The sequence below is a fragment of the Canis lupus genome, chromosome 10 (assembly GCF_011100685.1).
Source record: "Canis lupus familiaris isolate Mischka breed German Shepherd chromosome 10, alternate assembly UU_Cfam_GSD_1.0, whole genome shotgun sequence".
NCBI lineage: Eukaryota > Metazoa > Chordata > Mammalia > Carnivora > Canidae > Canis > Canis lupus.
The window spans coordinates 35,250,582-35,394,760 of record NC_049231.1 but is presented as its reverse complement, the minus strand read 5'-3'; the positions used below and the strand labels follow the sequence as shown (position 1 = coordinate 35,394,760).

The following is a 144,179-nucleotide window of genomic DNA, read 5'->3' as shown; positions in this document are numbered from 1 at the left end:
GGGGACTGGGTCGTGTTGGCTTCCTTTTTCGGGACACAGTGAAACCACGTGCTCAGGAGCAGGGAGGTGGGGAAGGCATCCCAGAGGTCTGGTGGGGGGGCGGGGAAGGACCCTGTCACCACACCCATCACACCCCTGGGGCTCTGCCTCCGAAGCACGAAGCACGAAGCACCGTTGGAAAGATGCCTTCCAGGGACCCACCAGGCCCCAGGCTGTGCTCCCCAGCCCCTCCAAATGAATGAAACTTCTTGCCCTTCGGGGCATGGATACTTCTCTTGAATCATCACCCATTCTTCCCCATTCTATTGTTTACGGAATAAATCTCATGGTTTACATCCTCCCTGCCCTCAGCTTTCTGGCAATAAAAACAACTCCTTTCTTAAAAAAACAAGCAAACAAACAAAAAAAAAAACTGTTCTTTCCCTGACTTCCAAGACTGATATTTCTGCTTTGCGTCTGAAGAATCTAATGAGTGGTTTCCAGAAAATAAATACAAATGACCTTTGCCATAGGAAAGGATGGCCTCACTCATCATCAGAGAAATGCAAATTGAAAAACCACAGTGAGATGTTACTCATCGCCCATGAGACCCACTGATGTCCTCAGATGCCTGGCAGGCTACACTGGTGATCAGCTGGGAGTGTGCATGCAGGAGCATAGCTCGGGGAGAGGACTGGAGCCACATGGACACACACTTGTGCACCGAGAGTGACGTTTGGACCAGAGCATTCACTGCAGCCTTGTAACATCACATGACACAAAGCAGCCAAGTGTGCGGCAGCCAAGGACTGAGTGAACACACGTGGCACGCATAGCACATCCTTACCACAGAGCCCACGGGGAGCCCAGCTTAGCAAATGTCTCCACGTGGTTTTTTTGTTTGTTTTTAAAGATTTATTTATTTATTTATTTATTTATTTATTTATTTATTATTTATGATAGACATAGAGAGAGAGAGAGAGAGAGAGAGAGAGAGGCAGAGACACAGGCAGAGGGAGAAGCAGGTTCCATGCCGGGAGCCCGATGGGGGACTCGATCCCGGGACTCTAGGATCGCGCCCTGGGCCAAAGGCAGGTGCCAAACCATTGAGCCACCCAGGGATCACCTCCACGTGGTTTGTTAAATGAAGGAAGTGAGATGTGGAACAATAAATAGTGCATACCTTTTGTAGAAATGTACATTTTTCAGTAATAAGTGTATTATAAAACTAGTAAGAATATATATTTATTCATATACACACACACATACATACATATATACACTTTGTATTTGCTTGGTTTTGCATAAGCAATACTAACAAACTGATGATAAACACAATTCTAATAAAAATGGTTAAGGAAATGGGACCTTGACAGCTCTGGGTATGCCCTTTTATACAGTGTTTACTTTTTACCCATATTAATATCTTACACCCTCAAAACATAATTTTCTTTTTTTTAAGATTTTATGTATTTATTCATAGAAATACAGAGAGAGAGAGAGGCAGAGATAAGGCAGAGGGAGAAGCAGGCTCCGCAGAGAGCCTGACGTGGGACTCGATCCAGGGTGTCCAGGATCACGCCCTGGGCTGCAGGTGGCGCTAAACCACTGCGCCACCAGGGCTGCCCAAAACATAATTTTCAATTTAAAAATCAAATGATCGGGATCCCTGGGTGGCGCAGCTGTTTGGCGCCTGCCTTTGGCCCAGGGCGCGATCCTGGAGACCCGGGATCGGATCCCACGTCGGGCTCCCGGTGCATGGAGCCTGCTTCTCCCTCTGCCTGTGTCTCTGCCTCTCTCTCTCTCTCTCTGTGTGTGACTATCATAAATAAATAAAAATTTAAAAAAAAAAAAAAAAAAAAAAAAAAAAAAAAAAAAAAAAAAAAAAAAAATCAAATGATCGGGCAGCCCTGGTGGCGCAGTGGTTTAGCGCCACCTGCAGCCCAGGGCGTGATCCTGGAGACCCTGAATAGAGTCCCCCGTCAGGCTCTCTGTATGATGCCTGCTTCTCCCTCTCCCTCTCTGTCTCTATGAATAAATAAATAAAATCTTTAAAAAAAAAAATCAAATGATCTTTGATTTGATTTGGATTCGGTTGGAGTCTGAGCTGAACACCAACTGTTGGTATCCTGGGCTAGTAGGGGGGATCCGTCTGTCCAGTATTCACCCTACCCAGAGACACCTGGGAGGAAGGGCTGGGCCAAAGCTGGTTCCTCCTCCCCAAGTGGCCCTGAGGGCGGTCTGCTGAGCCTGAGACAGTGGAAGGTAGGGCTGAGCCCTGCCCAAATGAAGAAAAATTCAGAACCCCACCCCAACCCATTCCGAGGCCCATGCTTGCATGTGCTTTCCCATCCCACACCGCAGGCCTAGTTCAACCCTGTCCTATCCAGCCAGGGAGGGTGTGAACAGAGGGAACAAACAGTGCAGATCCAGGCAGAGGACCCTTCAACCAAGATCTTTGAAAATGTGGCCCAATACCTCTGTCTTTGGTCTCAGAGCTTGTCCCTTGGCTATCAATGCTGTCAGAGGGTTTTTTTTCCTTCCCTCTTTTTTGATGTTCAAAGCTGCAATCCTGACACTTGGTTTCTGATGTGAAAACATCCTGCTCTCCAGACTGATTTCGTGTTTGATGTCAGCCCTTTCAAATGTTCAAGACGTGCTTTGCAGAAATGCGGACTCTGGAAGCCTCCCTCTTGGCTATTTCTCTCTACTCAGTTATCAGCTGCTGTGGTGTTGAGCACTTATAAAGGGAAGGAGGGGCACACCCTGAGTTATTAAAATCACGGCCAATCCAACACATTACCCTGAACTCAGCCCTTTCATGTGACTCTTAAATATGCATCATAGCCCTAATAAATGTAAATCAGTCTGGGAATGACTTCTCAGCTGTTCATTGGGAGCATCACTGATTTAGATTTTTTTTTCAATTAACTTATCAAAGGACCTAGATTTTAATCAAAGACTTCAGAATCTACTGTGGGGCCAAGTCAAATCACTGTCAGTGTGAAGGGGAGTCTCTAGTGGCATACCACAGGGCTCTCCCCAGTAAAGCATTCTATAATTTAGGTGAAGGCATCAAGGAATAAATATCACATCTATTAATTACCCTAAGCCCAGTGGGACAGATAGATATGGTAGATGACAGACTCAAGGTCAAAATTACCTTAAGGGAAGAGATTAATGTACCAACCTGAATAATTGTAAAACCTTGTATATAGAAACCAGCAATTCATTGCACTTGACCAAAGATCATTTGTAGAGTGACTGGAGTTCCTCCAAAAGTAGGATATAACATAAATAAATTTTTTAAAAAAGCTTATGTGGGTGAATGTAGAGTGTCGCACTGCAGTCGGCACTGGCTCCCTGTCCCACTGAAAGTCCAGCTGCCATGTTGTAGGACATGTGGTAAAACACTAAAGATGAGCATTTGTGGAACCTGGAGAAGGTCAGTGGTAAGACAGCATTGCTCCCAGAACTGGGGCTTGAATGGCTTTGGACTCTCAGGATAAACAGGCGGAATTTGCAAGGAAGGTTGGTTTCTCTTCGATTATACAGTAGGTCACTTTCTAGGCATTGGAATGATCTATTAATACAGACTTTTGAGTTGCACCAAGCAAGCAAATTATAAATGAACTGCTTTATACTTCATATTTTTAAAAGACTAGAAACTTTTGTTCAAATGAAATCTCATCTGGTGTAGTGAAACAAAGGGGCACCTGCACCCCCAACGTTCACAGCAGCAATGTCCACAGTAGCCAAACTGTTGGTGGAGCCATGATGTCCTTTGACAGATGAATGGATAAAGAAGATGTGGTCTATATATACAATAGAATATTAGCCATCAGAAAGGATGAATACCTACCATTTACATCGACATTGGTGAAACTGGAGGGTATGATGCTGAGTGAAGTAAGTCAATCAGAGAAGGACAATCATTATATGGCTTCACTCATATGGGGAATATAAGAAATAGTGAGAAGGATTATAAGGGAAGGAGGGGAAACTGAATGAGGAAGAAATCAGAGAGGAAGACAAACCATGAGAGACTCCTAACTCTGGGAAACAAACTGAGGGTTGCTGGAGGGGAGGTGGGTAGGGGGATGGGGTAACTGGGTCATGGGCATTAAGGAGGGCATGCGATATGATGAGTGCTGGGTATTATACTATATGTTGGCAAATTGAATTTAAATTTAAAAATTAAAAAAAATTAAAAATTTTAACTGGAAGTCTAACATATAAACTAGATAGGGTTATTCTTCTTGAAACAGAGGTGGGGGCCCAGAATACCATTTTTATGGATGCCCCCTACATTCTAGAACACTCATAAAGGTCTTATATAGAAAAGCCCCAAATCCCTGTGATAAAGAGGCCTTGAACCATGTGTGCTCTTGACTCCTTTTATTTCTCCCTGGCAAATATAACATTTCTGTAATCTAAAATTTCTGTAACAATTGACAAGCTGTCAGTTGTGTTGGGGTGTGATGTTCTAACATGCTCCTAGAGGAGCTTATAAGGATGTTTAGACTTAAAAATATGATCAAGAATTGATATCACAAAGGTAAGTTAAACAGCTCAGCTATCACATTTTATATCCAGCAGACACTATATCCCCAAAGTCCCCCACAATTTGATTTGGGGCCCGATCTCTCAGGCTTGCTTATTCCTCATCCCTCTTACTCAGTATCAGGCATGAGACCATTGTCAAGGGACATCCCTTTAAAGCCACTTCACAGCCACGATTCAGGTGGAAATGCACCATTCCAAACAAATCTTCACTGGTTATCTCCTGAAATGCCCAGCTATGTTGATGCTGCCTGGTGTACAGGATTTTGCAAGGATAAGTTCCCTCTTACATCCCATTTAAAAAGCTTCTTATCTCATCAAACACAAAAGTTTTACTGATGTGGCGTAGACTGCTATCACTCTCCCCTTCTTCCATAGATATATAAATTTTATCTGAGTATAAGATTGCCTCTCACGGTCTCACGAGGTGATCTGGCCTGGCCGTGAGCAGGGCAGGTGTGGAAAGCTATACAGTCCCCCACTTCTCTCCCTATTTCTGCAGCAATTGGAGCACAGTTGTGTAGAAAGCCAGCTCTGGCCATGAGGACCGGAGCAAGTCTACAGACAGCAGAAAAGCAAGAAGCGGGGAGGTCTGACTCCATCAAGCTGCCTGCCCAAGGTATTGTGTGAGAAAGAAATAAAGTCTTACCTGTTTAAGCCCCTTTGACTTTGAGTTTCTTATTATAGTAGGCTAGTTTTTTCTTCTTATGGCTGTGTTTTATAGTCTCCTTCAGACTTCTCTCTAATCTGACATTCTGTGAATTGTCATCTCTTGGATCACAACTAGAGCTGGAGCAGGTATTGCTGAGTGACTAAAGCTATAGTTCTGATTTCTGCTTATGGACATAATGGAAGGCAGGAATTGGATTTCCTTCCAGCTTATATAACTAGAAAATCAGACAGAAGACAGGACTTTAGAACACAGACATCATAGAACACTGATTCCTGAGACAAGGAATCCAAAGGAGGTACATTATTTTGCTGGGGCTGCCATAGCAAAGTACCAGAGGCTGGAGGGCTGAAACAACAGAAATGTATTTTCTCACAGTTTTGTAGTATGAAATTCTGAGATCAAGGTGTGGGAAGCATTAGTTTCTTCTGAGACCTCTCTCTTTGACTTGAGAAGGTTGCTCTCTGCCTGTGTCCTCACATGCCCTCCCTCTGTATATCCATGCTCCAATCATCTTTTTTTTTTTTTTAATTTATGATAGTTACAGAGAGAGAGAGAGAGAGAGAGAGAGGCAGAGACACAGGCAGAGGGAGAAGCAGGCTCCATGCACCAGGAGCCCGATGTGGGATTCGATCCCAGGTCTCCAGGATCACGCCCTGGGCCAGAGGCAGGCGCCAAACCGCTGCGCCACCCAGGGATCCCCTCATCTTTTCATATCAGGACATCAGTTACATTGTATTAGGGCCAACTCTCATGACCTTATTTAACCTCTTCAGAAGTCCAAACACAGTCACATTCTCAGGTACTAGGAGATGGGACTTCAACATATGAATGGGAACACAACTCAGCCCATAACACAGAGTGTACCCAGTGAATGCCTAGGCCCTGCCTGGAGAGTATCTAAGCTTTAGTACAAGGAAAGGAGACCCAAAGATAATCTGCTGAGTTCTGCAGACAGAAGCAAAAGTAAGCAGAATTTGTGGGAGAGAGTACCAAAAAGGAGGGGGCTGTACAGAGTGAGCAAGATGTGGAGATCTGCATAGGGACCCCTCAAACCTTTATTTGAGTACCAATCCATGTGAAGGAATGATGCAAGCTTGGGAAAGCACCACCATGAGGAAGTAGGCAAAATAATCCCCAGGACTGACTTGACCAGTAGCTTGTGCTCCCACTAGCAAGTAAGAAGAAACCTCCTAATACAAGAGGCCTCAGAATGGTGTGGTCTCAGTAATGCAACCAAATTCACTCCAGAATGAAGCTGCTTGGACAAAGCTCAAATACAAGTCTCATAAAGGTTAAACTGATTCCAAGGAATTTAATTGCATCTAGAACAAAGCCAAATTTTTTGAAGGAATACAATAAACTCCAGCACTCCATTTTTAATAATATAAATTTCACAATATCTGCCATTCAATAAAGAATCACTAATAAGTGATTGGATTATATTAAAATTAAAGTATTAAAATATGATTTTCAACGTTTAAAAAATCAATCAATAGAAATAAACATATACAAGACACAGCTTATAGATTTAATTTTTTTTTTTTTAATTTATGATAGTCAGAGAGAGAGAGAGAGAGAGGTAGAGACACAGGCAGAGGGAGAAGCAGGCTCCATGCACCGGGAGCCCGACGTGGGATTCGATCCCGCTTCTCCAGGATCACACCCTGGGCCAAAGGCAAGCGCTAAACCGCTGCGCCACCCAGGGATCCCCAGCTTATAGATTTAGTAGACAAAAACATTAAAACTATTATCGTGGGCAGCCCGGGTGCCTCAGCAGTTTAGCCCCGCCTTCAGCTTGGGGCGTGATCCTGGAGACCCGGGATCAAGTCCCACATCGGGCTCCTTGCATGGGGCCTCTGCCTGTGTCTCTGCCTCTCTCTCTCCCCTCTCTGTGTTTCTCATGAATGAATAAATAAAATCTTAAAAAAATAAAACTATTATTATAACTATAGTTCATAAGTTTAAAAAGGTAAAAGAAAGCATGGAAATGATGGAAAGTAAAATGATAGATTTTTAAAAGACACAAATGTAATGTATAGAGAGGAAAAATACAGTACCTGAAGTGAAAACTACACTTTACGCTCTTAATAGCAGATTAGGTGATTCATGAAAAAGATCAATAAAGTTGAAGACACAACAGTATAAATTATCCAAAATGAACATTCAGAAAAGAGATTAAGAGAATGTCAATGAGCTGTGGGAAAATATCAATTAGCCTAACACACATATAATATTGAGAAAATAAGGAAGGTGGACAAAAAGAGACTTTGAAGAAATTATGAAAAAAATTTTCCAAACTTGATGAAAACTATAAATGTCCAGATACAAGACACTACGTGAGTCCCAAGTAGAAAGAACATGAAAACACACATGAGGATTCACAGTATGCATACACAAATCATGATCAAATTCCAGAGGGCCAGTGACAAAAAGAAAAGCTAAAAGTAGCCAGAGGAAAAAAAGCATGTATGTAGAGAGGAACTAAGTTAAGAATAAGGGAGACATCTCATCAAGAACAATATAAGTCAGGGGTGCCTGAGTGGGCTCAGTCAATTAAGCATCTGACTCTTGGGTTTGGCTCAGGTCCTGATCTCATGGGTCATGAGATGGAGTACCGCATCAGGCTTTGAGCTCAGCAGGAGTTCACTTGGATATTCTCTCCCTCTACCCCTTCCCCCACTCATACTCTCTACTCACTCTCTCTAATAAATAAAATCTTTAAAAAAAATACAAACAATACAAACCATAAGACAATGACACCTTTTAAGTACTGAATGAAAAAAAATCAACCTGAACTCCATGTTGGGGGATTTATCTTTCTTTTTTTTGTTGTTTGATTGCTTTGTTCTCATTGAAGTTCAATTTGCCAGCATATAGTATTACACCCAGCACTCATCCCACCAAGTGCCTTCCTCAGTGCCTGTCACCCAGTCACCCAGTTACTCCATCCCCCTGCCCACCCCCACTTCCACAACCCTTTGTTCATTTCCCAGAGTTAGGAGTCTCTCATGGTTTGCCTCCCTCTCTAATTTTCCTACTCATTTACCTCCTTTCCCTTATAATCCCTTTCACTCTTTCTTATATTACTCGTGTGAGTGAAACCATATGATGATTGTCCTTCTCTGATTGACTTACTTCACTCAGAATCATACCCTCCAGTTCCATCCACATTGAAGCAAATGGTGGGTGTTCATCCTTTATGATGGCTGAGTAATATTCCATTGTATATATAGACCACATCTTCTTTATCCATTCATCTTTTGATGGACACCGAGGCTCCTTCCACAATTTGGCTATTGTGGACATTGCTGCTAGAAACATCGGGGTGCGGGTGTCCAAGAGTTTCACTACATCTGTATTTTTGGGGTAAATCCCCAGCAGTGCAATTGCTGGGTCATAGGGCAGGTCTATTTTTAACTCTTTGAGGAACCTCCACCTGTTCTCCAGAGTGGCTGCACCAGTTCACATTCCCACCAACAGTGCAAGAGGGCTCCCCTTTCTCCACATCCTCTTCAACATTTGTTGTGTCCTGTCTTGTTAATTTTCCCCATTCTCACTGGTGTGAGGCGGTATCTCATTGTGGTTTTGATTTGTATTTCCCTGATGGCAAGTGATGCGGAGCATTTTCTCATGTCCTTGTTGGCCATGTCTGTCTTCTGCAGAAATGTCTCTTGATGTCTTCTGCCCACTTCATGATTGGATTGTTTGTTTCTTGGTTGTTGAGTTTAATAAGTTCTTTATAGATCTTGCATACTAGCCCTTTTTCTCATATGTCATTTGCAAATATCTTCTCTCATTCTGTAAGTTGTATTTTAGTTTTGTTGACTGTTTCTTTTGTTGTGCAGAAGCTTTTTATCATGATTAACTCCCAGTAGTTCATTGTTGCTTTTGTTTCTTTGCCTTCATAGATGTAGCTTGCAAGAAGTTCCTGTGGCCAAGTTGAAAAAAGTGTTGCCTGTGTTCTCCTCTAGGATTTTGACGGGTTCTTGTCTCACATTTAGATCTTTCATCCATTTTGAGTGTACCTTTGTGTATGGTATAAGAGAATGGTCTAGTTTCATTCTTCTGCACGTGGCTGTCCAATTTTCCCAGCACCATTTATTGAAGAGACTGTCTTTTTTTCCAGTGGATAATCTTTCCTGTTTTGTTGAGTATTAGTTAACCATAGAGTTGAGGGCCCATTTCTGGATTCTCTATTCTGTTCCATTAATCTATGTGTCTGTTTTTGTGCCAGTACCACACTGTCTTGATGATCACAGCTTTATAGTACAACTTGAAGTCAGGCATTGTGATGCCCCTGGCATTGGTTTTCTTTTTCAATATTCCCCTGGCTATTCGGGGTCTTTTCTGATTCCATACAACTCAAGATTATTTGTTCCTACTCTCTGAAGAAAGTCGATGGTATTTTGATAGGGATTGCATTGAACCTGTAAATTGCCCTGGGGATCATAGACATTTTTGCAATTGTTAATTCTTCCAACCCATGAGCATGGAACATTTTTCCATCTCTTTGTGTCTTCCTCGTTTTCTTTCAGGAGTGTTCTGTAGTTTTGAGGGTATAGATCCTTTACCTCTTAGGTTTATTTCTAGGTATTTTATGGTTTTTGGTGCAATTATAAATGGGATTGATTCCTTAATTTCTCTTTATTCAGTCTCATTGTTAGTGTATACAAATGCCTCCGATTTCTGAGCACTGACTTTGTATCCTGCCACATTGCTGAACTGCTGTGTGAGTTCTAGCAATCTTGGGGCGGGGGAGTCATTTGGGTTCTCTATAGACAGTATCATGTCATCTGCGAAGAGGGAAAATTTGACTTCTTCTGTCCCAATTTGAATGCCTTTTATTTCTTTTTGTTGTCTGCCGAGGCTAGGACTTCTAGAACTGTGTTGAATAATTGTGGTGAGAGTGGACATCCCGGTTGTGTTCCTGATCTAAGGGAAAAGGCTCCCAGTGTTTCCCCATTGAGAATAATATCTGCTGTGGACATTTCATAAATGGCTCCTAAGATATGGTGGAATGTTCCCTCTATCCCTATACTCTGAAGAGTTTTGATCAGGAATGGATGCTGTATTTTGTCAAATGTTTTCTCTGCATCAATTGAGAGGATCATATGGTTGTTGCTTTTTCTCTTGTTGATATGATCTATCACCTTGATTGTTTTACAAGTGTTGAATGACCTTGCACTCCGGGGATAAATCCCACTTGGTAATGATGAAGAATCTTCTTAATGTACTGTTGGATCCTAGTATCTTGTTGCGAATTTTTGCATCTGTGTTCATCAGGGATATTGGTCTATAATTCTTTTTGATGGGGTCTTTGTCTGGTTTTGGAATTAAGGTGATGCTGGCCTCATAAAATGAGTTTGGAAGAATTCCATCCCTTTCTAGCCTTCGGAACAGCTTTAATAGAATAGGTATTATTTCTTTAAACGTTTGATAGAATTCCCCTGGGAAGCCATCTGGCCCTGGACTTTTGTGTCCTGGGAGGTTTTTGATGACTATTTCAATTTCTTCCCTGGTTATTGACCTGTTAAGGTTTCCTATTTCTTCCTGTTCCAGTTTGGTAATGTAGTTTTCCAGAAATGCATCCATTTCTTCTAGATTGCCTAATTTGTTGGCATAAAGCTGCTCATAATACGTTTTTAAAATCATTTGTGTTTCCTTGGTATTGGTTGTGATCTCTCCTCTTTCGTGATTTTATCAATTTTAGTCTTTTCTCTTTTCTTTTTAATAAGGCTGGGTACTGGTTTATGTATGTTATTAATTCTTTTAAAGAACCAGCTCCTGGTTTTGTTGATTGTTTTATACAGTTCTTCTGGTCTCTATTTCATCGAGTTCTGCTCAGATCTTTATTATCTCTCTTCTTCTGCCTGATGTAGGCTTTACTTGCTGTTCTTTCTCCAATTCCTTTAGGTGTGAGGGAGGTTTGTATTGCCATGTATTTCCCTCTTAGGACTGCTTTTGCTGTACCCAAAGATTTTGAATGATTGTATCTTCATTTTCATTAGTTTCCATGAAACTTTTTAATTCTTCTCTAATTACCTGGTTGACCAATTCATCTTTTAGCAGGATGCTCTTTAACCTCCATGTGTTTCTGTTTCTTCCAAATTTCTTCTTGTGATTGAGTTCTAGTTTCAAAGTGTTGTGGTCTGAAAATATGCAGGTGACAATCCCAATCTTTTGGTATCAGTTGAGACCTGATTTTTGATCCAGTATGTGGTCTATTCTGGAGAAAATTCCATGTGCACTTGAGAAGAATGTGTAGTTATTTGCATTCAAATGCAAAGTTCTGTATATATCTGTGAAATCTATTTGGTCCAGTGTATCATTCAAGGCCCTTGCTTCTTTGGTGATGTTGTGCTTAGAATATCTGTTATTTGTAGAAAGAGCTGTGTTGAAGTCTCCCAGTATTAGTATATTATTTGAGTATGTCTTTGCTTTGGTTATTAATTGATTGATATACTTGGCAGCTCCCACTTTAGGGGCATAAATATTCATGATTGTTAGGTCCTCTTGTTGGATAGACCCTTTAAGTATGATACAGTGTTCCTCTTCATCTCTTACTACAGTCTTTGGTATAAACTTTAATTTATCTGATATGAGGATTGCTACCCCAGCGTTTTTTTGAAGACCATTTGAGTGGTAAATAGTTCTCCACCCCTTCGTTTTCAGGCTGGAGGTGTCCTTAGGTCTAAAATGAGTAGATAGCATATAGATGGGTCTTGCTTTTTTTATCCAGGTCAGTACCCTGCTCTTTTGATGGGATCATTTAGCCCATTCACGTTCAGGGTAACTATTGAGAAATATGAATTTAGTGTCATGGTAATACGTATACAGTCCCTGTTTTTGTGGATTGTTTCTTTGGGCTTCCTCCTTCTTTTACATGGTCCCCCTTAATATTCCTTGCAGAGCCAGTTTGGATATTCCTTGCAGAGCCAGTTTGGTGGTCACATATTCTTTCAGTTTCTACCTATCCTGGAAACTCTTTCTCCTTCCATCTATTCTGAATGACAGCCTTGCTGGATTAAGTATTCTTGGCTGCATAATTTTCTCATTTAGTACCCTGAATATATCCTGCCAGCCCTTTCTGACCTGCCAGGTCTCTGTGGAGAGGTCTGCTGTTAATCTGATATTTCTCCCCGTATAATAGTGTCTTGTCTCATGCTGCTTTTAGAATTTTTCTTTATCTTTGAAATTTGCAAGTTTCACTATTCAATGTCAAGGCAGTGAATTTTTTTTTTTATTGATTTTGGGTGGGGGTTGTCCTCTCTGACCCTTGGATCTGAATGCCTGTTTCCTTCCCCAGATTAGGGAAGTTCTCATCTATGACTTGTTCAAATATACTTTGTGGTTCTCTCTCCCTCTCTCAACTGCTTCTGGAATCCGAAATATATGTAAAATCTTCTCAAGCTCTCATTTATTTTCCTAAGCCTTTCCTCATGGGCTTTTAATTGTTTTTTTTTTCTTTTTTCCTCAGCTTCCTTCCTTGCCATCAGCTTGTCTTCTAGGTCTCTCACTCTCTCTTTCACCTCATTAACCCTATCAGGACATTCAGTTTGAATTGCATCTCATTTTAATTTCAGCCTGATTAGATCTCAATTCTGCAATAATGAAGTCTCTAGAGTCCTTTATGCTTTTTTTCCAGAGCCACCAGTAGCTTTATAATTGTACTTCTGAATTGATTTTCTGACATTATATTGAAATCCAAATTCTGTAACTGTGGCAGAGAGTACTGTTTCTGGTTCTTTCTTTTGTGGTGAATTCTTTCTTCTAGTTATTTTTTCCAGTGAAGAGTGGCTGTATGAGTGGGCTGAGTCAAAGATAACAACAACGAAATCATGACCTAAGTAAAATACACCCTAGATGATTCTGAAGTGGTCAAAGACCACAAAATAAAAGAAAAAGAAGAACAGAACAAAATAAAAGGGTCACTAAAATGAAAACAAATTTTAAAATAAAGTGGTGAAAATAAAAAGTCAAAAACCACAAAGAAAAATAGAAAAGAAAAATAATGGAAGAAAAAAGGAAAAAGAGAAAAGAAAAAAGGGGGGTAGGGGGATGGTGGTGGTGAGGACATGATAGTGGAGAGAGAATGTAATCTACCTGAGGGGTCCTAGAGGGTGATCCTCTTGGTTCTGAGTGTATTTTGTTCTGTATGTTAGTTGATGCTCAATCCCAAATTTGCATAATCCAGCAATACTTATAGAAAGCCCAACCTTGACCACCAAAACATAAACAAGGTAAATGAGGGAGGCAGAATGGGAAGGAAGAGAGAAGATAATCTCAGAATGAACCAGCTCAGTATTCCACTTGGCTCTGGGTGTATGTTGGTTGTGTTTTAGAAGGTACTAACTTCCACCATTGTAAAATCAAACAAGGCAGAAAAAAACAAAAAAAACAAAATCCCATATCTCATATATCTCCCGAAATTTAATTGAATACATTGAATGGAATCCAAACGTGTAAAATATATCTAAGACATGTAGTTGTAAAAATATGAAAGTCAAGAAGGAAAAAACATAAAAATGAAGAGCTGGTAAAATATTGTAGTTAAGGTGGGAAAAGAGAAAAAATATTGGAAATTTTTATCTGATATAAAAACAAGTCTTAATGGAAAAAGGAAAAGAAAAAGAAAAGGAAAGGCCCCTCTAGGGGGGCCTATTTTCTCTCAGTCCTGGAGCTTTCCAGCACTGCTGGGTCAAGAACTTGCTCTTCCCTGGTTCTTCCAGCTGGTCTTCTGGGGGAGGGGCTGCTGTGCTGATTCTCAGGGGTGTGTGCCTGGGGAGCTGCCCTGCCCCCTGCCGGGTGCCAGGCTCAGTGGGAGCTGTTCACCTTGTGAGGCCTTTGTTCCCTGAAAACCCCACCTCTCCCAGGCACAAGGTGAAACATGGAGGAACAACACTGGTGGCTACCAGATTTCCAGGTCTGGAGAATGCTCCCTGTGAGTAACTACCTGCAGCTCCCATTCTGCACTGGCCTAGATGCTTCCGGGGAGGTGCATGTGCGCTGATCTGCACAGCTTGGGGGCACCCAGCAGCAGGAGAGTCCTTGCTGTCCTGGACCCTACGCACTTCTGCCTTTCCCAGGGGGAACAGAGGATCACTGGCTGTGTCTGCTCGGCTCCCTGGGATCTGTGTCCCTGTGCCCCTGGTCCCACCTGGGAGCCACCTCTCCAGAAGACAATGGGGCTCAGCCACCTCGGTCCAGAGCTGGCCTGCCTAACCAACTGGCTTCTCCCAGAGCCCCAGAGGGCTGTGACGCTCCGAGATCGAGATCTCAGCCCATGGTTTGTAGTGAGCTTTCCCCTGGGTGCCCCTCCTCTAATAGTGACTCTGGGAATCTTGAGGCTTCACTGCCCCTCCTGCGACTCTGCCTGATTTCCCTGCTAAGCACTTTTCCATCCAGGAAAAATCCGGTGTGGATTTTTAAAGTTTCCACTTCTCCAGGGCTTGGCTTTCCTGTCCCAGAGGCTCTTGCTGCTCCACTTCAGCCTGGCTTCTCACAGGGCCCTACCCCACTTTATTCTTTTTTTTTTTTTTCATCTTCCTTCCTTGTTAGCGTTCCAGCTGTTCTCTCTTTAAATCTCAGGTCAAATTCATAGGTGTTCAGGATGTTTTGAAAGTTATCTAGGTAAGTTTGTGGGACCAGGTGACTTGAGGACCCCTACTCTTCTGCCATCTTGCCCCTCCCTCCTCAGGGAATATCTTTCTAAAACAAAAACAAAAGAAAGACATTGAAACAAACAAACACTGAAAAAGTTTATTGTTGGTACTCTTAGATTATAAGAAATGGTAAAGAAAGTTCTTCAGGCAGAAGGAAAATGACACTTGAAGGAAATTCAACTCTAGACAAAGTGTAAAGAGTGCTGGAAATAGTAAATATGATAAAAGACGATTTTTCTCATATTAAAAAACACTTTAAAAGATAACCAATTGTTTTAAGGAAAATCAAAGGATATTATGGAATTTATAACATGTAGAAATAAAATATATGAAAACAGTATAACACAATGTCTGAAAAAGTAAAATGGAAGCATACTATAATAAAATGCTTAAAAAATATGTAAAGTGGTACATTTATGTTTAATATCATGATAATTTAATTATAAGTAATTAAAGATGTGTAGTGTAAACTCATTAGCCATAACAAAATCTTAAAACCAAGAAATATGCCTCTTAAGCAAACAAAAAGGAAATAAAATGGAAACATAAAAAATATTAAATTAATCCAAAGAAATCAGGAAGAAAATGAGAAAGAAGAAACAATGAGTGGATGAAGCAAAACAAAACAGCAAGATTGTACATTTAAATTCAATTTTATTACTGGAATGGCCAAAAACACTCCAATATTAGCAGGCAGAGGTCATCAGATTGGATTGAAAAAGTAAGATTCAGTTATATGCCACCTAGTAAAACACTATTTTAAATATAGACATAGCTAGATTAAAAGGAAAAGAATGGAAAAAAAAAAGAATGGAAAAAAGATATATTCTGAAAATGTGATTGAAAAGAAAGCTGAAGTGTCTATATTAATGTAAGACAAAGTAGGTTTCAGAGCAAATAATTTTATCAGAGATAAATTTTATCATTCTTACTGATAAAGGGACAATTCATGAAGAGAACTTATCAATCTTAAGAGTATATGCACCTAATAACTGAATTCCAAAGTACATGGACCAAAAAACTGATGAAATGAAAAATATCTCCAAATCCCATAGCCAGTAAAAAGGTCAAAACTACTATTGTAATTGGAAATTTCAAAAATGTTCTCAGCAACCAATAGAACAAGTAGACAGGAGCTCTATAAAGATACAGAATACTCAGCACTATCAGGTTGCCCAAATTTACATGTGTAGAACACTGCACCCAATAGAAGCAGAATAATCATTCTTTTCAAGTGCACACAGAACATTTGCCTACATATACCATATTTTTCACCTCAATAAATGTAAGGGGGTTGAAATCATATAAAATATTTTATTTGAACCACAATGGAATTAAACTAGCAATTAATAATGGAAAGAAAAAAAAATAATAATGGAAAGATATCTGGAAAATCCCCTCAAATACTCAGAAATTAAACAACACACTTCTTATGAACTGAAACTCATGGTTCAAAAAATTTTAACAAATTTATAAAATATTTTGAACTTAACAAACCTAAAAACACACGTAAAAAATTGTGAGATAGGGACCCCTGGGTGGCGCAGCAGTTTAGTGCCACCTTTGGCCCAGGGCACGATCCTGGAGACCTCGGATCGAATACCATGTCGGGCTCCCGGTGCATGGAGCCTGCTTCACCCTCTGCCTATGTCTCTACCTCTCTCTCTCTCTCTGTGACTATCATAAATTTAAAAAAAAATTGTGAGATACAGCTGAAATAATGGTTAGAGGGAAATTTATAGCATTAAACAGTTACAATAGAAAAAAAAGTTATAAAATAATTATTCAAGTTTCCATCTTAAGAAACTAGAGAAACAAGAGCCAATAAAGCCAAAGTTAGTAGGAAGAAGGAAGTAAAGATAAAAGCATAAATCAATGAAATAAAATGTGAAAAAATAAGAAAGAATTTCAATAAAATCAAAAGCTGTTTCTTTGAAAAACTAGGAGATTGAGGAGGGCAAAAAGAGAGAATATACAAATTATCAATATCAGATATGAAAGTGAGGACAATAAACAGACCCTATAGTCGCTAAATGAATAAGAAAGAGATATTATGAATAAAAATTGATGCCCATCAATTTGATAATTTAGACAAAATTAAAACAAATTTCTTTTTTTATAACAAATTTCTTGAAAGACAAACTACTAGAGCTCATTCAAGAAGAAATCAATAAACTGCATAGTCTTATATCTATTTACAAAATTGAAATTAAAATTCAAAACCTTCTCACAAAATATCAGCTCAGATGGCTTCACTGGTGAACTCTTTCAAATACTAAAGAAAGAATACCAATTTTAAACAGACTCTTCCTGATCATTTAAAAGCAAGATTATTTCCTCCCAACATATGAGGTTAGCACAACATGGATACCAAAACCAGACAAAGACTTTAGGAGAAAAGAGAACTACAGACTGACGTCCTTAATGAACACAGGTGCAATATTTTTTAATTTAGTGAAACAAATCTAACCATAAATGAAAAGAGTAGTATATTGTGATCAAATGGTATTTATCCCAGGAATGCACAATTTGGTCAACACTAAAAAAAGAAATCTATGATATTCACCATATTAATAAACTAGATTAAATTCCATTTGTAATAATTGTCCACAATAGGCAAATCTATAACAGAGAGTAGATTATTGATTGTCTGGGGCTGTGAGACAGAGATGCATTGAGGCTAGGTGATATAGTGTGGAGTTTCTTGTTAGGATAATAAAAATATCATAAAATGTATTTTGATGATGAACGCATGACCATACAAATATATCAAAAGTCATTGAATTGTACACTTTGGGTCGATTGTGTGGTTTGCAAAGGATATCTCAATAAAGCTGTACAAAATGAGTAAGCTTATTTTAAAAAAAGAATAATATAAGTTCCAGAAAGAGCAGACAGGGAGAAGGGGACAGAAAGTTTATTTAAATAAATAATACCTAAGAACTTCCCAAACTGGCAGGAGACTTGAATATCAAAGTTCAGAGCTAACCGATAGTCCTGTTATCTTAATGCAAAAAGACATTCTTCAGGACACATTATAATGAAATCTTCAAAAATTGAAGATAAAGACAGAATCTGAAAAGTAGACAGAAGGGGAAAAATAGATTGTTAATCTACAAAGTAACCCTCATTATGCTATCAGCAAATTTCTCAGCAGAAACCCTGCAGACCAGAGAGAGTAGAAGGACATTCAAAAGTGTTGGGAAAAAATTGCCAGCCAAGAATACTCTATCCAGCAAGGATCCTTCAGATCTGAAGAAAAAATAAAGACTTTCCTAAACAAACAAAAGCTGAGGGAGTTTATCATCACTAGACTTGCCTTGCAGGAAATGCTTAAAAGAAAACAGTAATCAGTGACATGAAAGTATACAACACGTGGGTCATGATAAATATATAGTCAGACTTAGAAAACTCTAATTCTGTATTAGGAAGGTGTGTTACCCATTTAATTATAATATAAAGGTTAAAAGACAAAGGTACTAAAAAATAATAATTTGCTAACAGATATACAATATACAAAGGTAAATAATAACATCAAAAATATAAAAGAGAGAATGCCTAGGTGGCTCAGTGATTGAGCATCTGTCTTTGGCTCAGGGCATGATCCCAGGGTTCCAGGATCAAGTCCCACACCAGGCTCCCTGTGAGGAGTCTGCTTCACCCTCTGCTTATGTCTCTGCCTCTCTCTCTGTCTCTCATGAATAAATAAAATCCTAAAACATATATATATATAATATATATGTTATATATAATATATATACATATATACATGTATCATATATATAAGGGGGGTATAAGTGACTTTTATAGATGATTGAAGTTAAGTTTCTATCAACTTAAAATAGATAATATCATCTGAGATGTTATACATAAGCCCTATGGTTACCACCACAAAGCAAAAACCTAGAGTAGCTGTACAAAAGATAAAGGAAGGGGAAGCAGAGCATACCACCACAGAAAATTATCAACTTACAACTGTAGGCAGAAACAGAGAGAAATAGTAGAGGTACAAAACAGTAAGAAGACAATTAAGAAGATGGCATTAGTAAGTCTTTATACATCAAGAGTAACTCTAAACGTAAATGGATTGATTCACCAATCAAAAGGTACACAGTAGTTAATGGATAAGAAATAAAAACAAGACTCAATTATCCACTGCCTACAAGAGCCTCATTTAAATTTTAAATGGGGGATCCCTGGGTGGCGCAGTGGTTTGGCGCCTGCCTTTGGCCCAGGGCGCAATCCTGGAGACCCGTGATCGAATCCCACGTCGGGCTCCCTGCATGGAGCCTGCTTCTCCCTCTGCCTGTGGCTCTGCCTCTCTCTCTCTCTCTGTGTGACTATCATAAATAAATAAATAAATAAATAAATAAATAAATAAATAAATAAATAAAATTTTAAATGAAACAAACAGGCTCAAAGTGAAGAGATAGAAAAAGATATTCCATGCAAGTTGAGACAAAAAGAGAACAGAGGTGGCTATATTTATATTAGATAAAATAGACTTTACAAAAATGGTAACAAGAAACAAAGAAGGTCATTATGTAAAAATAAAGGAGTCAATTCATCAAAAATGAGAATTACAGACCAATATCCCTGATGAACACAGATGCAAAAATTCTCACCAAAATACCAGCCAGTAGAATCCCAGATGTTGGTGAGGATGTGGAGAAAAGGGAACCCTCTTACACTGTTGGTGGGAATGTAAACCACTGGTACAGCCACTCTGGGAAATAATGTGGAGTTTCCTCAGAAAGTTAAAAATAGAGCTTCCCTATGACCCAGCAATTGCACTACTAGGCATTTATCCAAAGGATACAAACATAGTGATTCTTAGGGCACATGAACCCCAATGTTTATAGCAGCAATGTCCCCAATAGCCAAACTATGGAAAGAGCCCAGATACCCATCAACAAATGAATTAATAAAGAAGATGTGGTATATACATATCATATATATATACATTATATATATACATTATATATATATATATATATATATATATACTGGAATATTACTCAGCCATCAACAAAGAATGAAATATTGCCATCTGCATCAACATGGATGGAACTAGAAGGTATTATACTAAGTGAAATAAGTCAGTCAGAGAAAGACAAACACTATATGATCTCACTCATATGTGGAATTTGAGAAACAAAACAGATGAACATAGGGGAAAGGAATGAAAAATAAAATAAGATGAAAATTGAGAGGGAAGCAACCCAGAAGAGATGCTGAACTGTAGGAAACAAAAAACTAACTGAGAGTTGCTGGAGGGGAGGTGGTGGGGAGGAAGGTATAATTGGGTGATGGTTATTAAGGAGGACACATGATGTAATGAGCACTGGGTATTGTATGCAACTGATGAATCACTAAATTCTACCTCTGAAACTAATAAAAATAAGTTAAAAATTAAAAAACATTTAAATATGTTAAGCAAATTATTAACAGATCTGATGGGAAAAATAGACAACAAATACAATAATAGTAGTGGACTCTAACACCTCACTTTCAGCATTGGATTCAGACAGAAAGACAACAAGGAAATTTTGGGCTTGAACCATACATTAAACCAAATGGGTATAACAGACATTTATAGAAAATTCCATCCAACAGCGGCAAATACACACTCTTCTCAAGTGCACACAGAAAATTCTCCAGGATAAGTCACACGATAGGGCCCAGAACAACAGAAATCAACAGTATGAAATCTGGAAAATCTACAAATATGTGGAAAGTAAACAACACACTCCTGAATAATCAATGGATTGAAGAAGAAATCAAAAGGGAAAATTTAAAAATCACAAAACAAATGAAAATGGAAACACAACACAGTAAAACCTATAGGATCCCATAAAAGCATCTGGGGGGATATTTACAGGAATAAATGCATATAGTAAGAAAATAGAATCTAGATCTCAAACAACTTAACTTTACCTCAAGGAACTAGAAAAATAACAAAGCCCAAAGTTAGCATAAGAAAGAAAATAACAAAGGTCAGAGTAGAAATGAATGAAATAGAGACTAGAAAACATCAATGGAGCTAAGAATAGGTTTTTTGAAATGACAAACAAAATGGACAAACATTTGGTAGACTACAAAAGAAAGAGACAAGACTTAATAAGTAAAATTAGAAATAGAAGAGACATTACATCTGATACTACAGAAATACATAGGATCATAAGACACTACCATAAACAACAAATTAGAGATTGAATTGGTAATCCAAAACCTTCCAACCCAGACAATCGAAGACCAGTTGGTTTCACTGGTGAACTCTATCAAACATTTAAAAAAGAATGAACACCAACCTTTCTCAAACTCTTCCCAAAAATTGCAGAAGAGGGAAAACTTCCAAATTTGTTTTATAAGGCCAGCATTATCCTGATACCAAAATCAGATAAAGACACTACAAGAGAAGAAAACTATAGGCCCAATGAATGTAGATGTAAAAATTCTCAACAAAATGTTAGCAAACTGAATCCAATACATTAAAAGGGTTATACACCATGGCCATATGAAATTTATCCCTGGGATACAAGAATGGTTCAACATCTGCAAATCAATAAATGTGAAACACCACATTAATAGAATGAAAGGTAAGCATTTTATGATCATCTACATGGGATGCAGAAAAAGGATTTAACAAAATACAACATACTTTCATGATTAAAAACCCTCAAGAAGTTGGATACAGAAAACAAATTAAATCAGTTGCATTTCTATACACTAAAAATAAAACAACTGAAAAAGAAATGAAAACTGTCCCAATCATATGAGCTTCAAAAATAAAAAAAAAACAACTTAGGAATAAATTTAACCAAGAAAGTGAAAGAGGGAGAATTGGATGAAGGGAGTCAAAGGTACAAAGTTCTAGTTACAAGAAAAACAAGTCCTGGGGATGTAATGTACAGGAAGATGACTGAAGTTAACACTGATGTACTGTGTATTTGAAAGTCATTAAGAGAGTAAACCCTAAGGTTCCCACTACAAGGGGAGAGAAGCACTTTGTGTGTGTCTCTATGAGATAATAGATGTTAACTAAACTTATCGTGGTCATCATTTCACAATATATGAAGGTCAAGTCATTATGCTCTTTGCTTTAAACTTACACAGGGCTGTATGCCAATTATAACTCAGTAAGACTGGAAAAAAGTAAAATATCTGAACAATGAAAACTATAAGACTTTGATAAAAGAAACTGAAGACAGATGAAATTTATTCCATGTTCATGGATCTCAAGATTGAATATTGTTAAAATGTCTATACTATCCAAAGCCATTTATAGATTCAACGAAAGCCCTACTAAAATTCCAATGGTATTTTACATGGAAATCGACAAAACAATTCTAAAATTTGTATGGAACCACAGAAGATCCCAAATAGCCAAAGCAGTCATGAGAAAGAGCACAGCTGAGGCATCGCACTTCCTGATTTTAAACTACTACAAAACTATAGCAATTGAAACAGTATAGTACCAGTATAAAAGAATACACACAGACCAAAAAAAAAAAAAAAAAAGAATACACACAGACCAATGAAACAGAATACAGAGCTCAGAAACAAACCCCTGCTTTTGATAACATTTGACAGGGAGTCAAGAACACTCAGTGTAGAAAAGATAACTTCTTTGACAATGGGGTTGGAAAAAACTGGATAACTGCATGCAGAAAAATGAAATTGGACACCTATCTTATTTACCCCACTCACAAAAATTAACTCAAAACTGATTAAACACTTAAACATAAGACCTGAAACAATAAAACTCCTAGAATAAAACATAGGTAAGATGCTCCTTATGACTTTGATTGTGGCAATGATTTTTTTAAGATATGGCACCAAAAGCAAAGGCAACAACAGAAAAAGCCACCCAGTGGGACTACATCAAACTTTAAAACTTCTGCATAGCAAAATAAATGATCAACAAAATGAAAGGGCAGCCTCTGGAATAGGAAAAAATGTTTGCAAACTACATATGGGATAAGGTATTCATATTCAAAATATATAAAGAACTCCTAGAACTCAATAACCAAAAAAACCAAAATTACAATTAAAAACAGGAAGAACTAAAAAAAATTAAAAATAAAAAAGATAAAAACAGGCAGAACTAAGTAGATATTTCTCCAAAGAAGACAATTGAATGGCCAAAAAGTACATGAAACATCACTAATCATCAGGGAAATGAAAATCAAAACCACGATGAGATTTCAAGAAGACAAGACACAACAAATGTCGGTGAGGATGTGGAAATAAGAGAATCCTTGTACAGTGTTGGCGGGAATGTAAACTGGTTCACCCATTCCAGAAAACAGTATAAAGTTTCATCAAATAATTAAAAATAGGTCTACCATATGATCTAGCAAAAAATAAAACTACCATATGATCCAACAATCCTACTTTTGGGTGTCTATCCCAAGGAAATTAAAAGAGAATATTGAAGAGGTATCTGCAATCCCATGTTCACTACAGCATTGTTCACAATAGTCAGATATGGAAACAACTTATGTGTCTGCCAGTGGGAAAAGGGATAAGGAAGATGTGATCTATGCCTATATACAATGGAATATTATTCAGATAAGTCAGGGAAAAACAAATACTGTATGACATCACTTACATGTGGAATCAAAAAGAGCTGACCTCCTAAACACAGAGAGTAGAATGATGGTTACCAGGGCCTGGGGAAACGGGGAGATACTGTTTTAAGATGAAACTTGAAACTAATAGTAGTCCGGGAGATCTCATGCACAGCATAGATTATACAGAATAATACCATATTATAAACTTCAAAGTTATAAGAAGACTAATTTATACTATGTCAATTATATCTCAATAAAATACATTTAAAAATAAATTTAAAAAATAAATTAAAAAGGAAAAAACATAATCATTTCAATAGAGAAAGCATTGAACAAAATCCCCAGCCTCCAGTCCTGATTAAAACAAAAGAAGGCTAATTCACCATCCTTTAGACTTCTGCATGGGTGTTAATTCCTCTGGAAAGATTGCTTGAGGCTCCACCAAGTTCAGATTGGGCATATGCCATTTTACGAGTTTTGGTAGCATCCTGAGCTTCCCCATCAGAGCCCTCAAACAGCGGAGCTCTGAGCTGTGCCTGCTGGCTGTGTTATCATGCCTCGAACTTTAGCCCACATAGATATCTGGAAACTGAATAAATGGATAAATAAAGTTATGGGCTAAGCTTTACAAAATATTCCTCAAAGTAGAAGAAAAAATAATTAGAAGACCCGTATAGGAACTATGTATGCTTGTTTAAAATGTATGGTCTGCCAAATTCGAAAACAAAAAAGAGATTTTGATAAGCTTTATAGTAAAAACTATACACAAGTAAACATGGCAGTTAGGTTTTTTTTTTTTAAGCTATTAGAAACCTTACAGAGGAAGCAGGGAGGCAAATTTATCAGGAATTAAGAACAAACTTATTAATCTTATTGGGTGCTGAATTGAACTTTGAGCTCCCTAGTAGCCAAAGCAAAAAGAGGAAGATATCAGAAGGGACTGTAGAATTATCACTGGCTCAAAAGGAAGGCAGAGCCTAATTAGTAGCATAAATAAGCTGCTTATACAGATAAAAAGATGGGGACAAGTTAGTCAAGGAAGGCCATGACAAGGATTGCCATGTCAACAATTGGGGACTTTTCAGACAGTAACACTACCTACAGATCATTTATCTCTCCTGGGCCTCCAGGCCCCCATGTTAAAATCAAGATTCCACACAAGCTATCTATCCATCCCCTAGAATAAAAGATAAGCATTTTCTCTATTTAAATATCTTTTTTTTTCTGAAGAAATACAGAATGTATCTTGTGGAAGTGTAGAGCCACTTAGTTGGACGTGGATGACTTTTGGTTGTTTTCTGTGAATCATCCATGTTGACTTGCTTCTGATCATGGCACATTAGCTCAGCACCCCCGTGAAGCTGGCATCAGTCTGCCCGTCCCTGGCTGTGTAGTGCTAAACCATGTCATGCTCATTAAGGAACCAGAGATAAATGATGTGTGAGTCTGCTGACCACACCTGCTTTTGTGTCTTGGATCTCTGCTAAAGGAGGATCAAGTTCCTTGCCGGGGCAAGGTGGAATTTGAGCAACTGCCACCTTCCTCTGAGAGGAGCAGGTGGGGTGACTCCATACTTCATGCAGGTACTTCATGGGGTGTAGCCCAGCTAGCTCAGGGAAACACTGGCAGAGGAAGACCCAAGTGCAAGGATCCTGTCTCACGGAGGAAAGAGGTCAACAACAAGGTCAGTTCTTCTGAAGGTAAATAAGTAAATAACAACAACAGCAAAGGCTACCTAACTGATAGATCTTGTGTACTTCTTGCTTAAATAATAGATACTGTGTCAACCATCAATAAACTGTCTCTCAACTTCAATTTCACCCTTCATCGCCTGTTCGTGAAAATTAAGATGATTCCTTTAAGTATTTTTTCTTTGCCGGCTGGTGCCACATTCATTTGTCAGTTGAGGGCATTGGGGAATGGTGCTGGTGCCGTGCAGTGCCTTTGCTGCAACACCTCCCTGAGAACAGCCTTCCTGGCACACTATCGGGTGGGTTTCCAGCAGGTTTCCCAGGGAAGCACCACAGAAGCCACTCCCTAAGCCTGGCAAGGACCCTGGGGTGGGAAGCTGGGTCAAATCTTGTCCTTGGCAAACAAGGAGATATCATGAATCTCATCTAAATTGTATGGGAAGGGGGATCTTGGCAGAAAGTCATTTCCGGGAACACAAAAAGCGGGGTTTTCCCAGTCTTCAGTCTTCACTTTTTCCAGGATCACAGGCTTGGATAAAGTTTGACTACCACTTTTATTTTTGATGTTCTCTTGGATTTTACCACACAAGGAGAGAGAGAGAGAGAGAGAGAGAGAGAGAGAGAGAAGGGTCAGTAGACTGGTGCTGACCTTACCCTGTCCTGATTTCTCAGGCCCTGCTGTGGCTGCTGACCACCACCAGCTTCACATTCAAACTCGTTGGGACAGTCTCACTGGTTTATAAGCCCAAGGCTCACACCATCCCTCCCTTCTCCTCCTTTGCAACTCCATAGCCCATATTTTAATTTTACAGCACCTTCTGATTAGGCTTTGCAGAGGGGAGCCAACGGAGCACTGCAGGGCGAGAGGGGGCAAAGGCAAAGCACCAGTCACTTGCCATACTCATCAGCATGGCCCTTGGGCACGCTGGAGCTACCATTTCAATGTTACTCAGAGTCCTCCTGTGTTCTGCAACACCTATATAACCAGTTCCCTCTATGACATTCCTTCTGAGCTCCCGGGTTCCCCTCTTCCTGTCCTAACTGATCTGGACAGTTAAGTTGCTGTTAAATGCAATGTAAGGCCCTTATTTCATTCTCTCATCCCAGAGAGGTTAATCCCACAGGATACTAGTCAGCCTTGGCTGGTCAGGAGCCCTCCTGGGTTGAACCAGCTATGGTTACAAGACCATGTGGACCAGGAGGGGAATTCTCTGGGCACAGTGCTACCAGAGGCTGGTGGGTAGGTGCCCAGGGCCTCACAGCCTCCTTGGCACAAAACTGAGGTTCCCCAAGGACCAAGGGGATCCCATGTGGGAGCCTCTGGAGACAGGTTTGAACAACTGGACAGATGGTGTTCCATTAACCAGACTAGGGTACCCAGAAGGAAGAGCAGGGAGCGGATATGAGGAGGCCCACTTGGGACTGCTGAACCGTTGGTACTGGGTAGATATTTCCAGTACATGGTTAGAAATATCGATCCAGTGCTTAGACGAGAGATGAAGGCCACAGTACAAATATGGCACCATGGGCATGTGGCTGAAGTGAAAAGTGGAGGTGAGCACACACAGGAGGACCAAGGAGGGGAAGGAGAAGGAACGCTGAGGATGGAACACTGCTGACACCACTTCAACAGATGAAGGAAGCTGGTCCAACACAGAAGGGGGAGTAGAAGGGGAAGTAGGTGGAGAGGGAAGAGAAAAACAACTATCTTTTGGAGTATGCTGAGGATAAGTAAAATAATAATATAACAACATAATGCATCCACATGGTGCCTCACACATAGCATGTTAACCTCATTACATGAAGAAACACACAGGTCCAAGGCCCAGGAAAAGCAGGGGCTCCACTCATTCATATTGACAGTAGAGCCTCAGGAAGACCTCAGTGGACATGAGAAAGGATTAAGCCACTTAGCAGATGGGTCATAGTCCTGTCATCCAAAAGGAGAGATGGTAATCTGTCCATAGGAAGACATCAGAAAAACTATAAGGTCAACAACTTGTCTAACGCTAGAGATTATTTTTATGGTTGGTCTGTCATTACGTTTGCTTATGAACACCAGGCACTACTTAAGGTCATTTGTCGCACTTAAGTATAAAGAATCTCATATATTTACCCAAATGATAGATTTCTAAAGGAGATGGGAAGCTACTCAAATCAACCATCTCTGTGAATATCCCACTATACTTCGGCACACTCTTAAAAACCTCTCAGGTATTTCCTGGACAGCCTCAAGTGACTTACTAAATTCTTACCTCTCTCACAACCCACTTTGACACTGGGTAAACCTTACATTTGTTCAGAAATTTGCACAGAATTAATGCTAGTCATCAAGAAGACAGCCATCCTAAACCACATGATTAAGACACGCAGCCACATACAACTCACAGTGATCACTTAGCAGCATCTGCTGGTGGAATCATAAACACTTGGATTTGAAAAGGAAATTATCTTACTTATGACAAACTGCCTATATATTTACTAGGAAAAGTCTAGCACCTCAGAAAGATTTTATTATTTTTTGTTGTTGAATGAGGAGGAAAAAAATAGAGAAAATGTTTCATGTTTAAATGGATGGTTCTTAAGATGTTAGCATTTGAAAAATCAATATACCAAGGTGCACTGTGAGTTGTGTGCAAACACGTGTGAACTGGAGCCCACAGGAGGACTAGCAAGACAGGGACTTCCTTTCTGTTACTGTGCTATACTCTGTATTTTCAAAAGATATATTAGACACTGATTTTTCCCTTGGAAGACACAGTATTTTATCTGCATCTGCTACTCAAGAACAACAAAACATCCATCTTCTATGGCAGAAAATTTTTTAAGAATAAAGATTTTATTTATTTATTCATGAGAGACATAGAGACAGGCAGAGACACAGGCAGAGGAAGAAGCAGGCTCCCTCTGGGGAGCTGATGTAGAACACCATCTGGGGACCCCGGGGTCATGCCCTGAGCCAAAGGCAGGTGCTCAACCACTGAGCTACCCAGGTGTTCCATATGGTGGAAGTTTTGATGTGGAGTTCCATGGGAAATCTTGATCAAACTCAGGCTGTGCAATGGGATAACATGGGTGTGAGGTAATGTCTGCATTCCAATAATATTCTCCACTCATGTCACATTCGTGTATCATTTTTTCTTACAGAATAACCTTTAAAACATTTTTAAAAAGGAAATAGGCTCTTAGCAAATAGAGAAACAGCTAAGTATTAGAGTGATACAGTGCCATATGAACTATGAATCCACTAAATTCCTGTAAACACAGTTTCTAACCAGTAAAAAAACAGCCTTTACTATGATTATATTAGAGAATAGGAGATCTTGGGAGGTGCTTTAAACAATTTCCCATCTAGGGGCATCTGGGTGGCTCAGTAGGTAGAGCGCCTGCCTTTGCTCAGGTCCTGATCTCAGGGTCCTGGGATTGAGCCCAGTGTCAGCTCTGTGCTCAGCAGGAGCCTGATTCTCCTTCTCCCTCCACCCCTCCCCCTGCTCCTGTGTGCTCTCTCAAATAAATAAAATCTTCTTAAAAAAAATTTATCATCTACTGGTATTCCTGGAATCCCATCACTCAAACTTGTTCAAGTCTTGAAGATTCTTTCGTTCTTAAAGCATCTTTTTAAAGCTAGCATTTCTCTCTATCTGGGGTAAGACCTTGAAACACTGAAATTAACAACTCTGCCATAAGAAACTGGGACAAATAACTGAGGGATCCAGGGTCAAGCCCTGGAGAATGCTAGCAGGTGCTGGCAGGGGGAGGCAAGCTGCCCTCCCTCCTTTGGTGTCTAGCTTGAGGGACACTATAACTGCTTTCCAGATGCCCAAAAAGAAATCCTCTTCAGATCTCTGCTTCCTGGAGACATTCTTTCTTTGGACAAGACTGTTGGTATGACTGTCAGGGACAAGTTTTGTGGACAAACAGCTACACTATTAACTGAAAAGACTTGGAAATGCCTGGTTTCCTCAACCTGGAGTACAGGGCAATACAGCAGGAGACAAGGGCGGTCAGTAACAGGCACCCACCTGCTGCCTGAGTCACATAGGAGCACAGACATTAGAGCAGAGTCTGAAAACTACTAAGTGCTTTAAAAGCAGCTGAGAGGGCACCAGACTCTGCAACTGCTTAAGCCAATGCTACTGAAATGTCTGGGACCGAAAGTTTCTCATTTTTCTATTTTACCTGATTCAAGTCAGGCAGTTTAGGGGAGGTGATAGTGGATGTAACTCTGAGAAGGCCGGCATCATCCAGCACTGCCTGGGTGGGTGCAGGGAGGGGGATTCTCCCTGGTTGTGGGCTCCGTTTAACAAGCGCATCTGGCTCTCATAGTAGTAAGCTTAACCTTTGTCGGCAATAAAGGTGACATTCTGGCTTCCAGCTGCCTATTTTACTTTTCAATTTCTTTCAGAACTCTGGTGAGGAAACTGGGAGCTATTTATTAGCCCCTGGAAAACTTTAACTGGTCAGGAACGCTGAGAAATAACAGAGAATGGACTACGTGGACCAAAGGAACTCGTGAGGTTCTGTGGGACCAGGTGCATGGACTCCAGAATGCAGCACTTCCCCTCCTTCTCTTCTTCCTTACCACTTGCTAGAGTATTGCGGAAAGTGCACAAGTACAGCCTAACAAATTTTCATGAAACCCATGTAACCAACACCAAGATCAAGAAATGTTCCAGGACCCCAGTGTCCCTTCAAGCCCCCTCCAGTTACCACTCCTTGCCTGGAATGACTGTGACTCAGACTTCTAGCTGCACCCATATGATATGGGTGGGTGTTGTGGCGTGGTGTCCTGTGGGGTATTTCTGGCTGTGCACTTGACTTTACACTTCTAGACTTGGAAGAATCTAAGGTTTACAGCACCTGCTGCTTTGACCTTGTGGGCAACAGCTACTTGGAGCTAAGAGAAGCAGGAATTTAAGTAAAGGTCAGAAGTCTCACTTGTATCTCCTTGGGCTAAAATCAAAGAATCAAAAAACAAGCAAACAAACAAAAAACAAAGAGCACAGCTGAGTTCCTTCTGGAGGCTCCAGCGGAGAATCATTCCTCACCTTCTCCAGCTTCTGGAGGCCTGGGCGTTCCCTGGCTGTGGCCCCTTCCTCCATCATCAGAGCCAGCAGGGCTGTGTCCCTCGGATCCACTCTCTGCCTACAGTCAGGAAAGGCTCTCAGCTCTAAGGAACTGAGTGATCAGATGGGGCCACTGGCACAATGCAGGCCCTCGGTCTCTTACAGCAGAAGAGGGGACAGCTTCCCAGATTCAGGACATCAGGGCACAGACATCTTCAGTGGTGGGGAGAGGGGAGCGCCATCCTACCTACCACAGGGGGAGTACTGAAAGAATGCCCGCCTCTTTAAATGTCTGGTACGAGTCTTAGGTGAAGCTATCTTGGCCTAAACTTTATGAGGATTTTAATTATGGATTATCTGTTACTATGAGACTTCCTATTAATTTTTGTTAAGTTATTTTTAAAATGAATTTATCATTTCTTCTGTATTTGCACATTTATTTATGACATTTTAATGTCTAACAGGATCTGTATAGTGACACTTACTTTTTTTTCATTCCCATTGTTCCTGCCTCTTTAGAGTTTTAAGAAGAAAAATCAGGCTTAGTTGAGGTCTGTGGAGTTTTTCCGCCACTCCGAGAGGTTTCCCTGTGTGCCTTTGAAGTCAGTCTGCTCCCTCCCCTTCACCAAGCCCAGGAACCACAGCTCAGTTCTGTCCTGATAGTTTTGCTCTGACAAAAATGTCACATAAATGGAGTCACACAGACATCTGAGTCTGGCTTAGCATAATACTTTTAGGTTTATTCACGTGTCTACATGTATCAGTGTGCTCCTTTTCATCGTACGATGAACCACAACTTGTTTATGCATTTACCAGTTGATGGACATTTGGGTTGTTATATGAGTTTGGCAGATTATGGGAAAAGCTGCTATGAACATTTCAGGATAGGTCTTTGTATGGATAAATGTTTTCATGTATCTTGAATACATTTTTTAGGACTGGAATTGCTGGCTTGTACGATATGGCAGGCAGACCTCAATCTGGGAGGGAGACATGCCCTCCCCCTACCGCCCCAGACCTCAATCCCTGTGAATGTTAGGTTACATGGCAAAGGGAAAAACTCAGGTTGCTAGCCAGCAGACCCATGCTGTCACCAGGGTCTCTGAAAGCTGAAGAGAGAGGAAGAAGAAGAGGTCACACTGAGGCCCTGTGAGGATTCAACTCACCACTGCTGACTCTGAAGACGGAGGAAGCTTCATGAACCAAGGAATATGGGCAGCTTCCAGAAGCAGGAAAAGGAAGAGGGTTCTCCACTAGGGCTTCCAGGAATACAGCCCTGGCCACACCTTGATTTTAGCCCTGTGAGATCCATATCAGCTTTCTGTCCTCCTAAACTGTGGTTTTTAAGCCACTAAGTTTGTGGCAATTTGTTACAGTAGCTGTAGAAAACACACACATATGGTGAGGGAACGGGAAACCGCAGACATCCCACAATGGCTGAACATTTTGCATTCCCACCAGCAATGCTCTTCACAACCTTTCTCCCTCTCTCTCTCTTTTTTGTAATGTCAGATTTGTTGTTTTTAATTTTAGCCATTCTATGCCTCTTTCTTTTCTTCTTGGTCATTCTTCCCATGGTATATCAATTTTAATCATCTTTAAAAAATATAAGAACTTTTGATTTTTTTCCTACTTTATTAATTCCTGTTTTCATCTTTATTGTTTTGTTTTGGGTTGAATTTACAATTTTTTCCCCAACTTCTTGAGATGAATTTAAACAGCACTGGTTTTCAGTCTTCTTCCTCTGCTAATACTAGCATTCAAGATTATGAATTGTGACTCTAAGAGTGGCATTAGCTGCTTCTCACAAGTTACGACGTATGGTATTTTCATTATCATTCAGCTCAAAATATTTTTCTAATTTCCTTTTTTACTTCCTCTCTGAAGTAAGTAAGTCCCATGAGGGACTTAGAAGTATATTTTTAGTTTCCAAACAGGAGAATTTCTGTTATTCTCTGTTATAATAATTTATATATATTATATTTATAATTTAATTTTAATTTAATTAAAATTATATTTATAATTTTCTGTTATTCTCTGTTATTCTGTTATAATATTCTGTTATTTAGTATACTTAGAAGTATATTTTTTAGTTTCCAAACAGGAGAATTTCTGTTATTACTGATTTCTATCTTAATTATATTATGATCAGGGAACACAGTCTACATGATATAATTCCTTTAGAAGGTACTCAGACTCACTTTGTAGTCAAAATGTCCTAGTAAGTTTTCATAAATGTTCCCTGTGAGCCTGAAAGCAGTGTGTGTTCTGTGATTTCGGGTACACTGCTCTGTAATTGTTCACCAGGCCAATGTGCTTGAATGTTTTCTTCAAGGCTCCCATAGCTGTACCAATATTGGCCCACTTAGTCTATCATATACAAGAGGTATCTGAAAATCTCTCAGAGTATGGATTTGCATACTTTTCCATGTATTCTCATAATTTCTGCTAAAATATGCTAAAGTTGTTACGTATGTACAAATTTGGAGTTGTTACATATCCTTGTATTTGAAGTATCTATCTCCATTTCTAACAATGCCTTTGCCTTAGAGTTTTTTTTAATATATAGAAAATACAGCTATACATTAGCTTTTGGTTAGAGTCTACATGATGTATCTTTTTCTATCTTTTGTCTATGAAGACAGAGAAAGTGCCAGACCAGTAAGATGGTTATAGCTGATTTTTTAAAGACTTTTATCTTTAAAAAAATTACAGCATGTAATCTATGTAATTACTTATTTATTTGGATCTAAATCTACCCATATTACTAAATGCTTCCTGGTTGTCATATCTGCTTTATCTCCTTTGTTTTCTTTTGGATGAGCATATTTTGGACTAGTAGTGTTCCTTCTACTGGCTTCAGAGTCAGACACTTTACCATGTCTGTGTGCACTCCAAGCCTCATGTTACCAGGCTAACTGGGACTCTCAGTTAACACAAGAACCTGAGATTACATGATTTACCCCTCCCCAATTTATATGCCACTCTAGTTTTGTATTTTAGTTCTCTCTATATTTCCATCTCCACAAGACATTGTTTTGCAGTCACTATCCATTTAGATTTAACCATATGGTTACCACTTCCATTACCATATATACCTTTCTGCATCCGTATTTTTTTAAACACTACTTATCTATTCTACTACACACTTATTAAGAACTGCTTGTCTGGACTGCAGTCTTTCCCTGAGTCAGCCAGCCTGGGTCAGCTCTAGCTCCACCAGTACATCTTTCCTGCAAACCCTGGAGGAGTATTATGTGAGGCCAACTCTTTTCATGGCTCCTACTGCCTGTGACACTGGGTTTATAAAGCTCTTTCACATAGACTATGATTTCAGCTTCAGAACAACACAAAGGGAAAAAAGTGCATTATGGGGGTGAATTCTTTTTTTAAATGATTTTATTTATTTGAGAGAGAGAGAGAGAGAGCAAGTGCAAGAGAAAGAGAGAGCAAGCATGGGAGGAGGCAGAGGGATGGTTCTCTCTCCCACTGAGCAGAGAACCTGATATGGGGCTTGGTCCCAGGACCCCATGATCACGGCCTGGGCTTAAGAGAGATGCCTAACTGACTGAGCCACCCAGGTGCCCCTATCCCATACCTAATTCTAAAATCTCATCCTTATTTATGCCCCACAGTGCCCCTATACTCTCTACTCATAGTTAGAGATTCTCTGGATTACCCGGATTTTATTAAAAAACTGCTATCTTGTAACCTGGATTGCTCCATTCATGTGTCTGAAATACTGCTTCCAATCTTTTAAGACCCAGTCACTTCCCAGGATGCTTTCTTGTGCTGTGTGGGTGGAGGCTGAAGCCCTTCTGAGAGCTCTATACATAAATCTACTCTCTTATCTTGTTACCACTCTGGTTGCTCCATGAGGGCATGGCTAGCCTTAACAATGTGTATCTCTATTTCTTAGCCCAGTAGGAAAATGGAGCCAATATTGAGTTCATCCTCAAAAAAGGGATAATAGTCCCTGTAACGCATTTTGCCCCTTTGTGTTCTGAAGCTGAAATCATAGTCTATGTGAAAGAGCTCTTAAAATCAGATAAGTATGTAGAGATTAATGGTTGGTAGTGCGACAAAGTTGTTTCACATGCTTTATGCTTTATGAAAAAAAATCTAAATTAAATATGTCTAGATTTTGTTCCCAAGAAATTTATTAATTCCTGGATCATAATTACTTTGTAAACTTGTGCCTGAATAGTGAAGAATAAATCAGCTTTGTAAGGAGAATGTGAATGTTATACTTGTTCTGGAAATTTTTTTCCTTGCAGGATAACTCTTTTAAAATAAAATCTTACATGGAATCCCAAAAATATTAAGTAAATTAAAGATTCATGTTGTGACTGTGACTGAAGCACATGTGGTGAGTGTCTCTCACAGCAGAGTCACTAGTAGTACAAAATGATTACCCTTCTGGTAAGTTCAGAGTCATCTCTTCAACTAGAGAACTGAATAACTTTGTTTTAACATGCCAACAACCAATCTGGCATTTAAAAGTAACTTTATTAAAGTTGAGGATAGTTGTTGATACACAGTTTGATATAATAAATCTACAGATAACCACCATTCACATCACATAATTGAGCTTCTGAGATGACACTCTCCTCGGCTAACGCTCAGCGCTGTGGCAGTGGCTGGGCTCTGTACGACAGGCTACCTGCTCTCATGGACTCACGGGCTCTCCTGCTGCCAATTTCCAGAACTTGGACATTACTGATCCTGAGAAGAAAGTTCAGAGCTTTTTCTGTGATACTTATAACTTACTTTACTAAAGTTTTAAAAGGCTAGGAGACATTCATGAATTTCAAGTGTAAAGCTGGAATTTAAAGTGTTTGTCCAGATAAATTGTACTATGAAATGAAAGGTTTTATTTGCAACTTATACAACTTCATGAAAAACTACACTGCTCAGAATCTGACATAGGCTAAGTGAAACATTTTATTTCTGAAAAATACTGGAAATATATACCTGTCTTAAAATAGTTCAAACACATGATTAAATGAACTAATTTTGATAAAATGTTTAAGATGACAGTTTGTAAAAAGAAAAATAATTTAACCACATATTAGTAAATATATTTTATTTGTCAAAAGTAAATGCCAAGTTTATTTAGGATATTCAAGTACAAAAAATGAAAAATTATATACCTATGACTGTTAAGAAAAAGTTAGAAGGCATTAAATTGTTATAAGAATACTACAAAGGCACTGAATTCAACTATAACTTAATATATGAATTATCTAAATTTTAATATCTTTAATGTTCAGTTGCTCACAGTTATTTTCTTAAGAAATATTTTTAATAAGATGATTCAACCTTATGATTTTTCCCCTGGAAGACAGAGTTTTAAACAACAAGTGTGTAAAACATCCTAATGAAATAGAGTGGGAATATCCCAGGCTCAAAGGTACTCATCACTAAAAAAAGGATTTATTATCCAGAAGCTTTTACTTTTAAACACATCTTTTTTTCATCACAATACATCTACCACAATAAGGCACTTCATTGTGCCTTATTGAATGCCTTATTGAATGCCTCAATGAAGTGCCTTATTGTGCCAATTTTACACAATTTGATAAAAAAAGTTTAGGATTGTGTTACCAACTGGATAATGATATCAAAAATTTTTTAAGTTTCATGAAACTATTAAGAGGTTAGAGCTTCAGATACACAGTACATTTTAAAACATATCCCCCAAATTTTACCTTTAGTATGTACAAAAAAGGAGTTCATCTTGGAATATAAATGCAATCAGATAGCCATAAAATGAATGACTTCTGTATTTTCAATGGCACTGACACTTTGCTCTGTGGTACAATGCATATAAGTAATAATAACTGGGCAGCAGGAAAACAATCTAGATTCATCACAAACCAGCAACTTGGAAACTTCTAACAACAGTGAATATAAAAGTGGTATCATCCACTGTGGCTTATGTATTAACCTTATACTTAAAAATATTTTTCCATAAATGGCAGTAACTACAGCCATTTGCCAGATATAGAATAAGTGATACAGCAAATAAAAACAGCAAGAAAATCAAAGCATACTTCTAACATTTTAATAACTTTTGCTTGTGATGACCTTCTGTGATCTGGAACCTTTGTTTTACATAAAATTGGAGCTGGAAAGAGAAGAAAAAAACCTTTTGATTGATACAATAAAGAAACTATATAGGAAATAAAAATTACTAGAATCATTAGTTTTATAAAGCTTTTACAGAAAGAGTAAGTATATTTCTAATATATAAAAGAATCTTTGGAAAATAAAAAACCATCAAACCCTATTTTCTTGTGTATGAATTTCTGAGCTCTCAATAAAACTATGGGCTTGGGCCTGACTTTATAAACGAGCATATGCTAATAATGGTCATGTTAAATGGAGTCAGGTGACCATTTTTACAAAGCAAATGTAAACTGTCTTTCATATATGGAATAAACTTGAGGAATCCAATTTTAGTTAACACTGGATTAGGAGGAAAAGATAAGAATAGGTAAAAGGTCCCTCAGCTTTATAATTCAAAGCTTATCTTAAAGCAGTAATAAATTTTATTTATAGTTTATCTTTTAAAATTCAATGACTGAGTAAAACATAGTTATTAATAGTCATTTTCATTCTTTTGACTAGTGGCTTGCCCACTACATAGCAAGCACTTTTGTAGGCTCTGGGGATAGATGCATCAATGAACAAAACAAAGATTGTAGAACTTATATTGAAAGATCATACATGAGAATTTATTCCTTCTTTCTTCCCCCAAACTATGAAATCCACAGGTCAGCTAAGTCCACCAGAACCTTGTGGATTTACTTCTCCACAGTTCAAAAATGGAAAGCCGTCATGAACCAACATTATGTTTTCCTAATTATTTTGAAGTTAAATTATAGTATTCTGAAAATGTTGGGTTTGAAGGAAGATGTAATGATAAAACTGAACCAGAAATATTGCAGTGTGAAGAACAAAAGGAGAAGTGGATGCTGCCAAAGCAGAGATAGTTGGAGTAAACTAAGGCAGAGCCACCAAGAAGCACTGTCAACTGAACAAGTCAGTGATAAAGTTCAAGGACGGTCAAATAGGCAAAATGACAAGGACACTCTGAGTGGGAGAGATAAAGGACAGAAAGTATAGAAAAGGAAAAATAAAACTTATTTTCTAAAAATTTGGTAACTTTGATTTTTAACACATACCCCAAACCCTCAAGCCTCGAGATTATCATCCATATGCTACTCATGGCCGCCCCATTGTACCGAGGCCCTCTCTACCTTCCTCTGCATCTTTACGTCCACCATTGGTTTCACAAGCTCTGACATCAAAGCACAGGAGTTCGAATCGATAGCCTGGTTCCCTTATTAAAATAAAAATTCTCACAAAATTATCATCAGTAGAATTTATTTAAATAAAAGTAAACCTAAAAATTTGTTTTTTTATCAGATATTATTTTACTTCTAAGATTCCCCAACAAAGTATATAGCTTCTATTTAGACAAGAAATTCAGCATAGCTAATGGCAGGTCTGCAGTTACTAGTTATGCACTAGAAACAGGCTGGACAATGAAATAAGAGCAGTCATTTTTCCTCTCAGGTAACTGACCCTTTTTAAATTATGATGTATTTAGTTCATTCATTTATTTGCTCATTTGGCAAATATTCACTGAGCACCTAGTGTGTGCCCAGTGTTGTTCTAGATGCTGGGGAAACAGCAGTGAACAAGAGGGACAGGTCTCTGCTCTCAAGGAGCTGACATTTTAGTTGCAAGCAGCTGATAACAAACAAGGAAATAGACTGTTATAAGCACAAGATCAAACAGGGCAACAAGACAGACAGTAATGGGGAGGGGGCCACCAAAGTGGGGGCTTTGGGGGTAGCTTACTTCTTACGGTCCTTGTCTTTCCTCAGGTTGCTGCCTGATGCCATGTAGGACTGGCTTTGGTATATCTCTGAAGTAGCTTTCTTCTTTGAGAAAGCAATTATTTCTTCTTCCAAGAGTCTTCTCTTCTCTTCAAGCTTCATTCTCTCTTCTTGGTGAACTCTTTTAAGGTGCTCAAACTTGGCCTGTAGCTGTGAAACAAAGGTGCAATTCCCATCAACGACACAGTGTGGCAGCACATGCACAAGAATGTTCTCCAGTTTAGCAACCATTGCTGAGGCTAACCTACACAGTAATCTACAAATTATCTGGATGTTGCAAAAGTTCATGCTTAAAGTAAAAATGTACATATGAAATTGCCTTGGTAACGAGTTCCCATGCAAAAAGATGCATGAATAACAACAACAAAACAAACTATAGCCTCTAAAAATCTCCTTTTAAAACATTTGACCTTTTCTTAGTTTTTATTTTCTTGCTCTATATTTTCCTCACAAAGCCTCTTCAAATAAACTTTCTAAAATCCATGCTCAATAAAAGTGAGGGACACAAATACAAAATCAAGTTATCAAAAAAACACCTTATTTTTCAAATAAAGTTGCCAAGTATAGTGAAACAGTTAAAAGCTACATTGTAAACCTGGTTGGAAAGTGCCAGTTATCAATTTAAATCAAGAACCTGAAAAATCTATTAGATTTTTCCACATTCACCTTCTTGAAATCTAAACTAAATCAAGAAATCCTAAGTTAAATTTTATTCATAAAAATACTCACTGTAGTAGAATTTCACCATAGCCTGTGTCTAATGAAGTCAAAAAATAAATTTATGCGAAGTACACTCAATGCAGCCATTAAAATGAGTTTGTAAAAGGTGTTTTTTTTTTGTAAAAGGTTATAACACTATAAGATGAAATTTCCCTTTGTTGTTTGTTGTTTATTGGGGAAATAAATCTAGAGACTTGAGCAGATTCTACATGAATCAGCTGCAAGCCTTGCCTGCCAAGAACACAAACACAGCATCCAGAATCTAGATCAAAAAAGGCAACTTCTAAAATTCTCTAGTCTAGTCAGATTAACTTCAGTATTTTCAGTTCTGTGCAGCATTCATATAAAAAAACAGGACTTGGTTTCTAGAAAAGATGGCATAAAATAATTGAAGAAATACTTTGCTAAAAATTAGAGGTTGAGGGTGGAAAGTGAAGAGCTAAACTCTATCCTAATAAAAGTTAATGGTTTCAAATATGGAAGAGGTTGTCTTGTGTGCCAGTAAAGCTTGACAGATGTATTGAAATGGAGACAGAAAAGAATTGAAACAGATTAAGTAAGACCCTTCTACCCTAAGATTCTTTTATTCCTGAGGATGGAATTTCAGAGAAGTATCAGTTCCTTAGTATTTATTTCAATAATTCCTGCTTTTAAAAAAAGCTATGTGAGTGTGTATGTATGTAAAGGGTGGGGTTCATCTAGCTGTCATTCAAATCAGTGGTATAAATAAAGGGAGTCACAACTCCCTGAGTCTGTGTGCATCTCCTACAAATGTGGGAGAGGAACTGAGTAAAGCCAGGAAAGACAGGATCTAGGAGTGAATTTATATGATGTGAATGAAGACATCTCTGATTACTTAAATGGAGGCTGCATACTCTATGTGCATAGTTAAATACCTTGAAAGGTTATAGGGTACTTTATATGTCATTCATGAGGTTGGCTAAAAATTGCAGAAATACTATAAAGAGAAAAATATTTTAAAAGGGGAGGCAAGGGGCGCCTGGGTGGCTCAGTGGGTTAAGCATCTGCCTTTGGCTCAGTTCATGATCCTGGGGTCTTGATCTGATGCAGCCCAGTGTTGGGCTCCCTGCTCAACGGTGAGTCTGCTTCTGCCTCTGTCCCTCTACTCTGCTTGCGCTCTCTCTCACGTTCTTTCTTTCTCTCAAATAGATAAAATCTTTAAGAGGGGAAACAGGGGTAGGTGTGACTATTATTCACATTATGTGGAGTTCACATATACATACTTGTGGTTCCATGATTCAGTATAATAGGCATTTAATTCAAACATATTTTCAAATACTCTGAAGTAATTTTTACAAAAGATACAGCAGTGTGCCATATTGTGATACTGTCTTAAGGGTGTGGTGAGAAGTTATCAACAGCACAGAGGTCTCCTGTTTTTCCGACTTTGACTCTTAAGTATTTAATGATACTGACTTTACAGTATAAAACCTGGTCATGAGGTTCCTGGTAATATTAATAAAAGAGGTCCGGAATCTACTGCCTCGAATGCTATATAACTAATATGTTTAGAACTCTTGTGAGAACTTTGGTTGTTGATGCCTCAGGCTTACATTAACTACATTTTTTGTGCTTCACAAAAAAGCACTTAACCATAAAAAAATAAAAGTCTACAAACGATCTGCTGACAAATAGTCTTTTTCTTTTTCTTTCAACCGTGTGGTCACTCTGAATTTTCTATATCCTTTTGAATACTACACATTTAAGAAAAATATTCTTATGTGGGATTTTAAAAATTAAAAACTCAACTATAAACCACTTCTACATCTTTTCTCCTCAGTGAAGAAACTAAAAATCATGATACGTGAGAGATAAACTCTTAAATAGTTTTACTCTACCATCTTAAAGATGAAATCTACTAATGAAAAAAATATCAGCAACCTTATTCCTTCTCATCACAACTCCTTCCTCAATATTCATAGAGACAAACAGACAGAATACCCAAATGTGACATGAGAATTGCGACTGAATTCCAGTTCAAAAACGAAAACAAAATCACCAAATTAAAAACAAACAATAAAAGGCCATATTTGGACAAGTGGGAAATGTGAATGTGATCAGGCATTCCCATTAATTTTCTTAGATGTAATACTGATACAATGGTTATGGAGGAGAAGGTGCCTAAGCTTCAGAGATGCACACTGCAGGGCCTAGGGATAAAGTGTCATCATGTCTACAACCAGTTTTCAGATGACCAGGGAAAAATATATATCCTCCCCTTGGATATGTACATACACATATATATAATACAGAGGGCAAATTCCTTTTTGAGCTCATCCTTTTTGACCATCATCCTGAATGTGACCATTGACTTAAAAGTAGCCATTGTGGTTAGGTCTATAGAAAATAGCTTAACTCAATAAAAGTAAAATTATGACTTGAAGAACTAGAAGCAATCCAAAGGTCATGTGACCACCAGACTCCTCTGGAAAGCCTGACTTCAAACTCAAAGTTACTTAATTGCTTTCATAGTTAGCCACTAGGTAGCAAGCATCAATCCCAACAATCTCCAGAACTCTCAAGAAAGGCTTTATGAAGCCACAGCTAAAACATTTCTGGTTTAAACTTAAGGCATTTACCCAAAAAAAAAAAAAAATAAACTTAAGGCATTTATTTTTAATTTTTTTAAAGATTTTATTTATTTATTCATGAGAGACACAGAGAGAGGCAAAGACATATGCAGAGGGAGAAGCAGGTTCCCTGTGGGGAGCCCAATGTGGGACTTGATTGCAGGACCCTGGGATCAAGCCCTGAGCTGAAGGCAGATGCTCAACTGCTGAGCCACCCAGGAATCCCCTAAAATTAAGGCATTTAAAACCTAGTTCACCTAACTCTGGGAAACGAACAAGGGGTGGTAGAAAGGGAGGTGGGTGGGGGATGGGGTTGACTGGGTGACGGGCACTGAGGGGGGCACTTGATGGGATGAGCACTGGGTGTTATTCTATATGTTGGCAAATTGAACACCAATAAAAAATAAATTAAAAAAAAAAAAAAACCTAGTCCAACAAAACCTAGGTTAACTTAGTTAACCTAGTCCAATGTAAGTTGTTGGTGAACCACTTCAAATGGAAGACTAACATTTGCCAAAACGTTGACAAAAAGGCCAACGTTTTTATTTGAATTCAGATTTTTTAAAGTCTGTATGCAAAGACTGTATGTTAAAATAGCTACTTTTTAATGAACAAGTAGTCCCCAAAAGCATCTCAGCTAAATTCTTGAGATAAATCTCCCAAACAGGACACCTAAAAAACAAATGCAGATCACATTAAACCAGTGTACTTGCCTCTCTCTCAGCTTCTTTCAGTATGGCTTCTTTTTCCTTTACTCGCTGCACAAACATCTGCTTCATTTCTTCTTCCTTCCTCTGACGTTCACCATAAAATTCATGTCTTTTGGCTTCATAGGTCTCTTGAAGACTAAAAAGTTATTTGTGGTACTATCATGTTAAAAATGATGTAGGACACTTGCAAACACAAACTTCTCAGGTTAAGCCTCAGTGTTAACTATAACACCCTCTTACACAGAGCAAACATGACATTTCCATAACACAACATTTCCTACAGCACAAGACATAAAAAGCCACCAGTGCTGTAGTGCTATAATAAATAAAGAGTACTAGATTTCTGAAATCTCTGCTTTATCAAGTCCTTCACAAGAAGTATTCTCACTTTACTCCAGATTAATTCTTTCAGCCTTGGTTAATTAGCATCACTGTGTCTGGAAACCTTTGAGGTCTTGAAGTCATCCTTGACTCTTCCCTTACCTTCTCTCTGTATTTGATCACCAAGGTCTGGGAGTTCAGTTTGTGACCCTGACATCATTTTATTTTATTTTTTTAAAAGATTTTATTTATTTATGCTTGAGAGACAGAGAGAGAGAGAGAGAGGCAGAGACACAGGCAGAGGGAGAAGCAGGCTCCGCTCCATGCAGGGAGCCTGACATGGGACTCAATCCCGGGTCTCCAGGATCCCACCTTGGGCTGAAGGCGGCACTAAACCACTGAGCCACCAGGGCTGCCCTTCCCTTCCCTTCCCTTCCCTTCTTTTTCTTTTCTTTTCTTTTCTTTCTTTTTTCTTTTCTTCCCTTCCTTTCCCTTCCCTTCCCTTCCCTTCCTCCCTCCTTCCCTTCCCTTCCCTTCTTTCTCTTTCTTTCTTTCTTTCTTTCTTTCTTTCTTTCTTCTTTCTTTCTTTCTTTCTTTCTTTCTTCTTTCTTTCTTTCTTCTTTTTTTTTTTTTTTTTAGATTTTACCCTGACATCATTTTAATCCAGTCTTCTGATTTCTACAGATATCCTGATACAGCCCAATCCAGTCTTTGTGATTTTCTGCCCTCACTACTACAATAATAACCTAACTCATCTCTGGGCTTTTAGTTCCTCTCTCTCTCACTCTTACTTCTTGCCACTCCAAAGATTTTCTAAAATCCCCCACAGGTCTCATTATCTTTTTTCTACTGCATTAGTTATGTTCTACAAAATAAGGTCCCACCTCCTGTAAGAAGCAATTATGAAACTTCACAATCTGGCCTAATTCTACCTTTCCAGATTCATCTCTTACCAAGCATATCCAATCCTCCTAAGGTTTCAGCCATATCAACCTATTCAGTGTTCCTAAAACTACACATTTCATGTGTTAGCTTGTGTATCTCCTGCGCTTCCAAAGCCACTGCCCACATGCCAACCCTCATTCTAACCAGCTGATCCTCTAATTCAAATGCAACTTCCTTTATAAAGCCTTCTCTGGTCTCCCCAGTTGGAACTAACTATGCCTTCTAAGTACTTTCGTGGCACTTTGTACCTCTTCTTTGGCATTTATATCCTACTTGTCTTACTCTTCTAATAGATCATTATCTTTGTAACCCAACTATCCAACAAAGCTCGCTAGCTTTTCAGGCTCTTCATAAATGTTTATTTAATGACAGAAATTCCCAGGAAATAGAGCCAGATTTAACCAAGCAGAGCAAGTACTGTCCTCAAGCACTGTGTCTAGCTGCCCTTTCTTATTTATTGCATTTCAGAGGTATAACAGACCTTATTCGGCAGAATTACCAAGCCCTTCCATTTCATCTTACTATGAGAGTATCCCAAAGATTTAACAAGGAACACAAATATACTTTCCAGCTATGTTGCAGTTAGGAATTTCTACTGCTTACAAAAGTACTTTATATTAAAATAGATACAAATGTGATGAATTAAGGAATTTTACAGTCTTAAATATTACAACTGGAGAAATAAACCTGGTAAGTATAGAATTCTAGAAGTTCACGGAGAATTAGAGTAAGAAATGTTGTGCAACAGCTATTACGGCTGATTGTGTAGGGTAGGTGTAGCAGGTTTTCTGAGGAGGAACAGATCCTAAACATTGTCTTAAGAGAAAAATGTACAAACTGCCATAGATAACCACATAAATGCCCTAAATCTCAAGGAAAAATTTCACTTTCTATCAGGCTTTGTTTTTCTGTGTTTGTTTTGGTCTTAAAGAAGCCTCTATATCTATCAGGCTTTTTTCATCATTTTCAGAAACCTCACTGCATTTTGCTGGTCCTATAGTGGATTGAAAGTCTTTATAAACAAACTTGATTTAATTAAAGTTTTGAATTCATATCAAATGTAAGTTTAAAGAAGTTCTCATTATCTGTTTATGTAAGCACTTGAGTTGCTTAAGAGGAAAATAAATCTAACTGGCAAAGAAAAGACCTAACATTTGTTTAATAGCTGCTACCAGCAAGGTACTTTTCTGGAATTCGTTCTCTACCCAATTCCCATAGCATCCGTGAAGAACAAGCACTAACACTCTGTTTTACAGATAAGAAAACTAAACTCAGAGAGGTAAAGTAATCAAAGTAACGTAGTTGGTAAGTAAAAAGCTGGAATTTGAATCAGGTCAGAATTTTGTTTTATCAAAATAACCTTTTGATAAAAAGATTATTTTCCATCACGTCACATTGTTTTTCAACCTTGACAACCAAAAGTCAATTGTAAGTAATGTTTAGAAGATGTGTAAGGGAATAATTTATATAGTTAGTGTCATAAGACTAACACAACGATTGTTTATAATCATGGATTTATTCATTAAATGAAAATGAAAAATAGTTTTCTTGCTATTTTAATATAAAATTCTTGCTTTTTCTAGTATAAAAGCATCTTGTTGTCATGAATATTCAATGAAACACATTACTATACTTGCAAATATCAGTGATTTAAAGCAAAGTTGAAAATTAAAGAGGAAGAAAAAAGTTCTCAGATGCTCACGTTCATCAAGAAAATCACTACAGTCCATTCACTCAGGACTTCTTTGTTTCATATACAGTTCTAAAAAGCCTGTTGAACTGTTTCCATTTCTGCTGTAGACTAAATGTAGGAAGTTATTTATTTCTTGAGAGTTCCAAAGACACAAATTTTATTTTATTTTTATTTTTTAAAGATTTTATTTATTTATTCATGAGAGACAAGAGAGAGAGGCAGAGATATAGGCAGAGGGAGAAGCAGACTCCCTGCAGGGGGACTGATGTGGGACTGGATCCTAGGATTCCAAGATCATACCCTGAGCCCAAGGCAGATGCCCGACCGCTGAGCCACCCAGGCATCCCTAATGACACAAATTTTATGACAGAATAAAATTATGTAAAAAATGTAAGCAACTCTAAAATACTACAAAAATCTTCCTTTCAAAACTATATAGGTCCCTCAACACTTCAAATGGCAGTGATTTTGTACTCAAATGTTAAAGATGCCTAACTTGTGGGAATGAGAATGGTTATGTTAATCTAAAATAACTTGAGGATTTAAGAACATTTATAGGGGGAAGGGCAAGATGGCAGAAGAGTAGGGTCTCCAAATCACCAGTCCCAACCAAATTACCTAGAAAACCTTCAAATTATCCTGAAAATCTATGAATTCGGCCTGAGAATTAAAGAGATAACACCTGGAATGCTACAGTGAGAAGAGTTTGCGCTTCTATCAAGGTGGGAAGAGAAGGAAAAAGAAATAAAGACACAAAAGGCATCCAAGGGGGAGGGGCCCTGCGAGGAGCCGGGCTGAGGCCGGGGCGAGTGTCCCCAGGTCAGGAGAGCCCCGTCCCGGAGAAGCAGGAGCTGCACCGACCTTCCCGGGCGGAAAGGGGCTCGCAGGGAGTTGGAGCAGGACCCAGGAGGGCGGGGATGCCCTCGGGCTCCCGGGGACACTAACAGACACCTGCGCCCCGGGAGAGCGCGCCGAGCTCCCTAAGGGCTGCAGCGCGCACGGCGGGACCCGGAGCAGCTCGGAGGGGCTCGGGCGGCGGCTCCGCGGAGGGGGCTGCGGGGCGGGAGCAGCTCGGGGGTGCTCGGGGGCAGCTCCGCGGAGGGGGCTGCGGGCCGGGAGCGCGAATCCAACAGCGCAGGCCCCGAGCACAGGGCGCTGGGACACAACCCAGGATCCGGCCTCCCCCGGGACAGGCAGAGGCCGGGAGGGCCCAGGACAGCAAGGACGCTCCTGCCCCGAGCTGAGCAGATCAGCGGCCCCGCCCCGGAGCCTCCAGGCCCTGCAGACGGAGAGCTCCGGAGTTACTGCGGGGGCTGAATCCAGGGCTCCAGGGCTGGCCCCGCCACTGCGGTTGTTCCTCCTGGGGCCTCACGGGGTAAACAACCCCCACTGAGCCCTGCACCAGGCAGGGGGCAGAGCAGCTCCCCCAAGTGCTAACACCTGAAAATCAGCACAGCAGGCCCCTCCCCCAGAAGACCAGCTAGACGGACAACTTCCAGAGGAAGTCAAGGGACTTAAAGTACACAGAATCAGAAGATGCTCCCCTGTGAGTTTTTTGTTTTTTGTTTTGTTTTGTTTTGCTTTTTGATTTGTTTGCTTTCCCCACCCTTTCTTCCCCCTTGCTTTTTCTTTCTCTTTTTCTTCTTTTTTTTTTCTTCCTTTTTTTTTCTCTTTCTCTTTTCTTTCCTTCTTTCTCTCTTCTCTTTTTCTCCTTTTCCCAATACAACTTGTTTTTTGGCCACTCTGCACTGAGCAAAATGACTAGTAGGAAAACCTCACCTCAAAAGAAAGAATCAGAAACAGTCCTCTCTCCCACAGAGTTACAAAATCTGGATTACAATTCAATGTCAGAAAGCCAATTCAGAAGCACTATTATACAGCTACTGGTGGCTCTAGAAAAAAGCATAAAGGACTCAAGAGACTTCATGACTGCAGAATTTAGAGCTAATCAGGCAGAAATTAAAAATCAATTGAATGAGATGCAATCCAAACTAGAAGTCCTAACGACGAGGGTTAACGAGGTGGAAGAACGAGTGAGTGACATAGAAGACAAGTTGATGGCAAAGAGGGAAACTGAGGAAAAAAGAGACAAACAATTAAAAGACCATGAAGATAGATTAAGGGAAATAAACGACAACCTGAGGAAGAAAAACCTACGTTTAATTGGGGTTCCCGAGGGTGCCGAAAGGGACAGAGGGCCTGAATATGTATTTGAACAAATTCTAGCTGAAAACTTTCCTAACCTGGGAAGGGAAACAGGCATTCAGATCCAGGAAATAGAGAGATTCCCCCCCTAAAATCAATAAAAACCATTCAACACCTCGACATTTAATAGTGAAGCTTGCAAATTCCAAAGATAAAGAGAAGATCCTTAAAGCAGCAAGAGACAAGAAATCCCTGACTTTTATGGGGAGGAGTATTAGGGTAACAGCAGACCTCTCCACAGAGACCTGGCAGGCCAGAAAGGGCTGGCAGGATATATTCAAGGTCCTAAATGAGAAGAACATGCAACCAAGAATACTTTATCCAGCAAGGCTCTCATTCAAAATGGAAGGAGAGATAAAGAGCTTCCAAGACAGGCAGGAACCGAAAGAATATGTGACCTCCAAACCAGCTCTGCAAGAAATTTTAAGGGGGACTATTAAAATTCCCCTTTAAGAAGAAGTTGAGTGGAACAATCCACAAAAACAAGGACTGAATAAATATCATGACACTAAACTCATATCTCTCAATAGTAACTCTGAATGTGAACGGGCTTAAGGACCCCATCAAAAGGCGCAGGGTTTCAGACTGGATAAAAAAGCAGGACCCATCTATTTGCTGTCTACAAGAGACTCATTTTAGACAGAAGGACACCTACAGCCTGAAAATAAAAGGTTGGAGAACCATTTATCATTCGAATGGTCCTCAAAAGAAAGCAGGGGTAGCCATCCTTATATCAGATAAACTAAAATTTACCCTGAAGACTGTAGTGAGAGATGAAGAGGGACACTATTTCATACTTAAGGATCTATCCAACAAGAGGACTTAACAATCCTCAATATATATGCCCCGAATCTAGCAGCTGCCAAATATATAAATCAATTAATAACCAAAGTGAAGAAATACTTAGATAATAATACACTTATACTTGGTGACTTCAATCTAGCTCTTTCTATACTCGAAGGTCTTCTAAGCACACATCTCCAAAGAAACAAGAGCTTTAAATGATACACTGGACCAGATGGATTTCACAGATATCTACAGAACTTTACATCCAAACTCAACTGAATACACATTCTTCTCAAGTGCACATGGAACTTTCTCCAGAATAGACCCCATACTGGATCACAAATCAGGTCTGAACCGATACCAAAAGATTGGGATCGTCCCCTGCATATTCTCAGACCATAATGCCTTGAAATTAGAACTAAATCACAACAAGAAGTTTGGAAGGACCAGAACACATGGAGGTTAAGGACCATCCTGCTAAAAGATGAAAGGGTCAACCAGGAAATTAAGGAAGAATTAAAAAGATTCATGGAAACTAATGAGAATGAAGATACAACCGTTCAAAATCTTTGGGATGCAGCAAAAGTCCTGAGGGGGAAATACATCGCAATACAAGCATCCATTCAAAAACTGGAAAGAACTCAAATACAGAAACTAACCTTACACATAAAGGAGCTAGAGAAAAACCAGCAGATAGATCCTACACCCAGGAGAAGACGAGAGTTAATAAAGATTCGAGCAGAACTCAATGAAATCGAGACCAGAACTGTGGAACAGATCAACAGAACCAGGAGTTGGTTCTTTGAAAGAATTAATAAGATAGATAAACCATTAGCCAGCCTTATTAAAAAGAAGAGAGAGAAGACTCAAATTAATAAAATCATGAATGAGAAAGGAGAGATCACTACCAACACCAAGGAAATACAAACAATTTTAAAAACATATTATGAACAGCTATACGCCAATAAATTAGGCAATCTAGAAGAAATGGACGCATTCCTGGAAAGCCACAAACTACCAAAACTGGAACAGGAAGAAATAAAAAAACTGAACAGGCCAATAACCAGGGAGGAAATTGAAGCAGTCATCAAAAACCTCCCAAGACACAAGAGTCCAGGGCCAGATGGCTTCCCAGGGGAATTCTATCAAACGTTTAAAGAAGAAATCATACCTATTCTCCTAAAACTGTTTGGAAAGATAGAAAGAGATGGAGTACTTCCAAATTCCTTCTATGAGGCCAGCATCACCTTAATTCCAAAACCAAAGACCCCACCAAAAAGGAGAATTATAGACCAATATCCCTAATGAACATGGATGCAAAAATTCTCAACAAGATACTAGCCAATAGGATCCAACAGCACATTAAGAAAATTATTCACCATGACCAAGTAGGATTTATCCCCGGGACGCAAGGCTGGTTCAACACCCGTAAAACAATCAATGTGATTCATCGTATCAGCAAGCGAAAAACCAAGAACCATATGATCCTCTCATTAGATACAGAGAAAGCATTTGACAAAATACAGCATCCATTCCTGATCAAAACTCTTCAGAGTGTAGGGATAGAGGGAACATTCCTCAACATCTTAAAAGCCATCTACGAAAAGCCCACAGCAAATATCATTCTCAATGGGGAAGCACTGGGAGCCTTTCCCCTAAGATCAGGAACACGACAGGGATGTCCACTCTCACCACTGCTATTCAACATAGTACTGGAAGTCCTAGCCTCAGCAATCAGACAACAAAAAGACATTAAAGGCATTCAAATTGGCAAAGAAGAAGTCAAACTCTCTCTCTTCGCCGATGACATGATACTGTACATAGAAAACCCAAAAGTCTCCACCCCAAGATTGCTAGAACTCATACAGCAATTTGGTAGCGTGGCAGGATACAAAATCAATGCCCAGAAATCAGTGGCATTTCTATACACTAACAATGAGACTGAAGAAAGAGAAATTAAGGAGTCAATCCCACTTACAATGGCACCCAAAAGCATAAGATACCTAGGAATAAACCTAACCAAAGATGTAAAGGATCTATACCCTAAAAACTATAGAACACTTCTGAGAGAAATTGAGGAAGACACAAAGAGATGGAAAAATATTCCATGCTCATGGATTGGCAGAATTAATATTGTGAAAATGTCAATGTTACCCAGGGCAATATACACGTTTAATGCAATCCCTATCAAAATACCATGGACTTTCTCCAGAGAGTTAGAACAAATTATTTTAAGATTTGTGTGGAATCAGAAAAGACCCCGAATAGCCAGGGGAATTTTAAAAAAGAAAACCATAGCTGGGGGCATCACATGCCAGATTTCAGGTTGTTCTACAAAGCTGTGGTCATCAAGACAGTGTGGTACTGGCACAAAAACAGACACATAGATCAATGCAACAGAATAGAGAACCCAGAAGTGGACCCTGAACTTTATGGTCAACTAATATTCGATAAAGGAGGAAAGACTATCCATTGGAAGAAAGACAGTCTCTTCAATAAATGGTGCTGGGAAAATTGGACATCCACATGTAGAAGAATGAAACTAGACCACTCTCTTTCACCATACACAAAGATAAACTCAAAATGGATGAAAGATCTAAATGTGAGACAAGATTCCATCAAAATCCTAGAGGAGAACACAGGCAACACCCTTTCTGAACTCAGCCACAGCAACTTCTTGCAAGATACATCCACGAAGGCAAAAGAAACAAAAGCAAAAATGAACTATTGGGACTTCATCAAGATAAGAAGCTTTTGCACAGCAAAGGATACAGTCAACAAAACTAAAAGACAACCTACAGAATAGGAGAAGATATTTGCAAATGACATATCAGATAAAGGGCTAGTTTCCAAGATCTATAAAGAACTTATTAAACTCAACACCAAAGAAACAAACAATCCAATCATGAAATGGGCAAAAGACATGAACAGAAATCTCACAGAGGAAAACATAGACATGGCCAACATGCACATGAGAAAATGCTCTGCATCCCTTGCCATCAGGGAAATACAAATCAAAACCACGATGAGATACCACCTCACACCAGTGAGAATGGGGAAATTAATAAGGCAGGAAACCGCAAATGTTGGAGAGGATGCGGAGAAAAGGGAACCCTCTTACACTGTTGGTGGGAATGTGAACTGGTGCAGCCAACTCTGGAAAACTGTGTGGAGTTCCTCAAAAAGTTAAAAATAGATCTGCCCTATGACCCAGCAATTGCACTGTTGGGGATTTACCCCAAAGATACAGATGCAATGAAACGCCGGTACACCTGCACCCCGATGTTTATAGCAGCAATGTCCACAATAGCCAAGCTGTGGAAGGAGCCTCGGTGTCCATTGAAAGATGAATGGATAAAGAAGATGTGGTTTATGTATACAATGGAATATTACTCAGCTATTAGAAATGACAAATACCCACCATTTGCTTCAACGTGGATGGAACTGGAGGGTATTATGCTGAGTGAAGTAAGTCAATCAGAGAAGGACAAACATTATATGGTCTCATTCATTTGGGGAATATAAATAATAGTGAAAGGGAATATAAGGGAAGGGAGAAGAAATGTGTGGGAAATATCAGAAAGGGAGACAGAACGTAAAGACTGCTAACTCTGGGAAACGAACTAGGGGTGGTAGAAGGGGGGGGGTGGGAGTGAATGGGTGACGGGCACTGGGGGTTATTCTGTATGTTGGTAAATTGAACACCAATAAAAAATAAATTAATAAAAAAGAACATTTATAAGCACTTCTGATCTAGCTTAAATAATTAAAGATCCATTAATTAAGACTAGAGGAGGGTATAATGCCATTTACTGGGACCTCATGACAAGCAAGTGAAAAATGTTGAGAGATTAGGACACTATGACTCAGCTTAACTGTTCACAATAAAATATAAGTGGCAAACAAGCTAAAGGTCTGACAATGAAAAGGACTGGGTAGTAAAAAGAAATAAAGGTCATCTTCACAGGTTCATATAACTTTTTTAAATTGATATAATATTGAGGGATAGATTTTACATGCCAACCAAATCGTAGTGACTGTTGTTAGGTATACCCCAAATTAAATGGAAAATATTGCCCAGAAAATAGAATGTAACTTCTTGAAACCGTAAAACCGTCCTAAGACATCAAGCTACAACGAACTATAGAAGCTTTATCAAATAATTTATTCACAAGTGAGAAAACACCAAGAGAAGAAACATTCTGCTATTCCTGACTCAAGAAGAAGTAAGAAATGTCTTTTCTCTGAAGGAGAGCAGCCTACGAAGGGCAGAGGACTCAGGCAGCTTACACTGAGATCTAGTTCCCCATCCTTTCCTGCTTGTTAACCTGGTGTAAACTGAAAAACCTCATTTTTCCAATTTTCCACTCTTCATTCGATCAGTGAACCAATGTTTCCTGAACTGAAGAAATGCTTAAAAAAAAAAAAAAAAAAAAAAAGGATGTAAGGATGTTCTAAACAATCTTTGATTCTGATTGCTCACCATCTATCTATACCTCCTTTTTGTACTGTTAACCTAATTACTTTTTGGAGAGCTACCTCTTCCCCCTAGGGATATAGTCTGGTGGGACAATTAATTAGATTCATGCCCACTCTGGCCAGGACAAGGGTACATGTCCTAAGCCAGGCCTGCTGGACTAGGTTATAAACTGTCAACCAGAGAATAAAAAGGCTGGAAATGGTTTTTGAGTTCATTTGCTCCACTCCCAGCATAGAATGAAACTGGTTTCTACCTGTTCTAAGTCTTCCCTTTGAACCTGTAATTCTTGGCTGATGTAGTCTTCCAACTATTGCCCTTTTTGTTTTAGATGGAGTGGTCTTCATTATTTTCAAAGAGCTGTAAAGGAAACAACTGGATTGTATTATTACACTGCTGTACTTCTATATCGAGAACCTGATCCTCAGCTTCAACACAGCTGACCTCTTCTTTCCTGAAACTTTTTTCACTTGGTTTCCAAGACATGACACTGCTGGCTTTTCTCCTTCCTCTACCCAAGGCTTCTCAATCTCTTCTATTTGCTTCTCTGGCTGACAAACAATAGAGTGACTCAAGTCTGATTCTAAGGCACCTTTCTTTCCAGATGTACTTCTGTCTCCCGGCAATCTCATCCATATTCATACATTTAGTTAGCCAACTAAATGCTGATGACTCTTAGGTTTATTCCTTTAGCCCAGCCCTTTCTTCTGAGCTCCAGAAAAATACCAAAATGCCTATTCGACATTGTCACTTGTATGTTTCAGAGGAAACTCAAGTCAGCAGGTCCCAAACCAAGCTTATGCTCTCTATTATGCCCATCACTGCTGCTCCACAAAAATGGCCAATCCATCCAGAGATACTTATCTCATTGAAAGGTACAACCATCTACCTAGCCAATAAAACTATAATACTAGGAAACTAGAAATCTTCTTTTTAGCAGCGTCTTCTGCTTCTTTAGAACTCGTTATACCCAGTTACTAAGTTCTTTCATTTCATCTTTTAGATATGTCTCAAACATGTCCAGTTCTATTTTCACCACTTTTACTTTAGTCCAAGCAATATTCTCCCATTGGTCTCTCCTAAGCATCTTTGCACACCCCTTTAATGCCTTCTTTGCCTTACAGCTAAAAGTGATTTTTCAAATGCAAATATATGATAACTCCTTGAATGGTTTTGCCTTTCCCCTGGGACAAAGCCCAAATCCCAACCAGGTCCTCTGCAGTTGGACTCCTGCCTACCTGTTCTCTCAATCTTATGCCCCCCAACTTGTCTACTCTCCAGCTGCACTGACCTCCTGACAGAGCCTTAGAGATGTTATTTTCTCTCTGCTTGCAGTCTTTTCATGTCTTGCTCTGATTTCCCCAAATTATTAGCTCAAAACAGTAACTGCCTCAAGAAAGTCTTCTCTAATTTTCCAGAGTAAGTGAGGAAACCCTTCCCCATTATATACTATCTCTTCTCTAGTGTACATTTCACAGCAATGATTAATTGTGCAATTTGATTTTGGCCTCCCCTATAAGAATGTAAACTCCATGAGAGCCAGGTCTATAAGATCTTACACAGTATGATATCCCCAGCACTTAGCCTAGAGCCTTGCAAATATTAGACACATTTAAAATGTTTATGATTTTTCATATTATTCACTGTTGACTCCCAAATTATTAACCCAGCCTTAACTTCTCCCTAAGTGCCAGGTTCATTTATTTAATAACCTACTGAAGCTCTTCACTGGAATATTTATTTATTTAAAAGATAGATAAATTAATTGATTTTAGAGAGAGAGAAAGAGAACACATGTGCATGCATGAGTGGGCAGAGGGGCAGAGGGAGAGAATCATCAAGCAGACTCCCCACTGAGTATGGAGCCTGATGCAGGGCTTGATACCATGACCCATGAAATCATGACCTGACTTGAAACCACACATTGGATGTTTAACCTATGAGTCACCCAGACACCCCTTCACTGCAATATTTAATAAGCAACTTAAATTTAACATGTCTAAAACCTCTCAATTATGAACCATAACCCTTAAAATCTATCCCTTCCCCAGTCTTGCTCATATCAGTAAACATCACTACCATTCAGCCATTCTTCAGGTCAAACATAGTGACTGAAGTTATCATCCTTGATTCCTCTGTCCTTTACATCCCATATCCAAACCATCAATGAGTCCTATTAACTTTACCTTTGAAGTAGATGTCCTAAATGTGCTCCTGACCACTTCTATGCTACCACCCTAATCCAAGCCTTTATGGTCTCATCAGAACTACTGTAGCAGCACCTCTGACACTATTTTCCACGAAGGGCCAGAGTGTCCTCCTCCCACCTCTACCTCAGAAATTCTGTAAGGCAGGGTTTCTGTTTAATCCACAGTGCTTACATACCACTGACTAGCACTAGGTGAGTCAGATGAGATAAAGAGTAAATATCTGCTAAATGAATGGAAATTTTAACTCAAATGCAGATTCTTAGGCTCCATCCCTGGAAATTCTGAACCTGCATTTCTTAATCTTCAACAGATGTCTGATGACTGAACTATCAAGCAACCTGAATCCCTCTTCTTGGAGTACTTCAAGGTTGTCCAACTTGCTCTTACTCAGGATCCGTGTCTTAGTAACATACACTGAGGCCTCTGAATTGACCCTCAGACTTGAAAGAATGAGAAGTGAAGCCAAATCTTCAATAGAGAAAATAATTTCATTAGAACTGGCCCATAATCAAAAGCACAGCTTGCCTAAAATGGTGAGGAGGGGTTAAGTACATATAATTCTTTATTTCCCATACTTCTAGAGTGAAAACATTAATTAAATCCATAGACTGAAAAAAATTTAAAAATTTAACCTCAGCTACCATTAAACCTTCCCGAAGTTCATAGGCAATGGCAGCACTGTTAATGTTCTCCTCCTTCTTTTTGTGTTTACTCTAGTACAAATATTAACAGTCAGGGAAACACCAAACTGCAAATAATGAAATGGAAAATAAATCCTTAGTTGCACAGCAGAGTTTTAAAAAGTGTTTTTCCTAAAGATCTCATGCTTTCTGCCACACAAAAACTGTTCTGGAATGCTACACCAAATCTAATTTGATGTAGTAGGTTAAGGATTAGTCACATATTTACATATCTTAATAAGAAAATAAGTCAGGAATGTGGCTGCATATAAAATTACCCAGCAAGTTGATAACACTGAATGCTCTAATTACTGAGCAAGGAGGTCATCAGGCTCTAAAACTCTTATAACTATCCTGTAATATTTTAAGAAACAGTCTAATCCCTGACTCCCTACAAGCACTTTCATTCTTCCTTTGTAAGACATTTTCCTAAGTTTAAGTCATTCCAAACTTTCATCAGAATTAAAACCAAGGTTTTCTCGGTTTAATATGATTCACATTCCAACTTTTTTTTTTTTTTTTTTTTTTACATTCCAACTTTCTTTTAGAAGAACAGATAAATATACTTTCATCATTTTCAGGAAAATACAAACATAAAACCAAATAATTATAGTTCTTTCCTTTAGCTTTCATTTCAGCATGTACTGAGATCATGGGCTTCTGCCATACGTTTTTTCTTAAACTTTTGAGTCAGATGAGGTGTTAGAGGCCTTTCAAAAGCAAGAAGGCCTCAAGTGATTTGAGAAGTATAATAGTTAATCATAAGCAAATGATTCTACTTCATGATTTGCCCAATTTCTAAAAAACCACATTCTCCAACAGCCTAGCTACATAACAAGGTACTATCTTCTCTAACCTCCTCTTGGTTGGCTCCTCCCAGAAATCCCCATTACCTGAGTGGCTGGTTCTCTGGGCCCAGGTCTGTAAAGCCCATTTCCTCCAGTTTACACCGTCTATAAAGTTCATAATGCCTCATGTGGGTCTGTTCACGCAGATCTTCCATGTTGGTACAAATGAGCATTTCCCGGAGCTTTACAAAGTCACAGTGGTTTTCATTTTCCACTAGCCAGAAAAATAAGAAAACAGCAACACCAATTTTTAATTCCTGGCACATAGTATTTGTTGAATGAAAGAATCTATAAAAACACATCTGAAATAACAGTGAAATGATCAGTCTAAAATCTATGATTGTTTTATACAAGTAACCAACAAAGAAACTCTTGAATTATACATGCTGAATTATAGGCAATGTAAATGAACAGATTAGGAGACTGCTTTAAATCTAGTAGGCAAGGTATAAATAGGTAAGAAATACACTATGTTACCATATGCTCCAGTTATTTCACTAATATTTTGTTTGCAGTTTACAAACCATCCTCAGGACATTTTACAAAGTGCTTAAAGAGTCTGTAACATTATTTTACTAAAACTTCAAAGTAGTAATTCTGCATACTCCAGATACCATCTGTACATGCTATAATTATCAAAATTTTTTAAACCATGCCACAGTTACGGTACTGTGTTTGACACCATTCAAATCAGTGTATAAATATATTTAGTTCTCCTTACACAGTCCTTCTTCTAGACTTATGATGACCAAAAGACTAGAAATAAATGTGTTACTATACCAATAGTTTTAAGCACGATTACTATTTTTATATTTTTTATACATTAAAAATGTTGTCAGTACTTCTTATTAACTACAAACTTGTCAATTTAAAAAAGCAGCAGCACTGGTAAACCAGTACCTAGTAGGGGTAACTCATTCCCCGTTATTTAGTACCACAAGTAAATGAACCAGACAATACTAATCACTTATTCATACAATGCTAGATAAATCTTAAAATTTTTTAATTGGTTGACTAGTTTGTTTTGGAAATAGTTGGCAATACTCTGATGACTAAAGATACTTTAATGTACAAGATGGTTTATTATGTCTAGAAGTACCTAGTATTTAGTTTATGCATCCTGTTTAAACACTAGTATTTATACTCAAATTCTGTTCAAAGTACTTGACTAGTGTTTCCTACTTTCTGATTGTCTTGTCACACCAGGCACAAAATGTGTGTAGTATAATGCAGAAAATGGGGAAGCTCTGCCCAGCCTCTATAGACTTGGCCAAAACAGAACACATTTCACTTTTCTGATGACTAAATCATAACCCAAAATAAGTATCACCTCAGAGAATGCACAGAAAGTAAACTTTCAGACTGTTAGGTGACATACATATTCCTAGGCATTATTCATGTCATTTACCTTGTACCACACCCCAAGGGTACTGGCGAGCTTTGACCATCTTATTTCCAACTTTTACCTCATCCATACTTCCTACAACAGCAAATGGCAAATGTCCCTGGAAAGGAACCATGATACCAAATCATATCTCACACCATTGTGATAAATGACTAAAAAAGTTTTATGAAAATAACAGAGAAAATTTACTAAATAACAAAGTTATTAACTGAAATGATCCGCTGTGCCTCTGATTTGTAAATTTGGCAGTGAATATGTGCCAACTGTTCTATAAGAGTACATTTTAGGCCCCATAAAGAAAATTATTTTTTGAGCATTCCCCACATGCAAGGTATTATGCTATAGGAATAAGGAAAAAAATCAGTATTATCTCCGCCCTAAAAGACAATGTTAAGGAAATTACACACATACATATACTCACAAACACAAAATAAATAACAAAACTATCTATCTATATTTAGTGTATGCATAGATATACGATATTAATACAATGTCCCAAGCCAGTGCTAAGTACAGTAAATGTTACATAAACTTGGATCACTGTGAGCAGGAAGACAACCCAAACTGGAGATGGATCAAGGACAGTAAGAACTTAGGTGAGGAAAAGATTTTGAACAAACACATAATAGTTAGCTTTAGGGCACAGTGAGTAGACCAGTCTGTCTGAAGCTGAGGATTAATACAGGACAAAAGTCTAATGTAAAACTACTAAGTATTATGTTTAGTAATTGACACTTAGTGTCTTAATTGTGCCTTTCTGAAAAATTATTCGAAGTGAGCACAAAAAATAAAATTAGATCTAAAGACAATATAACATATAGGTATTGAGATCACTTCTTTTCTATTAGTCAGCTTTATATATATTTAAATAAAGTATCTTAATGAAAAGTGAGAAAAGGAAAAGGAGAAGTGGCATGAACAGTTACTGAATGTTACTGTGTTAGGCAGTGAACAAACTATATCCTCACAATGACCCATTCGCAGGTATTAACCCAATTTTGTAGGTAAGTGAACAGTCTCAGGAAGGTTAATAACTCCCACAAGAACTATGGCTAAGTCAAAACCAATAACCCTTTAAAATATAACCAGATACTTAAGAAATTTAGTAGCCCGAAGAAAGTAACACAAAGAACTTAGCCAACTTCAATTATATTAAATGAAAGTTTATGTCAATGTTTAATACGTAAGTCTGACACTGTAAGGAAGGATGAGCTTAACTACCAGATTAGAAAGGTGTCCTTAAAGATTTTAAGATTCCAAAGCATTCCAAGGGAGAGTATAGACTTCCCATGTTTTTAAAGACAGGATAAAAAGCATCTTTCTAAGGCAATTAGTAAGTACAGTACCACAAAAGGAGTATCCCAGCCTTGCCAATGTATCATGTTATTTAGCTGAAAGTAGAGGAAAGAAAATATGCTCAAAAATATATTCTCATATATTTTTTCCAACTCTAGAAGTCTTTTTGGAAGATATAAATGAAAATGTGTTAGTAGGAAAGTCACTTATAAATTACTCTTTCCACATGTAAACAGAATTAACATTCAACTAGGAGCTTACATTCATTGAAGCATTGATTTTAGCAATAGTTTCATCATCTGTTGGGAACTGATATATCTGGACACCGTTGCTAACCAATTCACTCATGAGCTTAATCTTAAACTTCTGTAATTCAGCTTTAGAAATTGCATCTGCTTTGGCAATCACTGGTATAATGTTTACCTATCAATAATAAAGAAAAACAAAATATTGTAATTGAGGATTTACTTTTTAATTCTGTAGTTTTCGCATTCAAAACCACTCAATATCTGACAAACTTCCTTAACCTAGATCAGGGGATGAACACACTATGTATGGTCTAGCTCACTGCCTGTTGATATAAAGAAAGACTTACTAGAACACAGCTAGGCCCATGCATTTACATATCACCCATCGCCACTTTCATTCTCCAATAGCAGAGATAAGTAGTTAACCTCAGAGACCATATGGCCTGTAAAGCTTAAAGTATTCACTGCTTGGTTCTTCACAGAAAAAGCTTATCAATTCCTAACCTAGATAATCACTGGCTGTCAATGTCACCACATTCTCCTACACAATCATTCCTACAGATGCGGGCCGTAATAGTAACTGCTTTTAAAAACAGAGTTCTTATAATTAATCTTACATTTGAATTTAGGGTTAGAAATCTTACATTTTCTTCTCTTTCTCAAAGTCTCTTATAATTCTATCACATACCAAATATAAGCAGGAAGCTGAGATCATCTGCTTAATTCACTAAGTATTTTTTTTAATGTCTAGTTGTTTTTTTTTAAAGGATTTTATTTATTTACTCCTGAGAGGCACAGAGAGAGAGAGAGAGTGGCAGAGACACAGGCAGAGGGAGAAGCAGGCTCTACGCAGGGAGCCTGATGTGGGACTCGATCCCAGGTCTCCAGGATGAGGCCCTGGGCTGAAGGCGGCACTAAACTGCTGAGCCACCTGGGCTGCCCTCACTAAGTATTTTTTATGTCTTAATAATCTAAGCACTAAATAATCAGGGTAATTGATCCCTCGGCAAAACTATGAAGCAAGTGAGTTTCTTCTTTGCCTCTCATTTTGGCAGATCCCCTCCCCAATGGATCCATGTAATCTGCAGTCTGTTGTGAGAGACTCCTACCTAGATGTTGAAGGAAGAAAATTTTATAAATACCAACTGAAAATGCTGATGACATTCCCAGCCTTAAAGTCCTATTACTGGCCAGAGAGGAAAAAATCCGGTGTCATGAAGACTAACTTTACAACATTAGTCCCATAGAAGATTAATGTCTCCACAAATGTAGGGGTTTAAAGGCTTTTTGTTTTCTTTTTTTTTTTTTTAAGATTTCATTTATTTATTTGAGAGAGAGGAGGAGAATGAGCAGTGGGGAGGAGCAGAGAGAGAGGGAGAAGCAAACTCCCTGCTGAGCTGGGAGTCCGACATGGGGCTCAATCCCAGGACCCTGGAGATCATGACCCGAACCAAAGGCAGATATCTAACTGACTGAGTCACCCAAGAGCCCCTATTTAGTTGGTTTTAGTGAAAAACTTCAAGCTAACTAGTCATTGTATCATGAAAGTGAGATACCAATTTAATTTTCAGAATGAAAAGGAAAAGAAAAAAAATCAATCTTATTCTTAAATTTCTTGCTCTTCTCCAATTTCACACTGACTTACTGTGTATATTTGGATTTATTATCCTTATAAATATGCTTCACAGGAAATAAAGATTTTTTCTTTACCCATGAAGACTTACCAGCAATTGTGGGTAAACAGCTTTCATGCTAAATTAGTTAAAGTACATAAAAATTTGATGCTAAGTTCTTGGTTTCAGTATTATATACTTAGATTGTCAATAAATTATGCCAAGTTAATAACTTATAATTGATTCCACAGTGAATAGCAAAAGCACACTGTAGTTTAAGTGCCTGACATTAAGCTTTTCATTGCCAAGGTACTCACTTCAAAGACATGCATGTCGAACAAACATACTGCCAACCCTATGGCACAGCTATTATCAAAACTGAATAAGACACAAAGCCACCACCCCCCTTTTAGGAAACCAAGGTGACCTGGATAACTGAGCACTTGAGTGACCCTATTTCTTCCTCCCCATGCCCTAATCCCACTCTTACGCTTTAAATTTGCCAATAGAGTGTATCTGTGAAACCCTAGATATTTGACCCTCAACCCTAATAAAGGCAGAGCCCAGATTCACACTTGACCTCATCGTGTGGCCCTCCAGCATGTTATGTGCCCTCCAGGACCTGTGAGTAATAGATCTTGTTCTTCAGAGTTCTCTCATTGTATCTGGCTGAGTGCATCCTTGTGTAAGAGTGTAAGAGCCACAAGGGCTGGCCCAGCCATGACACTGGCCCTGGGGAGGATGTCTGTGGGGCTTGCCATGAGTAATATGGTTGGGGGCGTACCTCTGGCATTCCTAGCCAAGAATATCACTGTAATTAGGCTGGGAGGGTACACCACAGGCTGAAAGCTACACACATGTTTATTTGTACATTGGGGGTAGGTAAAGAGATGTTTCACACTGAGGGTAACTTGTCACTGTTTGCATAAGGTAACTTTTATGTGAAGCAGTGGAACATTCTGCTTTTAGGGACAAAAGATAAGCTATCAGTTTAATTAATCCTCACATCGGCCCCTTCATTTTTTATTTTAGAGTTGAGGAAATGGAGGCTCAAGAGGCTATAAAAACTTGCTGAAGAACACAAAGCTATTAAGTGACAGAGCTGATACATAAAACCAGTCTCCACTGACACCAAATTCTATGCTGTTTATAGAGATTATATTATGTTGCTTCTGTCTAGCTAAGACAAACTCACACATGCTTGATTTTATGTTATTTTATGAATTTCCATATAATCAGACTCAACTATGAAAATACTGGATAAATGGTTATAACATCTGATCAGATGAGTAGACTATCACATAATCTTCATCAAGTTTTGGCTAAAGCCAGGGGACTAAGCAACTAGTCAAAAGTCAATCAACCTACATACCACAAATTCACTAGCAGCTTTATGCTTTCCATATCGATTTCTACATAGAAAGTAGTACTTGCCAGAATGCCCTTCTTCCTGAATCCTATCTCATAAAATCATTAGCCAGGATAATGAAAGCTGCATTTCTTATACCATCAGAGGTTACGGGAAAACTGTGTGGAGTCTTTTTAGTACAAGATCATAGTCTTCAACCACCTTTTACACAGATTTTTAAATCAAGTAAGTTAATTTGTAGATATTATTTTTCATAGCTCCCTGCATTTATATATAACTCCTTGGTTCAGAAATTTAAAAATAGGCTTTCTTGGTATAGTTCAAATCAAAGCGTAATATACTATAACACATGATGAAACATTAGACCTTCCTCTTTTTCAATGAACTTCTTTTTACTTAACAGCATCATAAAGTAAGATTAGTATCAAATAAATTCTGGCATGCAATTTAATTACTAAAAAACAGGACTAAAATTTTATGTTATTGTATTCTCTTTGCAGCTCATCTTTCAAACTGAGTTTCTCTGGAATAATCGAAGATTGAAACTTATCAAATGTTTTTAAAATGCACAGAATAAAAGTTAAAATCTATTTACATGCTATAAAAATATTGTAAATAAATATTAAAGCATGATAAATTCATTCCTTTTCCAAGCCCACCTTGCTGTCAAGGCTCTTCATTGTTAAGAGATCCAGTGTCTTCAGAGAGTGACCTGTAGGTGAGATGAAATAGAGGCACACGTGGATTCGAGAATCATGGTAGTTAAAGAGAGAGCGCTTGATCTTCAGCTCCTCTTGGAGATAGGCCTCAAACTGAGCATCTATGTAGTCAACTATCGGTTGGTAGCTGAAAAAATAAACATTAAAATATTTAATCGAGCTTACTCATGCTACCTTAATAAGATATTTATGTAATTCTAAAGTGTGAGATCTATATTTTTAAGAATAAATAGCTACTATCTTTGCTAAACAGAGAACTTTAGTAATAAAACAAATTGCACAGAACATGCATGTACAAAGGTAGTATTTCAAAACCATCAGTACAACCTGTGCTTTAAATTGCTTTATAGAAACTGAATGTACATGTACTCATTCTTACATATACTGCACCCCTTACATATACTGCACCCCTTTCTGATAAAAGTTCCCATACTTGCCAGAGTGCTGAATGAGGCCAGGCACTGAACTATAACCAAAGTGGACATGACATGTTATTTAACCAACAAAAGTCATGAGTATTAATAACTGAAAAGATATTTAAGTCAAATTCTATGATTTCTTGTTTCTTAAATCAGATTCATAAGACATAAAGAACAGCAACAAAATAAAGATGAAAGAGGAATTTCATACATCAAATGAAAGTAACTAGTAATGCAGGCATGATTTTATCTTTAATTACAAAGAGAAAACACACACACTCTATGTTCTGAGTCCTTGCTTAGATCACTTCTCTCCCTGGCATGCCTTTTCCCACTAGCTACTTTATTCTGTTCATCCTCCAAGATGCGAATCACGTCACACTCCATGTGTATGGGCATTCACCTTAATTTGTGAATGTCCCACTTCATTCTGATATACTAAATCACTACCTACATAATTCAGTGTTCTACTCTTAATTATTCTCATTAAGTAAATCTGGTTTTCCAAGTGAAAATAATAGCAAACTGTTCCTCTGTCAAATTCCCTGGACACTTTTATAATTATTTTTGTAGCCCAAATGGAGCTGTGCTTTGTGCAGCTAAGGTACTCAGTACATGTGCACAGAACTGAATTCTTCCATAAATCTGCTTGATCCTTCTAGTCCTTAAGGATCCCATCACCTCTTTTACTCTCATTGACTACCATGTCCTTCCCATGCAGATGGTAAACAATGTGAGGACAGAGACAGTATCTTATACTTCTACGTTCTCCACAACACCTAGCATATGCTTTGAACATGATCAGAGAGAGTGTTAGGAACACGTGTATTCACTACCAGGAACACCATCCTTGGGAAATTTGTCTAAATATGATCCAACACAATTCCCTCCCCAAAATAATAAAACAGTTAAAATTAATCTATAAGTACATGTTTTTTTTTTTATTTTTATTTATTTATGATAGTCACAGAGAGAGAGAGAGAGGCAGAGACACAGGCAGAGGGAGAAGCAGGCTCCATGCACCGGGAGCCCAACGTGGGATTCGATCCCAGGTCTCTGGGATCGCGCGCCCTGGGCCAAAGGCAGGCGCTAAACCACTGCGCCACCCAGGGATCCCTGTAAGTACACGTTTAACATAAAAAGTTCAAAGAGGTATTTATTAATGACTTGAAAGAGATTAGTAACATGACCCATTTTATGACCTAATGGCCATAGACAGTCCTCTACCTGACCATGCTGCATTATGCTTGTCATAAATGAAAATTGAAACATTTTCTGCTAAATAAATAGCGTACCGTTAGGAATTCTTCGACAGTAATTTGCCCTAGATTTCCATTTCCAATACACTGCAACTCAGTCTTCCAATGAAACAAAGGATAATGGCTTAAAATATAAAAATCATTGATCTTAATAGCCTATACCTTCAGGCTAAGAATGAACTAGAAATTAACCTACAATTCCTCCCCACTCCCCAGGTTCTGTAGGAAAGGTTGCCCTGGCACTAAATGAAGCAGGGAAAATAAAAGGAAAGGGAAACAAAATAGTCCTTGAGAACTTAAAGCCACAGGGTCTCCCTCACACATGTACCGCAGCCCAGGCTCACAGTGCTCTTCTTTTTTTTTTTTTTCCACAATGCCTCTTTGATGCTGAGAACCCCAAGACATGAAATGAGTTTAAGGATCCTCAGGGTTTTAATGCCAACAGGGACCTAATATAAACAAATCCAAATCTGTTCAAAGGAAGACAACTTCATCTTGGACCTCAAAGTATCTCTGCAAATAGTATTTCAAAGACCATGAGAACTACAATAAATATATAACCAAGCGTATAAGGGGAAAAAGGCACAATGAATGAGAACCAAAGGGAAAAACAAACATGGGTAAATAATTTATAATCTTATGTGCATAAGGCTGAGAATCAATGAGAAATTAGAGCAAATTAGATCAAAACCCAAAGAAATGTAAATTATAGGTGTAAGAGCAGAAATAAGTAGGAAAACAAACAATATAAAATTGAGAGGACCAATAATAAAGCCAAAATTTGTAAAAGCCAAATAGACCAATAAAGCTTTGTTGAGACCAATCAAAGGGAAAATAAGATAAGCATGAATAACTCAAATCAGAAAAGGAAATGCGGATATCATCATAGAAGATGTAAGCAATCAAAAGATATTAGGAATATATTATCAAATATTTTAAGTAAATATCTTTGAAAATTTGGATGAAATGGACAGATTCTTAGAAGAATGTAATATTACAACTGTCTCTAAATAAAACAACTCTAAATTGGCCTATAATCATTAAAGAAAATTAAATTAGTAATTAAAAATCTCAGAAAACTCCAGACTGAAATGGTTTTATTAGTGAGTCCCACCAATCACTTCAGGGAAAAACAATTGATTTTATACATAATATAAAAAGAATATAAAACTGTACAAGACTAATTTACCAATGAAAACTCAGTTACTATAATTCATCTTGTTAAAGATTAAAGAAGAAAATGTACAATCTTCTCTACAGAATGCAAAAACAAAAATATCTGATAATATTTATTCAAGATTAAAAAAAAACCTCTCACTAGTAATACAATGGAACTTCCTTAGGCCAACTTTAAGAAAAATGCAAATAAGCATTATAAATGGTAAAAATAAAACTCTCCCTTGCATTGAAACATGTCAAAGATAACCCATTAATACCACTGATTATCTAACATACTATAAGTCCTACCCACACATTCAGGTTTTAAAAATGGGAGACAGAAAAGTAAAAACTATCTTCAGCCATGATGAAGTAAACCAAGACTGGATTTACTCTCTCACTCTGAACAACTAGAAACTTGGATAAAATTAAAAAAAAAAAATGCTTTCAGACACTAGACAACAGGCAATATATAAAAGTGTTTGTTGAGAAGGGAAATAAATGAGAAAAGCTTCATGACTCCTCCAGCTTACTGCCGGAGTTTCCAGGAACAGCACATAAGAGCACAGAGCCTAGCAAACTCACTGAGTTGAAACAGAAACAGGAGTTCAGGGAGGCCAAGGCAACTAGAATTTTAGGCAAGAACACTGAATAGAAGGCAGCTGCACCAACAGAAGATCTAGATAGACGGTGGTTCCCTCCAGTCTGTGGTGAAGCACTAATTTTCACATACATGTGAGGAAAGAACCCAAGACTATGGATATTTCCTATATTATAGTCATGATGGTAGTTACAAAACTATGTATTTGTCAAAATTAACTGAATTGTACACTAAACTCTGCATTTCATTTATTCTATGTAAATGATACATCGATAAAACTTATTTTAAAACAAACTGAGAACAGAAATATAAATTCATTACTTGTAGATTATACTATTATACATACATAGAAAATCTACACAAATTTGGAGATGAAATGTTGGAATTAATCAGAGAATTTACAAAAGTCACTATCTACAAAATCAACTATTTTTCTATACACCAAAACAGAAAATGAGGTATTTCTAAAAGATATCATCTACAGGAGCATCAAATATACCAAATACCTAAGAATAAATTTAAGTAAAGCTGTCTAAGACCTCTACATATAAAATTATAAAGAAATTATAGAGATTTATTTATTTATTTATAAAGATTTTATTTTATTTATTTATTCATGAGAGGCACAGAGAGAGGCAGAGACATAGGCAGAGGAAGAAGCATGCTCCCTGCAGGGAACCTGATGTGGAATTCGATTCTGGAACTCCAGGATCAGGCCTGAGCCAAAGGCAGATGCTCAACCACTGAGCCACCCAGGCATCCTGAAATTGTGAAGATTTAAAGTAACATGTCACAGGCTTTTGACTCTACAACTAACCTGCTTTTTCTAGAAAGTCCACATAAATGTGCTGAAAAGGCAAATATAAGTCACATTAAAGGGAGTCAATTATGCAACTCTTTCCTCTCTAAAGCAAACTTTAGGAAATTAGAAAATTAGCTCTAATAATAAAAATATTTCAAAAAGGAAAAATAAGAAGTTATTGCTTTACCCCAATCTATTTCCCTGTTTCATACTTTAAATTTCATACAGAATCTATAATCATTCTTTATAATACCACAGGAGAAATAATAACATAACATAAAATATAAACAATTTCACTATCAAACCTTTCCTGTAGTGCTTAATAATAATGGACCTGGCTGATTTGCTTAGAATTCCACACACACAGAAAAATTCACGCACCATGGATTTGGCCATTATATATTTGCCGTTGTAGGTCTTGTTTGTTTTTTTCCCTCAACAAAGTTAAGTCCTGCCTCAAAATTAGTACATATCACTTATTTTTTTTTTAAAGATTTTATTTATTTATTCATGAGAGACAGAGAGAGAGAGAGAGAGAGAGAGGCAGGTTCCATGCAGGGAGCCTGACATGGGACTCAATCCCAGGTCTCCAGAATCACACCCTGGGCTGAAGGTGGCGCTAAACCGCTGAGCCACCTGGACTGCCCCAAATCACTTATTATACACCAAATTGGCATATGAGAAAATAATTAAGACAATTTTTGCCAAAATATACATTTCTATAATGTGAAGTTAAATTATGCTAAAAAATTAAGACAACTAGATAGAAAAATGTCGATTTGTTAAGAACAAGACATTGCTGAATTATTAAAAAAGAAAAAGTAAAGTCTGGAAGGAAAGGAAGACAAATGTGTTGAAATAAGAAAAACCTGTTTTATTACAATAAGAAAATGTGTACCTCTCTTCTTTGTTTATTTGGTCACCAAATCCTACTGTATTCACGATGGTCAATTTCAATCGAACATTACTTTCATGGAGTTCATATGTCTGGGCTTTAAGTCTAACATGTGGGCAAAAATGTGAGGACTCCTGGTCTTCAAAATTAGTATTAAACAATGTGTCAATCAGAGTTGATTTTCCAATTCCAGTCTCTCCTGAAAGAAACAAAGGTACATCTTCACAGGTGCAGAGGACAAATGAGAAAAAATATAACTCCTAGACTGGTTTCAAGGATCCCAAATATTTCAAACATTCCAAAGGCTGAGTTGTCTTTTAAAGACATACAAGTTAAGGCTCATCCACCAAGTCATTAGCAGAACATAAAGTGAGTATAGATACTAAGTTACTCAGAACTCTGAGGAAAGCACTAAAATATTCAAAGAACAAAAACGTTTAAAGCAGTACAACTAAAAAAACCAAAACTGATAGAATTTAAGTAACAAAAAAATCTGCAATCATGATCTCAAATTAATAGCATGAGCATCATACTGTTTCCAGGAGTGAAGAGAACACAAGGAATGTAAAGGAATAATTTCAAGGAAGAGTCTGGCACTTACCCACACAGAGAATATTAAAACAGAAGCCTTGCTGAATGGATCTGTTGACCAGCTGATCAGGCAAACTCTCAAAGCCAACATGGCCAGACATAGTTAAAGAACGAATATTTCCCTTTTTTTGCTGAAGGAAAACAAAGACAACATCAATAATTTTTAAAAAATAAAGAAAAACAAAACAAAAAAAAACTTTTACTGAAATAGGATATAGCACATCTGAAAGGATAAATACAATTTACCAAAGAAACTAAGGATTTTATGATCATTAGACCTTCACCAAGATACAACTATATTAAGTAAATTTGTGAGGAACCTGTTTCCAGACCCTGAAAACACATACACATTTCTTATTCTCTTCCTACAATGGGAGTCCAGCATTATTTGTAACATTCAAATGTTTTATTTCCAAAAAATAAGAAAATACTCAGGTAAGCTATGGCATATTTACTCACAAAATGGAATGTTTATAAAGTTATTATAGATGTTTATGATAAATATTTAGTAACTTAAGTTTTGCATCAAAATATCACATGAAAAAAGTACAATACAAAATTAAACAGTTTCAGCTCCCGGTAGTGGCAGAGTAACTTATGTCACATTAATGTCCCTACTAATAACAATCTATTCTTCCAAGTCAATGCAGTGCAACCAAAGGCCAACAGACATTAGAAGGAATGATACTCTTAGGAGGAAACCATGTAAGGTGAGATGCACATTTTCTCGGTCTTTCTGAGGGCACACCCCAATCACTGCTGTGCAAAAAAAGACCTCCAGATAGAAGTGGTAGTCTTACTGAGTTGAGAAGTTGGAAGTAAGGGAAGGCAGAAGAGCTGAAAATTGAAGAAGAAAATTCCAGAAACGAGGGAGTCCAAAATCTGCAAATTTTGAGGCACTTGCCTCAAATCTCTGGCTAATCACTGAACTGCACAAATACAGTGGGAACACAAAAGAGCCTAGCAAGGTGGAAATGGAAATTGGAAGGAGCTATGTAGAGTTTTCAAGAATGCCATCCTGGGGGGCTTGAATTTTAGCTCTGTAAATTAAAGGGGCTCAATAAACACTTCAGGCTTTCCACTAAAAACCTATATGGACCACATTTTAGGAGTAAGGGTCACATCCCAGGAAATCAGAAGTGTTCCCTAGTATACAACTGAAATAGACTTGCCCAAATAAAGCATATAACCACGGCTCAACATGAACAACGTAACAAGCTAGTATTTTACTACCTGCTAGAACCAAGGTCAACACTCTTCAGAAGAAGAAATCAGAATCCAGCACTCTGTAATGTACTATCCACAACAACTACTATACAATAAAAAATTACTACAGAAGAAGCAGAAAGATGTGATTCATAGGGAAAAAAGTCAATAGAAAGAGATCCATAAATGAACCAGATATTGAATCAGCTGATAAGAACTTTAAAATAACTATGATAAATATGCTGAAGAAGAAAAATATGCTTTTTTTCTACAGAAAAAGAGATGGGTATAATGGGTGACAAATTACAAGGGAGATATAAAAGCTTTCAACAACAAAAGTCAACAAACGGAATTCCTAGAAGGAAAAATGCAACATCTGAAATAAAAAACATATTAAACAGTATTAACAAGAGATCAAACAATGGAGAAAAGATTTGTTCAATAGTGATTATCTAAGCTAAATATCCTTATCTATCCAAACTAAAAACCTTTTGTAGAAAAAATAAAACTTTAATAAAGTCCCCTCCAAACCCCCCCAAAAAAACTATGGGACAATATCAAATGATCTTACATACTTATAACTGGAATACCATTTAGAAAAGATGGGGAGAGACTGAGGGAGGGAAGAAGGAAACATCTAATATAGTAACCAAAATTTTTCCAATTTTCTAAACATGCACTCAGAGATCCAAAAATTTTAGCAATTACATGGGGATCCCTGGGTGGCTCAGCGGTTTAGCGCCTGACTTTGGCCCAGGGCATGATCCTGGAGACCTGGGATCGAGTCCCGCATCGGGCTCCCTGCATGGAGCCTGCTTCTCCCTCTGCCTGTGTCTCTGCCTCTTTCTCCCTCTATGTCTATCATGAATAAATAAATAAAATCTTAAAAAAAAAATTTAAATAAAAAAAAAAATTTTTAGCAATTACAGACAGGTAAAATCCAGGGCAACCCACAACTAGGCACAGTAGAGCAAAATGTTTCAAAACAAAGTTAAAGAAAAACTTTACCAGCAACCAGATGTGGAAAGACATATTACACAAAAGTAAAACTTATAAAATGACTACAGGTTTCTCATAAACTACAATGCAAAGCATAAGACAAGAGAACAACATCAATAAAATGCCAAAAGAAAAAAATGACAACCTAGAACTCTATATCCAATGAAAATATCATTCACAAATGAAAGTCAAAGGAAGATATTGTCAGACAAAAGATAAATTGGAGAAAATTCACTAAGAGTAGACTTACACTATGGGAAATGCTAAAAGTTCTTAAGAGACAGGAAAATGACAATATATAGAAAGGAAAATGACACCAGATCTACAAAAAGGAATGAAAACTAGGTAGATATGTAGGTAAATATAAGAGAATTTTTTTGTTGGTTTTATTTTCTTGAACATATAATTGCTTAAAGCAACAAAAACAACAATGTATTGCAGAATTTGTGATCATGGAGAAGTAGAATGTATGACAGTGACAGCACAACAAATGGGAGAGGGAATAGAGAGCAAGCAACTGTTGTCAGGTTTCTCTATTATACATAAAGTATTATAATATTGTTTGAAGATATGTGTGGTAAATTAAAGCCTATGCCAATTACTATTTTTAAAAAACAAAAGAGCAAAGAGGTATAGATGAAGTCAATAAAGATGAAATGCAATAATAAAAATATTGACCATAAAGCACAGAAAAAGAAAAATGAAAGAATAAGTGGGACAAAGAGAAAATAGCAGCATATTGGCAAACTTAAACCTAGCCAAATCTATAATTACATTAAATGTAAGTAGTCTAAACCAGTGATGGTGGAAGTATTTGGTATCTGAGCAGTACAACAGGAAAGAGCTGATTTTTAAAATTTTATTTTACTGATTTAAATTTAAACAGCCACATGCAGCTAGTGGCTACCATACTAGAGAGTGAAAGTCTAAATGTTTCAGTTAAAAAAAGGAAATTGTCAGACTGGATAAAAAAGCAAACTCAATTCTATGCTGTTAATATAGTAACTGATAAGCTGGTTCTAAAATCTATACGGAAATGCAGATGATTAAGAATAGCTACAACAATTATGCAAAAGAATTGTGGTCTTGTAACAATCTAGTTACTTATTTGTCTACTTCATCAAAATTTAAAAAGTGATCATCAAGGAATATGTAAGTTAGAGATTGAAAGAAAATATATATTTGACACATACATGACAAAGCACTTATATTCAGAATACATACAGAATTCAAATGGTTTAATGACAATCCATTTTTTTAAGTGGGTAAAGATTCAAACAGAACTTCAGAAAGAAGATAACAAAATACCCAATAAGCAAATGAGAGAGTGCTCAACATTACTGGTTATCAGGGAAATGTGAATTAAAACTAGAGTAAAATATCACTGAACACCCACTAAAATAGCTAAAATTTTAAGAAGCTGATAATGTCAAGTATTACAGATTATGAAGTGGAACTCTGATAAATTTGCTGGTGTGAAAGCAAAATGGCACAGTCACTTTGGGTAACAGGTGGGTAGTTTCTCATAAAGTAAAATACACATTACTATACAACCAAAAAACTATACCTGAAGGTACTCAAGATAAATAAAAACACATATGAATGTTCATGGTAGCTTTTTTTTTTTTTTTAAGATTTGTTTATTTATTTATTTATGATAGACATAGAGAGAGAGAGAGAGGCAGAGACACAGGAGGAGGGAGAAGCAGGCTCCATGCCGGAAGCCTGACGTGGGACTCAATCCCGGGACTCCAGGATCACGCCCTGGACCAAAGGCAGGCGGCAAACCGCTGAGCCACCCAGGGATCCCCTGTTCATGGTAGCTTTAATCCAAACAGCCAAAAACTAGAAACAACCCAAATATCCAACAGTTGGTGAATGGAGAAATAAAATGTAGTATATCCATACAATGGAATACTAAACTACTGATATATGCCACGATATGGTTAAGTCTCAAAAAGTCTCAAAAATTAAGTGATTTACTTACCTTGATTTGACAAAGAAAATAAAAGTATATTTTTCATATGTTCTCATATACATGAATATGGATAAAAATCTTTCAAGGATAGTGACAGACTATGCACAGTGGTTATTACTAGGGAATGGTCTTGGAGGTGGAGGTGAGAAAGATTCACTTTTTTTTTTTTTTTTTTTTATTTATTTATGATAGTCACACAGAGAGAGAGAGAGAGAGAGAGAGGCAGAGACAGAGGCAGAGGGAGAAGCAGGCTCCATGCACCAGGAGCCTGACGTGGGATTCGATCCCGGGTCTCCAGGATCGCGCCCTGGGCCAAAGGCAGGCGCCAAACCGCTGCGCCACCCAGGGTTCCCAAGATTCACTTTTTATTTATATGATGGGTAGAATTCTAATACAGTCCCTGGTGTACCCACACCTTCTGTTTTTTTTCAAACATTAAGTACTGCTATGAAGGGATTTTGCAGATGTAATTAAGGTTCCAGATCAGTTAACCTAAGAAAGGGAGATTATCCTCGGTGGGCATGAGCCCTTAAAAAGGACTGGGAACTTCCAGGTGAAAGAGATGTGAAGCCTGAAGGGGATCTGACATGGGCTTCTCCCCTGTTGTACGGACAACAGAGAGTTATATGGCAAGGATATAAGAATGCTCTTTAGGAGCTGATAGCAACCAGACAGCAAGAAACTGAATCCTGCCAACAGCCTGAAAGAGTTTGGAAGGGGAGCTTCAAATAAGAACCCAGCTAGCCAACATCCTGAGTGAGCCCTGAGCAGAGAAGCCAGCTATGCTGGCGTGGCTTTCTAACCTACAGCACTATGAGCTAATAAAGAGGTGTTATTTTAAGAAGCTAAATTCATGGCAATTTGTTATGGGGCAACAGAAAACGAGTACATTATATTCTCTTTTCTACTCTGTGAATCCCTTTTAGTCTTCTGTTTATTATTAAGAAAGTGAAGAAAAACTATGCTTCCCAGTCATGAAGGTATTCAAGAAGATTAGAGTAATACATGTCAGAGTTTTTACCTGATAAGCACATGCTTATCAGCTAAAAGCTGAACTAAACAGCATACAGAATCCCTTCTAGTTCTAAAGCTGTAAGATTTCAATATCATGGAAATAAAAAAGGCTTTTTTAAAAATGTGGTGGTGGTCACCATAATTTAATGAAGAAGAGGGGCTAGAGAAAATGAGGACTAAACGATGACCGTTCAGTGGATTACTAGTGACTGTGACAGCAGTTTCAGCAAAGCAATGTGTTAGAAGGCAGATAAAGAGTCATACCAAAGGTCTGCAAGGTGATAAAATAAAGATAGGGTAGGCTATTATTACCAATGAGAGAAAAAAGATAAAAAGGATGGTAGTTTGGTGGTCAAACTACAATTTATCAAAACACTGGGGCCCTTAGCATGTGTGAAGGAAGAGGGAAAAACAAGAGGCCTAATGGGCATAGAACTAAAGAAAATTATTTCATCTTACCAAATTACCCATGCTTATATTTGCAATTTTCTATTTAAAGAATCATCAACTCATCTTTTTCATCAAGTTAAATTCACTCCCCTTTAAAATGTAAGTTTTAACATGAGTTACCAAAACCTCCCTCCTATGCAGCCACACTTAGAAGAACCTTTAAGGGCTGATCTCTCACTTTTAGGAAAGCATCTGACAGCGCCATTCAGGGACTTCCTACACTGTCATTAAAGGAATTCTCTCCATCCACCAAGTTCTGCAAGCATGCCCAGCAAAAGCAGTGCTAGTCTTCCTACTCAATGCTGTGGGAGCAGTTAAAGTATTAATTTGCTTTATGTCCCATAGGAAAGAGACACCGTAAACACTTAATGATTATTCAATCCATTATTGATTTGTAATTTCAATCAACATCAAAGTTAATTTACATTCAAGATACAAACAGAAGTCTGTCGGGTCTCTGAATAGTTATTTTAAAATCCTAGAGGGGGGATCCCTGGGTGGCGCAGCGGTTTGGCGCCTGCCTTTGGCCCAGGGCGCGATCCTGGAGACCCAGGATCGAATTCCCACGTCGGGCTCCTGGTGCATGGAGCCTGCTTCTCCCTCTGCTTGTGTCTCTGCCTCTCTCTCTCTCTCTCTCTCTCTGTGACTATCATAAATAAATAAAAATTAAAAAAAAAAAATCCTAGAGGGGTGTAGAGTACATTACAGATCTATTTAAAAGATATACTCACTTTCTGTTCATCATCAGATACTTGTGAGGACAGACAAGTTGTTTTTGTTGGCATGTGAGACTGAAAGAGCTGAAAAATAAAATTAAAAGATATTACTCCAAAAAACCCTATATCTAAATAATATGTCTATATTAAAAGGAATTCCAGTATTATCATTAACACCAAGTTTTGACTTGCAATCTATACAACTTACTCATGCTTAACACCATGGTTTTCTTGATGGATAAATATATGCAAAAGTAAATATAATATTCAACATATAACATATATCAATATACTTACCCACATATGCAAAAATACTGTAAAAGAGTAAACTCTCTTTTACATCCAAGGAGACAAAGAACATTACTTTTATTTGAAAGACTAAATTTACAGTGGAACCAGAAAAGACCCTGAATAGCCAAGGGAATGTTCGCAATAGTGAGGAATGAAGGAAGACAAGAACAAGAGAAGTGGTAATTTCAAAGCAATCCTGCCTCAAAAACTGATACTTTTGAGTGTAACACAAATACTAAGGAAATGTGGCATTTTTTAAAAAGTAGTATTAGTATGGATGTAGTAAGAAAAATGTAAACAGTGCCAGTAAGAAAATAATGCAAAATAAGTTCCTTTCCTACCCTTGATTTACTAGTACCTCAGCAGACCTACATATCCTTCCAGAGTCAGATCATGCATGTATGAGTACCTGTGAGTGTGCAGGTGTCTGAATTTATACAAGTGGTAGTCGCCTCTTTCTCTGCATTGTGGTTTCTCCCCTTAATCTCTCATGGAGACTGCTTCACTATTACACAGATCTACTTCATTCCTTTGGTAGTACAGTATTCTGTTTTATATACAACAATATATGTGGATCTCTATTTTTATTTAAGCAGTCCCTAGTCTTTAATTATAATAAACTATGCTGCAATGAACAGCTTTGATCACATGTACGATGAAAGGGAGAACTTTACTACTGCATCAAAAGAAGAGTGTTTTGGCACCCTAAAGTGCCCCCAACCATACACACACATGGATTGCGATGCAATGTCACAGATACACAGGTATGTATCATGCCTGAATTTACAGAATGCTGACAACAACCTCTCTCTGTACGTTCTGGGTAATATAATCTTTTGAAGCTGGCCTTGTGACTTAATTGCTATATATATATATATATATATATAGAGAGAGAGAGAGAGAGAGAGAGAGCGCTAACTGAACACATTGTTCCTTTTTTTTTAAAAAAAGATTTATGTATTTATTCATGAGAAACAGAGAGAGAGAGAGGAGGCACAGACACGGGCAGAGGGAGAAGCAGGCTCCATGCAAGGAGCCCTGATGTGGGACTTGATCTCGGGTCTCCAAGATCACACCCTGGGCTGCAGGCGGCGCTAAACCGCTGCACCATCGGGGCTACCCTGAACACCTTGTTCCAACATGAAATGACTCGTCAGTTGGAAGATGTCCTTAGGATTAACACTTAGGTACAGGCTGTATTTTCACAATTTAAAAAAGTGAAAAATACATAATGACACAATGTACATCAAATAGACTTAAGGTTTTGTTTTTTAACTATATGTGCTTCATCCTTCCTCCCCTCAGGCAGCTCCCTTGCCCCTAGTCATTGTGCAGCATGCATGCAGTAGCTCAGGTCCCTCTCCTATGCCAGAACATCAATTGGAGGAGGACAATCATCCTCTGGTTTCACTCATATGGGTAATATAAGAAATAATGAAAGGGATTATAAGGGAAAGGAGAGAAAATGAGTGGGAAAAAATCAGAGAGGGTGACAAAACATGAGAGACTCCTAACTCTGGGAAAAGAACAAGGGGTAGTGGAAGGGGAGGTGGGTGGGAGGATGGGGTGACTGACTGGGTGATGGGCACTGAGGAGGACACTTGATGGGATGAGGACTGGGTGTTATACTATATGTTGGCAAATCGAACTTCAATAAAAAAATAAATAAATAAACCCACAAACAATAAGTCTCACCAACTAGCAGAAGTAGCTGGAAAAAAAATAAAAAAAGAAAAACAACAAAAACCAAAAAAAAAGAAAAGTGATAGCAGAGGGAAAAGAGCAGTGGTACTTACGGAGATGAAGAAAAAGAGATCATTAAAAGCCAGAACAGTTTTCAGAGAAGACAATGATATTGCAATGAGTCAGGAAAGTGGCATATATAGCAAGAGAGAAGGTGGCATTTAGGGTAGAAAAAGAAAAATCCCTGAGCCACAAGAGGGAGGTAGAATTTAGTATTTGGAAAAAGTAAATAGTGAATATGAGTTTGGTGGGGGGAGGGGGAGTTCATTGCTCTCCTGCTGCAGTAATGAATGAGGTTATGAATGAGGTAGAGAAACACATTAGGGAAAACAGATGAGTAGCTCACTGAGGAATTCTGAAGTGTCCATCTCAAGAATCTGACCTGTTGGTAAAGGCAAGTAAGTGCCACAGAAAATAACTGGGGGCCCTGTTCACAGCCTTGCCTTAGATAAACTAAGTAAGAGAGTAGAACATCTCATGCTCAGTGCTACTTTCTGATGTCAAAAAATTATGGTGAGAAAGTAGCTCCATGGTTTTTATATATAATGACTAGCATATTTTTGTTAAATACTTGCTCAGTAAGCAGTGTGGTTGATAAGTAAAATTTGCTTAAAAAACAGGATAGGTTTTATACTAGTTCATCATTAAATTTTGACTAATAAAACCTAGGTTGTATTTCTGTCATTTATGTAAGTTCATTTCAAAGATCTGCTTGCAATTGTTCATTTCATATGTTTTTGAATACCTGCCAAAAAAAAAGCTACTTAATATCTCTGTGGATAAATGTTTTGATCAGGAAGTATGAATGAGTCACATAAAAGTATTAAAAATAGGTTTTTTTGTTTTTGTTTTTTTTAATTTATGATAGTTACACAGAGAGAGAGAAAGAGAGAGAGAGGCAGAGACATAGGCAGAGGGAGAAGCAGGCCCCACGCACCGGGAGCCCGACATGGGATTCGATCCTGGGTCTCCAGGATCGCGCCCTGGGCCAAAGGCAGGCGCTAAACCGCTGCGCCACCCAGGGATCCCTAAAAATAGTTTTTAATTTTTGCACTGCTACTACCTGACTAGTTGAATTTCCAAACAAGTTTTAGAATAAAGTTTTTAACAAATTAACAAGACATTTTTGAAGGCAAAATAACAAGGGGACAATAGCTGAGCAAGTCCCTCTAGTGGCAAGCCCTAAATTAAAAAAAGACAAATTGGGGATCCCTGGGTGGCGCAGCAGTTTGGCCCCTGCCTTTGGCCCAGGGCGCGATCCTGGAGACCCAGGATCGAGTCCCATGTCGGGCTCCCGGTGCATGGAGCCTGCTTGTCCCTCTGCCTGTGTCTCTGCCTCTCTCTCTCTGTGTGACTATCATAGATAGATAGATAGATAGATAGATAGATAGATAGATAGATAGATAGATAGATAGATAGATAGATAGATAGATAAATAAGACAAATTGGAAGTGGAATTCCAGTCTGCAGTATCAGTGATCGCTTACTATGTGCAAATCACTGTGCTGGGTAATGAGGTCTCAGGGGGCGTAAGACAGAGCCCTTTATCTTAAGAACTTATATCAGGGATCCCTGGGTGGCGCAGCGGTTTGGCGCCTGCCTTTGGCCCAGGGCGCGATCCTGGAGACCCCGGATCGAATCCCACGTCGGGCTCCCGGTGCATGGAGCCTGCTTCTCCCTCTGCCTGTGTCTCTGCCTCTCTCTCTCTCTCTCTCTCTCTATGTGACTATCATAAATAAATAAAATAAAAAAAAAATTTTTTAAAAAAGATTTAAAAAAAAAAAAAGAAGAACTTATATCAGAGAAATACAAACTCATTGACCACTCTCATTCCAAGGAAAACTAACAAAATCGCCACCTACACTAGATTATGTAGTTTGCTTTTTCTACGGTTTTCATTTTAAATACATATACACATCACACACAATCACATATATATTTAAATCTATACACAAACTATCTAGAAGGAAAAGTAAACAGTACCTTTAACTCCTGACAAACTCTAACACATATTATTTAACTTGTAATTTATAATGAATCATAGAATAAAAAAGTGTCAGAACATTTTGGAGTAGCTGGAGGAAGACTGGGCACTCTTACCTTCTTCAAAATTTCAGTTTGGGAGTATGTGCAATACAACAGGGGGAGCACACAGTTTGTTCTGGGATCCTATGGTAGACATATAGTAGATGACCTTTTCCCTATCAGCCAATTATGGGGAAACATTTGGTGATTCTTTCACAATAGGACCTCAGATAACAAGTTTCCTTACTTGTAAACATTCTTGAAACTGCCCCTCTCTGTAGCTATAACAATGAGCCTTAGAGAAACAGAAAAGTGACTTAGCTTTAGCATAGCTTCATTTTAACTTTTCTGTCCCACAATTTTTTTCTTTATAAAATTAACCCAAGAAATAGAACCAAAATTTTCTAATTGTTCCCTGGTGTTTCCTGGGGTTCTTTAGGGGGGAAAAAAAAAAAAAAAGAATGAAAAGCAGAGGGTAGTCAAAATAATTACCTGGGCCTATTTCATGGGTTTCAAGAAGACAGAGTTCTTTGGTTTAAAATAGTACTTTGAAAGATTCCACAAATTCGTTATTTAAAATCATTTTATTTAAAAAAATAATAATAAAATAAAATCATTTTATTAAATCTTCAGGTTAAGGAAACTTTAAAATAAACTTAAGAGTGCTGATCTAGGGATCCCTGGGTGGCGCAGCGGTTTAGCGCCTGCCTTTGGCCCAGGGCGCAATCCTGGAGATCCTGGATCGAATCCCACGTCGGGTTCCCGGTGCATGGAGCTTGCTTCTCCCTCTGCCTGTGTCTCTGCCTCTCTCTCTCTGTGACTATCATAAATAAATAAAAATTTAAAAATTAAAAAAAAAAAAGAGTGCTGATCTAGGGACGCCTGGGTGGCTCAGCAGTTGAGCGTCTGCCTTTGGCTCAAGGTGTGATCCTGGGGTCCTGGGATGGAGTCCCACATCGGGCTTCCTGTGGGGAGCCTGCTTCTCCCTCTGCCTGTGTCTCTGCCTCTTTGTGTGTCTCTCATGAATAAATAAATAAAATCTTAAAAAAAAAAAACAAAACTGCTGATCTATAATTTTCCTACAAACAGGTAATAACATTACCTAATTCTAGAAGTGGATGCTTAATTAGAACCCAGGGAAAAAAGAAAGAATTCAACTGAAACCAGTAAGACTGTGCGTGTCTTGCCTGGATCTCCCCCAGTGAAGTCTCTGTTTAGTTCAGCCTGGGGTAGTCCAAGTCTCATCAAAATATCCCCTCAATGTCACCATCATCTCTAATAAATAAAAAAGAGGATAACTACAAAGTCTAATATTCAGCCTCAAAAGATCAAGACATGGAAATTCTTGATAGTGGTTCATGTAATAAAGAGTTTGGGGTATCAAGCTTAACAAAAGCTTACTGTAACGGAAGCAGGCTTCTGTTAAATGCAATCTTATTTTGAAATTATTTTCCTCCCTTTAATTAGAAATGGGAGGATTTTATGTTTATTATAGGATAAAATACCATTTCTAATTGTGTCATTTTTTTAATAACACTGCAAACAAACATCCCTTTTGTGGTATGCTACTTGGATCTCCCTTCTAGCAAGAACTTGCCCTTTGGTTACAAAGAATGCAGTTGACAGCCTTCAGCTGCAGAGCCTTCACCATCTGTACAGTATTCCACCCAAGACCACTCCTCCCTGGCAGCCCCTAGTGCAGGACTGAGCAGTGAGGGCGTCAGGGCCTCGCCCCTTCTGTGCTATGTAGGCAGCCCTAACAGGCAGTCAGAGAGCTCTCTATTGGGTTGGCCCAGGCTCTACCAGACCCGCATGGCCTCTGAGGCTCTTTCCACCAGGTTCTAGCTTCCCAGCTACTTTCCTTTCATAATTGTCTCCAACTGCATCAGAGCCTGAAGGCTTTTCCTTTCCAGTCCTGCTTCCCCCCCCTCTCTTTCACAGGCATTACCTCCACTCCCTACCTATACTACCCCTAATCTACCTCTAACACTCTTAACTTCACCATCTGCTTCCTGGAGGATCCAAAGGGACATACCTGTATAAGCATTAGTCATCTCATACATTTAATAATTTCCTCATGATAAATTCCTAAAATATAGAGTCACTGGTCAAAGGTATGAACATATTGCCAAACTGCCCCTTTAAAAGGCTATATCTATATGTTGGCAAATTGAACACCAATAAAAAATAAATTTACAAAGAAAATAAATAAAATAAAAGGCTATACCTGCTTACATTTCCAAAATCAGTCTGTTCAAAAAACAAAACAAAACAAAACAAAACAAAACAAAACAAAAAAAACCAAAATGTGTATGTTCATTTCATTATATAGTCATCAATACAGGGTATTAACACTTTTTAAGTGTCAATTTGATACGCAAACACTGGCATCTTAATTTGATGTCCAGTATTTTAAACATTTTTTTCAGCATATTTTCATAAACCCATCAGTTCATGTTTTCCCCCCAACTGCCCATCAGGGTATCCTGTTTTGGCTTCTCTTAACAAAAGCTGTTGGATATAACTCTGTGCTTGTCATGGGTATTACAAATATCTTTTCCTGATTTGTCATTGGCCTTTTCAATTTTCAAATAGTCCAATCTATCAATCCTTTCCTTTCGGGTTTCTTTCATAAATGTAAAGCTTAAATTTTTTTTTCACACCCTGAAGTTTAAAAAAATGGATCTAAATTTTTTCCAAGTTCTTTTAGGATTTTATGTCTTACATATAAGTTTCTAAGCCTTCTAAAAATTACTTTCTAACACTGTGTGAGTCAAAGCAATTGGGCTTTTCCCCAACATCCTTTTAGCCTACTGCTCCATCAAGGGACAGCAAAGTATATTCAAACATCTATAGTCTGTTTTAGAGAAATGCATCCCCAAGGGAAAAATTAGAATGCATGAATGGGCTAGAGAGACCAATCTGACACAGCGAGGAGAAATTCCTGAAGGACTAAGAGTGAGTGGCTTGCTCCCCCTGGGGGTGGGGTGGGGTGCGGGATGTCAAACAGTTACACAGTCATCAACTGGGCAGCCAATTCATGCGCTGAGTGGGAAGCAAAAATAATGATCTTCTAAGGTCTCTTTCAATTTAATTTTATGACTGTGTACCTATGAGCAGGCAATGAGGAAAAAGTATGTGATGTGTTGGAGAATGAAGAATGAGTCATGGAAACTGAACGCTCAGACAAAGGGAAGTAAGGAAAGGCACAACAAAACTGCTAGTTGATGTGAAAAGGCTTCTTGGAACAAAATTTCAAGGCTTAATTTAATGAAAAGTAGACAGCTCAAATTTCTGGGAGAGGGGGTATGTTCCATGCAGACTAGGTGATAAAAAAGCCAATCATATTTCAAAAATCATTTATTTAACCCAAGAAAAGCAAATAGAAAAGGAGCTGAAGGAGGAAGGCAGAAGAAACTCATTAAAACAACTTAAAATTGGGATCCCTGGGTGGCGCAGTGGTTTAGCGCCTGCCTTTGGCCCAGGGCGCTGATCCTGGAGACCCGGGATCAAATCCCACGTCAGGCTCCCGGTGCATGGAGCCTGCTTCTCCCTCTGCCTATGTCTCTGCCTCTCTCTCTCTCTCTGTGACTATCATAAATAAATAAAAATTAAAAAAAAAATTGACAAGGAATATCTGAGGAAAAAAAGAATACTGAGGAATCAGTGTGAGGACTATCAATACAGTTTTTCATTTGTTCCACAAATACACGGAATACTTACTAAAAGGCCTTCCATTTTCAGGACAGAATAACAAACCTCAGGCACTGAGGATGATAGGTGAGTAAGTCAAGTATCTTTGCAATTTAAATTTTAGTACAGTGAAGAACAGATAGTCCTTCAACTTATAGACAGGACACAACAGTAGCTCAGGGTATAATGAACCCTGCATGGTCAGAGAAGACACTGCCAAGAGAAGGCTTGAGCAAAGACTTGAAGGAGAAATCTAAATATTCCTAGCAAATGGGAAAAGAAAGTAGAGGAACTGATGTGTGCAAAAGCATGCAAGTATACTTGGAATGACTGGAAAACTGCAGTAAGCTCATCATTTAAGCCATTAGGAGGCCTAAGGTTAAGTGTAAGGACAGAAGAGGTGAGCATAGACAGGGCAGCAGGGGGCTGGACATCCATTCTGCCTTAGAGTGAAGCCTTGCCCACTTTCAGATGTCTTGACCTAAGGTGATTTGGTGGATATTACTGTGAGGCAGGAAAGAAAATGAGATAAATCAGCACAGGTTTGATGCAATTTTGCAAATAGAGTTTAAGGTTCCCATGGGCACTCTGGATCTCTCAGGGAGAGAGAGACCTAATCACCCAAATCTTTAGTTTAAGTATATAACTAATCTTGGGTAACTTTTACATGATTATCAAAAATAAATACAGTGGTAAGTCCCATTTCTCTTGAAGTTTCCATTGATTCTCTATGACTGGAATTCATCCATTCTGGTAATTCTTCCACATTTTAGAGCACTAAAAATTTAGCCCTACTCAGCCATTTAGGCTTACTTTTTAGTCTGAATGTATTACCCATAACAGGCTCCAGTGTAGAAGGTAGTATCCTATTTTTTGTAAGTCAGAAAAGGCTGCAGTGTAGAAGGTAGTATCCTATTTTTTGTAAGTCAGAAAAAGAAATCTTTAAATAAAAAAGGAAAAAGTTGTGTATACATCTACATTGAAATACTATGGGGAATATTATTATAAAAATTGGAAGAAATTATGAAAATTAAGAGAAATAATATGTGATATTAAATGGCAAAATGAGACATTAAGACTGTACTGACACCATACTTGCAAGTTATTTATGCATATGAGCAAGCATACACAGAGTCTGATTCTTGGAAGGAAGAGAATATTACCTTTTTTTCTTGATATCAATATTATTACCTATGTGAATTTAACAAAGGCTAAAAGAAGAATATAAGTATTTTTCAAATATCTGTAAAAATGCATCTGTTCAACAGATATGTATTGAGTGACTACTATGTTCCAGGAAATGTCCTAGGTACGGGGGAAGGATAACTTAACAAAACAGAAAAAAGTCCTGGTTACCAGGAAGCTTCCATTCTAGTTAGGGGAAGACAGGCATAAAGCATATGCTGTGATAATAGAGAATAACACATGTAATAAAGAAAAACAAGGCAAGAGAAGGCAACAGGAAATGTGAAGGTGGTACAGGAGAGGAGGTGCCATTTTGGTTTTGTTTTTAAAGATTTTATTTTCTTATGTAATCTCTACACCCAACATGGGACTTGAACTCATAACCCTAAGATCAAGAGTTTCATGCTCTACTGACTGAGCCAGCCAGGTGCCCCAAGGAGTTGCCATTTTGAACAGGGTGGTTAGGGAAGGTCTAACTAGAAAGGTGATAGTCTCGACCTCAAGGAGTTAAGGGAGCAGAGCAGGAAGCATATTCCAAGCGGAGAGAATTAACCAGAGAATTAACCATTTCAAAGATCCTAAGGCAAGTGTTGCTCTTGTGTATGAGGAACAGCAAGGAGGCCAACCTGGCTGGTGGCTGGAGGGCTGGAAGGGAGATGCAGAGCAGTCACAGAGAAATGAAGTGCCAAATTATGTAAGGACTGGTTTTGAAGGGTTTTTAGCATACGAGAGATATTTCTTTTTGCATTAAAAAGTTTGCTTCAGCTATTATGTTGAAAGTAGACTGAAGAATGGCAAGACAGAAACAAATAGACTGGTTAAGATCCTAACTGTGTTAATCCAGGAAAAGAGATCATGGCAGAATACTACTGGTGGAAGAGGTAAAATGTGATTAAATTCTGGATCTACTTCAAAAGCAGAAGCAATAGGATTTGCTGAAAGTTCAATATAAGATGTGAGGAGATATGGAGAATGGTTTTAAAGTTTTTGACTTGAGCAACATTTTACTAGAACTGGGAAGACAACAGAATGAGAAGGACTGGGGAAGATCAGAGTTCTTTTTGGAACATAATAAATTGGAAATACGTTTTAGACACTTAAGTGAAGGTTCTAGGTAGGTAGCTAAATAGACAAAATGAGAGTGCAGGCATCTCTGGATCACAAATAAACATGCTGAAGTCATCAGGACATGGCTAGTAATCAATGCTGTGGGAAGAGATGAAATCACCCACAGAACAAAGGTATTTAGAAAAGAAAAAGGATCACAGAATTGACCCCTTAGGGAATTCCAACATTTAAAGGTTGGGAAAAAGAGGAGCAAGGAGTCTAAGTGATGGAGAAAGATCAGCCAAAGAGAATGAAAGAAATCCAGAAATGTGTGGAATCCTGGAAGATGTAAAGAAAGCCTTTTGGGGAGGAGAGAGTATGTCACTATCATTGTTTTATGTATTGTGTGTGGTTGTTTTCAGGCCACAACAGCAAGAACTGCAGAGTTGTGACAAAAACTATCCGGCTTAGAAAGCTGAAAATAGTTACTGTTTGACCCTTTAAAGAAAATGTTTGCCAACTCTTGATCTAGAAGAATTAGAGGGCAAATAATTTAATGAAGAAAATGCAGTACAATTTTCAGGCAGCACCAAGGCCTCCAGAGTTCAGTGGTCATGATGTTTAAGTGAGACCACTCAGCATGATTTCCCTCAATCTCATTCAGCTGTAAGGAGAGTGAAGTCTAGGGATAGTGTGTGTGGTTTTTGCCAGGGGAGAATGATGAAGCAAAGAATGGAACTGAGGCAAGGAAATGACTATACATGTTATGAGGAAGGACTTAACAGCTGGGCAAAAAGAGGAGAGGGCATGGGGGATATGAGGGAAGGGAAAAGGTAGTAAGTAGGAGCAGCAGATCCGGTCAAAGAATTGTGGGACTTGGTACCCAGGGGAGTAACCAGGCAAACTCCACAACCAAACAGGTATGGTTAGAGTAGAATGCCTGGAGGGGCTGCATTTACTGGTCATAACAAGGTCAAGGTTTTTAACCACAAGGAGAGGTGAAAGCAGGGGACTGAACATAAGATCATTGAAGAAGAGGCCAAAAACTGAAAGGCAAGGTACTGAAAGGATAATCTATGTGGAAACTGAAGTCACCATAATTACCAGACGTTTAATACTGGAGATCACATGGAGCCAGTAGGTACACCATCAGGCATAGAGGGAGATGAAGGTAACAAAGACAGGTGTGAGCACACCTGAGACAGCTGAGAGTCAAAATGGAGACTATTTAGGGAGGAGAGGAGAATGATCTGGATGTGTCAAGAGGACTACTGGAGGAGTAAAATGCTCAACTATGACACCTCCAAGTTTCATACTACAAAGGGTGTCCATTAATGACAGGAAGCCTTGAAACACAGTTTCCACAGATCCCCTCTGGGAGAAGTTTGATCACATGTAAAATTTTAAAATATTATTACATTTTGACTAAAATAACAAATCCTAAGGAAGGCTTCATCCATCTTAACCCAAGAAGAGCAGTGGGTGGAACTCTCTAGGGAGCTGTGGAACAAGACAAAGGCAATAAATAAAAGAAATTTGTATTATTTTTTTTTTTATCCACACTGATAAAGAGGAGTATCATATGTGAGGATGCCCTTTCTTCTCTAGGGTAATCCTTCTGCCCCGGGCCATACTCTCCTTTGGTACTATGGCCTCTCTCTGGCCCTGCAGGATTTGACCACCATCTATCCCTCTCTCCAGCTTCATCTTGATTTTGATGCCCTCCCTTTGGACATGTTTTCAGACATGCCAAAGCTCCACCCCCTCAGGCACTTTACAACTATCATTCCCTCTGCCTGGATACCCTTTCCATCCTCAGTCCCATAAAAAATAAGTTCCTCCTTTCTAAGAGCTTAGTGGAGAGGAGGCAGCTAAAGAAAGAAAGCCGAGTGTGGTCAATGTTTTGAAAGAACAGAGCGATGTGATCCAGAGCAGTCAAAGGGGCAATGGGGGGAGGAGGGAGGGGTAGAGTTCCAACAAGGTGCAAATGCAATTAAATGGAGAAAAGAGTCTTTTTAAAGAATGGTGCTGGAACAACTGGACTCTCATATGGAAAAAAAAAAAAAAAAAAGGAACCTTGTACCATACACAAAAATTAACTCAAAATAGATTGTAGACCTAAAACCTTGTGGCCTTAGCTTAGACAAAAATTTCTTAGCTACAACACCAAAAGTGTGATCCATAAAAGAAAAAATGATAAATTGAAATTAAAAAGCTTCTGCTCTTCAAAACACTATGAAGAGAACAAAAATACAAGACACATACTTTTTTTTTAAGATTTTATTTATTCATGAGAGACACACAGAGAGAGAGGCAGAGACACAGGCAGAGGGAGAAGCAGGCTCCCTGCAGGAAGCCTGATGCAAAACTCGATCCCAGGACCCCAGGATCACGCCCTGAGCCAAAGGCAGACACTCAACAACTGAGCTACCCAGGCACCCCACAAGACACATACTTTGATGAAACATTTGTAAGTCATTTACTCATAAAGGACTTATATGAGAAATATACATATACTTAAAACTTATACAACTCAATAATTACATAATTTAAAAAATGGGAAAAGTTTTGAACATATATTTCACCAGGAATATAAGGATGGCAAATAAGCACATGACAAGATGCTCAGTATCATCAGTCATTAGGTAAAGCCAAATAAATCACAAGATATCCCTACATACCTATCAAAATGACTTTTAAAAAAACTGACAACACCTGTAAAGATGCAAAGCAACAAGGGCTCTCAGTCACTACTGGTAGTAATGCAAATTGGTACAAACATTTGTTTGTTTCTTAAATTAAATACACATCTACCATTCTACTCAGCAATCTTACTCCTAGGTAACAACCCAGATGAAAAGAAAAAATATATTGACATATAACCCTGTATGTGAATATAACCAGTAACTTCATTCAAAACTGTTAAAACTAGAAACAGCCCAAATGTTCCTCAGATGGAGAAAGAATGAACAAACTCAATTATGACACATCTATACAATGGAACAGTACTCAGCAATAAAAAGGATCATGCAACATGGACAAATCTCAAAGATATTCCATTCAGTGAAAGAAGCCAGCTCAAAGGCTATGATAACTCCATACATAGGACACTCTGGTAAAAACAAAATAATAAGGGCAGAAAACTGACCAGTGATTGTCAGAGATAAGGAAGAGGACTACAAAGAAGCACAAAGGAATATGGGGTTGGATGGTGATAGAACTATTCTACATCTTTGTGGTTGTGGTTACACAACTGTTTGTGTTCATCAAAACTCTCAAAACTTTATACTACAAAAGTGTAAATTTCACTATACTAAATTATACCTTAACAAAAAAACATAATTCACAAAGATATAAAAAAATTTTCTAACTAAACGTAAGTAATCAATACATGGGAAAGTAGTAGCTAACAAAAACTTAGAACATCTGAGGATAGGATGATTATGACAACATATTAGTAAGCAGCAATAAAAAGTAAGTATACACCAAAACAAGCAAATGCGAAAGGAGATTAAAATATTTTCTCCAAGTTACAATTCAGCATTAGGTTCTTTTGGCTCTCAGAGTTATATAGAAATGATAGATTATATTTCTTTTCTATGCAACAGAATCTCTGTTATTATATGACAAACAGTCTATCTTCTCCCAAAACAGAGAGCCCTAGAAATGATCTCAAAGGCCCATGTCACAGTAGAGAAGAGCTAACATGACATCAGCATAAATGTATGGCTTAAGAAGGCTGTTCAAATTAAGTGCTTATGGTGGCAACAGATGCAAACTGCTGGCACACTAAGTAACTGCCAAAGCCCTGTACAGGGGCCTGGGACAAGGAGGTACAACGACAACATGAACAAAATGAGAAATCTGTGTCTCTCATGAATAAATAAATAAATCTTAAAAAAAAAGATAAAATAAAATAATAAAATAAAATAAAAAATAAAATAAATAAAATAAAATAAAATAAATAAATAAAATAAAATAAAATAAAATAAAATAAAATAAAATAAAATAAAATAAAATAAAATAGTAGGAGATCCCTGGGTGGCTCAGCAGTTTAGCGCCTGCCTTCAGCCCAGGGTGTGATTCTGGGGTCCTGGGATTGAGTCTTGTGTTGAGCTCCCCGTATGGAGCCTGCTTCTCCCTCTGCCTGTGTCTCTGCCTCTCTGTGTATGTGTGTGTGCGTGTGTGTCTCTCATGAATGAATAAATAAATAATCTTAAAAAAAAAAGTCTGACTTCATTTCAGCTCAGGTCATGATCAGAGTGGTGAAATAAAGCCCCACAGCAAGCTCAGTGGGGAGTCTGCTTGTGACTCTTTCCCTCTCTCAGCCCCTCCCTCTGTTCACACTCTCTAAAATAAATAAAACCTTATTTTTTTTTAATGGGTCATAAGCTTAGATGTAAAACATAAACTATAAAATTATTAGGAAAAAACCTAGACTTATGCAGAGTTCTTAGACTTCAAACCAAAAGTATAATCCATAGGGAGGAAAACTGCTAAAACAGATTTTGTCAAAATTAAAAACTTTTGCTCTGCAAAAGAGTCTTTTAAGAGGATGGAGGGGAAAAAAAAACAGACTGAGAGAAAACATTTGCAAACTACATATCAAGAAAGGACTGGCATTCAGACATATTTTTTAAAAAGAATAAGAAACCCTCGGGAAACCTGGGTGGCTCAGCGGTTGAGCATGTGCCTTTGGCTCAAGGTGTGATCTCAGAGTTCAGGGATCGAGTCCCACATCGGGGTCCCTGCATGGAGCCTGCTTCTCCCTCTGCCTGTGTCTCTGCCTCACTCTCTGTGTCTCTCATGAATAAAATATTTTTAAAAACTATTTTAAAAACCCTCTAAAATCAACAATAAAAAATTCCAATTAGTAAATGGGCTAAAGAAATGAAGAGACATTTCGATGAAGAGAATATGCAGATGACAAGTCCATAAAATGATCCTTAGCATCATTAATCATAATGGAAATGCAAATTAAAACCACTATACTGGTCACACATACATACATACCTATCTGAATGTCTAAATAAAAAATAGGAACACTAAATGCTCATGAGGATATGGGGAGACTGATCCCATCTACATCGCTGACGGGAATGTAAAATGGTACAGAAACTCTGGAAAATAGTTTTTAAGTTTCTCATCAAAACTAAACATGTAACTGCCATGTGACCCAGCAACTTATCTCCTAGGCATTTATCCCAGAAAAAGGAAGACTTGTGTTACATTCCATGTAGCTGTACTGGAATGTTTATAGCAATGTTATTCATAGTAGCCCAACAATGGAGACAACTAGGTGTCTTTTTTTTTTTTTTTTTTTAACTAGGTGTCTTTGAAACAAAGTGTGGTACATCTATCTCATGGAAAACTATTCAGCAACTAAAAGGAGCAAACTAATGACACATGCAACCACCTGGATGAAATTCTTCAGAGAATTTTGCTCCGTGAAAAAAAATCCAATCCCCAAAGGTTATGTGATTATTAAATAACATTCTTGAAATGAGAAAATTATAGAATGAAAAACAGATTAGTGGTTATCAGGGGTTACGGAGGATGTCGGGTAAAAATGAAGTGAATGTGGTTTAAGTGGCCACCTGAGGAACTCTGTGGTGATGGAAACTTCTCTCTCCTCCACGGTATCAATGGCAAAGTCTTGGTTGTGCTCTTGTAGTGCGGTTTTGCAGGGTGCTGTTACTGAAGAAAACTGGATAAAGGTTACAGGGGATGCCTGTTATTTACCAACTGCACCACTGCATCTGAATCCTCAATTACCCCAAAATAAAAAGGTTACAATTAAAGGTAGCCGTGCTATTGCAAAATGAGCACAGCGCTTAACAAGAAGGTCCAACACCAATTAGATGAAGTACTCTGCCCAGGTCTAATTCTGCAGATTACTCTGAATCCGTGTATGAAGCACATTTTCCTCTCCTACACACACGCAAAAGAAGTGTAACACAGTTCAGACACAAGCACTCGGATTTCTCCAAACACGGATTTCTCCAAACTCTGCATAAGTCTAGGTTTTTTCCTAATAGTTTTATAGTTTATGTTTTACATCTAAGCTTATGACCCATTAAAAAAAATATAAGGTTTTATTTATTTTAGAGAGTGTGAACAGAGGGAGGGGCTGAGAGAGCCAAAAGTAGAAAGTGACCTGGCCTGAATCAGGAGGAAAAACCCTGGTCCTGGCTCTACCGAGGAGGAAACCAACTGCGCTGACTTCCACAGGTCCTCTCACCTCTCAGGCTGCAGTCCCAGCTCCATCCTGCAGGCCAAACTAATCTAGGAAGACTGCTTACAGCAAGAGTGCCCAATCCTTGTGGTCTCAGGCCCCACAGAGCTCCCGCTAACCTGGAGTGGAACCAGCAATATTTACAGCATTAGTAAGTGAAGGACACACATCAGCCCTCCGAGAAGCGAGGTCCTTCCACATCGTGCAGTCCCTGGAGAGCTCCACGTCTACTTAGAAAGAGGGCGAAAAGGGCAAGTACCTGGCTGCTATTGTCATGAAAATAGTTGTGACCACAGTTTGAGAACCGATGGAATCTATGCATGTGAGCGGTTGTACAAGTATGAAACACTGAACACATCACTCCCATACGTTCTGTTAACGTCAGGGCGCCAAGGACACACACACACCGCGAATCCCACCGGCGGACACGCTGGACCCCGCAAGCGCGGTCCGGGAGAGCGTACGACTGCGCTCAAGGGCTCCGCGCGGCCAGGGCCGTTACCAGGAGGGACCACGCTCCCTGAGGAGCGGGGGAAGCCGTGCCGACCCCTCCGGGGACTGCAGACCGAGCCCCGGCTCCCGGCGGCCACCGACCGCCACGCTGCTGCGGGAGGAGGAGGAGGAGGAGGAGGAGGAGGAGGAGGAGGAGGGACCCCGCGGGGTCCGCCGGGGCGGGGGGGCCCGGGAGGGACTGGGCAGCGCCAGGCCGCGGGGCAGAGCAGGGGCAGCCGAGCGCGGGCAAGCAGGGGCGCGGCCCGAGCCTCGGCGGAGGAAGCGAAGTCGGGCCGGGCCGGGCCGGGCCGGCGGGGCGGGGCGGGGCGCTGGGGGAGGGGCAGGGGCAGGGGCAGGGGCAGGCGGGGCGCGGAGGGGCGTGAGGGGTCGGCGGGGACTCACCGGGTGCCGCGCCACCTCAGAGGCCATGGTCCCGAGCGGGAGGGCTCAGCCCCGGGCCCGCGCGCCGAGCGTCCCGACCACGGAGGGAGCAGAGGGGGGCCGGGGAGGGTGGGACCCGCGGGGCGGAGGCCGGTGGGGCGGGCGGGGCGGGCCTCCGGCGGGGGGAGAGGCGGCGCGGAATGTCCGGGGAAAGGGGAGGAGCCAAGCCCCGCGGCCTCCGAGACGCGGGGGCGCAGAGCCGGGGGGCGGCGGCCCCGCCAGGCAGGGCGCGCGCCGACAACCGCGCCGAGTCGCCGCGCGCGCGCCGCGAGCCTCCCCCGGGAGCGCCCGCCGACGTCTCAGAGAGCAGCAACCCCACGGCCGGCGCGGGGCCGCCGGAGGAAGCAAATCTCAGCCAGCGGGCAGCGGCGAGCGGGACCGGAAGGGGGCGGGGCGGGCGCGGGGCGTGAGGCGGCGGGCGGCCCGCGCGGGGACCGGAAGTGGGCGGGGCGGGGCGGGCGGGGGCGTGTCCGGCCGGGGTGCGGCCCCAGTCGGGCGGCGGCGGCGGCGCGTCCCGCCGCGGACGTCCGGGCGCGGAGCCTTAGGGCCCGGCGGATTGGACGGTGGGTGGGTGAGCCGCCCACGGAGATGGGGCCGGGTTGAGCCTCCGCCGCCGGACGAGCAGGGTGGCCAGGGATGGAGGGGCCCGCGGAGCTGAGCGTCGAAGCGGTGCTGCGCTTCCTCCGGGAGCGCGGGGGGCGGGCCCCGCACGCCGAGCTGGTGCAGCGCTTCAGGGGTGCCCTGGGCGGGGACCCCGAGCAACGCGCCCGCGCCCGCGCCCGCTTCAAGGAGCTGGTGAACGCCGTGGCCACGGTGCGCACCGACCCTGCCGACGGCTCCAAGTTCGTGCACCTCAAGAAGAGGTTCTTGGAGGGGGCCCCGCCGGACCTGCCCCGCGCCGCGGGGACCGCAGAGCCCGCAGAGCCCGCAGAGCCCGCAGAGCCCGAGGCCAGCCGCGGCGCCCCGCCGGAGGTCCCGGACGGCGGCCAGCGCTCCGAGGCGGCGTCCCCCGAGGCGTCCCCGCGTCCGGGCGGCGGGCCGGGCGATGGGGGGCCCCCGGGCGTGGACCGCGAGAGCGGCAGCGGGCCACCCCTGAGCGCCGGGGCCCGGCCCAGGCACCCGCGGCGGGACGCGCAGCCTCACCCCCGGGGGCCGGGCCCCGGGCCCAGCGAGGACCCCGCGCCCCGCGCCCCCGCCCCCGCCCCACGGCTGCGCGGAGACGGACGCGGGAACCGCCCCCGGGGGAGTCGGCACCCCGAGGCCGCCCCGCCAGAGCCTCCGAGACCTCGTGATGGGCAGCTCCCCGCAGCTGAAGAGGAGCGTCTGTGCGGCGGGAAGCAGCCCCGGGAGCTCCTCTGGCGGAGGACGCGGCAAGGGCGGGGGCGACTCGGACAGCGCATCTGTCGCTTCTTCGTCTGCGGAGGAGGAGAGCGGCGGGGGCTCGGTGACGCTGGACCCTCTGGAACACGCCTGGATGCTTTCAGCCTCGGACGGCAAGTGGGACAGCCTCGAAGGCCTGCTCACTTGCGAGCCCGGCCTGCTGGCCAAGCGGGACTTCATCACCGGCTTCACCTGCCTGCACTGGGCCGCCAAACATGGCAGGCAGGAGCTGCTGGCCATGCTGGTCAACTTCGCCAACAAACACCAGCTGCCAGTGAACATAAACGCCAGGACGAGCGGAGGCTACACGGCCCTGCACCTAGCTGCCATGCACGGGCACGTGGAGGTGGTCAAGTTGCTGGTGGGGGCTTACGACGCAGACGTGGACATCAGGGACTACAGTGGGAGAAAGGCCTCCCAGTATCTGAGCCCCAGCATCGCGGAGGAAATCAAGAACCTCGTGGGAGCCCTGGACGAGGACGATGGAGACTGTGCCGCAGGCGGCGGGGGTGGGCGCTGGAGGCTATCCAAGGTGCTCCCTTCACACCTCATCACCTACAAACTCTCACACGTCCTGGAGGATGGAGGAGACCACCACCACCACCACCACCACCACCACCACCACTTGACCGACGGATGGGCTGGAGGCAAAGTGAAGGATCCAGGTCGCAAGGCCCCTGGCAGCTCTAGTGGACGAATAAAACCCAGACTCAATAAAATACGCTTTCGGACTCAGATCATCCACACTACACCCTCTTTTAGAGACCCGGAGCAGCCACTGGAGGAGGAAGGGAGAGGAGGAAGAGGAGGATCGGGCTCTTAAAGGACACTCATCCTCCTTCAAATTGAGGCCGAAGTCCAATGTATTTGGGTAAAAATAGTTTCTTTCAGAAAATACTAGGTTTATTGGTCTTCGGAAATATAATACCAAGTGTACAAGAAACTGAGACTAGAAAAGAAGGTAAATTCTGCATTCTCACTTGGGGCGTTTGAATGGGTGGGAAGAATTCCTTGAACAGCGTTCTGGGTTGTAGTAGGTTTACAGGTGGTTTCATCAAACCTTGCCCTAGGCCCCTTTTCCCCAGGCCACCCCTCTGCCCTGGAGTCCCTGTTTCTGAGGACTGAAAATGTATTTAAATTGGGTGTACAGAATGCATGATTGAGGGTTCCTTTGATTTTACCAATACTGGCTGCCATGCAAAATAAGGAATATTGCACTTTTATATTTCTATTTTTAAAAGTGGTTACTCTTCCAAGAGCAACAAAAAATGCAAGTTGTAGTGAAATTATACATGTGAACAAAACTACATACTGCCCTGATTTTTGGTTTTTTACTTACTGCATTTACCTGCTAAAATACTACTGAAGGTCAAGTCAAAGTTGAAAAGCAAAAATACTATTTAGAAAATAATGTGAATGAAAATAGTATCCTGTTTGTATCGTAAATAGTGCTCAACTATTTTTTTAAAGGAAATTTCAACTTTAATCACTGAACTAAAGAAATAGGCAACATTCTTCATTTTTGAGGTAATCTGTACTGTGGTTTCCTCTTAACTATCTAGTATCAGTGCACTCAGTATTAAGGTACCTTATTAATAGCTACACACGTTTTTATTTAAAGAGAACACTTAACAATCTATGGTACTTCTACTTAAACATTGCCTCTGGTTCTGATTCTCACTAATTTGTTTTGCTATTCTAAAAGGCCAGTTTTAATTCTAGGAATCATATAACCATTGGTTCTATTTGACATTACCCTATTTGATGATGCTTAGATGTGAATTGCCTACAGAAGCTGTCTCTGGTTTAGATGATTAGCAAAAAGTGGCATAAATGTTAATGAGCCTATGCTTCTGTGAAGTAATTATTAAATCAATGATTCTTACATAAGGTACACTTTTATTTTACTAATAAAATACACTCATAGTCTGTGCTTTGTAGCAATTTTGCAAATGTTTCTAATACTAAAGACTTTCCATTTTCCAATGTTTCCTTGAATCTGTTAGAGATGTACAGTGAAGTTATTAAAAGGCTGGATAATAAATCTACCCAGTTAAAAATAGCACTTTATAAAAGGGGAAAAGAGAAGAGATGGGACCATTTCTTTATTTAAATGCTGCTGGCTATTGAATTATTTTGTATATAAATGAAAAAATACCTTTCATTAAAATTACAGAGTTTAAATGTAGTTCTTAATTATATTTCATTCAAATTTGTTAGGGTAAATGTTTATATAATTATTGTAGAATTTAACTCACAAGCATATTAAGTTGACTTGTAACAGATTCAAAACAACATTGTGGGAGATTAATTCTAACAAATCCTTCTCCCTTAGTCTTTTTGGTCTCCTAACTGCTGAAACCTAAGAATCTGCAGCCCATAAAGGTTAAAGAGTGAGTTAACAGCTTGCAGAGTGAATGAACCAATATATAAATCACACAGAACTGCAGAGTTTAGAGAGTTCTAGATCTTTACTTTCCCAAGTGGGAGAAATTTGTACGAAGTTTGTCACACCTTTCTAGAAAGCAATTGAATTTGTTTAAAGACATATCAAAAATATTCACATAAAATATGTAAACTATTATCCATTTGTGTGCCTTTTTGTTTTAGGATTATGGAAATGGGCTATGTACATTTGAGAAGCACCTTTATCCATACATGTGGGTAAGAACAGTCCAATTTTGTATAAACAGAGGTTCCTTGAAGGTGAAAAACGGTTGCTTGTTTGGAATCCTATACACTACCTGTATCTAGTACAGAACAAGCTATATAACTTCTCACTGAGGAATCTTACGTTTCATTGACATATAAAGCTAAAGAGAACTATAAAAAATAGGTACTTCAGAACCTTCTAAATGTTCTAATGGAGTCAATATTAATCTCAGAACATGTGTATTAGTAATAATTGCACAAAATCTATAATTTACTAGATCTTTAGAGATTGAGTCAATACTTCATTTAACCTGCTTTTCACACTAAAGATTTTTAACTTTTCCAATAAAATCTAAGTTTTCAAAAATCATTCCTGAGGGAAACTACTTCTAGCATTATTTGTCATGATGCGCTCGTGTGCAATAAGTATAGCATTTTTTTCTACTTAAACTCTACATTCTTCTTATTTTTCAATTTCCAAATTGAGATGATTAAAAGCAAAGGATTTGTGTAACTTGATTTTGTGGAGTTGTGTCTGCTGTTAATGGAAATCTATATGTCAGTTACTTAGATGTTTGTTGATATGAAAATGTGTCGGGTAGAAAACCCAAGTATGTCCACATGTTTCTTATAGGTACACTTGAAACTATTGAATGTTTGGTCACAGTTCTCTTCACCTTTATGGTATATAAAATGCAGCTAGTTTATACAATGAAAATCTGGTACTATTTTATTCATGACTGAAATCTTAGGAGTCTAGGATGCTAGTCTTATTTTTTAAACAAGTGAAACTTTGGTAGTTTTAGAGTGTATAATTTGTAAAAGTTTGTTTTGTCAAAATAAAAGATTCACACTACATTTTTTTCTCTGAATTGTCTAAATAATTGTAGTCCTTTATGCTTCTTAGCTGTGGTGTTTTGTAGTTCACACAGTGCTTTTTGAAGTTTCCATTTATTTGATCCCTTTCCTGTCCCTTAAAGTTAATAAAGGAATGAAGTTCAATGGCTGTTCAGGGTCATGAAGTAAATGGCAGTTAGTAAGATTAAGATTTAGTGCTTTTCCACAATATATTTTCTGCACTTCAAATTGCCAGATTTTGGCAAAACTACTGTAGTTTGGCTTCAGTGATGGAAGAATCAACTTGGACACCACTACCTTTAAAAAAACAAAACAAAACAAAAAAAAACCCTATCGTTCACTCACATACCAGCTAACTGAACCCTTCCTACCCAGACCAGATCTTAAGAAAGATATGGGAATGGAATGTGTTTTTCTATTCAATATCTATTAAGCTTTGGTCATTAAGGAGCTTTGGTTTCCTCACCAAAAAACAACAACAACAACAAAACCACAAAAACTTTTATCTTTATTTTAATGAAATTCACCTCTATTCATATGGTAAGGGAAAGTGTGGGAAGCCTTGATGCTCTCCTGGGAAGATCCAATTATTGCTGCTGGGGATTTTTGTTGTCACTCTTGCTTTATGACAACTTACAATATATTTTTCTGTACAACTGAAGGATTGAAGTCTAGTTTCTGTTTCTAGAATGACTTCAAAGTACGTATCTTAAAAGGATTAACTGAACAGTCCACTTGAAGGTATCTTTGTAATTTGTCCTAGTGAAAAACTATATTTTGCTAAATAAATGGCAATTATTTGGAGTTTCCTGGAAACTAAATCCTAAACAATTTTCCTTAATCCTAAAAAATAAATACTCTGGGAACTTGCTGCAAACCATTGTTCCTTTGGTGATGAGTCAGATTTTCATGAAATAATGTTAGAAGTTAGGTTGGAAAATGAAGAAATAAAATGACACTTTGTGAACTCCTTTATCAAGATTCAGCAGTAGAGTTGTTCGGGTCATCATATCCGATTATTTTACTCTATACTCTTCTCCCTAATCTCTTTAAATCTCAGTTTCATTTTAGGAGTGGCTTCCCCATTTAGTTAAAAAGAATTGTCTATTTTTCCACATTTAAATTGATGAGAAATATGGGACAAGTTGCCAGTCTCGCACAATGCCTGGCATGTTGACGATCGTTAAGTGGGTTTGGGTTTTGGGGGGGTTTTTTTAGTGGACAACACTAAAATATTTCATGTTGTTCCATCATATGGATAATTTGAATGGTACACATTTTTGCCAAATGAATAAGGTAAGTAATTTTCATAGGATCTGGTTCCTAAGTCCTGGCCAACCACTTCATTTACAGACCAGCCAAAAGAACAATCTTCCAACCAGGAGGTAAAATCAGCTTTAATAGGATTTTACTTTGGAGCAACTTAAAAGATTTTCATGAGTAAATTTGATTATCAGAAAGTTTTACCTTTACAAGTTGAGATTCAAGTACATAATCCCTGAGAGAATCTACTTTCACTGGCTTTAAATATTCTAAGTATTAGCATGTATACAAATGACCACTTTGTGAAAACCCCAAAACCAAAAGAATAGAGAGGTGAAGTTTAGCTTAGAGAACTTTCTAATAAACATTTTAAACATACCATGGACTTCTCAGGAGACACATCACAGCCCTTGAAGATAATTGATCGAGGTTATATGAGCACCTGAGTAGTTAAAGCAGATCTACGCACATTTGTGACTGATCCTGTCTTTTTTTTTTTTTTAAGATTTATTTTTTTATTCATAAGAGACACAGAAAGAGAGAGAGAGAGAGGCAGAGACATAGGCAGAGGGAGAAGCAGGCTCCATGCAGGGAGCTGAAAGCGGGACTCAATACTGGATCCTGGGATCACACCCTGAGCCAAAGGCAGACGCTCAACCACTGAGCCACCCAGGCGTCCTGTGACTGATTCTGTCTTAATAAACATTGCTCTAGAATGTTAGAATCCTATTCATTCTGTCCAAAGGTTTAGTAAAACTGGCCTGACTTTTAAATAAGTTATCCAGTGAAGTAGCATTATACAATTTTTTAGCCCTAATTTATGCTGTTCTGATGAAAGAACCTGGAAGCAGGTGTTAGGATACTCATGGGTTTCTCAGAAGTTTTTTTTTTTTTTCTCAGAAGTTTTGAATTTAATTTCTATAAATATAATTGAGCTTTCCTGAGATTCATCCAGAAGTTTCAATATTGGTAAGTGTGATCCTTAAGTTTTGTCTCAGTCCATCTGGGCTGCTATAACAGAATACCATAGACTGAATAGTTTATAAACAGAAATTTATTTTTCACAATTATGGAGGCTAGGAAGTTCAAGACCCAGGTGCTGGCAGAGCCCGTGTCTGGTAAGAATCTGCTTCCTGCTTCATGGACAGTGGTCTAGGGGTCTCTTTTACAAAGGCACTAATCCCATTCATGAGGGCTTCATCACCAAATCACTTCATCACCAAATCACCTCCCAAAGGCCTTACCTCCTAAAATCCTGGGGAGGCGGGGGAGGCGGGGGGGGGGGGGACAACATGAATTTTGGGAAGACACAAACATTCAGTCCATAAAAAGTACGTATTCAAGGGGCAATGGTCTGGCTGTGGTCAGCAGTTCAATCCTATGGCTGCATGCAGAGTCTGCACTGAGGAGATTCTAAACCCAGCTAAGAGTTTTCTTTGGCTGTGTGAAACAGTTATTATTTCCAGGAAGCTTACTGTGCAGGCCAGGCAAGGCTTTAAGCACTTTATAAAAAGTGAGCCGTTTTATTCTCCCTGCTCTGTCCCTCCTCATTAGATTCTAGTGTCTCCATTTTATTGATGGAAACACTGAGGTGCAGAAACTGACTATTTGTCCAAGTCTACAAAAGTAGCTGGGAGTAAAGCCTGGCCTTAACCTCAGGCGACTTGGTTCTAGGGCTTGTGGTAAGCACTAGACTCTGCCACTTCTCTGGGAACATAAATTATAGTCAACTGGCCATAAGCTTACAAGACTGCAACCTCATCATGCAGAAAAAAATTCACAGTTCCTGTATAAGAGACCAAACAAAACCACAAGCCCTGATGATTGAGGTGAATACTGACTTTCATATCTGATACTGCTGCACAACAATAAGATGGAAAGTAGATTTTTAGGTGTTTAGTTTTTTCTGTTTTACCTAGGATAAAATTCAGTTGGGTTGAGAAAGATCCTTTTCTTAGCTCAGGATGATAGAGTTGCTAAAATGTATATAGGGTATGGTTAGGTTTCTTTGTTTAGGCTCACCTCCCCTCTCCCCAGCCTCTCCTCCCACTTTGAGCACTAGGCTTTAATGGAAGGGCTCACCGCTTCCACAAAATCATAACATTAAAGGTCAGCCTGAAAGAAAACCAACACATCATCCATTTTCCTTGCCATAAAATTACCAATTTTTAAACAAATGAATCTGAATTTTGAGAACTCATCTTGGAATAGTCATAAACTTGTCTTTGCTATATTATAAAGGGTGATATTTAAATGTTTTAAAGAACGATCTTTAGGGATATTTGCCCTTTGTTTGTAAACTGCTTTTAAAAATGAGTCACTTGGGACGCCTGGGTGGCTCAGTGGTTGAGCACCTGCCTTGGGCTCAGAGCCTAATGCTAGGGTCCTAGGATCGAGTCCCGCATTGGGCTCCCTGCATGGAGCCTGCTTCTCTCTCTGCCTGTGTCTCTGCCTCTCTCTGCGTCTCTCATGAATAAATAAGTAAATAATAAAATCTTTAAAAAAAAATGAGTCACCTCCTACAACTTTGACACCCAGTTAACTACATATGTACTTCAAATGAATAAAAATACCTTGCTTTAATTTATTTCTAAACAAGATTTTATTCATTTATTTAAACAGAGACAGAGAGGGCACAAGCATGGGGAGTGTCAGGCAGAAGCAGAGAGAGAAGCAGGCTCCCTGCTGAGCCAAGAGTCCCCTAAGATGAGAGGCTCCATCCCAGAACCCTAGAATCATGACCTGAGCTGAAGGCAGATATTTAAATGACTGAGCAACCTAGACACCCCATAATTTATTAACTATTTTTATATAAAAATGTAATGTATGCTCATGGATTTAAACAAATGACAGAATAGAACTAGGTAAGGTAAAAAGTAAAAACTACTCATTTCTTCCCATTTGTATTACCCAGTGTTAACTCCAACTTAATGGTTCCTTCTATGCTTTCGAGTATTTGACTTTATACTAGCCTCTCTCCTTGGTCTAAAATAGTTCATTCAGTTTTCACTAGATTATATCTAATACAGATATTGAAAAAGTGAAAAAAAAGCTAGTAAACTTTTTTTTCACTCTTAGACTGTTCCTTCAGGTTTCCATCTGAAATCATCTGCAGGTTGCCTGAGAAATGTTACTTGAGATCTCTTCTTTTCCTTTCCTGTTGGGTTGGAGGGGAGTTAGTGTAGTCTAGCCACATTAATTCTCATATTGACTGCTCAGATTCGCTCTTTCCTTATGTCCTTTCATACGTTGCTATCTCTTCTGTTTACACAGAAAATCTTTTTTAAAAAAAAGATTTTATTTATTTATGAGAGTGTGTGTGCACACGTGCTCTCACATGAGCAGAAGGGAGGGGCAGAAGGAAAGGCAGGAGCAGACCCCCCACTGAGCAGGGAGCCCAATGTAGGGCTTGATCCCAGGCCCCGGATTGTTACCTGAGCCAGAGGCAGAGGTTCAACTGACTTAGCCACCAAAGCACCCCTATATAAGGAAAATCTGTTCAAATTTGGGCTGCATTGAAATTATGCTCTTAACTATGAAGAGATAGTGATTATGAAGTGATAATTATAAAGTGATATTTCGGTAAGTAAATGAAGAGAATAAGGAGTATTTAAGGGAAATGTTGGTAGGTGAAGACTGTAAACCACCGCCACATGTCTTTCATTTAAGGCTAATACTACTATTAGTGTAGGATATTGAAGAGAGAATTCCTGAACTAAGTGGAAAGGTGGACAGGATAAACTTTGAAGTCATTTTAACAAGAAAATTCTGTAATACAGATGCTTTTTCTCAAGCTCCAGCCTAGCTACAGGTCATTCCAGGCATTCATTAATACTGGGACCTATGTTGAAGCAGAAATTTGTTAGCCTAATTTGAGTTTATAAATGGAAATGGATTATATTTGTAACATCTTATAATTCAGATTTTTCTTCAGTTCATGTTATCTGAATGAAAATAGTCAATCACTCAAATCAAACTAGAAATATAGTAAACTTAAAGATGGTGATAAGAAATTATACAAAAACAATATAGTAACTTTACAATAACAACTCGAGAAATAATATTAAATAATGTTTTAAGGGAAAAAGACTTAAAATAGAACATATTTTTAATTTATTTTTTTAAAGATTTTATGTATTTATTCATGAGAGACACACTGAGAGAGAGGCAGAGATACAGGCAGAGGGAGAAGCAGGCTCCAGGCAGGAAACCCGATGTGGGTGAGACTCCATCCTGGGACCCCAGGATCACACCCTGAGCCCAAGTCAGATGCTCAGCCACTGAACCACCCAGGCATCCCTAGAAAAAAATTTTTTAAGATTTTACTTATTATTTTGAGGGAGGGAGGGAGAGAAAGAAAGAGAGAGCATGAGCAGGGGGAAGAGCAGACGGAGAAGGAGAAGCAGACTCCCCACTGAGCAGGGAGCCTGACCTGAGGCCTGATCCCAGGACCCTGAACCCATAACCTGGGTTCAAGGCAGATGCTTAACCAACTGAGCTCCCTAGGCACTCCCCAAAATAGAAAATCTTCAAAAACCAAGTAACTATTCAAGAAATTGAGTTGTTAATAAAAAATTATCCTTTCCCTAAAACACCATAATCTCTCAAAATAAACAAAATGTACACAGACACTTCCTAACATATACTGTTTCAGAGAATATAAAAAGAAACACTCACTTTATGAATTTAATGCAATCTTGATACCAAAATCAAACTGGTAAAGTACAAGAAAAGAAAACTGTAGGCTGGTTTCACTTATTAGAGTGAAAAATCCTTAATAATTGCTTAACAAATTCAGCAAATTCAAATAAGGTCCTTCTCTCAGCAGTGAAAGGTTGGTTCAAAATCTGAAAATCTGTTTGATATGATACACCACAATCTGGTATGGAGAAAAACTGTATAGTCATCTAAACAACTTAAATTCTTATAAAATCAAGTGTTAGTAAAAATGTAGAGTAAAGGGAACCGTCATATGCAGAGAGGGTATAAAGTAGAACCACTGTGCAGAGTAATTTGGAAAAGTGTTATGAAGTTGAAGATACCTATACTCTTTAAGGCAACCATTCCACTTCTTAATACATACTCTACTTAAGAGGTAGCCTCTATTTTTTTTTTTTTTTTGAGATTTATTTATTTATTTGAGAGAGAGGGAAAGAGAGAGAGAATGAGAGAAAGAACACAAGCACAGGGAGGGGCAGAGGGAGAAAGAGTGTGGTTTGATCTCATGATCAAGACCTGAGCCAAAATTAAGATTTCGAAGCTTAATTCACTGCACCCCTGGTATCCCTGCAGGCTGTCATTACACCAACAGCATCACCATCACTTTGGAACTTATTAGAACTCCAGAATCTCAGGCCCCACCTAGACTTCCTGAATCAGAATTTGCATTTCAACAAGATCCTGGGAATTGGCTAGCATTGGCTGTAAGGAACTCAAACAAGGGTACTTGTATGTTGTCTGCAGCATTGTTTCTAATAACAACCCAAGAGGGAAAAACCCAAATTTCCAACACAATGAGAACAGATACATTGTAGTACTACCATACAATGACATATTATAAAGCAGTTAAAAGTAAATGAAGTAAAGCCGTATGTACCAACATGGATTAAATTCCAAATTGTAGGGATTCCTGGGTGGCCCAGCGGTTTAGCGCCTTCCTTTGGTCCAGGGCGTGATCCTGGAGACCCGGGATCGAATCCCACGTCAGGCTCCTGGTGCATGGAGCCTGCTTCTCCCTCTGCCTATGTCTCTGCCTCTCTCTCTGTGTGACTATCATAAATAAATAAAAATTTAAAAAAAAAAGGGAAAAAAAATCCAAATTGTAGTGTTAAGTGAAGAAAGCAAATTTCAGACTGAAATGTAGAGTATGATACAGTTTATATGATTTGAAAATAAAACAATATTCTGTTTCATTTGGGGTTACAAACATATGTCACACAAAAGACTACAAAGAAGGCATGGGGGATCCCTGGGTGGCGCAGCGGTTTAGCGCCTGCCTTTGGCCCAGGGCGTGATCCTGGAGACCCCGGATCGAATCCCACGTCGGGCTCCCGGTGCATGGAGCCTGCTTCTCCCTCTGCCTGTGTCTCTGCCTCTCTCTCTCTCTCTGTGTGACTATCATAAATTTAAAAATAAATAAATAAATAAATAAATAAATAAATAGATAAAAAGAAGGCATGGGTGTTATGTACCAAATTTAATACAGTTGTTACCTCTGCAGAGGAAGGAGAATGGAGAAATAACTATATCTGTGGTGTTCTGTTTCTTAAAAAAGAAAATCAGAATCAAACATAGCAAGATGATTAAATATGGTACAGCTAGGTGACAGGTATATATTTTTTTATCATTTTAAAAATATGTTTGAAATATTGCAAGAGAAGAAAAGAAGTACAAAAAAAAAAAAAAAAAAAAGATAGGCATACTTTGATCTCCTGTCATGACTTTTCCATTCTTCCTTGTTTGCTGTTTATCTGAACTCATTCTCAGTAAAATCTAAACAGTAGAATATAGTCCCTGAGAAGGCTACAGCATCAAGCTATTAACAGATGAGGCAGTATTAAACTAAAGAGGCAAGTACCAAGGACATCAGCTAGTGGATGGGAAAGTGAGTTTGATCTGCAGACCCATCACACAACTCCATCCCAACCCCCTGTCCTGTGCTTTGCTCTGGAAACTGGAATATTTCAGAATTGCAGGTATACCTCTAAGACCCTCAAATTTGAGAAATTTTATTTAACCTGACTTCCATCAAATTACTGCTCTGCAGCTTAGGAAGGTCAGGTGAGATGCAGGGTCTTCTGACCCTGTCATTCCACAGTCAAGTTGGGGATGGAGATCTTTCCAGGGGCGTGGTCCAGGGGTCCTTAGATTCATCAAAGTCCAGAGCAGTGTGCAGGCAGCCAGTCTGCTCCTGTGGACTGGAGCTAGGACAGTGAGGGCCTAGATTCACAGTTGAGGCAGTGACTTAAAAAAATTTTTGTGGGAGTATATAAAATACTCCATAGATTAATTTTGACTATCTTTGTATGTTATATGGATGGAATTATACAATATAAACTCCTTTTGTCTGTCTTTTTTTGCTGAACAGTGTTTATAAGATTCATCCATAGTATTGATTGCAGATTGGTTCTTTATTCTCATTGCTATATAGTTGTGTGACTGTAACACAATTTATGTATTTTGATGATCAATTGAGTAGTCTCATTCTGGGGGCTATTATGAGTGTGCTATCCTGATGAAAGGCTTTTGGGTGAGCATATGCTGGGCGTCAGGGCATGCATATCTCTAACTCTGGTCCATCTAGGACAGTGACTGCTTGATTCTCCGTTTTCCAGACAGTAACAGGTGGCAGCTCCAGTGGTCTTCTGTGGTGGTATTCTGGGAGGGTCTTAGAAGCTCAGCCTAGCCTTCTCTCTAACACAAAGATCTTCCAGACACCTAAAAGACTGCAATAAATATCCCTTTCCTGATTCCTGTTTCAAACAACTGATCATGAGCCATTAAAGAATATATTTCCTGTTATTCCCATGATAGCCACATTTGGTTTACTGGGGTGATCTCTCTCCTTCATATGCTTATTTATGTTCTCATGTTTTCTAGGTGGGTGCATTTTTCTGCTCCCAATGCTGTCTGCTTGTTTTCTATCTTTTAAAATCTATCCACATTTCATTTCAAGATATTTCACCAATATGACATGCTACATTTTCAAAGCAACACATCTCAGGTAATACATTTAATTTACTATTAAATGACAAATTTTATTAACCTTACAAAAGTACCTAAAGAGTTCTGGTTGCTGTGCCTTTTCTTCTTAAAAAATCTCATGTTTTTGGCAAGCAAGCTGGCAATCATTTAATCAGAAGTATCTGACTAAACACAAAATACTTCCGAATGTTTAAATACTACTGAATAGCCACCAGCAAGTACAAATATTACTTGGCCTAAAGTAGTTTTCTCAAAATAAATTATATGGATCTTTCATTTTTCTGGGCCTCATTTTCACAAACTTGAAAAATGATAAATTTCTACCTTAATATAAAAATTAATTTTATATATGTTTACTAAATTGAGAATTGATTTTTAAATCTCAATACCATATTATAATGATAGAAAGTTTCTAAGATAAAAGCCTGAAAATTACATATTAACAATATTCTAAGAGTGATAGTTATTCGAAGCTTAAATGCATGATGCCCTCATTGTATGAACTGGCTGTTGACTTGTGGCAGGCGTAGGGTGGCAGATATGATCATGTCCTGCTCTTGGTTGTATACAGAGTAGAAGAGATAAGGCAAGAGTAACATTGTGGCTGAGCTAGGACTTGGATCTAAGCCCACAGAGTCCCAGCTCAGTACTATTGCCACCACTTAAACTATTTTTATAGTTTGGGTGAATTATACTTTCTTATCATAGGATATTTTGAAAAGAAGTTTTGTTCATAGTCCCAAATCTTTTTGGAAAGTGAGCTAAGTATGTAGATATCAATTCATAAGTTTAAAGGACAACATCTGTCATAACTTGCCAAATCCTTAATTTAGGAAAGCCTAGTTGCAAATAACATCCGAATTTAAGTTGTATGCTGATTTGTGTCCTAAGTCACTTCCCACTACTAATGTGACTTTTGAAAATCTTGTGCTCTGGGAGAAGCTACAAGTTCATTAAGCCATCTCATGATCACTGTTGTATAATAAAGAATGTTTTTGGTCTCTGTCTTGGCTTCCTGACACAGCAGAGTCTCTAAAATGTCTAAATTTCCTAAATGATAGGAGTGTCTTTGTTATACTAATGAGGTGACTCAGAATAGGTCCCTACATAGCTTTAGGATGGGGGCTGCTCACTAAACAAAAAGCCAACCAAGTAATTAGAGGGCTGGGACTTAGAGCCACACCTTTGGGGAGGAGAATGGACCTGGAAATGATTAACCATGTCCATGTGATGAAATTCCAATAGTGTCCCGCCCTGATTTCACAAGGAGAGGGCACAGAAACAGTGCATTTGGGACCCTCCAGGTCTTGCCTTATGTATATCCTTCACAGTAAACCTATACTCATAAGTATAGTGCTTTCTGGAGTTCTGTTAGTTGTTCCAGTGAGGCATCAAACCCCACTGGGCAGGGAGGAGCCTGCTTCTCCCTCTGCCTGTGTCTCTGTCTCTGTCTCTCTCTCTGTATGACTATCACAAAAAAAAAAAAAAGTTCCAGCTGAACATGCCTTATATTTCTCCAGCTGAACATGCCTTATATTTCTCATCAGAACCCTGCCTAATACAATTCCTCAAAATCCTTTTCTGTAGAGCATGAGTGTAGCAAAAATGGAGTAACAACGCTGATGGTACCATATCAGATTTGAGAGCCAGAAAGGAATTCAAAAGGAAAGAACTCTACATGATAATTGTGTATTTCATCTTGGACATCAAGTCTTGAATAGATAAGATGGTATTGTTTCCACCAAAACTGGTCCAATACCAGTTGGGTACACTGTAATTCAATTCCAACGCTAGCCTCCTGCAGTTCTAGCGTAGGCCCCACCCACAGGTTGAGGACACAACTCTCCACAGGCTGCCCTCATGTTAGAGGAGAGCTGAGAGTCTCAGGGGGTCCCCCTGGGGACCCAGGGATCCCCTCAGCTGGAAATTTTAAAAAGGCTTTTGAATGAAGGTACTCTCAACAAAAATTCCTGGAATGCAAAGATTAGTTATAGGGAAGGAGAAAGCTTTATCGCCCTGCAGTTTACAAACTGGGGAGACACAGCCTCTGTTGAAAAACCAAAAACAGGGATCCCTGGGTGGCGCAGCGGTTTGACGCCTGCCTTCGCCCCAGGGCGCGATCCTGGAGACCCGGGATCGAATCCCACGTCGGGCTCCCGGTGCATGGAGCCTGCTTCTCCCTTTGCCTGTGTCCCTGCCTCTCTCTCTGTGTGACTATCATAAATAAACTTTAAAAAAAAAAAAAAAAAAAGAAAAACCAAAAACATACCCCGAAATTGATCAGACTCAGGTGCCAAACTACAAACTTCAGGAGCAGAGTGACCAGCAGAGTACAGCCTGCCACTTCTGGTAACAGTTTCAGGATGTGGCAGCAGTCGCTGAAGAGCATGATAAGATATGTTTGCAGGGATCTTTCTGCAAATTTTGATGAATTTTGTGCAAACTTGTTATCTGGTTTTGTTCCTCATGGTCATTCAGCCTGAGTAAAATTTTATTTTTTTCCCCCTTGACATGAAGGAATGTTGTGCCCAAGATTGCGAATCCGAGAAACCACCAAGGAGCCGACACCGATGCAAACACACGAGGGTTTATTTGCAAGCTCGAGCTTGGGTCCAAGTGTACCCGACACAGCAGAGCAGGGACTTGGACCCCGAGGTGGGTTTCAGCTTAGTTTTTTATAGGCTGGTCTAAGGATTTTCTGAAGGGGTGGAGGAATTTCTCAAGTTCTGTTTACGTTTTGATATGGGGCTTTCAAGGGCATTGAGCTCTGTTCTCATTCTAATAGGGGCTTCCTGCCCTTGGCTTGGGCTCTGTTCTTATTCTAATATGGGGCTTTCTAGGACATCAAGCTGTAGGCTGTTTTCTTCCTGTAAGTGAAGTAAGGTAAAGTTCAGCTCTTATTCACAGGGGCCTGGGATGGCTGCACTTGTGCTAACGGCTAAACTTGAGGTGGAATGGCCTTGAGTTTTCTCGGCCTCCACAGGAACGCATCTTGTCTGTTAACTCTTGCTAATTATTGGGGTGTATTGTTTTCAGAACAATTTAAAAAAGAGTAGATAGGATTAAGGAACCAGCAGGGAAGGCTGAGGCACCCAGGGAAGCTGTTACTACCTTCCTGCCTGAGATATTACCAGTGCCTGTTGAGAGCTGGAGAAAGGGGCTGTCTAGCAAGTCCTTCAGCCCAGAAGGATGCATCCACTGCAGAACCATAGCCTGGGGCAAGAAGCAGGCCGGCCTCCCTCCTGCTATGCTCCTCAGAAATTGACTGGAACTGAAGCAAAATAAAACCCAGATGATCTGTCCCCCAAGTAGAGAATGAATCTGGGGGTGAATGGAGGATATCTAAGCACAGAGAATGACCATAGGACTCAAAATAAGAAACTGCGGGATTCCAAAACTATCACAGATTGGTTCATTTTCAAAAAGTCAGTGGATATTTGTTTTCTCCTATAACACAGTGTTGATACTATAATTCTGTTAAAAACTAATTTGTGCAACAGCTGGTGTCATTTGAATGCTACTACTCAAGAGAAACATGGATTAACTGGTAACTTCACTTGCATTTTGTAGCTAATCATTTTCTTCAGGAAGCCTTTGATGAGTTTGCTACATTTATTTGTAGGTTGTGCTCCCTGTTGCATTTTCCCCCATGCTGCTGTAATTTAATTTTCTACCTGATTATTTTCTGTACTACATAGTGAGCTTTTTCTGGGCATAGAGTTTTTCATATTCCTTTCTGAACACTCAGTACAAAAATGTGAGCAACTAACGAGAGACTATATATTGAATAAGCTTATTTGAAAAAAATTAAAACTTTTATAAATAAAATATATAGCAATTGAAATTTAAAATGAACAAACCTAATGGACAGTCTGCCTTACACCAGATTAGACATTTCAGAAGAAGAAGAAAAAAATCAACTAGAAGATACATTTGAAGAAATTACCCAAGTGCAGCTCAGAGAGAGATATTTTTTTTATGTAAAAAAGAAGGCAAAACACATAAAGGATAGGATGAGATGTAACATACATGCATTTAGGATTCCAGTAGGAGATAAAGAAATAATGGTGGAATTTCCTCAAATGATGAAAAATACCAATCATTGATTAGGCAGTCCAACAAATCACAAGCAGAATACATGAGTACAAAACTAATACCTAGGTATATTCACTTAGAGTGAAGTACAAAGACAGAACATTAAAATAAGCCAGAGAGAAAAGGCACATTATCTCCCAAAAATGGACAGCTAGGCTGAGAGCTTAACTCTTCACAGCAATAAGAGCCTTGAGGCCACGGGGATGATGGCTTTAAAGATTTTATTTATTTATTCATGAGAGACACACAGAGAGGCACAGACACAGGCAGAGGGAGAAGCAGGCTCCCCACAGGGAGCCCAATGTGAGACCCAGTCCCAGGCAGGGATCATACCCTGAGCCGAAGGCAGATGCTCAACCACTGAGCCACCCAGGTGCCCCAGGCGATGATAGCTTTAATGCACTGACAAAAATAACAGTCATAACATAATTGAAGATGAAGCTAAGAGCCTTTCAAGACTGACAGCACAATAAGGTTGTTTGCGGATAGGTAAAAATTGAGAGAATTTTACTGTTGTTCTTAAAGAACCATACTGAGAAAAAACCACAATAATGAAAGTTCTGAGACATATGTGGTTCAGTGTGTGTTAATGTGCATATGTTGGCAGATCAAAAGATTATTGACTGCATAATACAGTAATAACAATCACTTATGATGTTAAAAATTAGAACTCACATAGAAAGGAGTTCTATACAAAACAAAAAAAGATCAATGTTCACTATAATACAATTTTCAAGTAATATAAAGTCAAACTAAAAAGGAGTATCTATGAAGACAATGTCTTCAAAAATATCATCAAAGATAAAAAGGGTCTGAAGAACTGTTTCAGATTAAAAGAGATTAGAGAAATGTGACAACTACATGCAACACATGATCCAGACTTTCTTCTGCTATAAAGGACATTATTAAAATAATTGGCAAAATCTGAATAAGGTCTGTAGATTATAATGGTATTGTTTTGATGCTAATTTTCTGATTTTATTATTGTCATTGTGTAAAAGGATGTCTTTCCTCCCCGGAAATACACACTAACTATCCGGGCTAAGGAGCATCATGTCTGCAACTTACTCTCAAATGGTTCAAGAAGAAAAATAGTGAGAGAGAAAGTTAAAGTAAATGTGGCAAAATATTAACATTTGGGGAATCACAATAAAACACATGGGAATTCTATGTGTTCTTAAGGCAACTTACATTAAAAATTAGGTAAAAGAACAAAACTCTCATGCAAGAGTCAAGAGGTAAGATGTAGCACTCACTAGAAGATTAAGTTCATTCAAAGATGGAGTAAACACTAGGTTTGCTCTCAGAAAGTAGTTTCCATATCAGATTTAACCCTTTTCCCTGAAACTTTCATTTTATGTTCCATAAAAGCAAACCCAAGTTCCAAGTTCCCCACCAGATGTGCACGTTACATGTTTGGACTGGTGTGTGTGGTTCTTATTTGTCCTGTACCTAGTTTTGAAAACGATGTTGAAGAGTGGCACTGAGCCATCTGCAAAAAGGTAATCATGATCTAATTACTGGTCTTTTGTGTGACCTCTTTCCATTGACCAACTTAAAAACCAATCCAGTTCAATTTAGCTTTCACACATATGTTAAGAAAATCAATTTCTGGTTCCCCATCTAATGTCTTAGTAATACACAGTAATACAAAGAGTAGGTGTGCACAGTAATAAAAAATTTAAATGGAGCCTCAGCAACAGGGCTCCCATTATTCAATTTTTAAAAAAAAATCTTTTAAAATAAGTTTTATTAATTAATTTTTTAAAGATTTTATTTATTCACGAGAGACACAGAGAGAGAGAAAGAGAGAGAGTCAGAGACACAGGCAGAGAGCCACCCAGGTGTCCCAGTTTTATTTATTTTTAATTGAAAATTTTGGGGGGCACCCTGGGGGGCTCAGCGGGGCAACCTGGGTGGCTCAGCGGTTTAGCGCCGCCTTCAGCCCAGGGTGTGATCCTGGAGACCTGGGATCGAGTCCCACATCAGGCTCCCTGCATGGAGCCTGCTTCTCCCTCTGCCTGTGTCTCTGCCTCTCTCTCAGTCTCTCTCTCTCTCTCTGTCTCTCATGAATAAATAAATAAAATCTTAAAAAAAAAAACCACTAAACTGTTAAAAAAATCACTGTTAAAAACTAGTTTCAAATGCCTAAGAAGTAGCATTGTTGAAATGATGCTCTTGTAAGATTCCCTTGTTCTTCCGCCAATACTCTGAGATGATGTTTCTTGAAATAGGGGCTGGATACTTTCTACCTCCAGAAGAGTTCTGGCCATGCTCCAAAACAGAGCCTGGATCCAGCAGATGTTGCTACTGGCCAAACCCCTTTATGGCAAATGTGGGAGCAGTTTAAAAGAGGTGTCACCTGGCTTTTCTAGCCAATAATCTTGGAAAGAAGGAGCTGGTTTGCCTAATGCTTAGAATGGTTTTTATGGTCAGACCTTTCACATGTTAAAGTAGTTTTAATCTGCCGCACCTCCTCATTTGCAAAGATTCACTGAGATTTTTTTTCATAATGCTTTTATTCTCTACTTTTTGAATTGAGGAATTAATCGTAGTGATGGATTTAAGCATTAGGTGAAATTTATGCTACAAAAATAAAGCAGCTGTTTCTCCATCTCACTGGACATTGTGGTAAAGAGAATCCCTCCTGAATCTTCGGCAGGTTTTAATTAAGTAGTTATTGAACTCTAGGGGATCCCTGAGTGGCTCAGCAGTTTGGCGCCTGCCTTCGGCCCAGGGTGTAATCTTGGAGACCTGGGATCGAGTCCCACATCGGGCTCCCTGCATGGAGCCTGCTTCTCTCTCTGCCTGTGTCTCTGCCTGCCTCTCTCTCTCTCTCATGAATATATAAATAAAAATATCTCAAAAAAAAAAGTAGTTATTGAACTCTAGAAATCACGTGAGGAAATGGATTGTCAGGTAGAGGCTTAAAGGAGCCTTTTACAAAAGGTTACTACAGGTCACTCCTGTTTTCTAACAGTACTGGATTAGAAAAGAATCCACAGAACTTTCTGGTCAGAAAGGGCTGGGGATTTCCTCTCTTTCTTCATTCTGCTATTTTTTCCTGAAGGAGTGCATTAACCATAGTGGGGCACTCACAGGAATACTTAGAAATTATATGATTTCTTTTTTTTCCAAGCCTGAATCTCTTGTATTTTTTTAAAAGATTTTATTTATTTGAGAGACAAAGTATGAGAGCGCACACGAGCAGGGAGAGGGGCAGAGGGAGAGGGAGAAGCAGACTTGCCCTAAGTAGGGAGCCTGGACTTGGGACCCAGGGCCCTGGGGTCATGACCTGAGCCCAAGGCAGATGGCAGACACTTAACCAAGGAGCCACCCAGGCGCCCCTAAATCTCTTTTAATATTTAATCTTTCCTCACAATGGCTCTGAACAGTAAACATGTTTTACAAGATCCCTTTTCTAAAAGCTGGTAAAGTCAAGCCAGGGAAGGGCAGAGTGGATTAGTCACTGAGGGCCTTCGTGATGCTGCATTAGCACAGTATGTCACTGCAGCCCTTAACTCTGGGTGGCCAGCCTCCCGCTCCTGTGAATCACAGCCACACTCAGCCATTTTTCAAGCAGAGGCTCACATTCCTGGGCTCTGTTTTTACCCTGTCCTACTGCTGTTTACTGAACAGTCATTCCAAATCCTCAAGCCTGGAGACTGAAGCATCTGTTATTCTAAATCAGGCCCAGGTGAAGCAGGAAGGACTGAATCAGATGGCTCAGCACCCATCCATACTTGCCTGGCTCCTGTTTCCAAAACAACTCCAACAATCTTCTGACATTTAGAGACTGTTGCTTTTTATATGGGGCTTACCAAAAGCTAGAGATTGAGGATAAATCCTCTAGAATAACTGAAAAAATAAGAGAAGGGAGAAGGGAAATATTCCTTAGGATGCCTAAGAAGTATAACTGCAAACAGTTTGCTTCCAAACATGGATTGGGCTGGGTATACATGCAAAAGAATTGAAAAATAGGAACTTGAACAGATATTTCTACACCAATGTTCATAGTGTCATTATTCACAATAGTTAAAAGGTACAAATACCCCAAATGGCGTTGGTAAATGAATGGGTAAACAACATGTAATATATTCAAACAATGGACTATTATTCAACCTAAAAAGGAGTGAGATTCTGACATACATTATAACCTAGATTAACCTTGAAGACACTATGCTAAGTGAAATAAGCCAGGCACAGAGAAATATTGTAAAATTCCACTTATGTGAGGTGCCTAGAGTAGTCAAGTTCACAGAGACAGCAAGTAGAATGGTGGCTGCCAGGAGGTTAAGGGATAGAGAATGGGGTGTAATGAATGGGTAATAGAGTGTCTGTTTTGCAAAATGAAGAAGTTCTAGAGATGAATGGTAGTGATAGTTGCACAGCAATGGAATGTACTTAATGCCACTGAACTGATCTAAAAATGACTAAAATAGTAAATTTTATGTTTTTGTGTATTTGCCGCGTTACAAAAAATGAATTAGAGAACAAAGGGATAGTATATCCTAGCCAGTCATATAAATGGCAGAGGCGGGCTTTCTGTTTCTCATATAATCTTTCTTTATTTTCCTTTGGCTATTTGAGATACATTTTAGAAAGAAATTAGGATTAATAAAAGGAACTGAGTAATGTCCATTTAATGAGTGGTTCAGGGTGTTTTAGCCAGATTGTATACTTTGGCAGACAGAAGTGTTATGCTGTAAGCAGGAAATAAAAGTCCCTTGTGTGTGCATAAAATGATACTTTACTTAGAGCCCTAGGGGAAATCTGCTAAGATTATCTCTAAGGGCAAAAGACAAATCTTCCCACGCTAAGCTCAAAGTATTCAGAAGGCCGTCACCAGGTAAATTTTTTCCTCTTCTGGGCAGATTGCCTCACTTCTTGCTTTTCTTTTTCCTAACTTTGCTTTCAGATATCACCATCTTTTTCCTTTCAAAGGCTCTACCTCTAGCATCTGAGCCATTACAGCTATTTAACTAAGTCATATTTATTTTTAATCACTTACTATGGACCATAGTGCTAAGTCTTCGGTGTATACCAAAAGTACAAGACAAGGTTTTGGGCTCAGGGACTTATATCCTAGATATGGAGGAAAGTCACATGTATACAGAAAGGTAACTAACACTGTCAGTGCTAAAGGTGAGATACACATATTAATGTGTTACTGATGTTACCAGAAGAAAAAGTGTATTGTAAAATGGGAAGCATTAGAGGAGACAGACTGTGGAACCATGTACACGGTTGGGTCGGTTCCAGCAACAGGACAATATAATGCATGTCCTCAAAGTCTGGGGTCTGTGCCTAACATTGGGAGACAATGAATAGCCCGCTTTGCTTAGAAAAAAGCATACTTCTGAGAAGTAGAAGATAAGGCAGGAAATAGGAATTGCTGTCAAAATACTGTATGTCCTAAGAACCAAGAATACTATAACCCATCCTGGTTAGCTCTTGTTATTATTCCTAACTTTTCATTTTGGAACATGTAAAAAATATGGAAAAGTATATAAGCCCCAATGAACCCACAAGCCAAGCTCCATAGTTATCAGCCTTTGTGTCAAATCCTCTTTCATTTATTTTCCTACCACTTTCCCTTGTCTCATGTTATTTTGAGGCAAATCTCATATGTCAGAAAAAGTAGAGTTCATGAGCATTATTGAAATTGCTTAAAACTGCTGATGGTAATTTAGGAATACAAATTTTGAAATCTAAAAGGCTGTTTTCTACTAACTGTAAAAATAGAGACACAGTGCTGCCAAGTTGCATGTCATCAGGGTGTGTCTCAGTGAGGTATGTGGACGTATTATTATTTCTTTAAAATTTTTATTTATTTATGATAGTCACACAGAGAGAGAGAGAGAGAGAGAGGCAGAGACATAGGCAGAGGGAGAAGCAGGCCCCATGCACCGGGAGCCTAACGTGGGATTCGATCCCAGGTCTCCAGGATCACGCCCTGGGCTAAAGGCAGGCGCTAAACCGCTGCGCCACTCAGGGATCCCTATGTGGACGTATTAAATGCAGAAGGGTGTAGTGCCCAGGAAGCCTTCTCAGTCTTCTACGAAATATTTAGATATGTTTAAAGATTTATTTATTTATTTTAGAGAGAGAGAAAGCTTGACCAGGAGGGGGCAGGGGGAGAGGGAGAGAGAATCCTTAAGCAGACTCCCCGCTGAATGTGGAGCTGGATGTGGGGCTTGGTCCCAGGACCCCTGAGATCATGCATGACCTGAGCTGACATCAAACGTTGAATGTTTGGTTAAGTAATCTTTAAGTTATCTTAACCAACTGAGCTATCCAGGTGCCCCAAAATATTTAGATTTTTAAATTCTTAATAAAACTTAAAATTAAAGAAAAGCTTCTTTGTGTCCCTAAAAGGTAAATGTGTGTATGTGTACACACACACACACACACACACACACACAATCACATAGTCACAATATCATTATCACATCTAAGTATCAGCAATCATTCCTTAATATCATCAAATATTCAGAGTGTTCAAATTTCCCTCTTTTTCTCTGATTTCTAAATAGTTTGTTTTTTCAAAACAGAGTCCTAATTAGGGTCATGAATTTCAATTGGTCAATATGTGTTAAGTCTCTTAATTGATAAGTTTCTCTCCCAATTACTGCATCAAAAAAAATTTTTTTTATAGCTTCTATTTGTTTGCTGAAGAAATTGGGCTATTTTTCCTCTAGAGTTCCTACTGTAAAGATCTTGCCACCTGCATCCCAGTGGTGTCATTTATTTCCTGTCTCCTTATTTTCTGGAAAGTGGTATTCATATTGACAGTCTTGGTTATATTCAAGTTCCATTTTACTGAGAACACTTCATAAGCTGTATTCTCTACTTTTATCAGGAAATATAACATAATATAATCTATTATCTGTACCTATAAGTGTGCAGTTTCCAGGTATTGAAGATGCATGCCCAGATCTGCTATTTCATTAAGTGTTGCCAAATGATTATCTTCTAATTCTATCATTCCTTCTTCAATTATTAGCTGGAATACTTCAGCAAAGAGAAATTTCTTCTCAATAACTATTCAGTTACACTGAAATGTAATTTATATAAGAAAAGAAGGATGGGCTTTATCCCTTTATTTGCCAGTTTTTCCAAACAAAATAGTTTCCTAGAATCTTCCAAAAGTGCCCAGGGAATAGAATTTTAATGATATCTTCATGAATTGTGAACTGTGAGCTTTCACAGTTTCACTGTGGGTTTCACAGGTTTATGAACCTCCCTAATTATTTTTTGATGCTCTAACTTTCATAGCCATCTTGAGAGGGTCCTTCTGACTCTCAAGTTGGCTAACAAACTCACTTTAACAAACCTCTAGTAGTCCCCTGTTGCTTCTGACCTTTGTTTGGCTCTCAAGTTGGCTAACCACTCACTTTAACACACCTCTAGTAGTCCCCTGTTGCTTCTTTGCTTTCTAATATGACAATATGTTCAAATTCTTTTGTTCATTTCCTTCCCCACACCTGGAATTGGACACTTCTCTAGAAACCTCATTTTTGTTTTGTTTTGTTTTTAGTGAGAAACGCCATAGAGACATCTAGGTTCCACACAGCTATTGGGTCTATCATTGTTTCTAGGCCTTTCAGAGGACAGCGCTACAATATCCATTTAAAAAACTAAAACATATTACTAGCGTGAGACTTAAATCAGTTTGATTCACTTCTCTGAGCTCATCAGCAAAATAAAGATGAATAATATCTGCCATCTCATAGGTTTGTTATGGGAATTCAACAAGGTAGTATGTGCTAAGTTTAACTTGATGTCTTTCTGCACAACTTGTAATGCAATTTATAGGTCCACTTAATCTTAGGGCAATTATATGCTATTGGGAGTTGGCAGCCTCGAGGTTTAGTCTATTCCCTTCCAAAGTACTATCCCTTCCTCTTGATACTCATAGATTATCCCTTATTATATGGGGGTCATTAGGGAATGTATCTTTGACCTTATCCTCTTTTCGGGTATGACCTGCAGTGAATGGATGGGTTGGGTTGTTAAGAAGACACTAAAGCTAAAAAGACTTAACTCTAGTATCTGCCTCTTCCTAAGAGCCTAGAACTGTCAGCTCCCCTTCATCCTCAACTTCTTGATGACTAACATTCTTTTGACCAATTTTTCTTAAACTCTCAGTACTCAAAACATCTTGTTTCATCATTCTTCTAAAGCATTCAAGAGATGACTGGCCCACTCTTAACGAGACTGAGTTTTTTAGTACTGACTATCCTGTGACGTAGCTGGCATTTTCTCTGTAAAGTAGAATGTAAAAGTCACTGTAACATCAGCAAAATCCCCTTTCTGGCAAAGTGCCCTGCTCCCCCAGTCTAGACATAACAGAGGGCTGGTACAGTAGGGGTGAGGGTCATACCCGGGAGAAAGAAAAGGATTCATGCCAAGGTCAGGAGCCCGTCTCAAGATGGCATCCATTCAGTATCTGACCCCAGTGGTGAGGCAGGTGGCCTGTGATTTTTGAATGCCTTGTTGCTATGTCCTTATCCCTATCCCTTATCTTCAACCAGTCACAACTAATCACGTTGCTTCGCTCTTCCCACTTACTGTGTAGACTCTGGGTTTGGATCACCAAATAGGATTCTCACCGAATTTTAAAAATTATAGCATCATTCCATTAATTTCGTTTTGAAGGCATTCTGAATTATAGCTTATATAAAAATAAATCAGACACTTGAACCTACAGTTCAATCATAGATGCACTAAAACTGGAACTATGGACATTATACCCCCTGGCATATGCAGAAAGAAGTTTTCAGCACCACTTATGTAGTATTCTGGCTGTAAAAATATAACCTAAACTTAATAAAACCTGTAGAACTAGCTACCATCTTTCCTGTAGGAAATAGCAGGAACAGTGAGACAATTTCAATGACATCATGAGGATGTCATCAATCAATTCAGAATGTGGAAAATTTCACGGGACAAATGACTAGGGGCCCCCCCCCACCATATTAATGGCATAAAAAGGGATGGGAGATGATTATTAAAAAGATTTAAGGAACAAATTAGCCAAATGCAATATGTAGAATTTGTTTAGATCTTGATTTCACCAAAATATTTGTAAAAATAGGTTTTTAAGATAATATGTACAGTATGAAAGGAGTATGGCTAATTTTGCTAGATATGATAGTACTATGGTAATTGTTTCTTAATTTTACAGATGCATACTAAAGTATTTACAGAAAAAAAAGTGGCATGATAGGAGAGATTTGCTTTTAAGTGTTCTGAAATAAAACAAAATACCAGTGTTTGTGTAAAAAAAAATAAAAATAATATGAGCAAAATGCTGATATTTTGAAGCTGGGTGATGGGTTTATGGAGGTTTATTATGTTATTCTCTCTACTTCTTAGATGTCTAAAATTTTCCATAGTAAAGAGGTTTTTTTTTAAAAATTTTTTTTTAATTTATTTATGATAGTCACAGAGAGAGAGAGAGAGAGAGAGAGAGGCAGAGAGAGAAGCAGGCTCCATGCACCGGGAGCCCGACGTAGGATTCGATTCGATCCCGGGTCTCCAGGATCACGACCTGGGCCAAAGGCAGGCACCAAACCGCTGCGCCACCCAGTGATCCCCAGTAAAGAGTTTTAAACATAAAAAAGAGTAAAAATAAGTGAGAGAGAAGGAGGGAGGAAAGCTTTCACAATATGTTAATTTAGGTGAGAAGTGAAGGTGCCTTGCACTCTGGTTCTGTCAGTGAGTTAGTGAGAACTGAATGATCAGAATATATTTTGGAGGAGTAGAGAATTGTTTTCTAGTGGTATTAGGAAAAAAACCAATTATGATTCCTAGGTTTTTGGCTTTGAGCAACTGGGAGGATGGCTATGAACCTGTTGAGAAGAAAACTGGGAGAGGCGCTCTCAGAGGTTGAGATTTGGCCATACTGAGGTTTGAGGTGGTGCTTAGAAGTGTCAATCCACAGTTGGACATTCATTTCTGGAGCTCAGAGGAGATGATGGAGCTGGGAGTACACAGTAGGATTCATCAGCCAAAGGATGGTATTTAAGACCACAGGATTAGGGATCCCTGGGTGGCGCAGCAGTTTAGCGCCTGCCTTTGGCCCAGGGCGCTATCCTGGAGACCCGGGATCGAATCTCACGTCGGGCTCCTGGTGCATGGAGCCTGCTTCTCCCTCTGCCTGTCTCTGCCTCTCTCTCTCTCTCTCTGTGTGTGTGACTATCATAAATAAATAAAAATTTAAAAAAAATTTAAGACCACAGGATCAAATAAGGTCACTAGGGGAGAGAGCATGGTTGAAGGAAGGTAGTCTATATTAAGTTAGAATGTTCCAGAATCTAAGATGGGTACTAAGAAATCATCTGCAAAATTTCTGTAAGGCAGAAAAAGAAAATCAGGCTTTTGCAGTAACCATATTCAAACGACAGGAGCTTTGGATTGGTTCCAGTGTTTACCCCAAGAACATTGCTGGGAAAGTTGCAGCAATGCTGCCTCATTGCAACCTTGGACTGGAATTTAAAGCTGAGGCCAGCACTCCACTTTCCAAAGAAGTGGAACTGTTATCCAAACCTGGACTCTGTTTCCTGCCCTGTTTCCTCAGCTGCTTGTCAATATTTGATTTCTAGATCACAGGACCCTATCCACTGCCAAGGTCCTGAACCTGTCACTTAGAATAAAGAGAAGAGGAAGTCAGTAGAAACCACTCTGTGCACACTGTCTACTTTTAGGGACTTTTCCCTGGGTGGTTTGTTCGTATTCTTTCCCACCCCCAGGAATAGCAATGCAAGGCTAACTCTGGGTAGCTTTTGTTCACTTCCCGGACTGTGTGGCCCCAAACGACAATGCCTTGATTCAAAAGCCAGTGGGATCCTAAATGTCAGAGTGAATGCTAGTGGCGAAGTTACTGTTCAGTCCACTGGCAAAATTCTTCCACAGGCCTTTGATTTGTACTGCATGCCTTCATGGGCTCAGGGCATTTAATTCCCTGCACACTGTTTTTAAGCCTCCCTTACCAAGTGAGTGCAGGGGTAATCTTGCAAAGTAAAGGAGTTTAGAGACAGATAGGAAGAATGCAGTGGGAGTGGGGCTGGCATTGCAAATCCTTCACCCTGAGCCCCACTAGCCTGACGTGGGACTTGATCTGGGGTCTCCAGGATCATGCCCTGGGCTGAAGGCGGCGCTAAACCACTGAGCCACCCAGGCTGCCCCTATATTCATGTTTTTATGTATTTTTAAATGGCTAACAATTTTGATAAAATATTATTAAAGAGATTATTTCTATCAAAGCCTGGAAAGGAAAATGATAATTCTGCTTTGAGTATAAGTAAAATACTGATTTTTTAAAGATTTTATTTATTTATTCATGAGAAACACAGAGAGGGAGAGAGAGAGGCAGAGACACAGGCAGAGGGAGAAGCAGGCTCCATGCAGGGAGCCCGACTTGGGACTCGATCCTGGGTGTCCAGGATCACACCCTGGGCTGAAGGCGGCGCTAAACTGCTGAGCCACTGGGGCTGCCCTAAGTAAAATATTTAAACTTAAAATAACATTGGGAGTTTTAACAAACCTGTTTCAAAATTTTCAATATTTTTTTTTAACTACTTTAATATTCTGGGGAAAAAGTCCTTACAAAATGCATAAAAACCTGAAGGGGGCACCAACCTTTTCAACTCTTTGCCTCAGGCTCCATTATGGCTGCTCAGCAGGGCCCCGGGCTTGCCTTCCATGCCTTGTGATCTTCGAATATGTGTGTGCATGCGCCTGTGGAGGTGTCAGCCCAACCAAAGGCTCTCCTTACTTAAACACCATTCCTCCACCCCAGCAGCGATCCCTGCAGGTCACAGCTGTCCCAAGTGACCCCCACAAGCACACATCTGAACACACAGCCCACTGCACCGAGCACAGTAGATATTGCCTGAGTCTCTGCTGGCCACTGCCCAGGGGATATGCCAGCGTGGAGACAGGGGATGGCTGTGGCTGTGTATGCAGAAAGAGTTAGGGGTCCTCAGAAAAAGAAAGATGAGACTCAGCTCTTGTGACAGAAGAGAAGCCCTTTTAAGTCCCTGGCTGTTTTCCATGATCTATCTGCCCTACCTATCTGCTCTACTGGCCCTAGCTGATTCTTGGGGAACTTCCTAGGAGGTGTCAGAGTTACAAAGAAATGCAAAAATCTCAATAGTTAAGGATTTTAAGGGAACAGAGGGAGTGCAAAAACTAACAGCTTCTATGAGGCTTGACACTCACTTGGTAAGGGAGGCTTAAAAACAGTGTGCAGGGAATTAAATGCCCTGAGCCCATGAAGGCACGAAGTACAAATCAAATGAACATGAGTTCACACCTTGGTAAGTTAGAGGTAGAGACTACACCAGGTGGAATTGTCACACAATAGGAACTTTATTTGCAGCAAATAAGGAGATTACAGGGAGTAACGTCCCAACTGTGACTCACCCTTTGAACAGGGGTGAGCAGGTTCTTTTTATTTAGGATTTAGGATGCATATTCAGAGGAGCTTTGTCATCACATGTAAAGGCAGGCGTAAAGTTGCACAGGAGTACTTAGAAAACCCATGCATACATATGTCAATGAAGGTAGTGCTCCTTAGAGGAGCACTAGGGGGTGGTGACTAACACTATAATGAAGTAGGGGTAAGCAGGCAAGGGGCAGGGGCTATGGGCATGCTCCCAGAGCTGGTATAAACTGGATGGGGTCTTGGGCTCCTTATCTCTGTAAGGAATGCAGGGCATTCGGAGTTTCACTACTGATTTATCATCTCTGATATTCTTAAGCTATTTCCTGGTCTGATAAAGCTGTTAGTTTTTGCACTCCCTCTGTTCCCTTAAAGTCCTTAACTATTGAGATTTTTGCATTTCTTTGTAACTCTGACACCTCCTAGGAAGTTCCCCAAGAATCAGCTAGGGCCAGTAGAGCAGATAGGTAGGGCAGATAGATCATGGAAAACAGCCAGGGACCTAAAAGGGCTTCTCTTCTGTCACAAGAGCTAAGTCTCATCTTTCTTTTTCTGAGGACCCCTAACTCTTTCTGCATACACAGCCACAGCCATCCCCTGTCTCCACGCTGGCATATCCCCTGGGCAGTGGCCAGCAGAGACTCAGGCAATATCTACTGTGCTCGGTGCAGTGTGGGCTGTGTGTTCAGATGTGTGCTTGTGGGGGTCACTTGGGACAGCTGTGACCTGCAGGGATCGCTGCTGGGGTGGAGGAATGGTGTTTAAGTAAGGAGAGCCTTTGGTTGGGCTGACACCTCCACAGGCGCATGCACACACATATTCGAAGATCACAAGGCATGGAAGGCAAGCCCGGGGCCCTGCTGAGCAGCCATAATGGAACCTGAGGCAAAGAGTTGAAAAGGTTGGTGCCCCCTTATAGGTCAACAGTTTGCAAAGACACAAAATGGGCCATGTACTGATGGAAATGCGACAAGGCAGACCATGTGGCTGGGAGCAGTACTTGGAAACAGCTTTCTAGGTTCTGGATATTTCCCCATGAAGCTGTGGTGAGTTTCATGATCTACAATGCACATCCTTATCACTCAGTCCTCTTTTATCCCTTTTGCTAGGGTAGGTGGTTTTCCATCCCTTAGAATAAAAAAAAATACTCCGAGGCAAATTAGTAAGGCAAATAGGATAGCGGAGCCCTAATAACACGGCTTCACTTTGTACAGCTATCAGGAACAATGACCACAGATTCATGAAGACAATATATAAGGAAGGTCAGAGAGGGAAAACTATTAACAAACCAGTTAGCAGGTGGAAAGTCATACAGAGCAGTTCCAGGAGTGGCTACTTTGAGCCACTGCAGAAAGCCTGACTGGCTAACTATCACCTCTTCAGAGAATATTTCCCTGATTTCCTAGACTGAGATGGATCTGTCTAAAATTACAGAATCAAGTATTTGTGGGAATGTTTTATTGTCTGTCTCCTCTGCTGGAATGTAAACTCCCTGGGGGGGTGGGGGTGGGTGTCTACATCAGTTTAGTCACTATTCTGTCTCCAGTACCTAATACAGTTGGTGACTATGCCAGGTGCTTACTACTAGTTTATTAATGTAAACAAGCACATGCATTGGGTAAAACAGTATCTTACTGTGATATCATGACTCAAGAGGAACCCTTGAACTTTCAAATGCTTGTTACAAGAGACTCCCATTCTTCACAAGTAAATATTTGTTCTTAGAATGAATACTCACAACCAGTACTAAGTAGTACTTCTGTACCAGTGCTATTAGCAGCACTTACCTGAGTTACCATTTTGATCCTGACAGTTTTAAGTGGCAGTTCAGGGGAGGGGTGGGCTTTGAATCAGCCCTCTAGCCTCAGGACTACCCTCTTGGATGGAGTGAATGAACTGGATGAATGAATTCTGAAACAGAAATGATTCCATTTCAGTGTCATTAGTAACTCATATCTTATGAATAGAACACCTGGGAAAATACAACAGGGAGACCAGAAGAGGATTAGCAGGCCTTGGCACCTGGAGGGGGGAGGAACAGAAATATGGAAGTCACTTATACAACTCACCAGGTTTGCAGTGCTAAAGCCTAAGAACAAAACAAGACTTGCTTTTATGCCCTTCCCTCTCAGAAGACTTTGGAGCATAGGTGTGACTCAGACTTTGAAAACAAGTATCATTCCACAAACCCTCCTTGGTCATCTTACTGCACTCCGTTTCCCATGCAAAGCCCTGTGGCCATGACAAGGGACCCCTGTCCCTGCCCTGGAGTTGCTTACAGTCTGTTAGGGGAGGCAGACAATAAGCAATAAGTGGGCAAATAAGCAAGAATCACACATCAGAGGAATCTAGGGAAGGAAGCAGAGAAGATAAAATAATAGACTGACCAGGGTTGACTTCTGAGGGAAGGCTGACAGGAATCTGTGGATAAATATTTTCCATGCAGTGGAAAGCCTCTGGAAGATTTTAAGTAGCAAAATGACATCATCTTACTTACATCTTTTAAAAGCATTTTTGTGGAGAATGGACCCATGGGTTGGAGGACAAGAGGCAGAGGTAAGACACCAGGTAGCAATCCCAGCAACAATGGAGTCCTGGACCAGGAGAAGGTGTAGAGGCCAAGAGCAAGGCCCAAGCTGGAGATTCATTTTGGGGTTAGCATCCTCAGGCTTACTGATGAAGTGGATGGAGGATGCTAGGGAACACAGTCAGGAATGAATCCCTATTACATTTTCAAAGAGTTCCTATTTTTTAGACATAAACACTAGAATATATTTAGATGAAATGGTAGTATGTCTGGCTGGGCAGGGGAAGCAGATAGAAGTCTCGATGAAAAAAAGCCCAGCCCTGTGTTGATAATCACTGAAGCCTGGTTTTGGATGTGTGGGATTCAGTATGCCATACCTTCTTCTTTTGAATATGAATGAAATTTTTCATAGAGAATTTTTTTTTTAAAAAAAGAGTGAGCTAATGTTGTATGTCCTGCCAGACACCATTCTGAATGTACAGTATTGCATTTGAATGCTGTATTTATAATCACCATGCCCGTTTTACAGATCAGGAAGCTAAGATCCAATTTAAAACTTAATAGCAGAACCAGGGTTCAAATTCAGGCCACCTGGCAAAAGAGCCACCACAGTGCCTCAATTTCTGTCCTGTCTGAAGGATTATGTTCCAAGTCATTTCACATGACATGCTAATATTTTTGGGACAATCAATAATAGAAATATTAATATGTAACAATCTCAAAAAATATTAAAATAAAGTTTAAAAATAACATATACAAGTAGGTTCAACATTTAAAAATCTAAGAGTAACATATAAATATAAGATACTATCAATACCAATAAGTTTCAGGATGCCTGGGTGGCTCAGAGGTTTAGCACCTCCCTTCTGCCTAGGGCATGATCCTAGAGTCCGGGGATCCAGTCCCACATCGGGCTCCCTGCATGGAGCCTGCTTCTCCCTCTGCCTATGTTTCTGCCTCTCTCTGTGTGTATCTCAAGAATAATAAATAAAATCTTTAAAAAAAAGAAACCAATATGTTTCAAACAAGGCAAATATCCTTGGTCTTGTCTGCTCCTCTGACAGGAGAGTAGGGGGTGAGCTACTGCTGCTCAATGAATCATTGCAATGTGAACACACCGGATGATCACTGTCCACACCAAGAAAGAAAACCTCACCAGGTCCCAGAGCCCCTCTGTGCCCCTCCCAAGCCCTGCCCCATCCACCCCCTCAGCAAGAGCCATGGCTTGCTTTCCAACATCACCAGTTAATTTTGTCTGGTTTGCTTCATGGAGTATGTTAACAAACAAATGATCCCCAGCTTTTTACTCGAACAACTTGTCTTTATGGAGATGATCAGGTAGGAGAAACAAGTTTTATGGGAGAAACCAAGGATTATATTTTAGGATGGGTTAAGTTTGAGATGCTTATCCAAATAGAAAGGTGAGGTAGCCAGTTGGAAATTAAAGCCTAGGGAGGGGTCTGGGTCCGGCCTGAGTGCTCATAGATGACCTGAAAAGCCAGTTTGAGTTCACCTGGCTGGAGTGCAGTCACTGGGTCAGACCACACCCTCCAGCCCTCTGGTAGACGTAATCTGGGGAGGCGGGCAGTGGTGTAGCCGTGAAAGCATGTCCTTTGTTCTCACTGGCAGTAACTGCATGTCACCTGCAAATGCTTGGAGGAGTCAGGCTCTCATGTGTCACCATTTCCTGGGGTCAGGATGGGTGTGTTACAAACGCAATCCTCTCAAAAGCTCAGAGAGATATATGATCCAACTGCTGTAGGGAGGTTGCTGTCCTAACTAGAACACCCTCTTCATCTCTGAGCGAATATCAGAAGATGGACGAATGAGTGCTCCCTCCCTCTGCTAACCCCCAAACACACTAGCAGGTAAGTAGAGGTTGTGACCATGTGCATTGACAAATAACATACAGATGCAAGACAATGTTGATAACCTGGCCACAGGGCAAAACCGTTGCTTTTTCAGTGTGAGTAGCATGGCTAGTCTGTTATTAGGAGGACTTCAGACTCTCATCAGCTTTAAGTTACCAAAAATTCCCAACCAAGTTTTCTTAGGAAGAGTATTTATTATCTCTTATCACATGACTTTCCAGAGGTGTGATGGTCATTTAGTGATGTCACCAGGGATCCAGGTTCATTCTATCACTGCACTCTGCCATCCTTAGACTGCTATGTTCAGATGGATCTCCTCTAGGACTGCAGGTGTGGGCACAGACACTGAAACTGCCTGTGGTAGGAGACCCAGTTTCTCCCTGGAGCTTCCTTTCAAGAGGGAGGAGATTTTTCCTCTGGCCCCTACACCATCCCTACATGCCTCACCAGAAGTGGATCAGTGAGCCCTGGTTTGGGAAAGGGCCTTTATGGTGGCTGTATTTAATAGTCACCTTGAGTCCCTGGTAAGAGAGGGCACACGAGGATAGCTTCTGATCTCAACCACAGAGTACACCAGGCCTGTTGTGCCCTCAAGCCTTCTCTGTTGAGGCTGGCTGCGTCAATTAGAGGGCAATGCTCTTCAGCCATCTGAGGGAGCTCCATCAGGTTGAGTCTGTTTTTCTGCCTATTGTTCTTCTTACTGGGGCCATGAGAAATAATCGTGCAGAACAAAAAGTGCTTCTCCAATGTGCTTGAGGAAGCAAACACGAATTTCCACAGCCTGGTTTTCCTGCACCCATGCCTAGGAATGCCTCCAACAAACTACTGGCCTGTGGTCTTTGGGGGCAGAGGGCAAAACCGGAGAAGAGGAAATAGAAACATTTCTTATGCCCCTCCACATCCTTACCCCTCGAAGCCTCTGGGAAAGAGGAATAACTGGTTTCTGGTCCTGTGGACTTGGGGAATGATAATTACCTCAACCAGAATGATGCAAACTGCTTCCTCTGGACTCTGGTCGGGCAGGAAATGTTTCCTGAGGCTCCCACCTCCCCAGAAAGCAGCAGACAGGTAGGCTACGGGCCCTGAGAGTGCACAGCTGGGGTAAGATGGGGCCCTGGATTCCCCCTACTCCTCTGCTTCTCATCCCTGCCCCTTTCAGCTGGCCTGGAAGACCCCCCGTGCACCCTGACATCAGAGTGCTTTACCTCTGCTAGCAGGTATGTGGCTGCCTTCCCATGTGCAGAGCCACTTCTTCCCAGTTATGCTCAGGAATCCACTCTTTGGAAAGGTGACCTTTCCCTGGTGGAGAAATCTTGGTCTGTCTTAGCCTGTTGTTGTGCTTATTGCCTCACCAGGCAAGTTCTGCAAGGGCCAGCAACTGATCCCAGCTAATGGGCTATACTGAGGAGGCTGCTGGAGACCTCTGGGGAAGGGTCCCCCCTTCTTTAAGGAAGGAGCACACAGGCCTTCAGCTGACCAGGGTCTCCCTACAGCTGAGGTTATGGTTGCCTCCTGGGGTGGTGCCTTGTTGGAAAGGAAGCAGGAGGGAATGGGTGTCTGTGCTGGTATTTCTGGTTTCTGAAGGACCGTGGTGGTCTCTGTGCTTACAGGGTTTGGGGGGAAGAGGAGACACCCTGATTCAAAATAAGCTGTGTGCCCTCCCTATGCAGCTGCTCTCCCAGGTCTGCATGGGGCCCACAGCACCAGAACTCCCTTCTGCTCTTCCATTAGAGCCATGACCTGCCCAAGACAGTCAGTGCTGGAATCCAGACTCAAACCTCAACAGTCTGAATGCTTAGCCATGACCATTGTCACGTTTTTAAATTGCTCTAGTAAAAACCTCTCTACCACAGAACCATGCTTCTCCAGACTTGAAGGCAAATGTGAACCAACTGGATGGAAACTATGTTGAAATTCAAATCCCTGGCTCGGTGGGTCTGAGTTTTTTTTAAGCTAATTTCTAGAACACAATTTTCCTTTAAGGAAGATTCTCCTTCCTGTGTGTTTAAGGGAAAAGAATGGCTACTTCAGCAGAGATCAACTTGGAAAAGCCACCACACTGATAATTAGCTCCTTGGAGGCCATGACCCCTCCCTCATTAGCATGTCATACTAGACATGATTAAAGGACAATTCTAGAATGCAGCCATTTGTTACAAGACAGTTGTGATCTTTTGTTTGGGCAAGCCTGCAATAGTCCTAAAGCTTCCCAAAGCAAGCTTGGTTCTGGATGTTCTTCGCAGGGCGCTGATGTGTGTGAATTTGATTTTTTTTTTAACCAGTTTACAAATGCATGTACTCATTTGGATTTTGTGGGAAACAAAAGTCAAACAGATGATAGAAATTCACAAGACTTAACACAGTACATTCTAGTGATGTGACAGCACACATAGGCTTGGCAAAGAGCCTAAATCACACAGATCAACAGGGAGAATTTAATCTGGGGAATTAGGAGCAACGGGTTAGGGAGCTGATAGAGCAGAGTGAAGGGCGACGTATCCCAGACATTAGTAATTTCAGGAAGCACTACTTCCCTAGGGCAGAAAGGACAAAGAAACAACAAGAAGCCTGATCTCCAAAAGCCAGGACCACCTGTATGTGCGGAACTGAGATTATGGGGGAGAAGCCACCTAATTAGAATTTAGGAGGAGACACTTCAGGAGCAAGGAAAATGGAGAAGAAGTACCCTGATTCTCTCCTTTTCCTTCCTGCCAATCTCTGGCCAGTTCCCATGGGCCAATCCTAACTGGAGGTCTGCAAGGGAGTCTGGGAAATGAAGTCTCATAGAGTGGACCCCGCTGGAGGCTGGGAAGGTATGAAAGCAGATGAAAAATTACTGACACAACCACTCCTCCTGTGGCTCACTCTATTCTCATATATCTAGACATATTTAACTCCCATTCAATAATGTCATTAAATGCAACCACCAGGATCAGGCTCTCCTTAAGATATTTTCTCCCTTCAAAGAGAGAGACACAAAGCCCCAGCGATCTCTGGATCCATCTCAATGTGCATATATAGTTCCATTGGTCAGATCCAGATATGGCTTCAGAGGGGCTCGATGAACTATACAGGCTAAGTACCACCAATTCTCCTTGTCTAAAATAATAGGCAACAGATAAAGTGGACTTGTGTGTATATATAATTTAAAACTTATTTGTGTATGTTTTTATTTGTATTTACAACATTTTCATTGCATTTTATTATTTAAGACTATTATAGTTCTCATCTCTGTAACTGTCACGAGGTCCATGTTATCACTTTCTTTTTTTACCTTCCTTTCCAAATTCCCTTTGCCATCATGTGGTTGGCATTCTTTACCTGTTAGAATGACATAAGCCTTTCTTTCTGAGTCCCCTGAGTCCTCAGTGGTCCTACCTTTAATGGACAGCTGCAGTTTTCTATTAGATTTAATTTTGGACATAGAAGTACTAAGAAGAGCCCACTAAATCCTCTGGGTGCCAAACCTGGTCCTCTCTTATCCCTACTATACAGCACCAACCTAACATCCCCTTGGAATTCAGAATACATTACTCAGACAGCTCATGAAGTTCCCTTTTGTATCTGCCTATTGTTATGAGGCAGTGGTATAAGGAGGCCCCAAATTGCCACATTTCAGCCTGCATACAGTTGGAATATTGTGTATCCCCTGGTAAAGCATTCCCTCCTCTCTCCCCCCGCCTGACAACGCAAAACTCTAAACCTTCAGAGCAAGTTTTCAAGGATGGTGATAGAATATCAGGTAATGGTGAGAGGGTTCTTTAACATTTTCAACCATTGATCCCTGGACCTGTGAATTCCTGCTGTGGAAAAAAAAATAGCCCCATATATCTCTCCCCAGATGAGAGTGTTTTGTAGGATAGCTCCTCTCTTCCAATTTTGTTTTCCACCTCGTCTAATATATATGTATGTATATATATATGACTGGGCTTAAGCAGATTGAGAAGGCACAGTGTCTCATGATGCCTACTTTTGCTGCACTGCTGCCCCTTCCTCCCTGCAAACTTAAGCCTCATAGAAACACCTTATGACCATATGAGAGGGACACAAAAACTTAGATCTGGTTTACAGATATATCCACAGAACTTGGTGGCACCAACAAGAAATTGACTGCTGATGCATTCAGCCCCTTTCAAGGTGGGCCTGGAGGACAGAGTGGTAAAGAGAAGTCTTCCCAATGGACAGGATTTTTAGCTCTTTGCTGGACAGGAGAGATAGCCAGAGGTAAGGATCGTTAGACAGTGGCTAATGCTTTGGCTGGTTGACTGGGGACTTAGAACAAAATTGGAAGATTTTTGACAAGGAGATCTAGAGAAGAGGTCTGATCTCTCCGAATGGATGGAACATGATGATGTTTGTGTCTCGTTTGATAACTTCTCAATGGCATCTATTGCAGAGGAGACTTTGAAAAGTCAGCTAGACGTAATGATATTAATATGTGTATATTAGCTTTCTCCTCAGCTTGTTCACCGGTCCAGGTACAAAATGGCCATAGCAACAGGGATGATGGCCCAACAAAGAGGACTATCCTTTACCAAGGTTGATCTGCCTACTGCCACTGCTGAGTGTCCAATCTGCTGATGGGAGAAGTCAACACTTCTTCTCCAATAGAGCACCATTTCCAAGAGGGGGTTGGTGACAGCCCAACATGGTGATATGTTGATTATATTAAATCCCTTTCCAGCATGGAGGGGGAAGAAATTTGTTCTCAAGACAACAGAAAACTATTTCTAACTCTGTACTTGCTTTCCCTGACTGCAATGCTTCTGTTAGTCCCACTATTCATGGGCTCAAAGAATGCTCTTTTTACCATCATGGTATCTTGTAAAACTTTACTCTGACCAAGAGACTCTTATGCATCAAAAGAAGTAAGGCATTTCTCACGTGATAAATGAATTCCTGCTATGCATGCACAGCTGTATGACTTTGTGGCTCAGATAGCACCCAGTTCATGATGGGAAGTTGTGCTGCCTACTAACCTGGTGTCCTGTGGTCAAACTTTCAGTCTCTACGAGAGCTCAGTAGGAGACCAGCAGCTGTTTCTCAAAAGCAGAAATTAACAGTTTGTGAGTAGAATATGTTGCAGATTTGCTCTGAATGGTAGAACATGGGGATATTTTGGCTTTCCAGAGATTAATATCAACATATATTTGGTACTTAGTAAACCCTCAAAACTCTCGTTTTTTCTCTTTCCTTGATGCTCAGTCACTCTGAAAAATGACTTTGGGTCCCTTTGGGGATGGCTTGGAGGCAGACTTATATTATTGTATCTCTGATAGTTCTGAAGTTTCCTTCTTGAGGAGACTTGTCTTCTCTTCATCAAGGGATTGGAGCTCCTGTGAGCTGGCAAGGGTCTGGGAATTGAAAGAGAAGTAAGTTCCTTTTATGGTTACTTGAATTATATTTCTGCTGACCTAGAATTTTTCTGCTTATGTAATGTAATGTTTTAGTAGGGTGCCCATGCTTCTTTTCAAAGAAAAGATCCCAGCAGTTCAAATTTAAAACCGTCTTCTTTCCTTTTGCACATTATAGTTAATTGTACCCAACTTGTCTGCTGGTTAAGCACTCTCAGTTGGACTCATTGCCCTAGGGCCCCATCATTCCCACTGAACCAGAAAGCCCATTTCACTGGAAATTTTCCCACTGTCATTCTCACAGGGCTGTTCAAGGCTTCTGGTCTTCTCCTTACCAGAGCATTTCTCAAAGCCTTAACCAGACTCTGGTCAGTCTCTGGGTCCTCTTGGGAGACATAGTCAGGTGGTGGGTAAGTGAGTTGCACAAAATAATTTCCTTTCAGCTTTCTCATATTTCTAAGTCTTTGACATTATTCCGGGGAAGTTTGAGCCCCTCCACTTTGTTAAATAGAGACTGCTATTGGGCTGACAGTCAACCAACAGTTAACCAACTAATCAAACTGGTAGAGCTAATTCCAGCTTCCAAACTAGTACACGAAGCCCAGAACATTGGATAATAGTACCCACTTTAATAAATGTAGTCCAGTCCCATATATTGTCCATCTCATATTCTTTTGGATATAAACTTAGCAAAATCTTGCTGTTGTTTTGCTGTATAAGATATGTCTAGGAATATACCAAGGATGCATGGCTCTTAATCTAACTATAGGTTTGAAGAGAATGAGCAGAGTGATGGCAAATCTTCAGAACAGACTTTTCCTTGAAAGCCTATTATGTCAGATGAGTGGTCTCAAATGGCATAGAAGGAGGTGTTTGTACAGGTAAGAAAGGCTTAGTGGATTTTGGGGTGCAAGATTCTTAGACTTTTGCAAACCTGTCCAAATTTCTTCACCTCAGTTTCAAGGTCCCACATGCCATACTAACATAACCTAACCTTAATATAAGTCTTGACATCACTGAAAGTTGCACTTGTCTTTTAATTCAGAAGCCTGTACAACAAGATTTTGATCTAGTGTTTAGCGTGTGATATAAAAATAGAAAGTTCTATTAGCACCATCATGGAAATTCTCCATTTCTTTGACAATGTTCTGACTTGAGCCAAGTTTAAAGCCCTGAGCTTAGCACTTTCTTCTATATAAGCTCTCCAGTGCCACATGAAGAAGTCAGTCCTTCATTATTAACACAACCATTGTTACTACCAAAACTATCAAGTATAGTAGCTCCTTTATGTCTCAAAGTCTTATTCTCCAATGGCCTTTTACCTCAAGTCAGCATGGATTATAATATACGTCGTTGTGATATCAAAGAATTGGTAAAGCTTATAGCTGCTTTCAAGATCAAATAGGCAAGCATTCTCAGAATCCCTGAATCTCTAAATTTCTGGGACCACTTCTGGGATCAGTCAGGAGTAGTCCGGGTAGGGAATGCACCCCTACCACAGTGTTCTATCACACACTGCCCAGTGGCCATGAACCATAATTCTCTACTCCACTGCTGCTTCCAGTTGTAGTTCTTTGGAACTAAGGAGGACATCATATCAGCAGCTTACAAATGACTGGCAATGAATGGCTCTACCTAGAAAAAAGAATTGCTCCAATCAAGTCTCTCATTTGAAAAGGAAAATGGATAAGATTCGGAAGCTCTTCAGGTTTGGGAAAGTTGAAGGCCATAGATACACTGATGAAGAAGCAAAAATGACTCCTTCAGAGGAAGAGAAGAATGGAGGAAGAATAGAGCAAATGAGGAGAAGCAGACTAGGGAGACTGTAAGGAGAGAGTGAAAAGGGCCTTCACTGGGTGTCAGCACCTATCCTTTAGGCTTTTCTTGGGTGTCAGCACATGTAATGTTCTGCTTATTTTCCCACATTGGTTCCTCAAGAGGCCCCTATATCTTTATTTTTAAATAAACGAGGAAAAGAAAATCCAGCAAAACAAAACCCTCTTTTTCACTTAAACTGTTTACATGGTCTTTCTTCCTTAAAACCAAAATATCCTAGCCCGAGGAAGAAAAAAACGTCTCTAATACATCATTGCATTAAATGAGGTAATTTGAGTGAAAGCCTGGATATACTGGAAAAAAAACCCAACAATTTTGTTTTCAGAATCAGCTTGGAGTTCCAATTCTGGGCCTACCATTTATTATTTGCATGACCTTGGGTCGCCTGACTTCCTTGGTACCTCAGTTTTCTCAACTGTAAAATGAAGATATTTCCATTTGGAATGCCCTTCCAGACCTACCGATTTCCATTTGTGAATACATTCTTCAAAGTCAGGTTCTAGTGAAATCTCCACAAGCCCTTCCTAAGTCCCTAAGGGGAGTCATCTTCCTTCTATGCCTCAGTAGAGTGATCCTATTCTGCTTAATATACTTTCTTTATATACCTACTTCATCTCTGCTACCATGCCATGAGCATCCTGTAGGTATAGGCCATGTGCTTTCACCCTCTATTCCTCATAGGACACAGTAGAGAGGAGGTGCAGAACAAATGTTTCTGGAGTGAGAGAAGTATCTACTGTCCGTTAGAACCACTTTCTCTCTTTCTTTTATTTTTCAACCCCTTTTCTTAAAAATAAAATTCCAAAGCAAGCCCAGCTTCAATTGCTCAGGTCCTTATCATTATACAGTCATTTCTGAAATATATTTCATATGATAACTAGATAGCAATTATAGAATTAACTAGTCCTTTTCCACTAATTAATATCATGTGAGTATTCTGGGTTTTCTTCGCTTGGATTTTAATGAATGCAGGTACTACCTCAAGGGAATGGAAAAACATAAAAAATTATCTACTATGATTCTGTTAGGATAATGGAAAGAATTTAGAAATGTAGAAAAATTGTAGGAAAAATCAAGATCTCCAGTGAAGAACAAAAAAGACAGATGGTAAAAGTTAATTATAGAATGGGGATGATCTTACAACCAATCATTTCAACACTGGGGACAAGAAAATCCATGATATGATTTGAAAGATGAGGTCATTTCAGGTAACTTAGAAACAATCTCTGGATACTCTGCTTTCATGAATAGTACAAACCTAGACATTACCTAACTGCTAAATGGTTAACGATTATCCTCTGTGGGTACACACAGACATCCCTGCATTTTAACATGCCAAACAGCTGCTAGTTAAGCAGACACTCCCAACCATGTTCTTTCTCTATATTGCCATAGAAAGAAAATCCAAGAAGTGTGCAGAGTGAAGTTCAACTTGAGATAAATATTTAAATTGGTTATAAATTCTTGGTCAGTATGTTTAGCTATTAGTAATTAAGAATGGTGTCATTATTGAGGGAGAGGAAGAGTATGTTCTTATAAAAGGGAACGTAAGTTAACTGAAATCTCCAAAGGCATAAATTAGCTGAGTTTGTCATTAGTTACCTAATGTGGAACATTTACCTCAACTTCACAACTCTGAAAATAGCACAGATTGAAATTGATGGTATATAAGCTAATTCTCACTTTTTCTCCCTGAATAAAATAATTTCATTTCTAACAAATATAAATCAGAATCACAACATTCTCTCCTCGTTTAAATAGACTACCATGATATCTCTAGTGATGAGATCCTTTTAGAACAATGTTGAGTTGTAATGAAAGAATCTTTTTATTTTTTAATTTATTTTATTTTTTAAAAAAGATTTTATTTATCTATTCATGAGAGACACACACACAGAGAGAGGCAGAGACGTGGGACTCATTCCCAGGTCTCCAGGATCACACCCTGGGCTGAAAGCAGCAGTAAACCACTGAGCCACCCGGCTGCCCAAAAGAATCTTTTAAAAACTATTCAGAGACTGACAGATGACATCAGTGATATCCCAGGAAGAAAACTAGCACCCCAGTGGCCTGGGCTCCATTTCAATAGTGAATGCTGGTGACTATTAGAGCCCTGTCTTCTGATGAGGAATGTTCTAATTTATCCTTAGATGGCTGTGAGTGTGGTCTGGGACTTGCTGCTGGGTAGACAGTGGCAGTAATGCGTGGGACATAGCCACTTCAGCAGGGACTGAGTACAAAGATTTTGTCTGGCAGACAAAGTGTGAAAGCCCAGGGCTGAGGGTTAGGCTACAGATGAGGTGGAGGAGAGGGCCCAGGAAACCTGGATATAGGGTCTGTCTGCAGTGGCCCAGTTCTTGAAGCCTAGGAAGAGAACAAAAAGGTAGTATGAGTGGGGACTGATATTCTTGGTGGATTAGGTGGACAAGGCTCTTGAGGCCAAGGGCCAAACCACAGCCCAGTGGCTGTGAGAATTGAGGCACAAGGTGGGGCTGAGTCTCAGGCACAAGTGGACGTCCAGATGGCTAAACTGGAACACAAGATGGGGGCACAGAATAAGCAGCAGGAGCTTAGCTCTTGTCTCAAGTCAGGATTAGCATAGGGAAATTGAAGTCCAGAAGAGCAGAGCCTACAGGGAGGGATCGAGCAGTCACCATAGCCAGGAGGCAGTGGGGGGAACCAGAGGATGAGCAGTCAGCTGGCCAGGCTGCCCAGTGTTGTCCCAGGCACGCTAACACAGGCTGTTGAGAGCCTGAGGAGCAGAGTGCTGGTTCTGGTTCTGCCACCAAATGATCTTAGACAAATCTCTCAGAACCTCATTTTACTCTTTTGAAAAACAGTGGTAATAACACTGGTTCTCCTCACAGTCTGGGTTGACATCTTGTTCTCCTTCCCTGGCTCCTTGTTATCTACCTTGGCCTTTGGATTTAGAGAAGATATTAGCCTCGTGTCTGTCTTCAGCTCTCTTTCATTTTTATTCTCTCCCTATAACTACATCTTTAACTTTGGCCTCTTCTTGGACCTCAGTATACTAGTAAGGATTCATTAGGTTGGTTAGGGCTGGTTTATCTGCTGTAGTAAATATATGATAAATAGGTAATGGCTGAAACATGATAGAAATGTATTTCTTGCTCAAGGAAACACCCATGCCCATGCTAAGGGAGCAGAAGGGCTCCATTCCATGGAGTCATTCAGTGACCCACATTGATGGAAGCTCTGCCACCTTCAACATGTAGCTTCATGGCTGTCCTCGAAGGGGATGCCAATATTGGAAGGAGAAGGGGCATGAGGGAGTGGGAAGAAGCTTATCAGGGCTAGGAATGAAAGTGACACATACTTTTGTTTATATTCCACTGTCTAGAACTCACTCACATTGCTACACTTAACTGCAGGGAAAGCTAGGAAATGTAGTCAGGTCATGAGCCCAGGAAGTAGGGACATAGGGTTTATTGAACAGCTGTAAGTTATTGCCACATTCATCCTTAATTTCCAAGTATCTTCAGGATATATCCCTTGGATGCCCCATAGGAACCTCAAACTAAACCTATTCAAAGTTCAAACTCACTAACATCCCTAATGAAACTTGCTCCTTCTACTATGTTCCTTCCTCTGTATTATCACCCACTTAGAAACCTACCTACAAATTTCTGAGTAAGCTTCTCCTTCTTCAAGTAAGGCTTGATGGTAGCCATGGAAATGCACTGCTCCTATTTTCTGCTTCAGGGAACATGATTGACTAAAGATCCCAGCTGCTGAAGACCCCTTCTGGGGCCATGTCTGTGTTTGTACTGAGCCCACACTGCCTATGGGCCACTCTACCTGTGACTGAGCATGCACGGCCCATTCCTGCAAGTTGTGGGGCTCTCTAGAGGGCAGCTTTGGCTCAAGGACTTCCCATCAGTACTGCACAAACTTTCTTAGATCTCTACTGAATCTAAGACTCTCCTCCCCAGCCCTCCTTCTTTTCTCTTCTTCACTGAGATAGGATCTGTTCTATGGTCTAAAGTTTCACCCCACCTTTAGTTTTCACACATGTCTCCCCCAGTGAATCTCTTGCAGATAAGTTTAATGCAATGTTGGCATCTACTTTTCAGAGGACTTGAACTAAAGTAGTTTTCAAAACTGTGCTTTTTCACATTCCACTGCCTAGTTCAGTTGTGTCCTCTCTCTCGTACCAATGGAAAAGCTCCTGATGGTTCCCTGCTTCCTGTCTCATTCTCTTCAAGCAACGCATCTACAGTGCCACAGCATTCCATTTCCAAAATATAAATATTAACCAATTACTCCTTTGATAAGTGCTTTCAATTGTTCCCATCTGCCACTTATGAATCCACCTAAATTTCTTAGAACATGGTTCAAAATCCTTCACAATCTCTCCTCTGTCTCACCTCCTCCCACTGTCCTTTCTGTACAGGGAACATTTGCCTTTCCCTATTGTTCTCCCTTTATGTGGCCTCCTCCCTTTACCTGAAATGGCTTCCATTCATTTCTCATTCTATCAAAGTTTTATTCATTCATTAGAATCCAGCTCAAAAGTCTTCCTAATCCTCAAAGACCTACTGTTTCCCTCTTTTTGGTTCTCAACAGCACTTTGCACATAATCCCTCACCCTGCTTATTTATTTAAGTGTATTTCAACCTCCTCCACTAGCTGGAGATCCTTGACGGCAAGGATGGTGATTCATTCATTCAGCAAACAGTTATTTTAGCGCCTACTGTGCTTTAGTTCCTGTCCTGGGTGTTGGGGATAAATCAGCAAAACAGATTTAAGAAATCCTTCCTATGGAGCTTCATTCTAGAGTATAACAGTGTTGAGTGGTGCTCTTGTATATAGCAAGTGCCTCATTGTTTGTTAAATACTGAAAAGGAGATCATTTAAAATACTCTACTGACCTAATGTGTAGCTAATGGCAATGCTGAAACTCACACCTATTTAAGGAGAGAAAAGTGAAATTGTGGCTCAGAATGTCTGCAGAACTTATAGAAGTACTACACAGACAGAAGAGAAATCAGCCACAAATTTAGGCCAGGAACACCTGAGGCAAAAGGTAAAAAGGCTGACAGAACATCCAAATTAAGGAACAGCTTTTGCGTTAAAGCTAACAAGAATCCACATCAGCAAAGAGACCAGGCATATCTAGGAGTCATTTCCAAAATTAGCTCCTCTTTCAATTGGCTTTGTGGAAGATGCTCCTGTGACACTGAGATGCCTCCCATATATCACTGGGCAGTCACAGTCATCACCTCAAATGTATTAACTCTGAGATCTGGGAGGCATATAGGTGATGAAGACCCTTCATCTTCTGTGTGGACACAAAGTGAGAAAGTGGCTTTTTTGCAGACCAGACCATTCTGTTCTGTTGCTGGGCAGTCCTCATTACATTTATTCCTCTTCTAATACATCTTGGTTTTTGTCCATCCTTCCACTGGGTAAAATGTCTGCTTGTGGGATCCCTGGGTGGTGCAGCGGTTTGGCGCCTGCCTTTGGCCCAAGGCGTGATCCTGGAGTCCCGGGATCGAATCCCACGTCGGGCTCCCGGTGCATGGAGCCTGCTTCTCCCTCTGCCTGTGTCTCTGCCTCTCTCTCTCTCTGTGTGACTATCATAAATAAATAAAAATTAAAAAAAAATGTCTGCTTGTAACAAAATGGCATTATATTTCTCAGAAATGATGAATGCATTATAGAATTCCAAGCAATAGTACAAAACATTTTAAATCACCCCAAATCCCAAAACCCAGAAAGAACTATCAAGACTATTGAGTCAACATTCTTACAGAAATCTCTTAATACCTAAACATAGATAAAAATAAGTATACCAAAATGAGATACTACAATCTTATTTTTAATTTTAATTTTATTTGAAAGCATTGTTTTGAAGTATAGCATACATACAGAAAAGGGAACAAATTAAAATAATAAATGCAACGAGTTATCACAAAATGATATGTTTGTGTTACCTCCACTTATGTTAAAATATAGAACCTCATCAGCATCCTAAAAGTTCCACTCCTGTCTCCCTGCTAACAGTCCTTCAAATCACACTGTTCTCTCCTTCCCCAGAGTACTCCTATCCTGACTTCTTACACTATAGATTAGTTTTGCCCTTTCTTTTTAACTTTTTTAATAAAAGGAATCATACATTAAGTATTATTTTGTGTCTGGCTTCTTTGGCTCAAAATTATATTTGTGAGCATCATGAACATCATTGCATATATTTATAATTTATCTTCATTCCTGTATAGTATTCCTTTCCATTCCAAAATTGTGTATGCATCAATGGTTGATGGACAGTTGGTTTATTTCAGTTTGGGATTATTATAAATACTAGTAAGATATTTTTGTCATTATTTTAGCAAGCATGTGTGTACATTTGTTAGGTATTCCCCAGGAATAGAATATTTGTTTCACGAAGCATGCATATGCCCAACTTAATCAGAAAAAGCCAAAAGTTTTGCAAGGTACTTGTATCAGTTTACCCTTATGAACAATGTCTGAGAATTCCAGTGATCTCTAACCTTGTCTACAATTGACATTGCAAAGGTTTTTTTATTTCCTTTCTTTCTTCATTGTAGTTCTCCTGGAGTAATGTTACTACATTTCTCAGTTGGTTTTAATTTGCATTTCTCTGAATACTAATAAGGTTGTACACCTTCCCATGTATTTTATTGTCCATTTGGCATATCTGTTTTGTAAAGTGCCTGTTTCAGTCTTTTGCCCATTTTTTAAAAATTGGGTGGTCTGTCTTTTTCTCATTAATTTGTTGGGATTATGTTGCAAATACCTCCTCATGTCCTGTGTGAAGAAATAACTTTCACTCTTACTACTACCTTGTTGGCAGCTCTTCATTGTGTTAGTTTTTACAGTTAATGCATACATCCTATTCTAAACAATAAGCATCGAATGTAAGTGTACTTGAATTTAGCAGAAAAAAAATGAAGTAAAATTGAAGGAATTACTGAATTTCAGATAAATGTTTTCTCACTTTAAAAAGAATACTAGTTTCTAAAATAAACCCACTAAAATTAAGGAAAGGGTTTATTAAAAGCATTTTTAAGAAAGCATTTCTTTTAAATGTAGTATCTGTGAACTCCTTGTTATGAATATTATGAAATTAATATTTGTAGATTTCCTCTTCCCTTCTCTCTCCTATCCTCCAGAGTTTGCCAGCCTTATACTGTTGAGATTTACATTTTATTCTGAAACCACCATTTCTACCACAGCATAATCTTAACCCTGTTTATATGGGGGTCATCTTTCTTTAACAGTCTTTTTATAATGCCTTCTCTCTCCCTTAATTTTTACTTTTAATTTATCTCTTGGTAGCCTGGACTTCATTTTCAACTACATTTATAAAGGCCCTCAAGTGCTTATTTCCTCTGATACTGAAGAGCATCTGTAACCTTCCGAACTCAAAAGGAAAACTTGGCAAAGTGGAAAGTGGTCAGGTGGGCCCCTCGATAAGATCATCCATATACCTCTCACAGCACTCTGCTCTGTAAGTCCAGGGAATGTGAACTAAATTTCCACTCTGTGTTCTTCCTTGGTGCACTGAGAATACTAGGTTCCCAAGTTCCTATACCAATTGGCAGAAGCCAGATTCTAAGTGGAGCAAGAAGCCACAGCAATCTAAGTGGCTCTGTTAATCCCTGCCCCCTTGCTTGCTGTGTCTTTCTTTCTCTAGGGTGGGATCTGCTTGAAAGTGTGCATTGAGACAACCCCAGGTGGATTTCTGGTCTTATAACATGCTCAGTGATCTGTGAGGCCTCTACAGATCAGTTGTTAATGTTTCACCGTGAAGTGAACTGTTTGGTTCCTATGGGAACACAGGCACATGTGCGGATTAGTGAGATTACAATGGCCATTGAGGAAGACTGAATCTATTTATCCAAGTTGTCCATGCATTTATTCTTCCCACAAACATTTATATACAAGGAAGTCCCTCCAGTGTAACATCCACCACAATCTTGCTTTGTGTGTGAGGAACTCAAGAGATGTCTTTTACAACAAACTGGAGGGACCAGTGCCAGCTAATATGATGTCACTCTGCCTGGCCCTTGTCCTCCTGACCTTGCACTCTGTGCTTCTCTACTTCCACTCACATGACCCTGGAAAGCACAGGTAACAATGGGGCCAGACTCTTCCTCAGCGTCTTCATAACCCCTTTATAGGGCAGCCTTTGCCAGCACCATCCTCCACCATCATACTGGACGTGTTCCCACCCGCCCTTCCTTTCCACTGACTAAATAACTTTGCTGAATGCAGTTTAACTGTTGCTCTTAAAGGGAAGCAGCAGACATGTGCAGACACATTGAACACACCCAGAGTCTTGGCCACGCAATATTATCAAGTAAATTTTCTATCTATTCAGCATTGTCAGGTAGAAAACACTGGTTTTGCCCTAAGCATCGGGATTACCTTTGTCAGAGCAGAAGCCATAGAGCTGACAGGATATAACAAGCTCAGGAAATTCCAGCTGAAGGAGGGGTTGTAAGCCCAACCATGCAAAGAATAGGAAGCATTTTTTTTTTTTTTGACCCCAGTATACGGAGGCAAGCAAGATATTATAACACAAGTACTTTGCAAACTCTGAGTTTGGAAGGCAAGATAGCACAGTGTGTTCATTCACACAGTAGTGGAATTCTTCCCTGAGCAATGGGCACATCCACAGTCAGAGGCTGATCACAGTTTTGGGATTTGGGGGTGGGATGGGGATCTGCGGATACATGTGGAGAGAGACAGTAGTGGGCTTTTCTTTGGCGTCTGAATCTATATATCTATTTACCTGTCCATCATCTACCTACCTATCTTTAGACACCATGACACTCTTGAAGGTGGACAGGATTATACATGCTGTGAGATTTAAATTTGAGTAAAAATAATAGTAGTCATTTCAGAAGCTGGGATATTACCTCAGGTTTCCATCTCTGTTCAACTCCTTACTACATGAGACACCACTGCTTTGTGACAAGTTCTCCATTTTCTGAGGTTTGATACCCCAATTTGCAGGTGGCCCTTTGCTCCTGCTGCTTCTCCTCAGCACCTCCTCATCTTCTCCTCCTTCAGCTCTCTTGGGAGCCCCCTCCTCTGGACTCCCCTTCCCCTGACTCTCCAAGCCAATCAGAAGCTTCTCCCCTACCTGTGATAAAGGACAGCTCCATCTGGGCCAGTCTCCCCCCACCCCTTAAGATCTGTTTAGGACTGACTCAGGTCCCCTTGCCCAGCTTGTCAGACTGGAAGTGTGTGTCCTGTCCAAAATTCTCTGAATTTGCGTTCTCAAAGTTACAACTGTGCTAATTTCCAGCCTTGGCCAAACTGTTCTTTTCTCTGTATGTTGCAGCTATTTTGGTACCTCTGCCCTGATGTCAATTCAATATGAGTTGAGGCCTTTGCTCTTTGATCATTCCCTTCACAGTAACAGTGAACTGAATTCTGTTATGAGCAGCAGAATGTTTATTGAAGGTTTATGGGTCACGGGAAGTGCCTTTAAAAGCAAAGCACTTGGGACACCTGGGTGGTTCAGTGGTTGAGCATCTGCCTTAGGCCCAGGTCGTGATCCTGGGGTTCTGGGATTGAGTCTCACATTGGGCCCCCTGTGGGGAGCCTGCTTCTCCCTCTGCCTATGTCTCTGCCTCTCTTTCTCTGTGTCTCTCATGAATAAATAATCTTTTAAAAAATAAATAAAAATAAAAGCAAAGCACTTAAAATCAACATCACTTTTTAAACTAGTCCTCCAGCTAGGATTTCTCTAAGCTGGGGTAACTTCCTGCCTTTCTTGTACACCCTTTTCAGAAACTGACCCCTAACTCCACTGTCTGACAACCTTCATGCCCTCATGTGCCAAATCCTGACCCAAGTTTATCAGGTTACTTTTCCAATAAAACCAGTTCCCTCCTAGTGAAGAACTCTGGTGTCAACTGTTTAGATAATGCAGTGTTTCTATTTCCTAAAATAGCAACCACCACACTGTAGTATAATCATCTTATTTTTGTACCT

The 144,179-nt window shown here is 39.7% G+C and overlaps 2 protein-coding genes across 11 annotated transcripts; one reads left to right on the top strand and one right to left on the bottom strand.

The window, feature by feature from the left end:
* Nucleotides 1–34,700: 34,700 nt before the first annotated feature.
* SEPTIN10 (septin 10) lies at nt 34,701–92,300 on the bottom strand. 10 transcript variants are annotated; one of them, XM_038550826.1, is made up of 13 exons: nt 91,523–91,552; nt 75,060–75,128; nt 68,692–68,812; nt 68,094–68,289; nt 62,897–63,083; nt 59,269–59,430; nt 57,715–57,811; nt 56,352–56,520; nt 42,145–42,277; nt 38,083–38,270; nt 37,476–37,558; nt 36,267–36,340; nt 34,798–34,935 (listed from the first exon to the last, which is right to left on the bottom strand). In XM_038550826.1, the coding sequence occupies exons 2-13, from the start codon at nt 75,111–75,113 to the stop codon at nt 34,927–34,929; spliced, it is 1,473 nt and encodes a 490-aa protein (XP_038406754.1). In that variant the 5' UTR covers nt 75,114–75,128; nt 91,523–91,552; the 3' UTR covers nt 34,798–34,926. The 10 variants fall into 10 exon arrangements, 9 of the variants coding, with proteins under 9 accessions (XP_038406759.1, XP_038406756.1, XP_038406754.1 ...); XM_038550830.1 differs by lacking the exons at nt 34,798–34,935; nt 91,523–91,552 and adding exons at nt 91,270–91,382; nt 92,158–92,296 and having other exon boundaries at nt 36,198–36,340; XM_038550828.1 differs by lacking the exon at nt 36,267–36,340 and having other exon boundaries at nt 34,720–34,935.
* A 387-nt stretch (nt 92,301–92,687) lies between these two features.
* SOWAHC (sosondowah ankyrin repeat domain family member C) lies at nt 92,688–97,230 on the top strand. Its single transcript, XM_038550824.1, is given in 3 exon segments — nt 92,688–93,384; nt 93,386–94,377; nt 94,379–97,230. Coding segments are annotated over 3 exon segments (1,617 nt in total). The 5' UTR covers nt 92,688–92,832; the 3' UTR covers nt 94,452–97,230.
* The last annotated feature ends 46,949 nt before the right edge of the window (nt 97,231–144,179 follow it).

Coding starts and splice junctions, on each gene's coding strand:
- SEPTIN10 (XM_038550827.1), bottom strand. CDS start 92,184: ATGGCCTCTGAGGTGGCGCGGCACCCG. Junction 75,129..92,157: donor CTGAGGTGGCGCGGCACCCG/GTGAGTCCCCGC, acceptor TTTATTTTTCAG/CTCTTTCAGTCTCACATGCC. Junction 59,431..62,896: donor TGAAGAGCCTTGACAGCAAG/GTGGGCTTGGAA, acceptor TATTATTGATAG/GTAAACATTATACCAGTGAT.